This window comes from Urocitellus parryii, chromosome 3 (genome assembly GCF_045843805.1).
Source record: "Urocitellus parryii isolate mUroPar1 chromosome 3, mUroPar1.hap1, whole genome shotgun sequence".
Lineage (NCBI taxonomy): Eukaryota > Metazoa > Chordata > Mammalia > Rodentia > Sciuridae > Urocitellus > Urocitellus parryii.
In genome coordinates, this window is record NC_135533.1 from 150,598,256 (window position 1) to 150,728,209 (window position 129,954).

Here is a 129,954-nt window from a genome sequence, read left to right on the forward strand (position 1 = left end):
CTGTTTCAAAAATAAAATCAGGACAGGGGATGTAGCACAGTGGCAGAGCATTTGCCCCCCAGGTGCAAGGCCCCGGATTCAGTTCTCCCAGGCTGAGGATGAGGCTGGGTTTGCTGGATGGCACCTCTGTGGTTCTGTGGCTGGTGCTGAGCAGGGTGGATGGGGCAGCAGGCAAGGCGCGACCTTGGGGCAGATTGAGAAGCAGGCAGAGAGCGAGTCAGCAAGTTGACTAGAGGACAAGCAAGAGCAGTGCAAAGGTCCTGGGGCAAGCAGGGCCTGGCATTTTCCCCGAATGGACAAGGGACTGGTGTCTCTGAAACAGAGTGAGCCGGGGGGTGCAGACAGATGTGAGGTCACAGGCACCAAGTGGAAGGGCTCTGCAGGAATCTGGAGGGGGTGCTGGCTTTGACTATGAGTGAGGGGCAGCTGACCACTGTTCCCATGCCCCCTCCTCCTGACAGCTGCCAGCCTTCTTCCCCCCTGGGCCCAGAAATGCCTCCGCAGCAGCCTCACAGAGAGGGTCTTCCCCAAGACCCAGCCCCCACCAACAGGTGGACACAGGCCACGGGCGGTGGGAGCAAGAAAGTAAATGGTCACCGTGAGCCAAGAGCTTCAGGGAGGGATCTTTGCACTCTGCAGGGTGGCCCTCGGGAGTGGACCACTCTGGACCTCAGTCTCCTCGTCTGTAACGGAGGGTCAGAGCCACACGCACTTCTCTGAGGCGTAATGAGCCCAGCATTGAGAGAACACAGCCAGGAGGATCCCCAACCGCAGGGACACGTGGCTGGGACCCCCCTCCCCGAGCCCGGGGCCGTCCTGCGGGGGTGGGCACACGGGGGTCGCCTGGCCCTGGGCAGTGCGTGTGGCGGCCCGACCTCCCGGGCTGATCCGACCTCTGCGAGGACCAGGACGACGACGTGACGATGCTGGGGCTGGTGGGGGAGGGGCGACAGCTGGGGACATCTGGTTTGAATCGTCGCTGGGCGCGGGCAGCCGCCGCGGAATGTGTGAGCTATTTTAGGCCAAAAGACGGAGCCCGGGGCGGGGCGGGCTGCGGGGACCTGGAGGCTCCGCGGTGTCCCGGTGGCCGCCCCCCCCTCCCGCAGGGACCCCTCGCAGGGTGGCCGCTACCCGGAGCCCAGGAGCCCGGCAGGCCCCTGTCACTGCAGCCCCCCGGGGAGAAACGCCTGTCCCCACTTCGCAGGGGACGAAGGCGGAGCCAGGAGCCCAGCGCCGGGTCCCTAAGCGCCACCAGGCTCCTCCGATGGTGCCTGCGACCTGCCGCCACCATCCGACCGGCCTCCTTTCCTGCAGCCTCCTCCCTTTGCGTCGGCCTCCGTCCTCCTGCAGAGCCTCCTGCCTAGGTCCTCCACCCCACAGAGGGCCCCTGAGACCCCTACTGTGTGCCACTCGCAGGCAGTGACAGGGACAGCGAGACGCGGAAGAGAGGGCCACTGTCGACGGTGCCACCAACTCCATAGGTCCAGGGCCTGGGCAGGGGCAAAGGAGGACCCACAGTGAAGCCCTGGGGGCTGAGAGGGTGACTTTCAAGCTGAGACCTAAAGAACCGGGAGATGCCAGGGCGCAGGCTGGGAAGCGGCTGGGCGCAGGGACCACAGGTGCAAAGGTCCTGAGGCAGGAGCACCTGAGGCTCCAGGACGGAGGGGGCGGTGACAGGAGCGTCCTTCTCTCATCCAAGATGCGAGTCCCTGGATGAGACGGGGCTTGGAACAGGGCAGGGGTGGGGCCCAGAAGCTTCCGTTGGCAGGATGAGGGCTTCCCGCCGTCCCACTACACGTGTGTGTCCTGTGATTTGCCGAGGGGCTGCTGAACCTCTGGGGAATCCAAGTCTGTCCGTCTTGGGGGCTCAGAGGCTGGACACAAGGCCACCCCACAGGGTCTCCAGAAAGACCTACCCTCCGGGGGCAGTGGGCAGCTCAGAACCAGGGCCGAGGCTGGCCGGCATCTCACCTGTGGGTTTCGGGCTGTGGAGGGAGACTGTGTCCAGGTCCTGACAAAGGCCTCTTTCCTGCTCGGAGCAGCAACGCCTGTGTCTCACAAGCAGCTCAGCAGCCATTTTCTGGTCCGGCCAGGCCCGGGCACTCGGGTGCCTGCGGACAAAGCAGGGCCAGCCAGGGTGACAGCCTTCCAGCCACCGAGAGGCCACTTAACCACCGAGCTCCTGGTGACACGGAAGTGACTCGGGTTTCCAGGAACCTCTGGGAAGGGGGCTCTGTGGACCCCATTGCCGAGTGGGCCCCTCGGAGCAGGGCCTCTCCAGCTGGGCACAGGTGACACTGGAATCCAAGTCCCCCCTGACTGAGCCCAAAGACTCTGAACAAGTCGGGGGATTCCTTGTGGGATTTTTTCTGCACTTGATTTATTGAGCACTTACTTTCTGCCAAGGCATGGTGCCCAGAGCTTCCTGCGCCTGTCTCGCTTACCCTCTCCGTGCGCCCAGGAAGCGGTGCCATTGTCACCCCATTCACAGATGAGGAGACTGAGGCCCAGAGTTCCCTTCACATGGCAGTGAAGGCCCATTGTGGGTTATTTCAGCCTCAGTTGCTGAGGATGCTCCCCTGACTGGGCCCAGGGCCACCGTCCCTTCTTTACGCCCGATGGGGGGACAGCTGCTCTGCACCAGGACTCACTGGGACCCAAAGGCAAGTCACTGTGGCTGCCCAAAGACGCACACCCGTCGTGTGCAAGGACGGCGTGTGGGAGAGGACCCAAAGGGGTGGCCGGTACCCCAACAGCCCAGCGGTGGGGGGCTGCCTGCGTCCACCCCTCACAAGACGTCAAGGTCAACCAGGTTCAGAGGTCGGTCCTCTGTTAACTGCCTCCTTCAGGACAGAGGGAGGCCTGGGGTCCCCACCTGCCTTGTCAACCACGGCCCAGAGCTGCCCCCCGTCCCCTGAGCTGTCCCTACAGGGAGCAGCTACAGTGGGGAAGCAGGCCCACAGGGTGGCCGGGTGCCCACGGCCCTGCAGGGTGTCGTCCAGGGCTTCGGGGGCTGGGCCTCCTCTGTGCCCTGTGGGCGTCCCAGACCAGCAGTACCCGGGGCCAGGCCCTGGTCACCCAGGCGAATGGTGCTCATTTAGGTGACATGAGCAGACACAGAGAACAGGTGCAGACGGGGACATCCAGGGCCAGGACTGGGACAGGGGTGAGGGACGATGCCATTGCCCCCGCCCCCCCCAAGCAGGGAAAGCAGCGGAGGCCGGGGCAGGGCCAGAGCCACCCAGAGCTCAGCAGCGTCCAGGGCTGGCCTTCCCACCCCGGGTCCTCGCTCTGCGTCCCTTGGTCCTGGGACAGACCTGCCCACTCCAGCCCTCGGCGTCCCCAGGCTCTGAGTACAGACACCTGACCTTTTCCTGGGGGACATGCAGGCCCCATGCCCTCTCCTGACTGCGAGGTGTCCCCAGGCCTGTCCTGCTCACGTGGCCCTGTGGGGGCCTGGCCCGCTCTGCAGTGACCCGCTGCTTGGTCACGCGGCCGATAAGGATGGGGTGTGGGGGAGCAGCTAGGGGTCCCCGCACAGAGCAGCAGCTGGGTGACCCCGCAGCCCGGCTCGTGGGAGATGAGGGTGGTGGCCGGCCCCTGCCTGCTCCCCACGTCCCGTCTCCCCTCCTCCTTCCCGGCCAGCAGATCTGCGGTTCCCAGAGGCACACAAGCCGGCGCCCGGGGCTCAGTTCCCCAGCAGGAACCGGGTACGTGCTGCACTCACAGCGTGGGTCCTGTGAGGCCTGAACGATGACACGGAGCGCGTTTGGCAAGGGGCTGGTGACTGTCCGCCCAGGGGCTGCCCCTCGGTCCCCGCCCAGCTCTGCTGTGCCCTGCTCTCTGCTGGGCTGTGCCCTGGCCCCCTCCCAATTACCAATGCCTTTTCTCAGCCTCCAGGAGACACGAAGGGTGACTAAGGGGGGACTTCCAGGGCCCAGGGAAGGTCGGCAGGGGGTGACTTTGAGGCATGGGATTCCCCCAGAACCCCACTGTGATCTTAGGGTGGCGTGACATGGTGGGTGGTGAGGGTGGTCTTCAGACCTGGGCTCCAGCCCCAGATGCTCGTGCTTGGCCTGGGGAAGGGGGCGTCATCTCTCTGAGCCTCGAGATTTTCTCTTCTGTAGAAGGGACACAAGTACAGCCTTCGCAGGGCTCCTGTGTGTGGGTTCAGGGGGTGTTTGGGGAGATGTTCAAGGGCAGGGGGGACTGGTACTGGTGACAAGAGCCAGCCGTGTCTGCCTGGAAGCCACATAGCAACTCTTCCGTCTGTTGTTTAATAAATACTTTACATTAAAACCCAGGTCAGCAGGGTGCTGTGGCCCACGCCTGTCATCCCAGCAACCCCGGAGGCTGAGGCAGGAGGATCTCAAGGTGGAGGCCAGTCTCATCAGTTTAACAGGACCCTGTCTCAAAAAATAAAATGGGCTGGGGATGCAGCTCAGAAGTGCAGTTCCCCTGGGTTCAAACCCCAGTACCAAAAAAAAAAAAAAAAAAAAAGAAAAGAAAAGAAAAAAGAAAGAAAATAAATGAATTAAATAGAAACCAAGGTCATCGGGGGCTGGAGGTGCAGCTCAGTGGTAGAGCACTTGCCTAGCCTGAGCCAGACACCAGGTTCCATCCCCAGTTCTACACACACACACACACACACACACACACACCAAGGTCATCGATGCTCAAAACTCACCACTTCCTGTGTTTCGCTACATCCTGATATTATCTGTGATCTCAAGGTTATTGACATCTTGTTCTCTGCTATTTAATATTTGGTGGCTCAAAACTGGCCCTGAGGTATTTCCACGGAGGAGTATGCAAACCCTACACACCAGGGCTTTTTCCCTCCAGGGAGCCCTCTGTCAGCATTCAGCAGCGCCCCGTGGTCTGGGGCACCGCCCTGGGTCCGGACCTCTCCTGCCTCCTCCAAGACCAGATAGAAGCAGCGGCAGGTTTCAACGGCTCTAGGGGCTGGTGGCGGGCGCCCCCTGGTGGCTGCTTTGAGCACCCACAGCAAGGCTGGATTCAATCCTGCACCTGGGTGAGCAGAGATGGGAATCCAAACGGAGAGCTCCAAGGGTCAGCGGCCCTGGTCCCACAGAGAAGGAGAGCCACACCTGCGCAGCCACACTGCATCCTCAAGGAAAGAAGCCCTCAGGGAAGGGAAGCCTGCAGAAGGACCCCTTGAGGAGACCCTGGGGAAGTTGGGCACAGTGGTGCACCGCCTGAATCCCAGCGGCTGGGAGGCTGAGGCAGGAGGATCGAGAGTTCAAAGCCAGCCTCAGCAACAGCGAGGCCCTAAGCAACTCAGTGAGACCCTGTCTCTAAATAAAATACAAAATAGGGCTGGGGATGGGGCTCCGTGGTGAGTGCCCCTGAGTTCAATCCCTGGTACCAAAACAAAACAAACAAACAAAAAAATCATAAAGCCCCAGGCAAACTGGGATGCCTGGTCACCTGGGAGGGTTGTCACCTGACAGTGACATCACAGGTCAGCACACTTGCAGAGCCTGACCCCGCTGTACTTCAACACAGTTGCGACAGTCACTGATGACCCACCTCTGGGACCTGGCGAGGCTGCACCCTAGACAAAGTGACCGGCTGGAGCATCAGTGTTGACCGACTGCCCTTGAAGAAAAAGCCTGATGACCCCAAACTTTAAGGACCGCCCCTCTGAGCTGAGAAGTAGCACAGTTGCCACCAGGTGTCGTGGGGTGGAGCCCTCCCCCCGTGGAAAGAAGAAACCAGTGGCTTCTGGGGGGGGGGGACACAGAGCCACGTTAGCCTGAAGTCCGGGGAAACGTGATTCTGTAGGTCACAACTGGGTCACGGGGTGAATAAAATGGCCATGGGGGGCTGAATGGGGCCCTTTATTTTCTCCCCCAGTTGTTCAAGGATGGGTGCAGAGGCCCCCAAGGCCCATGAGGGGACCCAGAAGTCAACCCATCAGCCTGGGAAGGGGGCTTCCCCAGGGCCCCAGGGTCACAGGCAAACAGCTGAGGAGTGGAGGATGCTGGGAAGGCTGCCTGGAGGAGGCGGCCTGGACACTGAAGGACTGGCCACCAAGCGTCTGTTCATCATGTTTATTGAGTGCCTGTGTGTGGCCAGGTCCAGGGCTGGGTGAGGGACACTGCAGCGAAGGAGACAGAGCCACCCTGGAACACGGCCACAGGGGAAGGAGAGAGGGGCAGCATGGGCTTCCTCTGTCACCAGATGGAATCTCATGGGTGCACATGGCCCCCCCACCCCACCCCAGCACCCACAGGCTGAGGCCTCACCCTGGGTTTCCCAGAAAGGCACCCAAGACCACCCACACAGCCCTTCAGGGTGTGGAGATGGCCCCAGGAACCCCATGCTCTTCAGCACCCCTCCAAAATGCTCCTCTACATGGTGACCGTGGCAACGAGAGGAAAATAGAGACGGGAGCCGGGTGCAAGGCCGGTCATCCCAGCAGCTCAGGAGGCTGAGGCAGGAGGATCGCCAGTTCCAAGCCAGCCTCAGCAACGGCGAGGCCCTGAGCAATTCAGTGAAACCCTGTCTCTAAATAAAATGCAAACTAGGGCTGGGGATGGGGCTCGGTGGGCGAGTGCCCCAAGTTCAATCCGAGGTACCCTAAACAAAAAGAATATAGTGATGGAGTGGGGCACAGGCACTCAGTCTTCCTTGGGGACATGGGGAGGAGACCCAGGTGGGCTGGAGGAAGGAAGAATGGAAGCATAAAAGGGACCTTGGGACAGATGGGGGACCAGGAGGGGCCAGGATCTCTCAGGCAATGTGGCCGCCTGGTTGGCTGGCCAGTCCTGTGCGGCCCCAGGACCTTGGCTGTTTGGGGCCCTGTCTGGGGCAGCCAGAGTTCCTTCCCTAAAGACCCCCAGTCCCAAGGGTCTCCCGGGAAGCCCAGAGCTGTGGCCGGGCCAGGGCCTCGAGCTAGGGGAGGAAGCTGTGCAGAGTGAGGTCATCCCCGTCGCGGTCCTCCCGGGTGTCTGCCTTCAGGCCCTGGCTCTTGGGCAGGCCCCCGTTGGCCGTGGCCGCGGCGCCCTCGCCCCCCTCGGGCAGCAGGGCCGAGATGCAGACCATCTCGGTGGGCGAGTAGCTGCGCACGGGGTACGTGTGGGTCTGGCGGGAGAGGCGGACGGCCAGCACCACGGTGCACACGAAGAAGACGGTGGCCACCAGGGCCAGGACCAGGATGGCCAGCAGGCACTGCTTCACGGGGATCAGGTCCGACGCGCCCGTGGAGCTGGGGTCCACGGAGCCTCCGGGGAAGACGACCTCGCGACTGTGCAAGTGGCTGGTTGTCGCCATGGCACCCTCGAAAGTCACACGAGAGGCCGTGGTGGCGGTGGTGTCCCTGGACAGGGACTTCACCATGGATTTCTCGGTGGACACAACTGCCGTGACCACAGGCTGCGCGGTCCGAGCCTCAGTGGCCGAAGGCGGAGCGGTCTCTGCCTCTGTGGCCCCTGGCGGAGTGGTCTCTGCCTCGGTGGCCCCTGGTGGAGGGATCGCTGCCTTGGTGGCCCCTGGCGGAGAGGTCTCTGCCTCGGTGGCCCCTGGAGGAGGGATCGCTGCCTCCGTGGACACTGGCGGAGTGGTCTCTGCTTCAGTGGTCGCAGGCTGGGTGGTCTCTGCCTCGGTGGCCACTGGAGCAATGGTCTCTGCCTTGGTGGCCACGGACGGAGTGGTGTCAGCCTCTGTGGCTGCTGGCCCTGTGGACAGGCCCTCCGTGGCTGTTGTCTCCACGGGTAGAGGCCCTTCTGTAGATGCAGCAATCGCAGAGGTCAGCTCTGTGGCCAGCGGCCCTGTGACTGACACCCATGGCGTGGCCACTTCTGTGCTCGGCCCCTCCGTGGCTGTCCCCCCTGCAGCCAGGCCAGCAGAGTGCCCCGTGGCAGCCTCCGCCGTGGCTGGCCCGGGGGTTCCGGGCCCCGCAGAAGCGCTCGGCTCCAATGTGCCCTTTGTGGTCAGAACCTTGGGGCCTGCCGCCGCGGTCCCCGTGTGATTGTCCAGTGTTTCCGGAGGGTCTGTGCCCTCTGTGCCATAGTCTTGGTCAATGTAGTCGTCCTCCAGGGCCACCTGTCTCCGTACCCGGGCAGGCTGGGGGGCTGGAGCTGCTCTGTGGGTGATCTCCCACAGCTGGAGGGCACTGCCAGGGCCCAGCAGGGTCAGCAGCAGGAGCAGGTGCAGGGGCATGGTACCTGGGAGACACAGAGACACACAGACATCAGGACACGGCCGGCTCCTCCGCCTGAGACGGGCACCCCACCCCAGGACGGGCCAGGACAGAGCAGACCCTCAGCAGTAGCAGCTGTTACTATTTATCAACATTCACAAAGCCACCCAGGAGTCTCCCTCTGGGACATAAGAGCTTCACTTGTGTCCTTAACATTTTTGACTAAAACTCTTTTTTTTTTTTGGTACCAGGAATTGAATTTAGGGACACTCCACCACCGAGCCCCATCCCCAGCCCTATTTTGAATTTTATGTAGAGACAGGTCTCACTGAGTTGCTTAGGGTCTCGCTTTTGCTGAGGCTGGCTTTGAACTCGAGATCCTCCTGCCTCAGCCTCCGGAGTTGCTGCGATGACAGGCGTGCGCCACCACATCCAGCACTTTGACTAAAATTTTTTGTTTATGGGCAAGATAACCCACTGAGGCATCGGAAGAGGGTCCTAGAGCTTATGGTTATACTGACTTTCATGTCATCCCTTGTTAATTCTATTGTTGTAGATATTAATAATTTATCCCAAGAGCACAGTGGTACCTGTGTACAATTCATAAAGAGAGAAACATGCAGCCAGGCACAGTGACCCACACCTGTCATGCCAGCTACTTGGGAGGCTGAAGCAGGAGGATGGCAAGATTGAGGTCAGCCTCCGCAAGTTAGTGAGACCCTGTGTCAAAAATCAAATGAAATAAAGGGCTAGGCATGGAGTCCAGTGGTCGAGCACTTGCCTGGCATGCATGAGGCCCTGGATTTAAACCCCTGCACTGAGAGAGAGAGAGAGAGATCGAGAGATCAAAGAGGGTGCGTGCTCAGGTCCTCGCCCACTGGCAGGGTCTGCAACACAGTCCACAGTAAAGCTGCTCGAGCCCTCTTCAGTCTGGTCCTGTGCCAGAGCACAGTGAGGTGGCTTCTCTGCCCCCTTCTCCTATCTTGGCTCCCTCTCCCCACAGCTCTGGCCAGTTCTCAGGTTGCCTCGTTTTTCTTCCCTCTGGGCATCTCTGCATGGTCCTGCCTCCTTTGGCTGTGTCCTCGCCTAGACATTGGGGATGATACCCCCCAGCTTCTCTCAGGACAATGACGTGATGTGGGCCAAATGCCCATGTGGCCAGCTCTCTGTAGGGTTCCAGTGCCTGGGCTCTTTTAGGCAACACACCCTGTAAGTCCTTAGGGGCCCAGAGCCATTAGCTGCACCTTCTGGGGACAGGAGATCAGCCAGACCTTTCAGAACAGCACTAGCTGCTGTTTACAGAATCCAAAACCTTGCCCTTAAGAATCCCCTGTGGTGTGTATTTTAACAGAGTATATTTATTATTGTCATAGTGGTGGGAGATCATTTTATTTCCAAATGTTTAATCTCTAAAAGTGATGCTAAGTTAGATCCTGTATAGATGTAAGATCCCTCCTCCTCCACATATGTTTCTGGACGCTGTGGTAGCCAAATTGAATTTTTCTTCTTCTTTTTTTTTTTTTTTTTTTTTTTTGTACTGGGGATTGAACTCAGGGGCACTCGACTACTGAGCCCCCATCCCCAGCCCTTTTTGATTTTTTATTGAGAGACAGGGTCTCACTGAGTTGCTTAGAAGGCCTCACTGAGGCTGGCTTTGAACTTGAGATCCTCCTGCCTCAGCCTCCCGAGCTGTTGGGATGACAGGTGAGGGCCACCATACTCAGTTTCTTGTTGTATATTTTTAAGTATTTGTAATATTTTGAGTTTTTGTATTCATTGTCTACTTGTCTTTGGGTTGGTGTCATTTTGAACACACCCCCCCACCCACCCACCCACACACACACACACACACATGCCTTTTTTTCCTATCATCTGCATTATAATTTTTCCCCAAATATAACACAATTCTTTTGACTTTATTGATGGCATCCCTTTTCCAAAACTATTTTTTAAATTTTACTAGAAAATGCACCTAGCTCTTTTTTTTTCTTGATTAATAAAGTCAAAATGAGGTGTCATTTCACTCTCTCCAGAATAGCTGTAACCTTAAAAATAGAAAATAACAGCTGGTGACAAGGTCATGCACAAACTAGAGCTCTCTTCCATGGCTGGTGGGGACCCAAAATGGGGCAGCCGTTAGGGACAACAGCTCCGTGGTTCCTCCGAAACCTAGAAATAGAATTGCCACCCTGCCCTGGGACGGTCCCAGGTGTATTCTCCCAGGGGCTGAAAGCAGGGACTCAAACAGATTCTTGTGGATCAATGTTGGCTGCGGCCTGATGATGCACAGAGCCCGAAGGAGGACTCGGGGGAGCGGTGACAGGTGGATCAAGCACAGTGAAGGCCACTGGCCCTGGGGCACGTGAAGGTCAAGTTCTCACACTTGCGTGGACGTTAGAGCACGCTGGAACTAGCCAGCCAGGAGGATCCCGAGTCCACTCTTCCCCGTGTCTAGATGAGGCAGATCCCAGGGACGGGACCCAGGTCGGAGGCGAGTGGGGCCCAGGTGAGAAGAGAATAGGGAGTGACCATGTTGTGTTGCATCTGAATATTTTATCACGATAAAAACTTTCAAAAGGAAACTCTGTGTCGAGCGGCAGCTGTGTTGGGGGAGGGATGCAGGTATTTGGAGGCTCCCTGGACAGGGGGGACCCTCCATCAGCACTGGGGTAGCTTCCAGTATCTCCCCTCATCTTCCAGTCGTGTGATTTGGAGGAGAAAGCAGACCTGAGACTCAGAGAAGTGAGGCGACTTTCCCAAAGACACACAGCAGGTGAGTGGCCGAGATGGGAGTTGAACCCAGTAAGGATTCAGGAAGGCTTTATGAGGGGGCAAAAGACACAAAAGCTTGTTGGAAGAGGGCTTAGCCCCATGTGTTTGTGTGTGGACGTGGGAGCCCAGGTGGGGAGAGGGCACCGTAAGATAAAGGACTTGAAGTCACCTCACTCGAAAGTTCAGTCCCCTATTTACCAGGGACGGTACAGGATGTAGGATTGAAAGCACGACTAGGGGATCAGACAAAAAGGGGTTCAAGTCCCGATTTGGTTTCCTGCAAGCTGTGTGATCTTGAGACAGATCCTGGCCTCTCTAAGCTTCAAATTTCCAGTCTGTAAAAAGAGGAGAACAAATGGTCCCTTTCTCATCAAGCTGCTGAGAGAATGCAACGAGAAGATGGATGCAAAAGTCCCAGGCTCACAGTAGGTGCTTAATAAATGTGGCGCGCCACACACACACACACACACACACCCGTGCATCTCCCCACCCACCTGCCTCCGGAGGGACGGGGCTTCTCCGCACCTGGAGTGGAGCTCCTGGTTGCTGGTAAACCCGGGGCCCCACCTTGGCCCCGTCTCTCTGGTGGCAGGGGACCACGGGAGAAGCCACCAGCTCGGAATCATGTTTCCTAACTTTGAAACCCTCGTGGCCCCGCGGGGTAGTTCTCGGTTCCTGGAAGGCAGAGCCCTCAGCGGCTTCCAGGAAGCAGAGGGAGGGGCAGGAAGGCCAGGCCCCGCCTCCAGCCCCTGGGGCCGCGCCCTGGACAGCAGGCCCCACCGCGCAGCCTGGGGGTGGCCCTAACGCGGCTCACCACCAACTGCCGGCCGCCTACACCCACCCGCAGGGCCTGGGAGGAGCGAGAGACGCAGGGCCGGGATCCCAGGTCACCTCCACTTACTAACTTGAGCCTCTCCCCCCTGAGCGTCAGTTTTCTCACCTGTAAAATGGGCTCCAAGAGCCGTAGTGAGGCTCTGGTGGGACGCCGTGTGGAGGGTCCCCGATGCTGGCTTCCAGGAGGGGGACCCTCTTCAGGGCTGCAGGCAGAGGAATGGAGGAAACAGACTGCAGACTCGGGGACAATACAGAGATGCAACCTCCCTGCCTCCACGGTGGGAGCGAGGAAAGCCACTCGGATCCAGGTGACATCAAAGACCTGCTCTGTGGAGATTAGATGTGGCACTGTGGGACAGCCCAAATCCCCCTGCCTGGGCCTGCCCGGAGTGACCAGCCTGTCCCAGATGTTCTGGGTATTAGTACTGAAAGTCCCCAGCCCAGCAGAGGTCCCTGCCGTCCAGGCCTTTACTAGGAAGGGGCCCGAGACAGTTCTGACGGCTTCAGCCCATTGGACAGGAAGGACAAGATGCTGCATCTCTTGGGGCTGGGGATGTGGCTCAAGTGGTACCACGTCCAGGCCCCGCCCTCCCCCTCCCCTCCAGGGGAGGAGCCACGACCAGGCCCCGCCCTCCACCTCCCCTCTCCAGGGGAGGAGCCACGTCCAGGTCCCGCCCTCCACCTCCCCTCTGCAGGGGAGGAGCCACGTCCAGGCCCCGCCCTCCACCTCCCCTCTCCAGGAGCCCGGAGGGAGGGCTGAGGACAGCCTCGTCCTAGGGCTCCTCCTCCTCGGGAGTAGGTCAGGCTGCTTCTGCCTGTCACCCTAAACCCAGTTGCTTCTGCCCCAGCCCCACCCAGGCCGCAGGGAGGAGCAAGGAGCCCTACCCCAGCTCTGGGGACCACGTTGGGTGGCCGCCCTGGGACGCTCAGGAGAGGTGTCCCCGGGAACTCCCCTTCTGAGGAGCTCTGGGAATCTCAGAATCCAGAGGCCTGAGCTTCTCGGGGTGTGGGTTAGGCAGCCACAAGGAAAGGGGAACCCCCAGATCAACAAGTAGGTCAGACTGAGGTGCAGGTCTTTCCCAGGCCCCTCTAGAGAGTGAAGTCCCCGTGAGCAGAACACCCCCACCAGGACCCCGCTAGTCAACCGGTTCAATCCCAGCTCCGTCCCTAGACGTGCTGTGTGACTTTGGGCCATTTGACTGACCTCTCTGAGCCCTGGGTATCTCATCTGGAACACAAATGCCCCTGATTTACTATGGGGTACTCTCCCCCCAAACCCATGGTAAAGTGAAGAGAATCACAAATCGGAAATGCACCGAATACACCAAACATGGCAGCTTGGCCCGATCTATTCCGCCCACAGCTGGGCAAAAGCACCTCAGGCCACGCCTTCTTATGACAGCCCCAGGGAGGTCAAAGCTCAAAAATCCAAGTGCAGATTCTACTAGGTGTTGCTTTCACACCCGTGGAAAATCCAAGTCCAGCCCTCCATAAGGGGGCCAGCTGCTGTGGGGTCTGGAGGTCGGAGGGGTCAGTCCAGGCAGAGTGGTCAGCACACAGGGCTCAATAAAAGCCAGTCGGCCCAGGACGAGGGACACCCCTTAACCTCTACCTCGTCCCCGCCCTGGGACCGGCTCTAATGTGCCCTGCCTCTCTGTCTGAAGGAGGCGGCAGGCAGGGCACCCCAGCCGCCTGCTGGGGGTTGTGACTGGCAGGTGTGGGGGGGACAGCAAGCCAGGCCCTGTTCTAAGTCCTGTGTGCGAGTGAGGAGCCCATGCAGCTGGGAACCACCTTGGACGCATGTGAAAGCCGGGGACACCCAGGCCCACCCGGCTCCTGAGTCACAGTGGGAACGCAGGGAGCGGGAACTGGAACCCAGCCCTGGCCCCAGGGGTCTGTGACCCAGGACGTGCCCTTTCCTGGAGTGAACGCCCCACCTCCCCAGGAGCCCCGTTTCACTCGATGGAACCCCAGGGTGCTGGCCGTGTACACCGGAGTCCTCGTATTTTGCACAAATGAATCTGAACTTCCTGATTTTACTTCCAAAGTGATGGTGGGCCGTGCGAGGGGAGGGGGTCACAGGCCTGTAATCCCAGTGACTTGGGAGGCAGAGGCAGGAGCCTCACAAATTGGAAGCCAGCCTCACCAAATGGGTGAGGCCCTAAGCAACTGAGCAAGACCCAGTCTCAAAATAAAAACTAAAAAGGGCTGCGGGTGTGACTCGGGGATTAAGTGCCCCTGGGTTCAATCCTCATACAAAGAAAAAAAACAGGTGAGGGTTTTCTGAAGTCGCAGGGCATGGACACATCCCCCGCAGCCCACCCTTTGCCTAACCCCTGCCCCACTGCGCATGTCCTGCTCCAGGTCAGCACTGGGATCTGAGAGGCCAGGACTGGTCCCCATGGGGCTGTGCAGGCCCCCTCCTTGCCACACGGCAGTGGGCGCTGCTTCTCCTCACTGAGCCTTGGTTTCCCCACCTGTACAGGGGCACTGGCCCCTCTGGTGCTCCACAATCCTAGCCCACCTGGCTCTGGGCCCAGCGGAGGTTCAAGGGGGGGCTCAGCCCTGCAGGCGACCCAGCCCTTTCTGCTCTCTGGGTTTCAGCTCCCCTGGCTGGGGGCCAAGGCCATCGAGGGAGGTGTCCCTCACCCAGGCGGTACCTGTGGGTGACCCCAGGGAAGCCACTCTGGCGCCTAGAGACTGGGAGCCACCTCTTACGGCCCTGTCCACTGAGGGGTCAGCCCTGGGGGCTTGAAGTCAGAGATGAGCCAGCCACAAAGAGGGGTCCCAGGTGGCAGGAAGCCTGATCCGTGGGGTGTGGGGTGTGGAGATCCACTTTGGCTCTCAGCCCCTCTCATTCTCCTTTAGTGTCCCTGGAGAACCCCAAATTCCAATCAATCAGAGTCTCCCAATTAAGAGTTCCCCTCTTTTGTCTTTTGCTAACGGTAGTGTCCCAATTTGCATGTTAGTCACATGCCACGAAGAAGTGCCGCTTTCTCAATTCCAACCAAAGTGTCAAAGGGTGATATTTTCATGACTTCGAAATTTTTTGCGGCTTCAAGACAGATCCCGCGCCCCCTCCTCCTTTCTAGAATGTTCCAGGCCTAGTCTCAGCTCTGCCTCTAAGCGAATCCCTCTGCCTCACTGGACTTCAGTTTCCCACCGTGAGAGGAAGGGGCTGCACAATTTCTGGGGACAGGCCTGTGATTTTTCTGAAATTTGCATTCACAATGCCCACGGCCCCGGCTAAGGCAGAAGCTGTAAGCAAAGAAATGATCAGGTGCAGGCCCCGGAAGGGCCTGGATAAGGCGCCACTGATTCCAGGAAGCCGCTGGGCCGGAGCCCGAGGAGCCTTGGCTGGGCCTCCCTGGGGGCTGCAGCTCAGGAGGGACCCAGTGGTCCTCCCCGGCCTGCTCGGAGCCCAAAGGCAGCCCCGGGGTCCCTGGGGCCGCGGCCACTCCCTGTGGTTTTGCAAACCAGCACTTACCGCGCTCAGCAGGGCATGGGGAGGCCCGCCTCCTGGGCCCAGAGTGGCTTCTCCGCTTCAGTGCCCAGACAGCACCGTGGCACCCTCTGCCGTGGTCCCCGGCCTGCCAACCCCCAACGCAGAGTGTGAAAGAAGGAAGTGAGAATGTGGTTACTCATGCTAGGCCACGTGACGGCCCACACCCCCTTGTTTGTGACAGCCTGGGCGTTGATGTTGATCAACACGGGTGGACAGTAGGACAGCGACAGTAGGCCGGGGACATGGTGGCTCTGACATCAGGCCTTTGGGGCCCGTAAGCATGAAAACACCAACAACTCCACTCGAACTTCCTGTGGCGGGCCCTGAGGTTGGAGGTGGGACCCGCCCTGAGAGGGGCCCCACTGTCACCCTGGTAATGGGGACTGGGGGCCAGGGGGACCCTGCCCTGGAAGGGAGAGGCCAGGTAAAAAGGAGGACAGCTCTCGATTCTTGCCCAAGATGGTGGGCAGAGGGGACAGGGCACTAGAAATGGCACCACTCAGACCTTTGCGGGGTTTAAAAATAGCTTGCGTTTCTTCCCTCGACATTCCAGCACTAACGCTGGGCACGGTGGCCACACCTGTCACCCCCACAGCTCGGGAGGCTGAGGCAGGAGGATGGCGAGTTCAAAGCCAGCCTCAGCAAAAGTGAGGCCCTAAGCAACTCAGGGAGACCCTGTCTCTAAATAAAATACAAAATAGGGCTGGGGATGGGGCTCAGGGGTCGAGTGTCCCTGGGTTCCATCCCTGGTACCTCTCCCCAAGGAAAAAAAATCCCAGCATTATCTCTAGATGCTCAGGGATGCAACCCACCAGCAGCAGTGAAGAGTGCTTTGGGGAACAGATTGCCAACCACACATGGGGGAGCCCTGATTGTCTTATGTCCCCCCCAAGATCCAAAGGCCCCACTGTGGGTTCTTTTCATGGGAGAGGGAGGCCGACAAGTAAACAAGTCCAGGGCCCATTACATCACGGGCGGTAAGTGCCACGGGGGGGGGGGGGGGGGGACAGCTGTCGGGAAGTGCAGGGCAGCCCCGAGAGAGCTCAGCCCTGGCCCAGGTTGGGAGGCCTGAGAACGTGCAGTTCAGGAAGGGCAGGGCGGGGTCTCCTCCTGCCCTGTGGCTTTGCACAAGGAGGAGCTCAGGACATACACAGGGGCCACTCCTGGCCTTGCACAGGTTATTTGAAAATGAGCAGCCAAGCACACGCAGACCTGGGTTCCATCCTAGTGCCGCAAGCTGGGTGCGGTCATGCCCACCTGTCAACCCAGCGGCTCAGGAGGCTGAGGCAGGAGGATCGTGAATTCAGAGCCAGCCTCAGCAAAAGTGAGGCTCTAAGCAACTCAGTGAGACCCTGTCTCTAAATAAAATACAAAATAGGGCTAGGGATATGGCTCAGTGGTTGAGTGCCCTGAGTTCAATCCCTGGCACCCTCCCCCCCAAAAAAACAGAAAGAAATTGCCAGCCCTCAGCTCTCAGTCTCAGGGACGGAGAAACTGAACAGACCCTCCTGAGTGCTGGAGGCCATGCACGCTCTCAGGAGCCGGGGTAAGGGGCCGCAAGCTGCTTGTCCATCCATCCTGCTGCCTGCAGGCTTTGTGCACCTTGCAAGCTACAAATGGTCTTTACATTTTTAAATGGTTGGAGTGTGTTTTGTGACACAACATTTTGTGAAATTCAAGGTTCTGGTTTTGGGTTTTTTTTGTTGTTGTTGTTGTTTGTTTGTTTGGTTTGATTTTTTGGACTGAGGATCGCACCCAGAGGCACTCAACTACACCCCAGCCCTTTTGATTTTGTGTCAAGGGCTAAGGTGCTGAGGCTGGCCTCAAACTCTGCATCCTCCTGCCTTAGCCTCCTGAGTAACTGGGATGATTGACGTGCAGCACCAGGCCAGGCCAAGGTTTGGTTTAATAATCAAGTTCTCTTGGGACACAGCTACATGCCTTGACCTACTCCTGTGGTCTGTGGCCACTTTCACGGCAGAATCGAGGTGTTGCCTCACCTGCGAAGCCTCAAGAGACACACCCTTCCCGTTGACGGAGCCACCAATCAGCTCACGTAATCCTGCGATGCATGTCTGGTCATTGGAGATAAGGAAACTGAGGCTGAGAGAGGACGCACCTGGCGGGACTGGAATCCAGGCACCCGTTACAGCTCTTGACCTTGACCTCCAGCCTGTGAGGCGCAGACCACCCAGTGCCTCAGCCCCCTCACTGAGCTGCAGGTGAGCAGTCCTCAAGGTGAGACTTGGGCGGCCAGACTCGCTTTTGACAGGAGCAAGTATCACTCAGAAGATTGCGGCTCACGTCGTCATCTGGGTGATGACCGTGAAACCACATCTCACCACACCTGGCCCTTGTCACCCCAGTGAGCCGGTTTCTGCTTCAAGGAATAGACACTAGAAAAGACAGCCTTCCAGAATCAAAGCGATGCTATTTAACAGAAGAGAAATGCTGGAGGAAGACCAGCAGTCCCATGCCACAGGAATCTGTCCCTCCATGAGATGTGATTCAGAAGCGAGGGTCGTATTCATGTTTGTGAAAGTTGGTGAAAATGGAAGAATCCAGGCTGGAAGAATCCGTGAGCAGACAAACCAGTGGGGCCTGGCGTGACCTCAGCCTTGAACTGATTTGCAAGCATCGTCCTTGCAAAGGCCTGGATTAAAGAAATGTAGCTCCACCAATCAGAAACTGCCAACAACCCAGAATCCCAACTGTTCGGGAGGCTGAGGCAGGAGGATAGCAAGTTCAAAGGCAGCCTCAGCAACTCAGCAAGACCCCGAGCAACTCAGTGAGGCCCTGTCTCTAAACAAAATATAAAAAAGGACTGGGGATGTGGCTCAGTGGTCAAATGTCCCTGGGTTCAAGCCAATGACACATAAGGCAACCATACAGCCAATGAAAAGGAAAAGAGTCTTCCACAGAGCTGAGTCAGAACCCAGGGCTGCTCTCATGCTAGGCAAGCCCCTGAGCTACCTCAGAGACCTTTCTTTACTCTTTCTGTGCCTGTCGCTGATGAGCCTGCCACCAGGTCTCCTCAGTGGGGCTCCTGAACCGCTTCTGACTGGAGCTGCCTAGTTCATGAACTATCATTTGCACAAATAAAACTCTTTAAAATATCATTGTGCCTCAGTTTACTTTTTAACATACATATGAGCCTCAAGCACTCCAAATGAGCAGGTGCCCAGACCCGACAGAGGTGGTGGCCACAGCAGCCACAGCAGCAGCCACAGCCTGTGCCCATCACCTACCCCCGGATCTCTCTCCCCTTCCTCCTCATCTTCCTTTCCCCTGGCCTCCACCCACACCCGGCCTCCACCCATGCCTGGCCTCCACCCACACCCGGCCTCCACCCATGCCTGGCCTCCACCCACTCCCAGCCTCTACCCTTCCTTCCTGCCTCCCTTTTCCCCTCAGTTACCTGGCACCTGCAGCTTTTGGCTTTCACCCCCACCAGTGACAAATACTTGACCACTCAAAGTCCAGCTCCCAGGCGTGACTGAAGGTGTATTAAATGTCACTCTCCCCAGGCGGCTACTTCGGCGTGGAAACAAAATTGGCGGTTGACATGTGAAGGGAAGGAGACTTGGGTAAGAAGACGCGCCAGGAGAGAGGGGCATGAGCTCGCAGCTCCGAAGGGACCTGTCCCAGGACAATGACCCCTGTGGCTGGACCCCTCATGCCGTCGTCAGAGTCTTTGCTGAGGTTATCGACGCCCTGGAAGAGGACATCAGCAGCTCTGTGACCAGTGGCACAGCTGCCAGCAGACCCCGGTCACCCCGAGGCTGTGGTCCCTGCTGGTCTCTGTGGCTCTGTGTGGACAGAGGTGGTTGCAGGATCAAGGACACGCGAGGGAGCCCTGGGCCTGTACTCCGCTCAGAGCGCCTGTCACGGTCGCCGACTCCACGGCCCGCCCGCGTGGTCATGGAGCCGTCCCACACGGGCCCAGGGTTCTCCCGTCACCTTTGCAGATGGTCGGCACAGGTGCCGCGGGCAGCAATAGCGGAGCTGCTCCAACCTTGACCTGGAGGGACAGTCTCCCGCTCGCCGGGTCACAGCAGGCCTTGACCCCAGGGCACCAGCAGGCACTTCGAGGTCCCCTTTCCCACGGTGCCCAGGGCAGGTGGCCAGCATCTGCCCAGACGACTTCCACCCACCAAGCCGCCGTCGCAGACCATTGGATTGGCTGCAAGAGTGGGCGTCGAGGTGCCCAAATCAAGGAGCGCCCCCCACCCCGGCAACTCGGATCAAAATCGGGGGCCCAGCGGGAGGGTCTACTGATAGGTAGGTCACCATGGCCGGATCTGCCACCTGCCATGGTCCCCTGGCTCAGTATGTAATCAGTGCCAGCTCTCCTTGGAGACAGGCCTCGCCGGAGCAGTCCAACTGCCCACTGAAAAAATCAAGAGGTTGCTGCTCTTGGGAAGGGAGGCCCGAGGAAGGCTCCAGGATGCCTCCAAAGATCAAAGCCATGATTCTTTTTCTTTCCTGTGATGGGGATGGAACCCAGGTGCTTACCCACTGAGCCACATCCCCTGCCCCGGCCCCACCCTTTTTTTTTTTTTTTGTATTTTATTTAGAGACAGGGTCTCCCTGAGTGGCTTAAGGCCTCGCTAAGTTGCTGAGGCTGGCTTTGAACTTGAGATCCTCCTGCCTCAGCCTCCTGAGCCGCTGGGAGGACAGGCGTGCGCCACTGCCCCTGGCAGCAATGACCCTTAACATAAATAAAATATGGGGGGAAACACAGAAATCTGGTTACACAGAAATGTGTCCTTGGTGGAGGACCATTAAAGTCATTGTCAAGTTGAAGCTCTTACCCCCTGTTAGGTGGAAAAGGGCAGGCTGTACAAAGGAGACAATGAGGGAGGTGAAGAGAGAACCCCAGGATGGGGGGAAATCTCCGCCAGCTCCTCTGCTGACAGGGTTGATGGCTAGAATATAGAGAGAGCTCAAAAAGCCTTATGCCAAAAAAACAAATAAGCCAATGAATAAATGTGCAAGTGGATTGGTTACCTCTCAAAAGAAATACAACTGGCTGACAAATATGTGAGAAAAAAGGTCCAACATCATGAGCAATCGAGGAAATGCAAATCAAAACTATACTGAGATTTTCTCTCACACCGGTCAGAATGGCAATTATCAGGAATACAGAGGGCGCTGAGGGCAGGGGCGCACGCCTGTAATCCCAGCAACTCAGGAGGCTGAGGCAGGAGGATTACAAGTTTAAAAAATAAAAAAGAAGGCTGGGGATGTGACTCAGTGGTTAAGTCCCTTGTACCAAAAAAAAAAAAAAGAATACAAATAATAATAATAGATGGGGAGGTTACAGAGAACACTCTTACACTGTGGGGGGACTGTCAATGAGTGCTGCCACTATGGAAATCAGTATGGAGCTTCCTTAAAAGGCTGTTTTAGAATTTGAGGGGGAAAAAAAAAAGGCAGGCTAGTTAGGAGCAGAGGCCCACACCTGTGATCCCAGATGCTCAGGAGGCTGAGGCAGGAGGATGGCAAGGTCAAAGCCAGCCTCAGCAATGGCAAGGCCCTAAGCAACTCAGGGAGACCCTGTCTCTAAATAAAATACAAAATAGGGCTGGGGATGGGGCTCAGGGGTCGAGTGCCCCTGAGTTCAATCCCAGCACCAAAACAAAACAACAACAACAAAACCCACTCACGATGCCCTGGGTTTCTGGGAGCTACCGGCCATTGTTCCCTCCCAGTGCTGCTCTGTCACCTTGAGGGGTCCACTCCTATAATCCTATCGCTCTCCAAGTGTTCCTCAGCGTCACCTCCAGGGAAGATTCTCTGGAGGGTCAGGAACCTGATCAGACGTCATGGACTGAAGCCCCAGAGAGCAACTCATTACCTAGAAGAGGGATCCGGGAGCTTTTCCCAGAAAGGGCCAGTCTTTTCAGCTTTGTGGCTCTGACACAACTATTCAACTCTGTCATTGTCATAAAAGCGGCCAAGATCAATACAAAGGTGATGAGCAAAATTGTGTTCCAATAAAACTTTATTTCAAAAATCAAGTGGAGGGCCAGATTCAACTCACGGGCTGTAGTTTGCTGACCTAGAAAAATGGACATCCATGGCCCTGCTGATGGGCAGGTGAACTAGGATGGCTCCTAGTCATGTCCCTGGAGTTCTTGGCATAGCACATGTTGAGTGAGCCCTGACAAGTGTCAGGAGTTAGGATGAGCCACAAACAGAGCAGATGCCATCCCTGCCCTTGTGGGGCGTTAGTGGCCAGGTCAAAAGCCACCAGCAAGGGCTGCTGAATGTGGCTGGGCCAAAGACATAGGCCTGAGGATCAGCATTGTGTCTTTAATTTGAGTTTGCTGTGTGACTGTAGGGAATTCACTTGGGCTCTCTGAGCTTGCCTCGTGTGGAAAATGAAGCTTTGAATTCTTCACGCGAAACAAAACAGACCATCAGCAAAGGTTTTAACATAGTGTGGGCCACAGATGAGACCCAGCCCAGTCGCCTGGCCTCCGACTCCCTGAGTCTTTCTCTTGTAAAATTTAAAAGCAAAACCTGCCATAGGCTTTGGTGTGCCAGAGCTCAAGATATATAGAAGCCGCTCCTCCGCTCTGAGTACAGAGATTCTCTCCCTACGTGAGAGTCAATGACTCCCCATTGCTTCTAGAATTAGACTCAGATTCTCAAGATGAGTGGCAGTGCCTTGGCCTCCTTCCCTTTCTTCAGCCTCATCTCATGCTGACTCTCTGCCCTCTGTCCCTTTGTTCTCTGTGATGGCTCTTTAGTTTGTTGTTGTTGTTTTTTTGTTTTTCCCAGTGTTGGGGGTTAATTCCAGAACCTCATGCCAGCTAGGCAAATGCTCTATCTAGCAGCTGAGACATACCCCCATCCCCCCAATTTATTTTATTTTCAGACAAGGGTCTTGTTAAATTGCCAAGGCTGGCCTCTAACTTGTGATCCTCCTGCCTCAGCCTCCCGAGCAGCTGGGATTGCAGGGGTCCCAACAAGTCTTCTTAAATTTGCAGGTGGAGTTTCTTCTGCCTGGAGCACTCTGTGCTGCTCGCTGTCCCAGTAGCTGCCACTTGCTCTTCAGACCCCACCTCCTCAAGCCTTGCCTTACCAGCCCACCCCTACTCCATGATTTTCAAATCCTGTGCCCTGCTCTTGCCTGTCCCGTGTCTGTTTCCCTGGAAGCTCCAGCAGAACTCCATGTCTGTTGTGGTCACCTTTGGGGGCCATGCTTGCTGTGACTGGTTGGTGAGGACGCGACGCTCCCCCCACCCCCACCCGGCACGAGAGCAGCCTGGGTGTGGAGCAGGAATTGCAGTGAGCTCAGCCAGTGGGTGCTAGGGTGCTCTCTGCACTGGAGTCAGTAATGGGCTAGCCTCGGAACCTAGGGCTGTCTGGAGTCCTTCTGGGGAAAGTGTGCCCCTGGGTGTTGACCAAGGGTCTGTCACTGTCGCAACAGTCCCTCTTAAAGCCGAAAGTGTTTCACTGGGCCTCCCTTGAAGCTCTGCCACAAGCAATTTGTACAAGTGAAGACTGGGACTGTCAGACAACCTACAGCCTCCGTGGATGAGGACGCCCCTGAGGCTCGACCCCGCAGTAGACCCAGGCATCCTTATTTCAGCCAGTGGATAAAGCTGCTCATAGATTTTGGAGGGCATCATGTCCCTGTGCCCACCCCTGCAGCCTGCAAGCTGCATTTGTGCAGTGACCTATCTTATTGCCACTTGCTCCTAGTTATTTCCAGGCAGGGACTCCTGGGGACAAGCGCTGCCCTAATAAAACCTAATAATGCCATAGAACAAAGAGGAAGCGCTGAGCTTAATTTCAACCTGCTGTTTGCCAGGCCTAGGATGGTCGACGACACATTCAGTTGTTAAGGAAAATGAACAAAAATGAGGCGTTTGTGGAATCCTGGCAACATGTAGATGGGCATGGGACACACCTGACATGCCAGTGTCATCTGCAATTTTATAATCTATTTGTAATTCAAGGGGATCTGCTGCCCTCCCCAGCAAAATGCCCCGAACGGCGGGGGGTGGGGGGACACGGGTGGCATCCTTCACAGCATCCCACTTGCCTCCCCAAGTGCCCACTCTTCTCCAGGAAGCTGAGGCTCTGTGAAGGGCAGGTGAATGGAGCCCAGGGTGCAAAGCCCCTGCTTCCGCCCGAGACCGGCTGGCCTGCTGGCTGGTTCTCCAGGACAGTGGGGGTTTGTTTTGTTTTTAATTTACCCACATGGGATCCATGGGGTCCTGTGCTCAAAGGAAAGCCAAGCTCTCAGAACAGACCACGAAGAGCTGCTGACTTCCCAAGAGCCCAGACCTGGAGGGGAGAAGGAGTCACCCCCACGGCCTGCCCTCCCCGCCCAGCCTCCTGCCTTCTAAGGGGCACACGCTTGCCGATGTGAATCACTGGAAGAGGAAATGGTTACTGGGGGCCTGCCATGCCAGGATTCAATTCCCCTCCTCAAATAGGAACAGGTCCTCAGGGGATTCACTTTCAGTCCCCCAGTCTGGCTGCTCATCTGGGCAGCCCCAGGAGCTGGGTTCTAGGTTGGAGATGGCAGGGTAAGACCATTCCCCTGGAAAGACAAGAGCAGGGGCTCCCGGCTCCCAGGCAGCTGAGGCAACCAGAGGCCGGACACGGGCAGGACCCAAAGCTAGAAGGCCAGAGGACAAAGAAACGTAGAGACGTGCTCCAGACCCAGGAGGAGCCCAGGCCTGGGACAGCCATCCTTGCGCACCAGGCCTCCGCGGGCACCAGGCGGAACAGACCTTGGGGACTGGACCTCAAATCACAGGGGTCTGCACATCTGGTGGAGAGACTTGTAGATGTGAACGTTGGTTGCAAACTCAACTGGCTCACAGGGCCACAGGCGTGCTGGGGCCTCCTTGGAGATGCAGGTGGGCCTCAGGCACAGACTTGGGGAACTGAAGGGGCCCAGAGCCCTTTCTCCACCACCTGCTCTGCCCGAGAGCTCCCCAACTCCCAGGTCCCCATAAAGGAAAACTCAGATGTGCCACCACTGCAGGTGGCACTGGAGGTTGGCCCAGCCCGGGGTTGACATGGTCAGAGGTCATATTCTGGAAGCCAAGTAGAGCTGAGCAGGTAATCCAACAGATCCCCGTACCCCAGACACTCTCTGTCATTTCCATCACTCGACAGATATCCATTGACACACTGGGCCAGATCCTGGGAATCCCGATAAGGGAAACAAGTCCCTGTCGTCATAAAGTTCATATTCATTTGAGAGACAGTCAAATGGATTCCAGTGAGCTGTTAGATGCTGTGGGGGTTAGGCACCTGTCATGGGAAAATGTGGGCAGGGGACGGAGGTGCCGTTCTCTGGTGGCTATCAGGTGGGGTGCTGAGTGCAGTCCCTGGAGGCGGGGGAAGGATGGACCCATGGGGGGGTAGGAGGCCTCTCAGATTGGAGCATCAGTTGAGGTGGCAGGGTAGGTGGCGCAGGCTCTCCCGGGCCAACCATAAGGGCCTTAGACCTTATTGTGAGTGAAACAGGAAGCCAACAGAGGGCTTTGAGCCCAGCGACGTGGCCAGGGAGCACTTTCTTTAAGGACTAGGCAGTATATATTTATTAAGCTTTGTTCCCACAGACTGTCCCCACCCAACTTTTCTGGGAATAGACAAAAAGCAGCCATGGGCAATATGTGACGTATTCCAAAAAACTTTATTTGTGGAAACAGGAACTTGAATTGCATATGGTTCTTACCTGCCACTGGGTACATGTCTGTTGCCCTGCCCCAACCCCACTTAAAAATGTAAAAACCATTCTTATTTTATGGGCTAGAAAGAAACTCCCAGCAGGGTGGGTTTGGCCTTAGTTTGTCTTTATACTTTAAATGGTCTGCCTGGCTGGGGCTTGGAGAACAGGCTGAAGTTGGGGAGCTCTGGTGGCGAGTTCTGGCGTCACTGCCTGGGTAATGGCACCCAGATGTGTGGGCAAATGCTTTAAGTGTGGGCTCTGACAAGGGGAGGACGAGCCACTCTTCTTCAGCCACTTTGGCAGATTTTGTTCTAGAAAACATTATTTGGAAGTGAAAAGGGGAACAGGTGGCTGGAGGCAGAGAACCAGTTACCAGGCTGTCAGGAAATGGCCTGGCTTCTCTGTGGGGCAGGAGGGTGTCTGGCAGGTGGCCCTCAGAACCTCCACCTTGTACTTTCCGTGGAACTGTGAGCCTCAAGGAAACTGGGTAGGGTAGTGACGACCCATCTTGAGAACGGTGTTCGAAGACAGCCCGAGCAGTCGGGAGTCTGTGAATGATGGGGCACTTGACCTGCGAACGCCCACAGAGCACCTCAGCATGGAAGTGAATCTACAGCTTCCCGGTTCTCAGTGCAAGAGCTTGAACTGTGTGCTGAGAGCTTGACGGCTGATTTTCACTGTGCTTTAGTCTGAACACCTTTCCTGGCTGGACCCTGGGCCCGCTGTATCAGCCCCTCACACTTGTCAGCACAAGTCTTGGCGCAGTGGAAGCCCAGATGGACAGAACTGGTCTAGGGGACAGGGGACGGGGGACGGGGTGAGGCTGGGAAACAGGTGACAATGCAGGGCTGTGGGGAAGGTGTGCGCACCACGGCTGAGGACCCGAGGAGCACCCCGCAGCGGTGAGGCTGGACAGACACACAGCCAGTCCCCCAGCCAATAGTTCATCAGGGCCCACCAGGCTGGCGTCTCCTAGCCAACTCCTTCCACCTGAAAATTTGTGATGAACTCTTTGCTGGTTTCTGGCTCAGGGATGAGGGACGCTGGAGGAGTCAGCCAACTTGGACTTCAGCTTAGACCCAGCACTAGGGGTTGGACCACTGAGCTCCACCCCAGCCCTTCCTAAGACAAGGTTGCTAAGTTACCAGGCCTGACCTCGAACTTGTGATCCTCCTGTCTCAGCCTCCCAAGCTGCTGGAGCCACCGGTATACATGGGCCTGCACCAGGCATCAGACTTGAAATCTCACGCATCCATCCAGAGGGTGCTCAGAGACAGCTGGGACCCAGACGAAGCCCATCAAAACCTATTCTCTATCCTTGTTAAAAACATATTTCCCAGTTTCTGTGGCCTTCATGTTTTATCATCTTAAGGTCTTAAATGATTTAATTTGTGTGTGGCTGATCTATTGTTTCCCTTGTGATTTACTCCACACTCTGGGGTTTCAAGTCTTTCTCCCAGCTATCTTAATGCCACGGCACCATTTATATCACCATTTATTTCCCAGCAATTTGTTTATTTTAATAATTGTTTATTTATCACTAATATATTAATTTTAATTATTTTGCTGGGAATGAGAAAATCAACTGAAAATTTAGAAAATCAGATCTGAAGCCTGGTGTGGTGGTGCACACCTATAATCCTAGCAGCACCTCAGAAGGCTGGGGGCAAGAGGATTGCAAACTTGAGGCCAGACTCAGCCTCAGCAACTCAGTGAGGCCCTAAGCAATTTAGCGGGACCCCGACTCAAAAATAAGGGCTGGGGATGTGGTTCAGTGGTAAAGTGCCACCGAGTTAAATCTCTGGTACCTCAAAAAACAAAATAAAAACTCAATGAAATAAAGATGACTCACAACTTCCACCTACAACTTGCAGTAACGTTTCTGGTGTTTATTTAACATGTAAATGAAAATTGTTCACACAGATCCTTAAAAGGGTCTGTCATAAACCACCTGAGTGAAGCAGACTGGCTTCTGCCCATCTTTTTTTTTTTTTTTTTGCTGGGGGTGAGGGCATTGGGGATTGAACCCAGGGGCACTTGACCACTGAGCCACACCCCCAGCCCTATTTTGTATTTTATTTAGAAACTGAGTCTCACTGAGTGGCTTAGGGACTCGTGTTTGCTGAGGCTGGCTTTGAACCCTGATCCTCCTGCCTCAGTCCCCTAAGCTGTTGGGATGACGGGTGTGTGCCACTGCTCCTGTCCTGGCTCACCCAGGTTCCTAAGAGGTCTAACAGGCACCGCCTTCCTTGCCCATCTTGATGCTGAGCAGACAAGCCAACTGATGTCACTGAAGGCCACGTGGTTTCAAGGGTGAGCTATGACAACTGTTTAAACACAAATTTAACTTTTTCTTCCTGACATCAGTGACATAGCTCATGGTGGGCTACTTCAAACACCCAGAAGCAGTTGGTGGTGGACACCCAGCAATAATATACTTTAACTCAGAGAGACAGATTTCTACAACAAAAGCTGGAAGCCACTTCATTTAACAATGTCTTTTCATTATTTCCTATGTGATGATCTTTTAAGTGACTGTAAATAACCACCCAACATTATAGTGCGTGAACCTAACACATAACGTAAACACATTCCTTCTGCTCTTCATCTTGCAATTCCTAAGCATATGGCCCAGTGGTTCCAGGGAGACAGAATTCCCACAGGTGAAAGTCTTGGGTCAAAGGGTAGAAGAGGGGCTGGGGTGGTGGCTCAGCGCTCTCCTAGCACGTGCAAGGCCCTGGGCTCCAGCCTTAGCACCATATAAAGATAAATAAATAAAGGTATTGTGTCCATCTACAACTAAAAAAAAAAAAGGTAAGAACACCTCAGACTTTGGGTACGCGGGGTGGACTCTCTCCAGGAGGGCGCGGCCACCCTGCGCATATCCCCATGGCAGTGGGGTGAAGCCCACCGCCCTGGCATTCTCTGGAGGGCAGGCGCTGCAGTTTGGAACAAAGAGCACAGTCCAGCCTGGGCACCAAGTATCTCCTTCAAAAGGAAGGGACATGACTCATGTCCACAACCCAGTGATAATTTCAGGACATTTTAATGTGGCCACATAAAGTGAAAGGGTCATTTAGAGTCAACAGATTCTTAAGACCCAACAAAAAGTTTTTCTGGACGTAGGACACACATCAAGGGAAGTAACCTTTAAAAAATGGAAGTTCTCCCCAGACAAGGTCTGGCTGGCTGTCTGGGGACAACATGATAGCCTTTTAGGTCTTCTGGCAAAGAATCAAGGCGGCCAAGCCAGAAAACAAGTCAGTTATAAACAGACCACCATGCGCCTGCCCCCTGACCGTGGGTCTGCAGATAGCGTCTGCCAACTTCTGCTCCCTGCAGCCCCGGGCTGACCAACACCCGGGCTGCCGTCCTGCTCACAGACAAGACATCTTTAGGACAAGGCACCTGAGGCGGCAGCTTTGTGAAGACTGTCTGTCACATTTATAGTAGCTGCTGCCACGCCAGGGATCAGCTCATCGTGGTGACCATGGAGGGTGCACACCACAGGCTGGCTGTGTGGCCAGTTATGGGCACTACTCTCATCTGACTATACGGAATCCTCCTCCTTATTCCAAGATAGGAAAGGGGCCACACTGGAGCCAGGGTGCTGCGGGAATCTGGAGAAGCCACCCACCCTTGAAGGGCCCTCTCAAGCTCAGCTGCTCCCCAACCCCCAGGACTCACCTCAGAGAGTGGAGAGTCACCGGGCTGGTCCCAAGAGCCAGAGAAGCTGTGCTGGGCAGAGAGGCACAGGCTGCCTCAGAGATGGCTGAGGTGCGAAAGAAACACGGGACACCAATTTGTAATCAATGACTTTTATCTTTGAAAATGGAAGCAAGTGTTTTGACAGAACACTATGGTGCTCTATAAGAGCCGATCTAGGAGTAATTCACTGTCCTCCTCTGGGATGTCACGGCATTTTTTTAAAAAAAGATGACGACGACAAAACAGGGAAAATAATCCACAATGCTTCAGGCACCTCCTTGGGCCTGGATGGGCATCCATTCATTAAATAAGCAGAAGCTACAAACTAAGGTCAGGGTGACGGTCCCTCGCCCTCCCTCTTCTCTTCGAACCACCTTTCCTATAGGGTTCCACCAACCACAAAAATTCTTTACTTAATTTGATATCAGAACCTTAAAACATTTCTGAATCTTAGAAATGAAGGTCCTTTAGCAGATTACATTGATTAAAAAAAAAAATGTAAGTTTGACTTATGTCCTTGTGATGACTGTTTTCTTTACATCTCGTTATCCACTTCTATATTAAAAACACACACATACATACACACAAAACTCAACATTCAGATGCCCTGAAATTGTGGAGACAGCAACCCCAATATTGTTGGTTAAGAACATGGTACCTTTTCTGCTGGGACAGTACCAAGTGGGGACAGGCCTTCCAACTGGCTGCCACCATACTCTGCCTCATCCTGGCTCCCTGGCCACACAGCTTCCAGTCAGCCCCGTACCCACCCCAGTGCACGCACACGAGAAGGTCCCCCACGGCCCCCGTGCACTCCACGGCTCATTCAGGCACACTCAGCCCTTCCAGAACAGAGGCTCGTCAAGTCTGGTTTTGCAAACATGCAATTGAGATCATGGAAGTGCAGCAAAGTTCCAGCTAGCCTAAGAACGAACAGGTGACTAGCATTGGTCTCTGACCCACTCCGGGTCTAGGAAGCCTCTGCAGCCCAACACCGCTGTGAGCTGGAGAACTGGTTTGTGTGCGGGGGCGAAGAGGCATATCCATACATGTGAAAGCCACGGCCCGGCCTGCACTCCCTCTTCTGCCTCGCGTTCTAGGCCATTCTCCTCAGTCTCAACACTCAACAGCATCTTCTGGCCTCATTTTGCTGAATGTGATTAGGGCTAAGGGCAGGAAGATGGGCAGGACTGCTTGGCCCCGAGGGACATGCAGCAGACAGAGGAAGGGCAGGAGCTCTGTGGGTGTAAGGAGAGCTGCTCCTTCTCCAGCACTGTTCAGGACAGTGGCAGGCCACCAGGGCTGCTTGCCTCCAAGCTCCCTGCCCAGCACATCGCAAGAGCCGGGTAAGCTGCTGAGACAGGCAAGAGGGGACACTCAACAACATGCGCACGCTCTGGTCCGAGTGCCCCTGTCAAGTACGGACCGCAGCCTGAGCAGTGAGGTGTGGAGTGATGAATGTGACAGAGCCTATGTGTGACAAACTGCAGGGACACATGCTAGTTTGGTTAGATTATAATCATCTGAAGCACAGAATCAAGAAGCAAAATTCCATTCTGGTACAACCACCCAATTTCTAGAAAAGAGAAAGGAAAGAAAGGAAGAGATACGATGTACACTTTTTTGCATCAGAAGACTCAACGGAATGAGAGGGTAGTGAGAAGGTCCACATGATTCTTCAAGTCTTCCTTCCGCAGTCATTAAGATGACCAGGCTTGTGCTGCCAGTGGCTACTGCTCTGATTGTTCTCAGATGAATGTTTATACAAAATAATATCTTCATCTAGTTTATAAACATACACAGTGCTGTCCCTTTCAAATTAAGGAAAAAAAATCACACACAAATACTGCGAAGTAGCAAAATATAAAGAAAAAAAGCTACTTTTGGTTTTGGCAACATTAAAAAAAAGAAAGAAATATAAAAAGCAATGTGGCATTGGTCCCTATTCATTTAAAAAAAAGTACTTGGGCATGACACTGAATTGGAATTGGTTTGTTTTCTAAAATTCAGAATATCTGGGATTTTAAAAGTAGCACTTTTGTCTTTAAGAGTTCAAAAAGTCACATAACACTTAAAACATCAAAAAAGCTTTCTGATAAAAAGCTCAGCTTTTTTTTTCCTTTTCTCCTTTTTTTTTTTTTTTTTTTTTGCAAATTTGGGAGTTGCTCGAGTTCTTACTGGAATGTGGCCTATCGCTGCTGGTTGACAACTCTGAAATGGAATGTCTCCCAATGGCAGTGCCTCCCCCTCCACCCTCCCTCGGACCACACCAACAACCAGCTACCAAAGCCCAAGTTCTCACTCCCAGGTTCCGGAGGGTGGGAGGAACCTTCAGGCTGCTATCTTCGCCATCTGCTGTTCTAACTTGGAAATACGCTCATCTTGATTGCAGATTGTGTCTTTTATAGATTTGATCTCTTTTAAAATTTCATCCAACTTGGCTTCGTTTTGCTGAGAAAATAAAAGGGGGGGCAGTGATTAGAAAGCAGTAAACAAACTTCAACACGATTCGGACTACAGGACTTAAAATGTAACTTTCTGTTTGGCAAATGGCAAACCAAAGTCATCAAATTGGAAAAAGAAGTCACAACCTGCCACATGTGGGCCTTATGAGAACATAACTGCTGCTGTTCCGTCCCGTCCCTCTGAGACCCCAAAGCACTGCCTGTGCACTTACTCAAAGACTCTGTCAGGTCACAGACTGTAGGACAGGACTGGGCGAGGGGTGATTCCTACCAAAAGGCTGCTGAGCCTCTCGACCCGCTAGACAGGTCCTGGGAGTGGAATTCCTGGGCCTCTGTTAGCTTTTCTAAAGAGGACTGAGCCTCCCCCACTCAGAGCTGATCCAGAAACTCTACAGCCACCAAAGGCTAGGTACTGGCTCCTTGTCAAGGACGAAAATGTCAGCTCCTCCAAGGCACTGTACCTCCTGGTTCCTCCACCTTCTCAGTGACCAAACTCCCCCTCCCCTGCCCCCCGCCCCTGGCCCCCAGCCCACACACTCCCTGGATCTTCTCCTCCCAGGACCTGATTCCCGGCTGCCTCAGTATTCTGTGGCCACAGCAGGTCTTCAGTGGTAGGCTGGGTGCTCACCTCTGCCATGGCTTTGCCAAGATTGTCTTGTGGTAGCCCACACACTGCCAGATCCTGCCTTTACCACACCACTCGACAGTACCCCAACACTGCCACCACTGCCTGCTTCCAGGAACCTTCTCTTCCTGGTTCCTGGGACCTTGCCCTCCCATGTCGTTTCATTTCTACCCAAATCAGAGGAGGGTTTGGGTAAAGAGAAAAACCCACAAACGTCCTATTCACTCTCAGAGATGGTGGTAGACTGATATCTATTCCAGGCATTGTTTATGAAAATATAATAACCAAATAATTAATAATATAATAACTAAAGGAGCCAAGGGTGACCATAACTCATCAAGTCACGGGCCCCAGGACTTTCTTAGGCCCAGTGCATGTTATGAGTCACCGAAAGCTCCTGGGTGTCCACAGCCGGAATACTATTCAGCAATGCCCTGCATAACAGAGGACTTTGCAGGGGACAAGGCATGCACAGATCAAGCCTCAAGTTGCTGTGCTCCTCACCACACTAGTTGTGTCCGTGGTCTTCTTGGGGACGTTAATCAGGTCACACTTCTTGTTTGCAGTGGGCTTGCTGTCCAGAATGTTCTTCTTGACCACTTTGAGATCCCTGTTTTTGCCTGGAATGTAGCCGTGCTTCAAGGAGATGAGGATTGGGTCAGCATTCTTCCCCTCAAACCACTCTTCTGCCTCCAGCGCAGCCTCGGGGCCTGCCGTGTCTGGGTACAGGTCATCTTGGAAAAGATCAGACTGCAAAACACATTTGGGGGAACACTTCAGTAAGGAAGGAACCAGTTCTGGGTCTGGGATTTAAAACAAACAAACATGGATTGCCTAGAAAGCTGGGCACTCACCTTCCTGGGAACAGTCATGATAATGGGCTCACACTTTCTCTCATGCAGCTTGAAGAATCTTCAAAGGAAAAATAAAGACAAAGTTCCATAAAGTGAAATATGACTGAGTAACAGGATCAAGAACTGTTAACTACAATGCTGGGGGATATGGGAGATGAACGCTTCTTTACCCCTCACCTCTGATCCACCCTGGCAGTAGGTACTTAAGCGGTCCCATTTTCCCACTTCACAGATGAGCTCGGCGTATCTCTGCCAGAAAATGGCAGACTGGAGACAAGGACCATGAGTAGAGGTCTGTGGATTACTGTGACAGTCAATCTGCAAATACCTGGGGCAGAAGGACTGTGGTGGAAATAGTAGCAACACTGGGACTGATTCACTTGTGAAAAAATTACCATGTAGCAGACAGGTGGGGACCCCCCTAATGTGAAGCTGTCACTACACCCTGCATGCCAGGTCTTCTGCCAGCTTGAGCAGTTGAACATTTGTGAAGTATAAATATGATTTTTAAAAAATCATATTTATATATGATTTAGGAATCCTAGGAAGTAGATTTTGGTTTGGGGTAGATTTTGTCTTTTGGGTTTTTTTTGGTGGAGGGCAGCAGGTACTTGCAATCCTCCTGACTAGGCTCCCGAGTTGCTGGAATTTCAGCTGTGCACCACAACACCTAATGACATTTAGGTATTCAAGCAAACCCCACATCAAGGAAAATTTGAAATTATCCAAAACGTGGAAAGCAAACTGCATTATCCTATGGAGGAGCAAAAAATATCCTCTAATTGAAGGGGAAAAGGGATAGAATTTTCTTTTGCATCTCACAATAAACAAAACTAAAAATTATAATAAAAGTGATAGGAGAAGCCAATTTCTTCCCAACCAGGAAGGGAAATAACCCAGAGTTTTTGCCAAAGTTCTTGGCAAGAGAGGGAGCCACAGTGAGCTCCGGCAGAGGGGCATGTGCTGGGCAGCACTCAGATGAAACAAGAGCCGAGCGTGGCTTTGCCAGTCAGGTGTTCCCCAAACCACATTTTAAAAAACTGCCACGTCAAACTTGCCTATTCACTATTTCAATAGGGTCACAGATAAACCAAAAGCCATTTTAAAGAAAGATTTAGTGAAAACTAAGCAGCAGCAGCAGCAGCAGCAGCAACAGCAGCGCAGTGAAGGAAGCCTGTGGCCCTGACTTCCAGCTGGGCCAGGGCATCGCAGCCTCTCTAGGAGCATGTCCGCCCCAGCCCTGGCTCCTCCTCCATAAAATGGGCATAAAAACACCCTCTTCCTGGGTTGTGGGGAGAAGCAGAAGAGGTCACCCACGGTGTGTTTACTTCAGGGTCCGACACGTAATCAAGGCTCAGCACAGATAGACAGGAGGGTCCCAAACAGCTGTGCTCAAAGTTTTTCTTGAATGTGCTCCTAAATAATTGGGTGTAATCTTAAGTTCAGATTCAATCCTTTTAAACCACACTTGGGTTAGTCTGGTCAAACCGCAATTCTGGATTATCTGGGACAATCTTTCATTGTCCCAGCTATTTAAAAAAATAATGATTAATATAAATTAAGGGCTGGAGCTATAACTCAGTTTATATTCATATAAAGTTTATAAAAATTCTTTTTCTATTATTTTTTTTAATATTTATTTTTCAGTTGTAGTTGGACACAATATCTTCATTTTATTTATTTATGTTTATGTGGTGCTAAGGATCAAACTCAGGGCCTCAAATGTGCTAGGCAAGTGATCTATTGCTGAGCCCCAACCCCAGCCCTCCTATTATTTTTAAAGATTTAAGTATCAATTCTTAATCATGTGACCAGAGGAGCAAACATTTTTGGTTGCTGCTCTTTTGTTTGTTTTGGGTGCTGGGGTTTGAACCCATACAAACTATATAAACTTCATGATACACTAACGCATGGTATGATTGATAGTGTGCTGCTATTCTGTTGTTTAAAGTGGTCACTGGCCACTGGGTGTCTGTTGAATATCTCCTGTTGACTACTGTGAAAAAAAATGTGCCCGTAGGAGGCCTACTAGTGTTATAGGATATAAACTTCAAATTCAAGACAAGTATAGATAAGTAAAAGTCATACAACACAGCTGAACTTCCTATATCAAACTAGACTCACAAATCATCGTAGAACCCTGCATTCTCTAGTTTAGGACCAGAAGGATCACAACCCAGGATGGAGCTCAGTCCTATCCCCCTGAGAGCAGAGAGCCACCCCCTTTCCATTCCAGGGCCAGGTTCTCACCTGCCCACCCCCCAGGGGACCAGTACTCCAGCCTCAGCTTGGAGTCAGAGAGGAAGGTGTCACTATTTCACTAAGTGTATGCTACACCTCAGCTCTGCCACTGGACTGCTAAGCTCCCAGTTATATGAGCAGGACACACCCACATGCAGGGGTAGGGAGCCTTGGGCACACAGAAGGCCTTGGAACTGTGTGGCTCTGGTGCTACACCAACGGCACGAACAATCGCAATACTTTACGATATCAATTTGTTACCTGGCAATTTCACATTTGTTAACGTCGAGTCCTCTCTTGGGCATGTAACCCATGCCTCTCTGAGGCTCCTTGCTGCTGAATGTGTTGAGGTAGTGGACATATGGGGATTCATCCGTGATCTCAAAGTATCGAATACTGCTGTCTCCCTACAAAAAAATCAGAGATGAGTTTGTCTTTAACAGTATCTGAAACAGCGAGTTTGGGAGGGTGTCTCTCTCCTGTGCGACCCAGCACTCATGGGGACTGGGCCTCAGGGGCTGACCTTTTTTCACTTTCATAAAGAGGCTGTCCTGAAGTATGTAAGGTTCTTTTCCTCAGAGATTGAGCCCTCACTACCGACAGATCACTACCGTGCCCTAAAAGATCTCCTCCATATTTCTGCCCAATAGTTCAACATCAAAAGTCAAACAAAAGAGTGAATTGCTGAGCATGCAGTCACTGATTGTAGGATCTGCTCCCTGATCCCACATAGCACTGTTCACAGATCTGACAGCTCAACACCAGACAATCTGACAACAGCAAAAAGTGAGATTTTTCTAATTAAGAAACATCAGTTTTCATGTTCATTCATTCTTTCTTTTTTTTTTTTTTGATAATTTTTAGTTGTAGATGAACAGCATGCCTTTATTTTATTTGTTTATTTTTATGTGGTACTGAGGATTGAACCCAGTGCCTCTCATGTGCTAGGCAAGGGCTCCCCCACTGAGCTACAGCCCCAGCCCTTCATGAGTACTCTTAAGCTTCAAAAAGTAGAACTATCTCATTGTAATGTGTAAAATTCTACAGTTATCATATTTAGAACAGTCATATTTTTGGGAGATCTGAAGTCTGAGGCATATGCTAATCTAAGCATAAATAACAGTCACACCCTTACAGGAACCTAAACAATGAAGGCGGCCCTATCTGGGGGGGAGGAGAGAGAGACAGAGACACACACACACACACACACACACACACACACACACACATGCACACAAGAAGACAAAAAGAGCTAGGCAGTATGATGTCCTAACAAGACTCTTGGTTCTCATAGTTTCCATCTGTTTCAATGATTTAAAGATATAAAGCAATGGAAAAGAAGCTAAGCACATACTAGTCATTTTCTGCATATCGCAAATGATTTTCCATCTCACACCAATACTACCTGTAAAGTGCTCATTTGGTTTGTTTTAATGCAGCAAGGGTGAGGCCTATGTACTTAACAGCTGTTAACATCTGCAGTAAAGTGACTTTCAAGGAAACAGATAAGATCTCAGATTCTAGGTAACTGACCTAAAAAGAAATGCAAAGTAGCTCAGAAGCACCCTCTGTCAACTGTGGAAAGGAAACCATCACCCACAAAGGTGGCTTTCTAACAGGTTTGGGGCATACAACAAAAGCACCTTTTTTTTATTAAGTATTTTATTTGCAACTAAGCTTGTTAACACTATATAATGACAATGTACAAAGAATAGTGTTGCAGTTTTTGGTTAGATTTAAGTCAAAGACATCAATTAATAAGGAATATTCAAGTGTGAATATTCCAGAAATTTCTCTAAACCATCTGATCAAAACAACTGTCTCTGAATATTACCTTAAGTGTGGAAGGTATTGGCATACATTTGAATTAAGCTCATTTTTTTTCAAAATAAGCCATAATTTAAAAAACTATTCTATATTCAAACTAAAACAATATTAATAGAACTTTCCTTTCCAGGAAACAATAATAAAGGAAACAAGGCATTTTGTAAAATGTGGTCCTGAACAAGTCACAGTAAAAAACAAATGTATACTTAACTCCACCTTCCTCAAAACAGAGGCTACTCTCTGCTCTGCAGTCTTGGAAATAAGATGAAGAAGAGCCTGTGAGCAACTTCAGGTAGGAGGTTACCCATTTGTACAAAGCTCAAGCAATTGAAAATGGACACCTCAGTGAGGGAACCTGATCAAGGAATCTGAATTGTGTTTTTAATAACTGATAAAAAGGTGAAGTGGGTCTGGAATACATCAAGAGCAGCATTCTTACTATTACTTCAACTACAAAAAAGTTCTAAGGAATTCAGCCTAAAAAAAAAAAAAAAGGAACTGTGAATTTATCATTTCCAAAAGTGAAATAACGACAGCAGTAAAGCTATCGACAGTTTAGCGACACTGAGGAAGGAAGACAGGAGGAGGCACTCTGACTTCAGGGTGGCATCTTCCTGTACCTAACAGTTGTCACCTTCTGAAACCTTTTTGTCGTCAGTGGAAATCTTCAAGCCCAGGGTTCTAACGCTGAACCCCAGGAACCAGAACCACCCAGAGAGCCCTGGAGAGTCTTGCAGGCTGTCAGAGCTCACTGCACACAGCACTGTTCTCTTCACAAGCCCATGGCAGGTGGCACTGAGAACATACTCACTGATCTAGGGTTATGTGATAGTTTCCAGCATTAAACGTGACATACCAGCCCCATACCTAATAACAACGCAGACAGATCCAAAATCACCCATTGTGCAGAAGTAGTCGGTGAAAACAGAACACCAGTATGTCCTCTTTTATGTCTTGTGCTGCTTGGGATAGAACCCAGGGCCTTGCACACTCTAGGTGACCAGTGAACAACACCTGTCCAGGCGCATCATCTCTTTTTCACTGGAGGCCTGTAGTGAAGATTCCCCAACAGCAGCCATCCCAAAACTCTAGCCCAATCCCTGTGTTAGTCAAAAGCACTGAACAGAGTATGTTATCACTACACAATTCACAAGTGACAAACGGTGATCTAGAGACCTTATCTCAGCTTAAGACACACAAAGTAGAAAACTCAGAAACCTTAAATGATGGGGCTGGGAATGAATTCATTGGGTGTAAAGTGCCTGCCTAGCACACGTGAGGCCCTGTGTTTGATCCTTAGCACTTAAAAAAAAAACAAAGGGTGGGGGGTACGGAATATACTTTTCAATTTAATATTGAAATCAGTTTACCTTTCCACATAAGTAAATGATACTGGTGTCAGGATCATAGAAAGGCAGCAAAACCCCATTGCTAGTGTCCATTTCATGAAGAGCAATTGGTTCCTGCATGTTTTTCTGAAAATAAAACATATATATGTATATGTCTCTTCATTTTTACAAGACAAATTTTATAACTTATTAGACATTCTTCAAATAAGTGAGCCATTTTCCAAGAATAACATAAAGCTTGAACAATGCACATATAAATTTCATTCACATAAACACCAGGAGGGATCAAACTCACTGAAAATTATATGGATTTAACAACATAAATGTGTGACTCTAAGACAAAGATTGACAGTCCTTTTCTTCTGAGCTCATTTCTTTTTTTAAAGGTACTTTTTTCCTTATTATAAAATAAATACGTATACAAACTTTCAAAAAGTTAGAAGACATAGAGAACATTGTAACTGTCTCTAGTTCAGGGTTTCTTCCCACTTCCACTAGTTATGAATGCTTTCCCAAGCATGACTATTTTGATTTAGACATTTAATTATAGTCTGTGAAATATAAATAAGTGTAGAATTGATTTCCTAAATCTAAAACATTGGATTCTTTGCACATTCTTTTTTAAAAATCTAGTCAGCATAAGGCTCCCTGGGAGTAACAAGAACGCATTTTTGAAATATATTCACTGCCTATCTCCAGTGAGGACAGGGACTTGACGTCCAACTGACAACAAGCAGGAGTTCAGAACACCACACTAAGAATCCTATATTCATACACTTAACAACCCAGAGCCCCAACAGAGAGAATGCTCTGTGAAGCACACGGGAGGCAAGGAGGGAACCTACGGGATTCCAGAGTGCCAGCTGCCGCTCACTCATGCGACTGAACCCAGTGGTAAAGACGTTGCCGTCAGCCAGGAAGATGGCTCTCATGGGCCTGGCTCCCTCGTGGGCCTTCTCCTTCTCCTGGGAGTGAGAGCAAGAGGCACGTTATGCACATTCAAACTGCAAGAAGGAAAGGTGGGAAAACCACATGTTGACCCTCCCTCACCCCACCTGTCACCCACACTCTCCTGATGTCGACCATGACCCCAAGGTGAGGAATCAGAGCAGCACTAGTGACCTGTCAAAGTCCCCCAGCTAGCTAACAAGCAAGAGCTCCAGGATCTGACTCAAAAAACCTCACTCCTTCCACCACATCCTGCTGCCAACCCAGGTCCACACACTGCAGACACAGGACATAGAAGGACTCTGCCAATGCCTTGTTTTTCAAGACAGTTATGACTTGAAGGCTGGGTGTAGGCTCTGATTTCTACCAGCACTACCAGACATCAAGAAGTTGAATCTAATTAACCCCTTTGTTTCTTTCTTTTTTTTTTTTTAAAGAACTAGGGATTGAACCTAGGGGCACCTAACCACTGAGCCATATCCCCCAGACCTACTTATTTATTTATTTATATGTTTTGAGACAGGGTCTTGCTAAGTTGCTACAGCTGGCCTGGAACTTGAGATCCTCCTGCCTTAGCCTCTCAAGCCACTGGGATTACAGGTATTCACCACCACAGTGCCCTCATATCCACCCTAGGAAGATTCTGGATAGTTAAAGGTTGCATGGGGATGGGAAGTCCCCAGTGCTTGGTAAGCACTAGCCACAACTGTCACAGTACCCTTCAGATGTAACACTACCAACACCAAACATATCTCAGGAAGGGCCTCAGAGCATGGGTGAAATAAGATGTTCTGTATTCAGTATTTGGCACTGCAAGTCTGACTAAAGATCCAAATGTCTACCTTTTGCAATTTTGCTCTTCAAACTAGGGAGTAGAATCTAACATACTGACCTCATGAGAACCTGCTGCAGTTCTGTAAGGCTCTGTAACAATCACTTCTGGAACAGGGAGCAGAATCAACTAATCAACCGTCAGCACTGAGCCCCAAGACCAGGCATGTAGTCTGGTTTAGCTGAGCCAGATCTGTGAGCGCTTAAGGACACTAGTGAACTGAGAAAAACTGACTCTTCATGAAAAATGGCCACCTAGGGAGGGAGGTGAGTTGAGTAAAGGCTGCACGTGGACACGCCTGGACACGCTTCTGCTCCCTCATCACTGTGTCTGCACTCGCAAGGCCACCAGCCAGTGGTTCTCTTGCCTTAAAAGCAAGGAGCCCACAGACACTGAAGTCCACAGCCCCTGGGTTTTGCCCTCACATACTCACAGCAACAAGCTCTTGCTTCCTGGGATCGATCACTCGCACTTTCTTGTCTTTGGAAGCTGTGCAGATCAGACTGCCGTTCCGGTTCCAGCTCACGTTATAGATCATGTCTGAATGCATATCGTCCAAGTTTATAAGGGCTTCCCCTGTCCCCACATTCCAGATGATGATGGCATTGTCACAGCCTGAAACAAGCAAAACCAAGCCCCTCAAAGATTAGAAACCTGTACAGGAAAGCCAGAAGAACATAAGGAAATAAATAAATGCACGGAAAGGCAGGTGAGATAAGGGGCTCTACTTATTGGAAATCCAAGACCAAAAGTGACAAAGAAAAAAGGAGCATACAATAGAAATAAAATCATTAAAGGATCTTGTCCCAATCTCCTTTAAAGCTGGGCATCAGCTGGGTAGGTTGGCATAAGCCTGTAACCCCAGGCATCACAAGTTTGAGGTCAGCCTCAGCAACTTAGCAAAACCCTATCTCAAAAAATAAAAAAGGGGCTGGGAAGAGGCTGGGGTTGTAGCTCAGTGGTTGAGTGCTTGCCTCGAATGCGTGAGGCACTGGGTTCAGTCCTCAGCACCACATAATTAATTAATTAATTAATTAGTTAAAGCTATTGTGTCCATCTACAACTAAAAAAATATTTTAAAGGTGGGGTCCACTGAGGATGTAGCTCAGTGGTGAAGTATCCCTGAACTCACTCTCCAGTGCTGTCGGCAAGGAAGAATACTTAGAACATCAGTTCAAAGATAAAACAGAGAAAGAACACCCCAAAGTGAATTCTTGCCAATAAAGCAATTTTAAAGCCTTGCTTTCACAGGCAAACAGCCACTGCAGATGGATCTCATAGTCTTAAAATACGCAAAACGCTCCAGTCAAACCTTGCCCTTTACTTGTAAAAAGGAGAACCAGGAGCAATCTGCTGATGACACCCTATTTGTGACCTCAATGAGAAGGGCAGCAGGATTTGTCTGATGGAATTCTACCTCCAGGACATTTTCCTTTTAACAGACAGAGGTTCTGTGTAAATCATTGGGAAAGTTCCCAAGTACAGTGAACCAATGCTTATAAAAAAAAAAAACTATCCTACACAGAGTTTTTTTGTTGTGTTTTTGGTGGTGCTGGGGATTGAACGCAGGGCCTGAGCTATATCCCCAGCCCTGGTGTCTTTTATTGAAAAGTGGTTCTTGGTTTCAGAAGGTTCCTGGCATTCAATTTACTTAATTGATCAAAAATCATAAACATCCTCTGCTCCCAGTTAAAAACTAAACTGCCTCTCTCTTTTTTACTGGTAAGGGGAAAGATTTTTAAAAATTCTGCCACTAACATTAGTTTTTTTTTTTTTTTTCAAGAAACCAGTATTATTAAAGTATAATTTACATATAATATAATGCACCTATTTAAGCATACTTAGACTGTTTCAATCAGCATATATAATCATGCAGCTTCTACCACAATCAGGTTAGAACATTTCTACCCAAAAGCTCCCTAATGCCCTTTGTATTGATTTTATGAAGAAAATTTTAAAATCTCAGATTCTGAGCAAAAGGGAAAAAATTTCTGCAAATCAAACTTGGGAAACACTCAAGTGAGAAACCAGTAAGCACACTAAGACCAAGACATGGGTGCTCTGCAGTGCTGTGCAACGGTGAGAAGTCAGACCATCATTGTTCAGGAATAGGGAGCTGACTAAACAGACAGACGATGGACTATTGTGGAGAGTCGTTAAAAATATTATAGGGAGAACATTTAATGATATAGACAGGAGTGAAGTGTACCACTAACTGCAAAAAGAGGTCACGTGTGAAGTGTACAAAGCCATCTCTGTGTGTAAACTAATTTTTAAATATATATTATGCTTACATTTAAAAAATATTTATTTAAAAAATAAATAAAATATTTATTTATTTGTTTATTTATTCATTCTTATGTGGTGCTGAGGATCGAATCCAGGGCCTCGCACATGCTAGGCAAGCGCTCTTCCACTGAGCCCCAGCCCCATAAACTAACTTTTGTACATGCACTTCACCATGGTTCACTACTGCTCTGCTTCAACACTGTATGCAGCACACACTCAAAACACACCTATTGTTCCCTCTATCTCAGGGCTGTGTGAAGGACGGGCCAGCGGCGGGGAAGCACTGCTGAGCACCTACCTGCACTGAGGAGCACGTTGCGGGCTGTCGGATGCCAGGCCACGATGCCAACTCTCTTCGAGTGGCCTTCTAAAATCACCACAGGTTCAGTCAGGGAGAGGGTAAGTCCATTTTCCGGGATCTGCCATACCTGTTGGAAAAGGAAGGAAGATGATCCATATGAAATTCATCACCTGTTATTATCATGTTTACTGTGACAATCTGATTTGAAGACTTGCTGTCTAGCTGGAGCACTCGATGACATCTGGGTGAAAGGCCTTTCACATTTTGTCGTGAAATGACTGTGTACAGTTATTTAAAAAATGTAGTATGACATGTGAGATCAGAATATAAGTCCTATAAAACATTACCGCTCCTCTTTTATATAATATTAGATGGGATTTAAAAAAAATTTTAAGTTCTAACTCTCCAGTTAGAAACGTGTAAAAAAATTTGAAATGAAATAGAAAATGGTTGAAGCATTCATAAAAGCATGGCAAGGATGAATAAAAACCCCCTACGTCTGTGCTTCTGAGGTAATGGTGCAGTTTTTAAAACATATTTTCTATAATTTTCTATTGGGAAAATGAAATAATTTATAACATATTCTACAGAAAGCAAATCTAGCCAAATAAAAAGAAAACTGGAATTCATCAAAATTAAAAATCTGTTTCAAAAGATAAAGGAAGTGAAAAGACCACCCACAGAATAGGAGAAAATAATTTGCAAATCATATAGCTGATAAGAGGCTTGTATCTAGAGTATAATAAGAACTCTTAAAACTTAACATAAAGACAAATAGTACAATTTAAAAATGGGCAAGGACCAAAAAGCCTCAAAATGTTTAATGTTTGAGGTTTCTAAAACTAATAAAAAATACTGAATTTTGAGGCAATGAGCCTCCATAATGAACATCAATTATTTAAAACTGCAAATGCTGTTATTAAATACTTCTTAGGAAAAAAATGGGCCAGGAAACCAAATAGACATTTTAAAGTATAAGGGTCCAAAGGCGCGTGAAAAGATGTTTGACATTATTAGCCACAGCGCAGTGCAAATCAAAGCCTCAGATATCACTTCACATGTACTCCCTAAGATGGCTAGAATAAAAAAGAGACATAACAAGTGTTAGCAAAAATGCAGAGAAACCAAAGCCTTCCTACACTGTTGGTGGAAATGTTAGATGGCACAGACGCTTTGGGAAACAATCTGACAGTCCCTTGAATGATACACACGGAGTTATCCCCTGCCCCCTCCCTTTCCTTCCTACCCCACTTCCCTATCTAGAATTCATCTAATCCTTCCATGCTCTCCCTCCCTACCACCTGCCCTTTTTATTTTTCATTTTGAGACAAGTTCTCACTGAGTTGCTTAGTGCCTTGCTAAGTTGAGGCTGGCCTCAACTTGCCATCTTCCTGTCGCCTGAGTCCCACTGAGGCCCTGTAATTCTACTCCCACACACTACTATTCATAATAGCCAAAAAGTAGAAACATCCCAAGTGTCCATCCACTGCTAAATGGCCAAACAAAATGTGAGATACATACAATGGAAAAACCAATTGGCCACAAATAAGAATAAGGCTCTGATAAATGCTACAACATGCATGAACCTGGAAAACATGCTAAGTGGAAGAATTCAGACAGAAGGTCACATATGGTAACATTTCAGTATGCAAAATGTCTGGAAGAGCAAATCAGAAAGAGACAGGAAATAGATCAGTGGTGGCTTTGTGCTGGGGAAGGCGAATGAGAGGTGATAACTGAAGATATAGGGCTTCTTTTTGAAAATATTCTAAAATTGTGGTGATGGTTGTATTTCCTAAAAATCATATATACAGTGGAAGACCACTTTAGGAAATTCATTGAATCGTACACTAAACTGGTGAGTTCTGCGTAAATAAGTAAGGCCGTTGTTGTTGCTGTTTTCGTCCTCCTGACTGGTGAAGACACACAGAAGATCCCCACATCTCACCTAGTGATGTGCCCAGGCAGCAGGGGGAGAAGGTAACAGGGAAAGTATCAAAGTGGAAGGAATAAGAGACTTTAACAATGGAGCACTGTGGTTTTAAAGGTTAAGAAGTGGAAATATCCTCTAAGATGGGAAGGACCTAGTTATAAGTGAGTTGATAGCATTGAAAATTCTTGAAGAACAGATTAAATTAAATATTTAAGTTTGTGAAAAGGCTGAAGTTTAAAATAATTATCTTCTTATATATGAAGATTAAAATAAGTAATTCCTAAAAAAGATTTTAAGGAACTAGTTCATGAAAAACTTAGAACCTGCCAGTGAGAATCATACTCAACAGTGGAACAACTGAGAAACATAATTTCCCCTTGTTGGGATTTTTAAGAATGAGGTGAAAAACTGTTAGTTTTCCATTGCTTAGTAGAGTGCAGATGTGGATTAGATGAATGTTTAAGGTTCAACTCTTTTCTGTTGTCCTGCAAAAGATGAGAACAAAGTTCGCCATCCCGAAGGGTGGGAAAAGATTCTAAGTTGAGTGATTCATTCATTATTATAGCTAAATTCTACTCAGGCTAAAATATAATCTCTTACGAAAATCATTGCAAAATAAACCTGCCTTCTGAGGGCCCAATCCTAAATGTCACCTGATTGCTCCAGAACCCCCATCATTCAAATTTTACAGATGGCAGGTGTGAACAAACACAGAAAGCAAAAGCACAACCTACATCTCCCCCACCCAGACCCCAGCCTTTCCTGCTGGGCAGACTTTAAACTATGCCCCTCTCACTCCTGGGAGACTGTGGGCGACTAACTGCTTCCCCTTCAGCATGACATTTGCTTTCATCCTGATTTTTTTTTTCTTTTAACCAGGGGTGCTCAACCACTGAGCCACATCCCAAGTCCTTTTTGTATTTTATTAGACACTGGGCTCACTGAGTTGCTTAGGTCCTTGCTAAGTTTCGAAGGCTGTCTTTTAACTTTCGATCCTCCTGTCTCAGCCTCCGGAGCCAGTGGGACTCAGGGCATGCACCACCATGTCCAGCCTGACATGTTACTTTTATTCAAAGGTTTTATGAATAACCAAAGAGCTCAGAATTAAATTTGGCTACTCAAATTTTTGAATAAAATTTTGAACAGAACCAATAGAAAACAATGGCTATTGATCTAATCAAAGCATAAAGTCAGCAGAGAAATAATTAGTAATTCAACAGGAAATGCATTTTTAAAGTCCAATTTGAAAGAGTGGTAATACCACCAACCACCTGCAGATGGCAGCCTAACCATGGACTGCTAGGAGTCTTTCAAAGACTGCAAAACCTCCTCTGCCCAGCTCTGACCATGAACTATGTTAAGTACTGCGTTTTCTAACTCCCTAATGAGGGCTGAAGTGATAGGAGATTTGGTTACCAGCATTTCTATCCTTAAATATGAGGGCAGAAACAGAGATCCTAACAGGGCTTTCTTTATCTTTTCCTTTCTCTAGTTTCTCCTTTATCCACCTCTTGCTTGAACTGAGGAAATTTTGATGAAGCAAAACACATGAATTTTTAAATGAAGAAACAGTGTTCTTTTATTAACTCACTTTCAGTCAATTTAATGGTCCCTCCTGGATTTCTGCATTTAATACAGGCAATAACCCACTGTACTACCTTGACTACATGTTCATGCAACACAGCTACTGAGGAGCCACTACAATGCAGGTCTGGTCCCAGGTGACTGAATATGGGCCCTACTTTAAGGGGAGTTAATGATCTAGCAGAAAACAGAAGGGTTTCATTGGACTGAAAAGTAAAGACAGCAAATACAAATGGTGTGACATAAAAGCTAGAGGACAGGGCTGGGGATGTGGCTCAAGCGGTAGCACGCTCGCCTGGCATGCGTGCGGCCCAGGTTCGATCCTCAGCACCACATACAAACAAAGATGTTGTGTCCACCGAAAACTAAAAAATAAATATTAAAAAATTCTTTCTCTCCTCCCTCTCTCTCTCTCTCTCTTTAAAAAAAAAAAAAAAAAAAGATAATTTAAAAAAAAGCTAGAGGACAGGCTCTGGAGCTGGGTGAGCCCTCGTTTAGGCACCGACCAGGACTAGGCGAACAACACAATTGTAACATCAGTCCCTGCACCTGCTAGGGCTGCTGTGGGGATTAAATGGCCAATAAAGCCTTTGGAACAGAGCCCAGTGCCCCAGTAATGCTTCCCAAATGGAGGAGAGCATAGAGCACTAGCTAAGATGGGCTCAAGCCAAACTGACAGTGAGAATCCATTCTGCCACATTCCAGGGTTGTGACCTTGGCGACACTCACCTAACCTTTCTTGCTTTGTTTCCTCATCTATAGAAAATGGGATAATAATGAACTTGGCCCTCAGTGAGGTGGTTGAAGGACTAAGTTGGTAATGTGTATTTAACACATGGAGAATAATGCCCAGCCTAAGGCAGACACCCAGGAAGCCCTAGCTATTGTCATTCCTGTATTAGTCACCAGGAGACCGTACAGTGCAACCAAATCGTGCCGCCTTTTGCATTAAGCTGAGTGCTGAATGAAAATGCAAGTGTCACCAGTTAATTTCTTGCTAACCAAGCCTGGTCTACCCAGGGAGGTTCTCTGAGGAGACGACCCCTAAGAATGGAAAGGAGTTAAATAAAAGGAAATGAAAACAGGAAATCAAGTACCCAATTTCAAAATAAAACAGCACAGATGCATAAAACAATTTTCTAAAAAGTGTGTGCAGCATCTGAACAATGTCTCAAAAGAGACTGGCTGAGGGACGGCAGGGAAGAGGCATTGGGTCAAAAGGTAATGCCACAGGCACAGGAACTGACAGCAGGAGGAGGAAGTGACTCGGACACTCTGGGAAACAAAATGGAAAGACAACAGAACCCTGGGGTCTGCTGGTAAATGCTGCTCTCTACCGGAGACTGTGGGAAGGAGCTCTGAGCCTGTCCACACTGGGCACTGACATCCCCTGGCTGAGGCCACAAGCCCTACTCACAGGCCAGCTGTAACGTGGCTCTCTAATCTTTTTAGGGTGGCCTGCTCCTTCCTGGTAATGGCCTACCAATTTAGACTGAAGGTCTGGCCTCCCGCAGCTCAGAGACAACAAAGATCAGAAATGACACTGGGTATAAGTTCAGTCTTTTCATAGGACACTGGCCTGGGTGTCAGAAGACCCCAGCTTCTATCAGACTGAGACACTGATTGGCCATGTTAGCATTAAAAGGGATTTCACTTCTGGGAGCCTCAATCTCCTTATTTGATACTGGGGACTGCACCAGCTGTGTTTACGGAAGAGTTACTGGAGGGTCAAACGAGCTAAACATTTAGTGTAACACTAGCCTAATGGAAAATACCACTAATAAGAAGGAGCACAGGCTTCGAAGCTAGAAAGATCAGGTTCTGGATATGTCCCTTCTCAGCTGCATGACCTTTGATAGAACTGCCATGTTCTGGGCCTGTGTTTCCTAAGTTATAAAACATCTCATATTCCTGCCTTAACTGTCCAATACAATGATTCAATACCATTATGCACATAAAACCTGAACACCACCTAGCAAAAGAAGAGTCTACTTTATGTTCTGATCAGTCTTCATGTGGTTGTTGTGTCCACTATGACCCCATATATATTTTTAGGTTTGAACATCAAGATTTCTTGGAACAAGTATTGTTTTCCAATTAATTCAACACTGTACGCAACTAATGCTAATTTACATTCAAGATATCATACATGTGAAGGCTCTAGTTAAGCATAAGACAATTAGCACAGTGGGGACAGATCTGATCTCTGTCACCCACAGGCTTTTTTCCGCTCCCTGGCTATAGAATGGGACTCTAAAACCAATCAGCTTTCTCAACACCATGCTGTGAGTAAGAAAGAAAACAGATGCCCAGAGTGGGCATCTCAGCCTAGAGGGAGTGACAATGACTACCCCTCCCACTTCAAAAATAAATAATGTGGGGGCTGGGGATGTGGCTCAAGAGGTAGCGCGCTCGCCTGGCATGCGTGCGGCCCGGGTTCGATCCTCAGCACCACATACCAACAAAGATGTTGTGTCCGCCAATAACTAATAAATAAATAAATATTAAAAAAAAAAATAAAAAAATAAATAAATAATGCTGTGTGTTTCTGGAATTTTCTAGTTGGACAACACATTACTATGACAATATTTTATTTTGTTTTGGAAAAAAAATATATATATATATACACATAATCAATCTCAAGGGTTTCCAGATGAAAAAGTGAATCAATCATTGAAAACCCATCTAGATTCTGGGGGAAATACACTGCAGGCACATGTTGGGAACGACTGTGTCACTGGCATCATTTTCACACGTGAAACTCTGCACATGGCAAAAGGACAGCTCAGAACAGATCCAGCCAGAAAGAGGAGGAACATTAAGAAACTTGGGCTTTTCTCAAGTAGTAAAGTACAATTAGTTTAATGGTTTTATTTTTCAAACATAGCTCAAATTTAAAGCACACACAAAACATTTCCAGACACTACTTTCCTATTTTAATTACCCATCAGGGACTTGCTACTGGGCTGAGCACTATAGTCACTGCCATAAGGAGGGTCATTCCATCAAAGGGCCCTATTTTTTTTCAAAGTTAAGGGAAAATAAAGAAGACATAACCTTAAGAGACAGGAAGAGGCACACAGACTTGGTAGCAGCAGCAGAGCAGCACAAGCCCTGACAGAAAACACTGGCCCAGCAGCCTTATGGGGCCATGTGGAGGGCATGGAACACTTCCTGATGGACTCACAGCATGGACGTCAACACCGGATTTGGGGAAACAAACAACTGAGTGCTGGGTTCTAATCTTCCAAGGCTGTAACTTCTACAGGTAAATGGCCCAGATGCAATCTGCACAAAATGGAACTATTAGAAAGCCCTGACCAATTGACAGCATAGCATTTATGTGGGTGATATACAACAGAAGCAAAAACAAGACAGGGAGTTTATTTTTGTCGATTCTGTAACAGAATAAGAAAAACTTGGAAGAAAGGGAAAAGTGTCCATTTAAATTTAATAATTTGGGACCCTTCAGGACATGGAGAGACAGTTCAAACTCATGGCTTGTAAAGATCTTTCCATCTCCCAGATTCTGAAAGAAACAATCATGCAACCCTGTTGTCTGAATCTGTCACTTTATGCATTTATGTTTGATTATTACCCTGGAGATAATCAACAATATTGACTAAACAAAACTTAGCGGCTCTTTGTATTTCTAAAAGTACTGTCATTTTCTTGGAGCTAAAATTTCTCCCATTAAAATACTTAGAGGCTAAAATCTCAAAAGCTCCATGCGAAGACATTGTCAAAGAAAAAGAATTCATAATCCAAAAATTTGAATAACTTAGGAGCAAAGTGTGGCTTCTGGCCAGGAACAGCGGCACACACCTATAATCCCAGCTACTCAGGAGGCTAATACAAGGAGGGTCACAAATTTGAGGTCAGCCTCAGCATCTTGGCAAGAGTCTGTCTTAAAAAAAAAAAAAGTACATAAATACTAAACTGTGTCAATATAATTAGTTTGCTTTGAGGGAAAATTGCTTTGAGGCTACTTAAAGAAGCCATCTTTAAAAGACACCAAATTTGTGTTAAAGGCGATCTTGCTGCCATGAATCCACTATAGGTACACATTAAAACTCATTATTTAAAAAAAAATCATTATTCATTTATAGCTTCCTTTTGATCTTAAATAGGCATTATTACTATATCTCCATTTTACACATAAGGCATCTGGGGCTGAGTGTTTAAGCAACCTGCCTGAGCCCAGAACTCCTAGTGTGTGGCTCTTCTTGGTACCCTTCATCAACTGGAATAAGACTGTGTTACACTATCTACCATTCTGTAGCTTGTGAACTACTATCAACAGCCTACACTTAAGAAACTCCTGAGAGTTTTTCTATTTAAAAAAAAAAAAAAAAAGGTGTCATAGGAAACCATTTGATCTATTGTACAGTGTTCTTTTACCTGTAGGAGAGCAAAGTGGAAAATTAGGTATTAAGAAACAGGTAGAGGGCTGGGGATGTGGCTCAAGCGGTAGCGCGCTCGCCTTGCATGCGTGCGACCCTGGTTCGATCCTCAGCACCACATACCAACAAAGATGTTGTGTCCGCCGAGAACCAAAAAAAAAAAAAAAAAAAAAAAAATAAAATAAATAAATAAATATTAAAAAATTCTCTCTCTCTCTCTCTTTAAAAAAAAAAAAAAGAAAGAAAGAAATAGGTAGAACAGGAGATCAAACATTTTTTTAAAATTTCATTTCAGTTGATCAGTTTTAAAGGCTTCAATTACCCTAATAACTACATATGATTTGTGAGTCATTAGTCATTAAAGAATGCTGTAAATTATCAGTTCCATATTAAAGGGTTTTAAATTTTTTGGAAGATTTATCCCAAAGCATTTTTTAATGTATAGAATGTTCACTCCAGAAACACCGGATGAAGGGGCAACATGAGAGGATTCTGGGAAGACGCTGGTCTCAATGGCAGTAGGATTTTCAGATTTTCCAAGTCTCTCCATGAAAACACAGAACAGATACCAAAATTTGGTGCAGACCCAAAACACAAGTGTGTAGAGGCAAATCGCCAACAGCCATGTGATCTGCCTGCTATCAGCCTTGGGTGTGCAGAGGGACCATCAGTGGGGCACTGGAAACTGGGAGGGGTCTTGTCCTTTCCAACAGCAGTGACCACAGGAGCCCTCAATAAAAAAGTCTGAAGGATACTCTAGACCCAGGATTCCTGAAACTGACCAGATGTCCTTCCAGGACAAACACCACGTACACTAAGGAGAAGCCCAGGGAAAGGATCAAATTAGAGCAGGCAGCATTCACAGGAGCAAAAGAAATGAGAAAGGCCAAAGAAAAACAAGCCAGAAAAACCTTAGAAAATCAAGCTGCCATGTTTGTGAACACTATCTGAAGATATGCTGTGAAGTTAGGACAACTATCTCAGCCAAGTCGGAAAAGGTTGGGAAAGTTCACACAAAGATAAATTCTTAAAATCATACAAAAATAAGAAGAAAAAATAAAACTGAACCACAAAATGACTTTTAAAGAATTAAGGACAGGATAACATCCTTGCAGATAATAAAAGCATGCTAAACAAACACGTTCAATAAAAAGAGATAACTATGATACTATTTCAAAATGAGATAAAACACATGAAGAAAACAATTTAAGACATGAAAAATTAATCAGAACTTAAAACTCAACAAATCAAGAAAAAATTAGGAATTAAAGTAAAATCACTTTTAGAAATGAAGATTAGCCAAGAAAGAACATGAGAACAAACACACCTAACAGATAATGAACCTTAAAGAAATAAAAAGTAGCCCTCTCCCCTGGCTGTCCAAGATGCTGAAAGGGAAGAAGGCCAAGGGGAAGAAGGTGGCCCTGCCTGGGGTTGGGGGGCGGGGGGTTTGAAGAAGCAGGCCAAGAAGGTGGCAAATCCCCTGCTTGAGCAAAGGTCTATGAATTCTGCACTGGATAAGACATCAGCCCAAAAGGGACCTTGGCATTTTGAAAACTGTCCCTACTATATCTGGCTGCAGTGGCAAAGGACTATTCTCCCATCAACAATTGAAAGTGCCTCTTGTGACTCACCAGTTCACCCAGGTCTTAGTCTGCCTAAAAGTTACCCAGTGCTTAAGGTAGCCCTCAGCTGCGGATGAGAGACAAAGTAAGAGAAGAAACAGAGACCTGGCCCGGGCTAGGACTATGTAAGCAATGTGGCTTTTTGAGCTCGTTACCTGACATTTGTTGAGAAGAAAGCTGCCTGCAAAAAGGACCACCTGTCCTTGAGGATTCATAGTGTCACTCTCCTTGGTGGAGAGCAAGGCTCAGCTAGTAGTGCCTATACACAATGTGGGTCCCATTGAACTGGTTATCTTCCTGCCCACCCTATGTCATAAGAAGGGTATCTCCCAACTACACCATCAAGAGGAAGGCCTCACAGGTACCTGCGATCTTCACTAAGGCCTGGGCCATTGTTGCCTTCATGCAAGTCAATTTGGAAGAAAAAGGAGCACTGGCTAAGCCTGTGGAAATTATTAGGACCAATTACATGGAAGACTTGAGGTCCATCATCACTGGGGCAGGGGTGGGGCGAGGGATGTTCCTGATCCAAACTTTGCTAGGAAAGGCAAAGGCTACAGAACTTGCCACCAACCTGGGGTAAATGAACACAACATAAAAATAACGTTCTCCAGAAAATAAAAGATAAAAATAAAAAATTAACTAAATAAGTAACCCCCACAAAAGTCTAAAAGAAGTGAAGAAAAAAAAATTTAGAGAGAAATTGACAAATCCATGAGTCCAAATGAAGAATATTTAAGAAAAAAAAAAAAAACACACACACACACAAAACCACAACACTAATTGGTCACCTTCTGAGAATGACAGAACAAATTGTTATCTTAAAAACTAGGTAAATTAAAGGAGATAATCAAGCATTTCTCTTACCAGTTAAAAACTAAAAATAAAATGAAAAAATTGAATATCACTATTTTGTGACCCCCCTGATGGATTACTGCATCAAACACCAACAGCCATACAAATCAAAAAGAATGAAAACTACACATCATGTGCTTCCTGGTGGAAGAACCTAACACTAACCCAAGAGACTGAATGTGCATCTGACCACACTTCAGGATCCAGCTGTCAAACTGCAGGAAATTCAGACAGAAGAATATGGTGTGAGATACCATGCAATCTGCAAAATCCAGACAGCTGAACAGCATGGGTCAAAGGTCAGAGTTCTTCCCTACAATATGCCGTAAGGAAAAGGGTGGAGGAGGAACCTATAGATTAAGATAAAGACTTAAGACTACATATCAAGTTTTTTAAACTGGCAAGACTAATTTACAGTGCTTTGGCATCAGTTCTAAATGATGTTCTTTTCCCTTAGCAAAATACAGCTGAAGCCATTAAAATGATGAGCTTAAGCAAGGCATATCAAACAGAAAAATTCTTTTTAACAGCAGCATATTTCTTTAATATCCTTTAGCTGCCAAAATTATATCACAGGAGGAATCATCCTCAGCCAAAAGCCCACAAGGAAAAGGGGGCAGATGTTTAAAAAACAGTTCAGGAATTGATTTGTTTATGCAAAATAATTTTAATTAATGAAGCATTCCAAACAATGTTTCAGTCTACAAATAACAGGAAAACATAGTAGTGTGGCTCTTTGAGCTCGTCACCTGACACTTATTGATACCCCTTACAAATTAGCGATTGAGCTTCATTTATGTCAAGGGCAGCCGTGCTCCCTCTCATACTTACGTCTAAACTTTTCAACATATTTTGGGTATTGAAAACTGATCCAAGCCTATCATCATATTTAATCAAGAACAGGAAGGTTTTCGTTAAACAGTACCCTTGAGACAGGGATAGAGGTACACGCCCACAGTCCCAGCTATTGGGGGGACTCAGGAAAAAGGACTGCTTGACCCCAGAAGTTCTGGGCCAGCCTAGACAACACAGTAAGAACCTGCCTCAACAAAACAAAATCCCCAAGTCTGGCTTCATATATAACCTAGTTTGGGAATCTAAATGAAGGAATGTAAATACCTTTTAAGGTTTTTTTTTTTTTCCTATTTGTGTATCTTCATGAAAAAGACTATTTAAAGCGGGTCCACCGCACAGAAAACACCTTCCTTCTGACATCAGCTTGGAAAAAGCACTTACTAAAATTCTTACTATCTCTCAATACCTGTTACATATCCCATTTTATCTGCATAACCTTGGCATCTTACTGCACTGTAACCCACAAGTTTGTGCAAGCAAGTTTTTTTTTGGGGGGGGGGGCGGGGGCGGGCGGTGTCATAGAGTCAAAAGGCATTAACAGAATCTTTTTTTTTAAGAGAGAAAGAGAGAGAATTTTTTAATATTTATTTTTTAGTTTTCGGCAGACACAACACCTTTGTTTGTATGTGGTGCTGAGGATCGAACCCGGGCCGAACGCATGCCAGGCGAGTGCGATACTGCTTGAGCCACATCCCCAGCCCAGCATTCACAGAATCTTTAAAAAATCATTTTACTGGGGCTGAGGTTGTGGCTCAGTGGCAGAGCACTTGCCTAGCATTCAATCCTCAGTACCACATACAAATAAATAAAAAATAAAGGTACATCAACAACTAAAAAATATATTTGAAAAAGTTATTTTACTGTTCACAAAATTTTCCTGTAGTCAGATGTCAACTGTCAGTAATCTTGTATACATATACATTCAAACACACACACACACACACACACACACACACACACCAAAAAATAATTAAATAAATAAATAGAATACAATCTGTTGATGTAAGGGCCTGTAAAAGGCTTATCTGTAGTTAAGTTTTAATGTAGCTAAATCCTTGTATAATCCAATGGACAGTCAAAACTGCTATGATTTTCTGTCTACACACACACACACACACACACACACACTTTTGAATGTAATGGTCAAACACCACACTGGGAGCTTACCATAACCGTGCAGTCCTCTGAACCACTGGCAATGACCTGATCGTTGTGCGGGCACCAATCTATATCCAGCACTGGTCCTGTGTGACCACACACAGTAGGGTAGGATTTGTCAATTCGACCAGTCTGAAAGAAGAGAAAAACAAACCTTTTGTATAACATCAATACCACAGAGCTTTTATGTTTTCTCAGGCCTATTTCTTCTTTATTATTTCTACCCAAAACTCTCGTCTGCTTACTTCTGAGGACATTCACATGCATCAATGCCAACTAGTGAGATGGGTTAGCTTTCACTTGTAGTAACAGCTACTACCAAGTACATTCATCAAATTACAAGAATTAAAATTTCTAGAAACAAAAAGATTTTATATTTTGTATCCAAAAAATGATTTTATTTGCACTCATAAACATAACACAGAGAATTTATAAGTCTTTTTTGCCAAAATATAATTCTAGAACAGCCACACTGTAAATTATAGATGTTTCTACTGGAGGGGGGAAAAAAACCCCTTGGTATTACTTAAAATGTGAAATATAACTCTTAATATAAAAGGATAATATCTTTGAATATACAAATTAACAATTCTAGAATTGATTGGCATCATTAAAGTAAAACGTTTTTTGAACCTTTAGCTGATTTTGTGTGTGTGTGTGTGTGTGTGTGTGTGTGTGTGTATTCTGTTTAGTAGAACTAGGGACTGAACCTAGGACTTTGTACATGTTAAGAAAGCACTTTTCAATTAAGCTAGATTCCTAGCCCTTTTATTTTATTTTGAGGCAGGATCTTGCTAAGTTACCCAGACTGGACTTGAATTTATAATCCTCCTGCCTCAACCTCCCAGATAACAGGTATTCTAGATGTGTGCAACCACACCCAGCTTAAAGGGCATATATTTTAACGTCTCCATCTCTGTCTCCAATAGAAATACCAACCAGACAGTCTAACTAGATCTCACCCATTTTCCAGTTCCATGTCTCGTTAAGAATATTTAATGTTGGTTGTAGTCACCACTATTTTCTCATTTTACACATTTGAATCTAACAAGCCAACCAGTCTTATTAGACCAATTTGGTGTCTACCAAGACAACTGCTATTATGACAGGTGTAGAAAAGCTCTATCTATTTTTCAACAGGTTAGCACCATGCCATGCTGGGGCTGGATGGGCTCTAAGAGCAGGTGCACAGAAGGAATGGCTGCACTGTGTAACTGAACCCATTTGCTGTTGCTGCTCTCTTGTTATAGCAAACTATCAACACTGGGGCAGGCTTCTTGACGAATTTTCAAGCTCAGTAAACTCTATGACTTCTTCAACTTAACTCAACTGTGGAAATTTCCAGAGAAGCAATGTGCTAAAGTGCCGAACCACATGCTCTGGAGTGAGACAGACATGGTTTCAAATCCAGGCTCTACAGCTTAAATAGTGGCTGACCTTAAGCAAGTCAAATAATCTCTCTTGGTTCCAGTTCATCAACTGTAAAACAGATACTTAACTCCCAGGATTATGGTGAGGATTAAATGAGAGAACATGTTTAGGTAAATGATAGCTCAGTGTTACAATTATCAGTGTAAAATATGTAAAAAATTTAATTATAGTACCTGGACTATAATAAAAACTCAATAAAAAACTGTCACTGATTATTAGCTCTTCTAGCACAGTATTTATATTACTTCATCATAAGAATTAATGAATGTGTATTATTTATGAACTTTTATGGGCCAGATACTGTGCTGAGTTCTGGAGGTACAGAGCTGAACAGGGAAGCCCTGTCCTAGCTGAGCATGGAGTCCAACTGGAAAGAGACATTTAAATCGCCAGTTACAGTGCAGCACAAGACCTGGTCCATGCAGACAGACCTAGGGAAAAAGAAACACAGGATATTCAACTAGGCTTGTGGGAGGGAGTGGTGTCACAGTCTCTGGAAGGTTTTCAGCTGAGAAGGGCAATTTCTAAGCTGAGACTTAAAGATGGCCCTCTCCACAGACCTAAGGCCTAGGTTTCTTCACCTCTTCCTCCTTTCCCTTGCAAAACTCACTGAACTCAGGGGCTTGGGATGTAGCTCAGGGGCAGAGCACCTGTCTAGCATACTCAGTCCCCAACCAGCATCAATACCACCACCAGAAAAAGAGGAAATATCAATGAACATCATATTATATAAAACCCAAGTGTTGGGGGCTGGGATTGTGGCTCAGTAATAGAGTGCTCGCCTAGCTAGTGTGAGGCCTGGGGTTCTATCCTCAGCACCACATAATATTAAAATAAAGATATTGTGTTCAACTACAACTAAAAAATAATTTTTTTTTTTTTAAACCCAAGTGTTATAAAACGGTCATTTGTAGGCAGCAAAGCAGAAAGAGCCGAGAACCAGCCTGCCCAGGCTAGGATCACATCTCCACTATTTCTAGCTGTGAGTTTTTGGCCAACTTACTCCAACTCTCAAGCTCAGTTTCTCAGCTGTAATACCAGTATGTTAATAATTCATTCTTTAAGAGTTGATGGGAAAACTGAATAAGACAATCAAGGTAAAGAATTTGCTACTATTCCACCACTTAAAGTGTTCAACAGATGCCATTCAAAATTTAACAAATACTGGAATTCACTCTACCACACTTTAGATCATGTCTTTCCTTAAAGCAATAGCAAATAAGCACCTAAGCTGGGTGGCTTTATCAGTTTCTCTTACTGCATAACCATAAAAACCATAGGAGATGGTTAGTTCACTTGCATCCTTAACAATGTTCCACGCTCAAGCTGGTGGCGGTGTGCATAGTGTTCATTCTAGTATATATAATGATTCTCTTAAGTACAGGAATCATCATTCGCTGAATGTGTGATATTTCATAATTTTAAACATTCTAGACAAGAAGGGCTGAGTGATGTCTGAATGACTGTGGACAAACTTCTGAAAGGTATGACAAAAACAAAGAAATAGAGAAGTATGTCGGAAATGCTAAGAAGTTCCCAAGTTCAAGAAAGTAAACCAGGAAAAAGGACTGGGATACTAAAACAACAGTGAGGGGGGAAAAACTGGTCAATATGGTAAACACAAGTAGAGAATTATGTAAAACAGCAGTGATAATGACAAAGTGCAGAACAACAAGAGTAAGTAAAGTAGAAAGGCATGTGTTCCCAGTCAACAGGTTTCAGGGCCCTTCTCTAAAGAAAAGCAGGAAAACTGACTAGTTGACATGACTGGAAGTCATACAACCATGTTAAAATTAAGGGCAAACACTAAAAGGAAAAAGAACATGTAACTTCCAAAATGTATGCAGGAGGAGGGGCGGGGGAGATGTCAGGAATAAAAGAAACTTTTTGATCCTACAAAGATGAAATAAAAGGAAAAAAGGAGAAACAAGCATGAACACTAGAAAGCACACAGTAAGATGATGGAAACAAAACCAACTCTAAATCATGATGTGGTAAATGCAAATAGGCTAAACTCACTAACTAAACCACAAGGGCTCTGAGATCAGATCAAATCCAGCTACAGGACACAGACACACTCAGCACTGGGGATGTGGTGGCACTTTGCCTAGCATGCTTAGCTGGGTTCCATCTCCAGCACACATTTTAAAAAATAATGACACTTGCTAGGCTTGGGGGTGCATGCCTGTAATCCCAGCAGCTTGGGAGACTGAGACAGGAGGATCGCAAGTTCAAAGCCAGCTTCAGCAACGAGGCGCTGAGCAACTCAGTGAGACCCTGTCTCTAAAAATAAAATACCAAAAAGGGCTGGGGATATGGCTCCATGACTAAGTGCCCCTGAGTTTTATTCCCGGTACCAAAAAATAATAATAATGACACCAACAAGTAACTAAAGGGAGGGAACACATAAAAAATCCACCAAGAGGCTAAATTAATAACAACATACACACAAAAAAAACACTAATATAATATGACCTTGTAGCCAATATTTTAAAATACACATTTTTTTTCCAAGCAAACATAAAACATTATCTTTTTTTAAGTGATCAATTATGAGACCACAAAGCAAATTTCAAAAAGTACCAAGGAGTCAGTATCATGGAAAGTATGTTTGGAGTACAATGTAAAACAATTATAAATTAATAGGAAGGTATTAACAAAAAATCTCCAATAGCTGGGCTCTGTGGCACACACCTGTCATCCCAGCAGCTCAGGAGGCTGAGGCAGGAGGATTCTGAGTTCAAAGCCAGCCTCAGCAACAGCAAGGCAACTCAGTGAGACCCTGTCTCTAAATAAAATACAAAACAGGGCTGGGGATGTGGCTCAGTGGTTGAATGCCCCTGAGTTCAATGCCTATTACCCACCCCTCAAAAATAAAGAAAAAAAAAGTCTCCAATACACTAGGAAAAAAATATAAATTCACTAGTTCACAGTTTAAAAAAAATTGTAACGGATAACAGAAAAAAGTTAAAACTGAATAATATGATATATCAAAATACATGGAATTCAGCTAACACAGATCCCCATAAAAGTTTTATAGTCCTTAATGCAAATTTTAGAAAAGATTGAAAATTAATGAACTAAGCATCTAACATGAGAAGTTAGAAAATGAACAGAGTACACTCAAAAAATGTAAAATTATAAAATAAATTGACAGGAGAGAAAATAAAAAAAGAACCAATTAAATTGAATAAATTAGGGGGGGGGGAAAGGAGCAAATACTAGGAACTTTAAAAGGGACAAAACTCAAATACATGGTAGAAGTATGAATAAGGAATAACATTTGATAAGAAATCTGAAAACTCTATGAAACAGGCTGAGGAAGGAGAATTGCAAGTTCAAAGCCAGCCTCAGCAACTTACCAAGACTGTCTTTAAATAAAAGATTAAAAAATGTGAGTCAGTGGTTAAGCACCCCTAGGTTAAATTCCAATGCCAAAAATAAATAAAACCTCCATGAGACAATCAGGAAAATGTAACTTACTTAAGATTAAAAACCTTGAATATCCTAAAAGAATGAGAGATGTAACTCCACCCATCACCTACCCTCATCAATCAATCACCAAATACCAGAACCAAAATAGGCCCAGGTGGTTTTATAAGAGAGATCATCTCAAACTTTTCCAGGGAACAGAAAAAGGAATTCCACTGAACTCATTACATAAGGTCTGTGTCACAAAGGCTAAAGAAAAAAACAGAAAACCAAATTCAGCAATGTGAGTTTTTCTCAAAAAAATAAGCAAATTAGCAATAAGCAATGTGAAAAGACTAGTTACAAACCAGGATAAGATATACGCAGTACATATACCCAACAAATGAACAGTCAATCTTAACAAAGAATGGCCAGATATGAGCCAAAAACTCACAGGGAAGAAACCCAAAAACAGATATAAGAAAAGAGATCTGATCTTTCTTGTAATTAGGGAGCTGCAAATTAAAATAATGAAGTAGTATTTTACATGTATAAAATGTGGCAAAAATGTAAAAGTCTAAATGTGAGTGCTAGGGCTGGGGATGTGGCTCAAGCGGTAGCGCGCTCGCCTGGCATGCGTGCAACCCGGGTTCGATCCTCAGCACCACATACCAACAAAGATGTTGTGTCCGCCGTCCGCCGAGAACTAAAAAATAAATAAAATTCTCTCTCTCTCTCTCTCTCTCTCTCTCTCTCTCTCTCTCTCTCTCTCTCTCCTCTCTCACTCTCTCTTTAAAAAAAATAAAATAAAATAAATGTGAGTGCTAGCAAAAATGTCAGGAAAAAGAGACTCTCATACCCATTCACAGGACAGTGTGCAGTTAACAATGTATTTGGCAAATGATGTGGCAACAGGCAGAAGTGACAAGCAGCCCAGCAATACCACTGCTAGGTGGCCTAGGTGAGAGAAATGTCCCCATGATTTCCACAAAAGTATTGTTGCAGGACTGTTGGAAACAGTGGCAAAAGAAGAAGCAATTTCACTGACTCTCAGTATGGGAATAAATGCTTAAAGTTTCACACAAGGAAATAAATGTCACATGTAATAATACAAAAATATGGACATATTTGAGGAAATTACTACCTCTGGAGAAGAATGAAGGCCTCCCCACAAAAATCAGAAGAAACAAACATGGTGAAAAATTAACATCTGTTTAATTAATCTTTGGGGAAAGTAATTGAGTATCCTATTATTTTATTTAATATATTCCCTATTTTGAAAAAAATTAAAAATGTAATAAAGTGAGAATTATATCAATATATTGTTACTGATTTTACATTAAAGTATTTTTCCCCTTCTAAAGAAAAGGTTTTCCTACCTGAATTGTTTCATCTCAGAATCTCACATTCTTAAGCTCCCCCCAGCAAACCACATGTGGCAGCCTTAATGGAAAAGTATAGTACTGAATTTGAACATTTTTGTAGTGGGGGTAGGGGGCTTACTGGGATGTAACCCACGGGAGCTCTACCACGGACCTACACCCCCAGCCTCTTTTATTTTTTGAGCCAGGGTGTTACAAAAGCTGAGGGTCTCACTAAATTGCTGAGGATGGCCTCAAACATGTGATCCTCCTGCCTCAGCCTCCTGAGTTGCTGGGATGACAGGGGTACACCACCACACACAGCCTGAATATGAACTTGTAACAACAACAAATGATTTCCGTCCCCAAAATCTGGGCTAAGCAGAACTTTTGGTAATATAGAAAGCAATTCTGAGGGGAATCTGGAACTACTAATACTAGTTGTGCTTAATTATATAATACTATAAAGTTTCCTAAATGAATATTTCCCCCACAAATCAAAATTAAATAATCTTTTTTAAAAAATATTTTTTAGTTATAGATGAATGTAATATCTTTATTTTGTTTATTCATTTGTATGTGGTGCTGAGGATCGAACCCAGTGCCCCACATGTGTGAGGCAGGCACTCTGCCACTGAGCCACAGCCCCAGCCCAAATTAAACAATCTTAACTAAAAGTTAATAGGTATTCACCAGTAATCTTCAATCAAATGGAATATTTGAGAATAAAAAGCATTTCTGCCATTCCCGTCTCATGAAAGTACTAGGAGTACATTTTCTAGGAGTAATAGGAGAATCTAAAAGTCCATCTTTCTATCAAAACCAAACAATAACAATAACATTTTGAGAGTATTTACATTATATGCTAGGAACTATCTGGAGATCTTTATATCCATTTATGAATTAGGAATTATCCTCATTCTCTAAATAAAGAAACTGAGGCACAGAGAAGGTCAAGAAGCAGAGCTCTGAAACACCACCGCCATCCACGCCAGACTAGATAGGAGAAAACATTTCCAGGGGCTGGGGTTACAGTTCAGTGGTAGAGCACACACCTAGCATGGGCTCTGGGTTCGATCCTCAGCACCACATAACAATAAATAAATTAAAAGCATTGTGTCCAACTACAACTAAAAAAATATTTAAAAAAAAATTCCAGTATTCGATGGTTACGAAAAGGGCACAGAAGTAATGTCTATTGGCAGCTGGCCATTAGAAACACAGAGTTAATTTTAAAAAATGATATTCTGCAAACAGCTGCTTCCTCTGGTTGGGATGTCATCATAAATCCTTAAAACAAATAAAACAGAGAAAGTAGCATCATATTGTGGTACATGAGGAAGGAAATTCACTAAATATCTGATACTGATAAAAGAACAAAAGCAAAAAGAAAGTATGAAGGAAAATTACACTTCAAAAACACAATACATTTCTTCAAATGAGCATATATTATTAAAACTTCAGAACTGAGCATTTATAAACTACTAAGAACTCCCAAGTATGTGGAGACTAAAGGAGATAATCCTAATAATGAACTTACATGGTAAAGATGAGGAAACATCATTCTGAAAGACATCTTAGACCAGGATTTAATGAGAAAGCAATTCTCTTCAAGCCTTTGACACACACTCATTTATCACCAGTGAATAAAACAAGGAATCCATGTTTAATTTGCTAGACTGTGAAGGGCCATTCAGAAAGACATCTACCACATGTTGTGGTGAAAACACAGTTTACCTGTACCTCCTAGTAGCAAATTTAAATGACTACTGAGGCTGGAAGGATGAATTACAAAAGGTTAATGCCAGGTTTTGGATTTTTTTTTTTAACTAAAAAGGTGACTTATTTTTTAAAATCTCTCATCAATTTTCTAAAGGTATTATACAGAATAATTTCCTTTTACTAGCCAATCACCTACTATCTTATCTCATTAAGGATAAATCACTTCAGTTACATCATCTAGAACATTATCACTTTTGTAGCACAGAAATTGGTTTAGCTAAATATAATAGTCATTTAGTCTCCCAACTTTAAAAACTTTTTTTGATTGATTACTTATTAGTCCCAATCATTTGCCACAGGATGGCTTTTATTGTGCCTCTCTGGATAAAGTTCCAAGTGGTTAGGATTACCTGGCACTCAACACATAAAGTGGCAAAATGATCGACGTCAAGTTCCCAAAGGCTCTGGCTCGTGATCTTGCAGGACTCTGGTGAAACAGGTCAGGACACTGGCTTACAGTCATTAGTACCTGAAAGGTCCAGTGGCCTGCCCAAAGGCCAGCAACATGAGCCCAAGGAAAATTCAGCCTCTGAAGGATGTGTACAGCTGGCACAAGGGAGGGGGTCACGGCACAATTTCCTCGTGGCTGGCCTCAGCTGAGGGTGATGGCTTTGAACAGGTTATAGCCAGCAACTCTCATCATGGCAGAAAATGTCCTAGGCACCAGCACTGTCACTTGCTTGGGTTTTTGGGAAAAGTCCTTAAAAATTTCAAAGCAGCTCAAAAGACTCCTAGAAACTAATACTTCAATAAAACCCAAGAAATTATTCAACATTTCCCTCCAATGGATATTTGAGGATGGGAGATGAAAATAAAAACACATATAACAAACATCAGTAAATGTTCTAAAAGGAATATTTGTAGTTTAAATAACTGCAAAAACAAGTCTCACGCACAAAAAAAATTGAATGTAACTTTTTTTTTTTTTTTGGTACCAGGGATTAAACCCAGAGGCAATTAACCATTCAGCCACATCCCCAGACCCCCCCCCCTTTTTAAAAAATATTTTATTAGTGACAAGAGTCTTACTCAATTGCTTAGAGCCTTGATAAATTGCTGAGGCTTTGAACTGTAGTTGCTGGGATTACAGGTATACGCCACTGTGCCTAGCTTCAATGTAACTTTTTTTTAAATAGCTTTATTTATTTATTAATGCAGTGCTGAAGATCAAACCCAGTGCATCACACATGCAAGGGCAAGCACTCTACCACTGAGCCATAACCCCAGCCTTCAATGTAACTCTTAACAGATGACATTTCTAGTCATAAGGATATCGTCCTGTCAGTTTTAATGGAAAACCATCAAGTTTCTTTCCACTTACGTCTACTAGTGAATCTCATTTATGTGTCTCACACCTCAGGCCAAAAAGGAATCCATGTTTTAGAAGTGCATTCACTCTACATACTACTGTGCAATCAATTTCAAATGTATATGAACACACAGAAAAATTCTTACTATTGTTTCAATAAAGGAGTTCCACTCTCAGAGAGTTTTTAAGAGTTAATGGTGTTGTATCACAGATATAAATTTTTACCCTCCCAAGCCCTCAAAATTTAACTTTGGGATGCTTCCAGTATGTCCTATGTATTATACAAAAGATCATGCAGAACGACTATTTCTCAAGGTTAAAAGTGATTCTTCACCAGGTGTGTGGCGCATGCCTGTAATCCCACTGACTTTGGAGGCTGAGGCAGAAGGATCACAGTAAAAATAATAAAATAAAATAGGGCTGGAATGTAGCTCAGTGGTAGAGCACCCCTGGGATCGATTCCCAGACTGATACAAAAATAATAAATAAAATAAACCAACTGGTTCCTTCAAGAATGAAGACATGAAACCTTTTGTTAAAGTCATACATCACTTTACGTAGGAGGCTTACTCTTTCTTATAACTATGTTTGCACAAAGTTAATGAACTTACTGGCCATAAAAAGTGACACACATTTGAATCAATCAAATCATGCAATACCCTTAACACTCTCAAGATATTCCACACACAATTTCTTCCTCATTTACATTCTGCATCTCATGGTACAAACGCCACTCTGTCAAGGTATGGCCTCTTCTTGCTCTCTACCCTGTCTCTTTCATGACCCAGTCTCTATGCCTATTAACCTATTACACTGCCAAACACCTGAGGGCCAAAGAGCCTCCACCCCATCCTGGGGTGAAAGGCACCTTCCATTACTTGAGGAACAAAGGGAAGGTGAAATTTTCCAAACTGCTCACTCTGCTTTATAGCTGTCGAAGTTTTCATTTTAGGAAATAATGAGTTCAAAATTACTTGATAGGTCCAAATTTCAATAGCAACTCATTTCTAGCTTTGGGCCAATATACTGAGATTCTTGAATCCTCAGCTAGGAGAATGGGAAGTCAAACTCTGAGCTTGGAAGCAGAGGAAGTTTTCAGCCCAAACATAAGGGCTCCATTCACACTGTGCAAAGTTCAAAGGAGTCAGAAAAGGATATCTATTGAAGTGGGTTTTCCTCCCCCCCACCCCCGCCACCAACTTCCTTTTTCTTATAACAGAATTATTTATGTGGATTCATGTTCTGCTGGAATCTCTTAAGCCTCTGCTGCTCCATAGGAAGGAGCTCTGGTGATTGTGGTCATGGGACAAGGGGAGAAGGGCAGGGATAATAAGACAGGGACTCGAACACAATCGCACACAATATACAATTTGTTAACAGTCTGCTGACTAAGAATGAAACATTCCAAGGACGTTTTACTTTAAGGAAACCAGAAACTCCAACATTTAGGGTAAGAGGATGTGCTCTGGAATAAAACACACAGCTAGAGTTACCCTGGCAGGTAAGGTAAGCCAGCAACCAAAGCTGCCAGGGAGAGGCAGTGTGGTCCTGGAGACATCAACTCCCTGTGAGTTGAAAAGAACAGTCTTGTGAGCAGAAGTGACAACGCCAGGCAAATAATTTTCACATTACAGGTTCTCTCTAAAAACTGGGTTTAATATTAAATAGGCCATATTTTAAGCCTATTAAGAGCTTAAGGAAAGCTACTGTACAGCTATGAATATTTTATTACCAGAAAGCAAAAAAGTAGAAAACTTAACATTTCCTTATTCAACAATGACTAAATGTGCAACAGCAACCAGAGAATATGTACCTACTTCCTGACTCAACAACAAAAAAATCATATCCCAGGTACTCTCCCCCCACCCTTGCCCAATTATATAGTGAAAACCTAATATTTCCTACTCGTCCCTGCAGACCGGTAAGTCCATGGGATGCTTCTGGGCTGACAAAACCCCAAAACCAGGAACCCAAGATGAGGCAGAACCTAGTCAAAATAAACTTCAGCTTGAAATCAAAGGCTGAAGAGCAAAAGAACTATGGATAGAAGTGAAATACAGGAAATTAAAGCATTCAGTGGCAAATCAGAAAGGAGGGTAACTGGCTGCCTCAAGCTTTCTAGTGAGATGCAGCACTGGAGACATCTCCACTGAGACCTCCTGGGAGTGAAGAGCAGGCCTCAGGGCTAGTTCCTCCTCTCTGGCTCTGAACTGCTTTACCCACAAGCCTCAGAATGAAAAGTCACTGAAATTCACTCCCTGAAGTGGGAATGAAAAACAACAACAAAAGGCCAGCAGTGGGCGCTCACCTGTAATCCCAGTGACTCAGGGAGGCCGAGGCAGGAAGATTGCAAGTTCGAAGCTAACCTTAGCAATAGAGTGAGATAAATAAAATAAAAAGGGCAGGTGATGTAGCTCAGAGGTAGAGGGGAGAAAAACATTAAAAACTTTTCGGTGGTGGGTGGGGTGATACCCTGCGGTCCAAGGCCATGAGTTCCTACCTTGCAGAGCTTGCAAACAAACAAGAGGACTGGAGTAAGAACCAACTAAGTGGTCCAGATCACTCACGTCTGACTTAAAGCTTAGTCAGAAATGAACCCAGAGTCACTTTTCCTAAGACAAAGCAGACATGTGCCCCAGCTCAGGCTTCCCTTGACTCATCTCAGATCCTACACCCAACTAGCAGAGATATTCAATTTGGCAGAAGCGGACGATTGGCTACATATGGTTATAAGGTGGCTTCTGGACCAATCATGACTTCAGAAATGTATTCTGCACTTAGAACCCTTTCTTGACCTGAGATAGCCACTTCCCCAGGCTAGGGCTGCCTGCTTCCCACAGAGGGATTCTGCAGGGAGAACTAGCCTGCACGCTCAGCATAGACTGGCACTCTCCAGAATCCCAGGAAAGAGTTAAACATTCCTTGCACTTGACTCGGTGGCTTCTCTTCACCACACACCCAGATCCCACCATTCTCTGAGCCACTGTGCAGCCAATCAAAGCAAAGGAAGGAAATTATCCTGGCTGGTTGTCAGCCGCAGAGCTCTGATGACCATATATGGTAAAAACCACTGTCAGAGCTTGTCAGGCCTGAGCCCGGCTGCTGTGGACACATCAGTGAACTGCAGCAGCAGGAGCTGGCCAAGGGAAGGCACAAAGGACAGGCGGCCTGCTCATCTTGGGGGGTGGGGGGGGGGTTAGAATCCATCATCTGCCAGGGCATACTCTCAGTGAGTCACAGTCACTTACTGTCATCAAAAATAGCCTCAGGGCACACTGTGAGATTCCTTTTGCCAGTACTTTGTGCTCCATTGTTAACTGGGGTGAGCAGGGTGTCCCTCCCCTTTTCCTCCTCTCTGTGAGACTGGAAAACAGGCATTTGGAGAAAATGAAAAGGCCCTTCTGTGGCACTTCATGTGGTAACAAGGTCGTGCAGAGCTCCTGGGGCTGGCAGCTCAGGACATAATTTGGAAGTCATTGTTCTGCACCTGGTGCCCTCCCCTGCATCCTCTACCCCTCCCCATGCCAACCCCCAGCCTTTCATGGCCCACACACTTGACAGATTAAGGTGCTCTGGGAAGGAGGCAGAATCTCTTTGAGTAGGCGGTGACTGGACAGCTCACAACACATCAAAATAAGGCAGGAATAAAATCCTCTGCCCACAACACCAATGCTACCAAGTGCCAAACAACCACATCTGTACAAAGGGCTACCACCATTCCTACCCTCACCCAAATCAGAGAACTGCTGTCTGTAGAAATGAAGACTGCCTGTCAGCATGCAGCAAGGCAGAGAAGCAGCCAATGCAAATCTAGCAGGTGCTGGCAGAGACTGCTGATCGCACAGAAAAGCACCATCAGGAGACGCCATTCCTTTAGAACCAGCCCATGAAAGAAGGCGCACACCAGAACAGAGCCTGGCACTTAAAGGACACCCTCAAAAATGGGGACCCCTGTGACTTCATCATCACTGCAGCGGTTTCCATAGAAGCAGGGTGGAGACCAAGAGCTTCTCAAATCTGAAGACGACTCTCTGAGCTCAGAAATCAAAGCCCCAAAAAGCTACTGTTTTCATTATTGAGCTTTCCATCAAGAAAGTATCCGTTTGAACAGTTTCTGTACCAAAAAATAAAAAATAAAAAAACTCTCCATACTAAAGTCAACTAAAAACTCAGAGATCCAAAGTTCTAAATTCATAAAAAGTCTGGGACAATCACTCCATCTGAGTTTCAAGTTCTGCAACTGCAGAACAGAGGAATGATAGCAACCAACCCTACCAAGTGCAAAAACTGAGACACTGTTTATTTATGAAGGAGACTCTCCAAGTACAATTTGATCTCTTTTTTGGGGGTGTGGGGGGTAACCAGGGATAGAACTCAGAGGAACTAGAGACCACTGAGCCATATCCCCAGCCTTATTTTATATTTTACTTAGAGATGCTTAGGGCCTCACTTTCACTGAGGCTGGCTTTGAACCTGCAATCCTCCTGCCTCAGCCTCCGCTGGAATGACAGAGCTGCTGGGATGACAGGTATGTGCCACCACGCCCTCCTTGATCTCATCTTTGAGTCTCATTTTTACCAATGATAGAAGTCACTGCCTCTTCCTGAAGAGAATACAAAGGAGAAATGCCCTGTTGATCTAGTTATAACAATAATCCTAAATGCTTATTCTGGTTCTTCTCCATATAAGCAAGGAAAATAGCAATTTTATACAATTCACACTGAAACTGAAGGGGAATAAAGTCAAGATATGTGTACTTTTCCACCAAAAAACTATCCTTCAGCTCTCTTTGACTCCCAGTGTTAGTATACCTAACACATAAATGATTTAATCCCATTCCATGGAACGTCCCATTTTTCCAATATCAGAAAAGTAAACCTAACTCTGAGATCCCAGAATCTGGAAGAAGACTGTGGCTACCACATCCTTCTTTGCCCTCCTCGGTACAGAACCTCTTATAACTTTTCAATTCAGTAAATTGGTGGGGCTCCACTTCTGCTCCATTTATAGTTCCCACACATAGGAGAAACCTAAACTCCAACAGGACCTTCTCTGCCCAGCCTCAGGTGAGCTTCATCCCTCTCACGGCTGAGTGGGAGCGCTTTATGCATACACAAAGCTCCCCAGTGGAGTGATCAAGGGCAATCATTATTGATTATAAAAGCAAAGATCCAGCAGAGGTCCAGGTCCCAGCTCAGAGCAGGCACTCAAAGATTTAAGGAAAGAGTATATACATGAATAAATGAACTGGTGTTTTTAAAAGTTTTAAATCTCAGTAAAGATTAAGCAGCAATTAGCTCTATATAACCTATATTATTGGTAACATTACCAATAATATTTAAAAAAATAAACTATGAATAAATTCATTGTCTAATATTTTGGGAAAAGTGCAGGTAATTATAAAGATAAAACTAAAAATCACCTGTTGTCTTAGCATTGTTAAGATTCTAGATTTATTCCTAAACAACAATAACATAATATAGAATTAAAAATAAAATATTGTGGCCTTACAACTCATTTTGTTTTTTTAAGTTCTATGAAAGTATCATGGATACAGGATAACAAAATCTTGCCACACAATATAACTTTTTCTTGCTATGGCACACAATCTCTCAATTATTCACTTGACTTACTTAAGAGCATTTATATATTTATACTTGTATGTATGTGTATATATCTGTATATACACACAGGATTATGTTATATACCTATACAGATTTTTAAAAGTGGAAAGATGATGTTTAAAACTCCCAGAAGGCCTTTTAAGCCATTCTGAATTACTCATATATACTCTGTATGAACCAACATTATAAGTCAAAGACTATAGTCTGAGAACATATGAATTAGTTATCAATTGCTGAGTAACAAGTTACCCAAAAAATGGTACGTTCACATAAGATGGTGGTGTCCATTTGTGAGAGGTCCCATGGACCTCTCTCCAAGAGCTGGTTGAGTGTGCTCACAAAATGGCAGCTCCAAAAGAGACCAAGTAGAAGCCAACAGACTTTTATGACCTAAACTCTGAAGTCATCCTGTGGTTACACAGTTCAGTTCTGTTTAATGTTAGAGGAACCACAGAATCACATGAATACCAGGAGATGAGAGTCCCTGGAGGCCATCTTGGAGGCTACCTATCTCAATACAGTAAGGCACCATATAGTAGGGAACCTATACAAAGGCTACCATATAAATAACCCATCCTGGGCTGGGGATGTGGCTCAAGTGGTAGCGTGCTCGCCTGGCATGCGCAGGGCGCTGGGTTCGATCCTCAGCACCACATAAAAATACAAATACAATAAAGATGTTGTGTCCACCAAAAACTAAAAAATAAATATTAAAAAAATAAATAAATAACCCATCTAATTTGCATCCTCCATCCAAGTGAGCAAGAAATCAAGAGCATACAATTTCTAACCACTGGGGCTGGGGATATGGCTCAAGCGGTAGCGCGCTCGCCTGGCATGCGTGCGGCCTGGGTTCGATCCTCAGCACCACATACAAACAAAAATGTTGTGTCCGCCGAGAACTAAAAAATAAATATTAAAAATTTAAAAAAAAAAAAAAAACAATTTCTAACCACTATCCCCCATCTGTTAGGTGAATAAGAAAATAATTATAATACAATGTGATAATGTAGCCTGTGGGACCAGTGGTATGAACAAGCAACTAAAAAGAATCCAAAGGACAATTTCCTCTGTCTCAGCAAATCAAAGGTAATATTTAAGCTAGATATTAAATGGTAAGAAGAAACCAAATATTTATTAGGCACTAAGAATACCAACTGAAATCAATCAAGATTCCTTCCTCAATAAACCTGACAGAAACACTCTAAAATAACCCTTGTCAACCCAGGTTCCATAAGAGATTTAAGTTCCAATGCCCCAAGGCAGCTATTATAGGTAGTGAATCAATTTCTCTTCTGTGCATCCAGATGGCACTATCTATGTCATACTTGCAAAAAATTAGAAAGTAGTCATTTAAATGGTTTTATGTAGGTCTGACCTTTTACCCCACCCCCTGCTTCCTGATTGCCAAGAGCCGAGCAGCTTGCCTCTTCCATGCCCTTCTGCCAGGTGTGCTGCCTCCCCTCAGACCCAAAGAAATGGAGCGGCTGACCACGGACTCCAACCTCTGAAACTGTGAGCCCAAATCAATCTTTACTCCTCAAAGCTATTCTTGTCAGGTAGTTTGGTCACAGGGACAAGAAGCTGACTAACACACTCTTAGACACCAAGCTTCCTTCACAAGAGAAGAGTCAAGGGAAGAAGGGAGAAAGCCGTGAGGAAAGGCAGAAGTCACCCAGTCTGCACCTTCCATTCAAGTGAGTGTCAAGAGATCGAGAACATATAATTCTAACCAACACCCCCAACCTAATTATCTATTAGGCAGGATCTATAGGTTTGCTGTGATCTGAAGTTTGTGTGCCCCTAACCAGAAGTACTGCTGTATTTCTGTCTGAGCCTTCACAGATCACAATGGGGAGGGAATGCTTTAGTCACACGCCATGAGTGTGGCTATTCCATAAAGGAAAGGCTTGTTCATGCCAACACGGTAGACTGCACGGGGGGCTGACAACCTGTGTGCTCTTCAAACAAGGCAGATCATGCAGTGTGGCAAAAAAAGTATCCCTCATAGCCAAAACCACAAAGCCAACTAGTATTCAACAAGACTGCTATTTATTATTCACCCTCTGAAAGACTAAGGAATAAAAAAATGTACTAAGCCACACCTGGAAAAGTCATGGTAAAGTGGCATGCCAGAGCTTGATGGAAGAATTACAAAAGAGATGGGGAGTCACGTGTGCTAATCTAAATCACCCCACCTCAGGACTGAGGACTTTCATTATTCCTCAAGCAGTGGCCTCTTATAATCCCACTTTCTCTAATAAAACCTTCCTAACAGAAACCTTATAAACCAAAAGCTTAAAATATATATTATTAAGTGTGCTTCTTGCTGTATATGCACATATGCTTGTATGTAAACACATACAAGTGTGTTTTAATGTATTTGTTCCTATTACTCTTTTCATTGTTAGATTTTAAATCCTGGAGACAGAAACCATGTCTAACTTATTTAACAATCTCCCAGAATCTGACCACAAATCTCATGAGGTTACAATAAGCCCTATTTACTGCTGACATTAACTAGTTTTAAAAAGAAATTCATAGAAAGCTATGTTTCAAACATAACTTCATATTTGGGGATTTGGGGTTTCTCTACTTTTAAGCAAAAACAACACCTTGTTATAAAACTTTTGCATAGTTGCCAAGATAATGAAGTTGGAGGAATCTCTTTTCCAGGAAAAAGAGTCATACATTAGGATTAATAAGTACCTTGGTTCCCAATCATGTTTCTCCTTCAAGGCTGCACTTCTAAAGAGGAGACAAACTAAATACCAGTGATCTACTAGGATGCTTTCTGGGAGAGATTAGAAAACTCACCATAACAAAAACTAGATGCAAGTCCTCCTGAAGGGAAGACACTGGCACAGGGCAGGCCCTAATCAGATTACAGAGGGTCAACCAACTCACTGCATGTGATAATCAAAGAACAATGAAGATTTGTATAGTATAAATAATCAAACATCAACTACAAAAGTGTCAAATTTATAAACCTTACTCAAATATTTATTTATTTTTAAGAGAGAATTTTTAATATTTATTTATTTATTTATTTTTAGTTTTCAGCGGGCACAACATCCTTGTTTGTATGTGGTGCTGAGGATCAAACCCGGAGCCGCACGCACGCCAGGCGAGCGCGATACCGCTTGAGCCACATCCGCAGCCCCTCAAATACTTATTTATGATTCTAGTAAAATATAAAGTAGGTATCAAGAGGGCAGCCATCCCATAAAGCAGACAGAACTATAGTTTTTCTGACAATGTGGAAGATGGTATTATTTTCTATAGCTTCTGATGCCCCAGTAACCAGCCAGCATCTTAGGAAGAAAAGAAAGAGCAGCATCACCTGACACTCCAGGGCCCCAGAGCCAGGTTTGGCCTTCTGAAAGGACCTAAGCACAGAACTGTCTAGAGGGACCACAAGACTACTCTGCTAGGCTCAGTCTTGGCCCTGGTAGAAAAGCGCCAAAATAAAAAGGCATCTACCACTCAAAAAAGTTATATATTGGACTAAGAAGGGAAAAACAATGGAACAACAGTGTTTTCTTTGCTGAATTTTTGAGTACCAAACCAGCTGCTCAGAAATTACTTTATAATTGGGAAGCATAGGCAGTGAAAAGCACCCTGAAATCATCAAGAATTAACAAGGAGAGTCACTGTTACGCACAGCCCCCATGTGAGGAAGAGATGGAAAAGAATGACATGTCCATTTCCCAGTACAAGTCAGAGACCAAACCAGGACTGATCTCCACAGCTTCTCAATTCCAAGATCTTTATGCTTTCCTCTGCATCATACTGACATCAAGAATGAAATACACACTTTAATACATGAAAATCACAATAACCCCAAGCATTGCCCAAGCATTGGCTGTCACCAATGTTACCTCCTCCAAAACAATCCAAAACAAATTAATGTTTAAGGAGCAAAGCTACAAAGAGTATCATAGGCTGGGAAAGGAAGAACTTCAAGGTTCCTCCAAAAGTCAACACTTTCCAAACATAATTTTTTTAATACCTTTATTTTATTTATTTTTATGTGATGCTAAGGATCGAACCCAGAGCCTCACACGTGCTAGACGGATGCTCTACCACTGAGTCACAATCCCAGCCCCCAAACTTAATTTTTAAAACCACATATTCTATTCTGATTTCTGTAAGGCTGGCTAAATAGCAAAATACTGCTAAAACGAATAACTACTAAGTATAAGCCTTTTAATGCAGGGGAACTTCATGAATCAAATTATGAGAGCCAGACAGCTTAGGAAACTGCATACAGGTCTCCCTTAAATGGTGTTAAGAGAAATCTAAAGTTTCCCATGGTTTGTAAAAGACAGACACATAGAGCCTTTTGTGGATGTGGAAGCTGAAGGGAACTGTCTGATCTTGGTGGAAAATTAGCCATTCAAAAGCTTATTTTGGGCTTCTTAATTGGCTTGTTCCATTTCTTTGACAAAAAGAATGCCTTAAATTTATCCCTCAGTTTATAAAAGAGGAAATAAAACTTTTTAACTCCAAAACAGATCATGAGGCTCCAGTGCTTGACTTGGGTTGACAAATGGTGGCTGTCTTTTCAACTGGCTGCCCTAAAACCCACTAGTAACAAGTCAAGTTTCCAGATGCTCCTTGCTTTTAATGAAGGAATAAACTAAAAAGTTGTGGATACAAATGCAAATGTCATTTAGTTCAACTCTCTACCTCAAAATTAAGTTAAGTACAGATATAATAATGTGGTTATTTGTCATTCAACAGAAAATTTCTCCACAAAAATAAAAGGAAATGGAAATTTTCAATTTAATGAAAAGATTAACCTTATACAGATAGGAGATGCTTTTGGAAACACATATTTTCAAAATTTCCCCCCAAAAGGCATCCATCTCCCAACCTCTATAGAGAAGTCAATCTATTGAATAATATCACAACAATCTAGCCACTAAAGTAAAATACAGATGTTAAAATAAAACAAGTTAGTCATGAGCATTCCCAAGAAAAATACAAGGAAACCAAAAATTTTCCCAAGGGAAAAAGCATAAAAATATAATGGGAAACAATACTTTGAAAGAAAATCCACTTTGTTGTGACCACTTTCAGAATCCTGTGATCCATTATGATGACATGCACCCTATCTTACGCGGCTCAGATGCAGAGGGGCCATCTGGGAGGCTAACTTCCCCTCCACGTCAACGGCTGTAATGTGGCTCAACATCTGCAAGTCAGCAGCACTGAGCCCTTATCACCAGAGCTCAGGACCCACCAAACTCATTTTGCTCCTCTGAACTAACCAGAAAACAACTGTTTTCCATCCTTCTTCATAGTTTTTTCCTACTATTATTTCCAATTTTAAGATTTGCTACTAAAAACAGTCAGTCAATGCACAAAATTCCTATCCTTACTTTTCCTTTGTAGTACTGAGGAACTAAGTCAGAGCACTTTCACACTGAGCTACATCACTAGCCCTTTTGATTTTTTATTTTGCAACAGGGTCTTGCTAAGTTGCCAAGGCTAACCTCAAACTAGTGACCCTCCTGCCTCAGCCTTCTGAGTCACTGGGATTACAGGCATACACCACCATAGCCAACAAAAATTCCTGTTTTATTTCCACCTTCAAGTGGGCTCTCTTGAATAAAGGATTAAGTAAGAAAAAGAGAACTTGGAAGCCCACTGAAGTTGAAGTACACCCAAAACAACTCTCAGTCAAGATTCTTTATTTCTACTACTGTTTTTTTTTTTTTTTCAATGCTTTCTGTCAAGTCCCATCACTTTGCCTGAGAACAGGTTCCTCATGGCTCCACTGGCCACCACTTATCTGCCTCATGTGAGGGCAGCTGTGGCACAGGGCCTGGCGGGCTTTATTTCAACCTTTATTCTTATTGGTATCAACAGGACATAGGGTTGGGGAAGTATCCTCAACCCTCCAACATTTACTGAGCATTCACTCTAGCCTAAGTATAGCTCTGCTTCTCAGCAGGGCACAGGGGATTTGAAGGCCTATAGGCAGGTCTGGTCTAGGAAGTCTGGCAAAGGTGGCTCTGGACCGCCATGCTGAAGGGACCTCAGGTAGGTGCAGTCCCCTCCACCCTTGGCTCTTGGGCCAGCTCCTGCTGCTCCCGGTCCAGCTGATGCAGCTGTGGTTCCACGTCTTCAGGCACTTGCACCTCCAGCAGGTTTTCCATGCCACATTCTGGCTCATCTCCAATTAGCACCTGGATGAGCTTTTCACAAGCCAACCGCACATCAGGCTCTGGTTCCCAGCTATGCAGCTCTCGAAGATCAGGTAGGTTCCCTGGTCCCACACCTGCTGCCGCCCAGGTGCAGTGGCTGTCAGCAGCATGATGGCTTCAATGAGCATCTTGCAGATGTCGGCATCAGGTTCACGCTGCTTCTCTGGTGGCAGGTACTGCAGGTCAACAGGCAACCGGTTCATCTCTTCTTCCGAGACATTCTCAGGCCCAGCCAGAGGCAGTAGCAAGAAGGGAAGAATGTTGACTTCAGGCCCAAGCAACCACTCATGGTGTTGGTGCTCAAAGCAGCAATTCCGTAGCATTCCTACCACCCCTCCCCTGCGCACTGAGGAGTCTGAACGCTGGATAAGGGGCAGCAGCCACTGGACCACGCACCTGGATTGGCTCTTCCGAGTGGCGATCAGCTCAGGCACCCAAGCCAAGCGGTGGCTGGGCTGCGGGATCTCAGCCCCCTGCCGGGGCCGCAGCACTACCCACCAGAGCTATTTCTACTACTGTTAAAACTGTTTAAATTGGGCTGGGGATGTGGCTCAAGCAATAGCGCACTCGCCTGGCATGTGTGTGGCCCGGGTTCGATCCTCAGCACCACATACCAACAAAGATGTTGTGTCCGCCGAGAACTAAAAAAATAAATGTTAAAAAATTCTCTCTTTTAAAAAAAAAAAAAAACTGTTTAAATTCTATGCTTATGTTCAAATTTATGCTTATTTTTGTCCAGAATTAAAATATACATTGTTTGGAATGTTTTCTTGAGATTTTATTTCATTTACTATTCAAAAACCAAAAAGTCTTAGCCCTCCTGATTTAAAAAAAAAAGAACATTAGCTTACAAGTATCTACCATTTAAACCTATAACTTTAAAAATTACTTTCCAAAAGAAAATCTTTTGTGAAAAGGGGATGATTATAAACCAAATCGTAAAATTCTTTCCTGTGCTCATAGGATCATTATCATGATCTTCATGCATAAAGGGCATGCTCAGAATAGAGGTCATCATTCCACTGAATGAATCTGTATTAGAGAAAAACCGATGTGGTTAGTAAGGCAGGTAAAACTAACTTCAACTGCATCAGAGCCTACCAGTCTCAGCAAACCCACAATTCTTGGTGAATTGAGAAAACACGGAGACTACCAGAGGGTGTCTACCAGAACAGGCAGTCACATTACTCACCTTGTGTAAAGGGAGCACCAGGAATGCTCCACCCCCACTCGCTTCTATGATTATGGCAACGAATCTGGGATTAACAGCACAAAAGGAACTATCCCAGGTCACACGAGAAACTCGGATGTCATCGTAGCACTGGTCATTTTTCACTGCTTGTCCAAATACATGCCGAAACTTGCTCTGTCGTACCACTCGCCTCATCGTGTCTGTAGAAGAAGAGCAAGAATTATGCAGCAAACTGAAACTTTTACAAATGAAAAAAAAAATAAAGCCCCAAGTTAGAAAAACAAAATGGTATGGTATTTTGTTTGCTCTCCAAAAAAATAGCCAGGTTGCAAATCCAAATTTCCTTTAGCAGCACATACCAGAAGAAAACTGTAAAATGCGTCAAGGAAAGAATTACAAAGAAATGAAAAATTCCTAATCCAAGATCCAGAGCAGCTCATCAATTTTAATTTCAGGAGAAAGATTAAAGTGAAGAATGAAGGAAAATTAGTTTTTCATGGCTGGGTGGGAAATGACGGATGATCACTCCAACCCTCACCCCTTTCAAAGATATGAAAACTCCCCAGTTAAGTGGTCTGGTAGCTGTGAGCTGAAGAAAATCCAAAAACAAGCTTTGATTTCGTGGCTTTCTCCTCAGTCTGCCAAGGTAATTTTTTAGTTTTTAAACATTTTCCCCAGATATCAGCACTCTGCTGTCTGAAAAGTGTGCCTGCTTCCCAGGATTTCCATGAGACCAACTAGGCACAGTGGAGAATTCTAGAGACAGAAGCAACCACCCTGTCTTCAAGAGCTTTCTAACCTCCTTTTAAGTCAGGCATAATAATCAAAGCAACTCAGGACAAACTGCCTAGAGCTGAGGGCCACATGGTGAGAAGAGGGAGGCAGGGGAAGGCAGCCCAATGGATCAAGAACCAAGTCTTAGAAAGAGAAGTATTTCAAAAAAAGTAAAGCAACCAAAGCCATGTTTAGGATGATCGTAAGTCTGGCAGTAGCACAGTGGAGGAATAAGACAGGAGGAAGCTAACTAGGTACTGGTCTAGGCAGCTGTGACAACAAACCAGAACTGGAATGACATGACTGTTAGCACTTGGAGGAAACGAAAAATTCAGGAACCATTCTGAGGAGAAATGAAACCAGGACGGGTTTTCACATCAGAGTTTATCATTCACCATACTCATTTCCCAATAAACCAGGGAATAAGGGTGGGGGTGACAAAGCCAGGTTGCTCAGCTTCCAGGTACGTCATTTCAGACTCCAGATTCCATTGGACGGCCTGGTACACACGTGCATTGAAAGCTCTGACCAAGGCTTCTTAGACTGCACTTGATATAATTTTCCTACCTGCGGCCATGCGACATTCTGTTCAGACTGGTTAGGAACATGGATAAGACCTATGTGGAACTGGAACATGGCAAATCAACAACTCAGCTGAAAACCAGAACCCCACATACACAGGAGAGCTATCACCTGTCCCCCATGCCACTGGCACATGGCGGGCTGTTGCTGATTCCCTTCCTCATGGCCCTGGACCCAATGCTAAATTCAAAAAGAGAGAGCATTTATTTTTGCCAGAGCTTCCATTTACCCTTCCAAGACGTGTGCACAAGTGGCCTCTCTCCAGCGCTGGGGCATATGGCTGGGAAGAGGCAATAGGCCTTGGCAGGCAAACTGAGCACACATGCTCCTCGGTCCAGCTGTTGTTGCTAGCTTTTTCCGGCCGACACCCAGGACCATACATTTGGAGTACTCCGTAGAGGGGATGGCAAATGACATGCTTACATCTGGCCAGGGTCCTTCTTGAAATTAGGTAAGACAGAGTCCATGGGGTGGTGAAAACCAGAAGGAAAGCACATCCATACAGAGGCCGGTGAACAATCAGCTGGTCTCAGATGCCATTTCCCTACATACAGCCACCTGCAGGTTATAAACGCTGGAATCCCTACCAGCAAAAAAGTAAGTTACCAAGGAAGAAAAAGGACTGCACTGTGTCTGTGTCAATATCCTTCATATATAAAAAGTTCTTACGAATTCATACAAATAAAAGCCAATAGAAAAATTAAGCAAGACATGAAGAGTTAATTTACAGAAATATAAAATGGATTCACCACCTTCCTAAAAATCCTAATAAGCAGTAATAAAGTGACAATAAAAGAACAAAAGAAGTATAAATACCAAAGGTCAAGAGAACAGGAAAGGAGCCTGAAAGAAGGCAAACGTGACAACAAAATCTTAGAAAATAAAAAGCTGCAGTGCATGTGTGTGTCCACCACTCAGCTAACTGTCTCAGGAAGAGACGCCAAGGCCCATGGTGAATTCCCAGGACACCCAGAAGAGAAACTGTTTCAAAAGGACAGAATTGACTGAAAGTCTGAGTTAAGAGAAGCTGGACACCCAGATCCCCTCCCTCCAGGGCAGTCACGGAACTGGCCCATTAGAGCCACACTGACACTCTGTTCTGTAGTGAGGCCTCCAGCCCCTTGTTCCTTCTCACTCCAACAACCAGACACCACCCACCTCACCCAGGAGGATATCAGACTTCACCTTAGTGACAAGGTCCACCACTCAAAGGGCCCCTCTACCCACAGGGGTATCAGATCAGCTTTTAAAGCATTTAAAAATATGAATGGAAATTAGAGGAAGGCTTCTACATTGAAAAACAGACACATTTTTTCTTCTTCACTGAAATGAACCAGATACCATCTAACCTCACAAGATTAAAATAAATGTGAAAAATGCTGATGATCTTCTTCGAAAGATAATACACAACTCTGCTGGTTGACTTACTAAAATGCCCTAAAAATCATTTCCACATTATACATAGTGACAACTTATTTTCACCCTAACTACATCTGGGTAGAATAATAGAGAGGTTCTTTTGTTACAATTATGAAGTAGAATGTTAGTTGCAGAGCTGAAAAAGTGGGTGGAGGCGCCAATGCTTCTAGCATTGTGCTGAATCAGACTTGTGGAAACGCAGCTGAAGACCAGTGTGAGCCCATTCCCATCCAAGGTCAAAACTGCTCTGGGCTCAGCTGTCCACATGTGACACAGCTGTTTTTGCTGCACAGAATGTTTCAGGCCCTCCAGGCACATAATAGAGAATAGCAATTAAGAGAGCAAACTGCAGAAGCAGACAGCCTCGTGAGTGAGGCGTGAGTGAGGCTGTATCATTTACTTCCTGGCCATGGTTCGTTAGGGCAAGTCACTGAATTTCCATGTCAGATTCTCTATTAGAATGTAGGCATGATGTATATAAAGCTGAAGTGATTATTAAGTGAGCACTTGGTGATGCAACAGAGTGGCAATAGATTACTATGACACAGTATACAGTACAGTCAGATATACAAAACTAATCATGCAATAAATGCCAACTGTTTTCATCTTAGTAATTAACATAAAACACTGGACTCTGCCACTTGCTGCAAATTACTTAACCTCTCTGAGCCTCAGTTTGCTTATCTATAAAATGAAGGGAATGATACCCAAAACAAGGAATTAAACCAAAACCTGATAAGCCCAGGTCCAAATGGCTTCACCACTAAAATCTATCAAACATTTACAGAATACCAATTCTTCACAAATTCTCCCCACCCCTCTCCAAGAGGGAATGCTTCAAAATGAATTGTATAAGGCCAGTATTTTTTTTTGTAGTAGCGTGAATTTTATTTTTCCATGAAAAAAGTTTAACATAGTTTTGTACATAAGTAAAAAGATATGCAAGTCAAGTACAAAGAAATCCCAGATCCCCCTCATCCAGTTTCTCCAATTGAATATTATACTACATTGCCTGCCCCCACCTTTACACTGTGTGATTTGTAAAGAGGAGGGAAAAGTCTATTTTTATTCCTAATACCATGGGAACAGTATCAACAGGAGTATAAGGCCAGTATTACCTTAACAGCCAAACAAAGACATCACAAGAAAACTACAGACCAACATCTCTCATGAATATGAATGGAAAAATCCTCAACGATACACTAGCAAAACAAATCCAACAATTGATAAAGGAATTCTAGCCAGGTATGGTTGCCATGCCTGTAATCCCAATTATTCCAGAGGTTGAGGCAGGAAGACTGAAAATTCTTTAAGATTGGGCAACTTAGCAAGAATTTCTCTCAAAATAAAAATAAAATAAAAGGGCTGGGGATGTAATTCAGTGGTAGAACACTTGCCTAGTATACACAAGGCCCTGGATTCAATCCCCAGTACCACTAAAAAATGAGAATAAAAATAAAATATATCCCACAAAATTACCATATGACTCAGCCAACTCCACTCCTAGGTATATACTCAAAAGAACTGAAAACAGGGGGCTGGAGATGTGGCTCAGCGGTAGCGCGCTCGCCTGGCATGCGTGCGACCCGGGTTCGATCCTCAGCACCACATACCAACAAAAAGATGTTGTGTCCGCCAAGAACTAAAAAATAAATGTTAAAAATTCTCTCTCTCTCTCTCCTCTCTCACTCTCTCTTAAAAAAAAAAAAAAAAAACATCTTCTTAATTTAAAAAAAAAAAAAATAAAAATAACTGAAAACAGGTAATCAAACAAATACTTATACACAGATGTTCACATTATTCACAATAGCAAAAGAATCAAATGTTGATTATTCATTGGGCAAATGGATGAAAAAATGTGATATTATCCACAATTACTCAACAATAAAAAGAAATAAAGAAGCCAGGCACAACGGTGCAGACTTGTAATACCAGCTATTCCAGAGGCTGAGGCAGAAGGACCCAACAACTTGGCCAGACCCTATCTCAAAAAAAAAAGGGGGGGGGCAGGTATGTAGCTCAATAGAGCACCCCTGGGTTCAATACCCAGTACTGCAAGAAAAAAAAGAAAGAGAGTACTAATAAACACTGCAGTCTAGCTGGGTGCAGCAACTCATGCCTGTAACCCCAAGGCTCAGGAAGCTGAGACAGAAGAATCCTGAGTTCAAAGCCAGCCTCAGAAACCACAAGATGCTAAGCAACTGAGTGGAACCCTGTCTCTAAATAACATACAAAGTAGGGCTGGAAATGTGGCTCAGTGGTTAAGTGCCCCTGAGTTCAATCCCTGGTACTCCCCACAAAAGAAACCAGTCATAAAAATCACATTATTACAATTAAAATTTATATGAGAATCCAGAATAGGCAAATCCTGATATAGATAGAAGGTAATTTAGTGGTTGCTTTGGGGAGGCAGGAGAAAAACAGGGGGTTAGGAAGCTACAACTAAAGAAAGGGTACTGAATTTCTTTTTAAGGTAATAAAAATGTTCCAAAATTGACTGTAGTGATGGTTGCACATATTTGTGAACATACTAAAAATTAATGATAAACTTTAAAATAGGTGAATTGCATAGTATGTGAATATGTCAATAAGACTGTTTTCTTAAAAATCTGCAATGCCTAGCATAGAATCTAAAGTATAGTTCAATACTGTCAAACAAATGTTAACAAGTATTATTTAAGAGCCCATTGGTGGGTTTCCTTACCCCAAAATTTTTACCCATCGATTCTTTTTTTTTAATCCATCAATTCTTTAGTGGTAATTTTCATACATGAGAAATAGCATTGGTTATCAAGGATTCTTAACAAAATTCTACACTCTCTCACCACAACATGGTATTTATTACACTTAAATTTCTCCTCAACGGAAAAAAATGGGAACCATTCCAAACAAACAAGAACTCCTTTTTCTTTCTTTTTTTTTTTTTTTTTTTGGTCCTGGGTCTTGGGTACACTGACCCCAGGGGAGCTTAACCATTGAACTACATCCCTAGTCTCCCTTTTATGTTTTATTTTGAGGCAGGGTTTCACTAAGTTACTGAAGCTAGCCTGGAACTTGCAGTCCTCCTACCTCTGCCTCCCGAGTCGCTGGGATCACAGGCATCCAACACAACACCCAGCTCCCTTCTTCTTAAGAGGCTGTCTATACTGTCAAATGGTATTACTGCTGCAATAATTAATTTTTAAAAATGTGAAGCTATAATTTCCAAATTAAGATGTCATCTCACCAAATTTAGGTGTTTTTATTTTATTTCCCAAAGTACTGAGGAATAAACCCGGGGGTGCTTTACCACAAAACCCAGTCCTTTTTAATTTTGAGACAGCATCTTGCTAAATTGTTGAGGTTGTCCTTAAACTTGAGATCCTTCTGCCTCAGCCTCCCGAGGTGCTGGGATAATAGGAATATACCACAGCATCTTAATGGGTGTTCTTTTATTAGACATTCCGTCCCAGACTGATTAAACCACAAAACTAAAGAACCCCCCCAAAACTAAAGACTGATAAGGGAATCTAATTTTGAATAATATCAAAAATAAATTTAAAAATTCTGAGCTAATACAATAGGCACAAAGTCCTAGGAAATGCTAGGTTCAATTTCAAATGTCCTCTCAGAGAACAGTTCAACCTTGGAGAAGCTGCCTGCTCATGAGGCCTCTCAAGTTTAAACTCTTAAAACTGAGTAGGGCCTTTTCTTTGTAACTGTAGCACCATGTCAGTAACAAAAACAGCGAGATGCAGCAACAAGTCATTCATAAAGCAAATCAAAGAAATGTACACAAATTTCAAAATAAACTCATTTAGATAGAAAACAACGCAATGTGGTTTTTACCTAAGCCCTTATAAGATGCAAGTTAACATTCTAGCCACATATCTATTAAAACTGGCACAATTCTAGAACAGGATTTATTAAATTAAAAACTAAGATGCCTTTAAAAGACCATGAAGAATAAGTTCAAGGTGCAGTGGCGCACGCCTGTAATCCCAGCAACTCGGGTGGCTGAGGCAGGAAGATCGTGAGTTCAAAGCCAGTATCAGCAACTTAGTGAGGCCCTAAGCAAGTCATCAATGCCCTATCTCTAAATAAAATATAAAAAGGGCTGGAGATGTGGCTTGGTGGTTAAGCACCCCTGGGTTCAATCCGTGGTACAAAAAAATCCACAGGCTCAACTATGAGATGCTCTCTCTGGGGATTGGTCAAAACCTCTATCCTAGCCAGGCACAGGGTTGTATGTCCATAATTCCAGCAATACTGGGAGGCAGAGGCAGGAGTATTAAAAATATGATGCCAGCCTTTAAATAAGACTCTGTCTTAAAAAAAAAAAAATTTAAGGGGCTGGTGGTATGGTACCTCTGGATTCAATCCTCAGTACTAAATAAGTAATTGAATCCTCTATCTTAAAAATATGGACAATTGTCTCCCTGCCCAAGTTTCTCAGTAATCCTAAAGACCAAAATAGAGAATTGGATTAGGTATAGATTGTCCAGGAACTATCATAATAAAATTTTAATAAACAAATAAAGCACTGCGTTCAGCTCCAAAAAATCTAAGCTGATAACTGATATTCACAATACCTGACGTTTAAGGAAACAAAAAATAATTTTATTTACATGTTGGGTAAGCCTCTTAACCAGTAAAAATAAGATCTACCGCTATAGTTTAAGGGCTTATTTTTTGTGTCAGAGGAAAGTTTGCTAAAATCACTCTTAAACAAAAATCTTCATCTTACTGTCAGTTGATAATCAACCTCTAAGAGATTATAAAGGCATGCTTCTTATGGTACTGCTGAGTTACATATAGAAATTTTACCTCATGCACCATACAGGAAATGTGCTGGAGGAAAAAAAAAATTAGATAAGACAGTGTTTATATCATAATGGCATCAAATTAAATATATTTAAAACACCTGGGTAAATATTGTTTGCTATATTTTTCAGCCTACTTCCATCAATTTCATAAAAAACGAACATAATTTTGACATTTTCCTGTTTATTAAGAAATTATCTGTTTAAAGATTCCAGCAGATGTATTTCTATGGTTCATATGAAAGGAAATGCATCCTGCTAGGAACACATACAGGAAAACCCCTAGGAATAGCAAAATCCTGCTCTGCACATTTGCCCATACCATTCTAGATTGTCAATTAGTGGAGCGCTCAGTTGGCTTAGAATGTTATCTCAGTCAGCAGCAAACACGGTAAAAGAGACTCCAAAGTGTCCCATTAGGACCAGGGAATGTTCTCTCTAAGCTGCTGCTTTTATGTAAGCACTTTTTAATGAAGAAGCAATCATATGTCTATTTAATAGAAGGCATGTAGGAAAGCAGATAAGTAGATAAATGTTCTAAACTCAGCTATTTAAATGGCAATTCCAGGCTGGGGCTGTAGCTTGGTGGTAGGTTGAGTATTTGCCTCGCACTAGGAATGGAGCGCAAGTGAGGCACTGGGTTTGATCTCAGCACCACATCAAATAAATAAAAGCTTGGTGGTAGGTTGAGTATTTGCCTCGCACTAGGAATGGAGCGCAAGTGAGGCACTGGGTTTGATCTCAGCACCACATCAAATAAATAAATAAATAAATAAATAAATAGATAGATAGATAGATAAATAAGGGTGTGGTAAGGAAAGTCTCCATCACTGCTCTTTTCCAGAATTGTTTCAGCTATTGTAGATCCTTTATATACCTATATGAGTTTTTAGATTCAGTTTTCAGGTTTAATTTCTACAAAACAAAATAAATAAAAGATCAATATTTAAAAGCTTGAAGGAAAAAATATGTCCATCTACAACTAAAAACAAAAAGGCAATGCCAACAGTTAAAAATTCCTTTTAAAGAAGGTGGAAATGTAAGCTAGGTGTGGTGATACATACTTGTAACAGCTACTCGGAAACAACGCAGGAGGATCACAAGTTCAAGGCCAGCTTCAATAAACTGATGAAACCCTGTCTCAAAGTAAAAAATAAAAATGGCTGGGGATGTGGTAGAGCACCCCTGTGTTCAGTTTTCAGTAGGGACCAAAAATGAAGAAGATACAAATGTAATAATATGTGAGCCTACACAGAATACATATTCACCAGAGCAGACATCCCAAGCAAAATGGGAGTTACTGGGATTAAATATAAAATTCAACATTCATCATTTCTGGATACAAGATGACTGAGCTTTTTCAAATTTGCTTAAACAAAATCCACCACTGACACTCAAAAGAATTCTCCTAACAAATCACACATTTTTATGGCATCCAACTCTTTACAGATTCATACATGAGAAATTCCAAGAAAAAATAAGGGGGCTTTATTTACTCTCTTTAGTAGAAACTATTTTAAAAAGAAGCAAAGACCATATGCAACATTTGCTACAAAGCACAGCAAAATGTCAGATACATGAGAGAACTCCTCAAAAACAGCAGCTATGGCTGAAAGAGGCTTGCACTCTGCTGCTGACACGACCTGCTGACCACTTAAGCTGAATGATCACTGCTATGGAAAACCCTGGGTGTTGGTTCAATTTATCATGACACCAAGAGTGATAAGAAAAAGTGGAGGGAAATTCACACTCATGAAAGCTTCTAAGTAGTTTCATCCCATTAATCAAACAGGTAATAGATAAAATAAAAATGCCAAGAATGAGACATCCATTATAATGCATTATTGAATTCAATAATCCAATATAATTATTTTACTGTTTCTAGAAACAAAGAGACAAGAAAATGTAAGTAAGAACTACCATTAAGTGTCCAGGCGCAGGTCTCAAAGAAACCCAGAACAGAGAGGGTTCCAAAGCTCATCAATTCCAGGCTCCTCATTTTTCAGTCCAGAGACATTACATGACTAGCCCAAGGGGAAAGAACTTTTCAAAGAGAAACAGTGACCTTGAACCACCAAGACTAGGCAGTTCAACTTCTCACCCCATGAAATTCTGTTCTTTTCAAAATTAAAACCCCATCACACACACAACTCACCTCCCCCCAGTGGGGCAATAGTGGTACTTAGAGCTCCTTCAGGGGGTGCCACCTCAACAGCCCACAGTCCCACTTGACTGGTTTGTACAATTTTTAAATATGAAATCTTAATTTGCCTACATTTTATAAATGTGAGTAAAAATGGAAAAATAAAAATACAGAAACTGGCTACAAAAATTCAAGTATAGGGCTGGGGATGTGGCTCAAGCCCGGGTTCGATTCGCAGCACCACAAACAAAGATGTTGTGTCCGCCAAGAACTAAAAAATAAATATTAAAAAATTCTCTCTCTCTCTCTCTCTCTCTCTCAAAAAAAAAAAAAATTCAAGTATACTGAGACAAATGAGAAAACATTAGGTATATACAAGGAATCAAATCTTTATTAAAATAGAAATTTATGTATTTCTAAAAGTTAACAGTTTCTAAAAGGTAAAATATAATGTTTCTCACCTTTAAAAAAGTTTATTTTTTTAGTTGTAGGTGGACACAATACCTTTATTTTATTTTTATGTGGTGCTGAGGATCCAACCCAGTGCCTGATACATACTAGGCAAGCACTCTTTCCTCTGAGCCAGAAAAGAATTCATACATTTTACAATCAGTACTTTTTAGAGACTTTTTTTTTTTTTTTTGGAGGTGGTGCTAGGGATCAAAGGCCTCATCTCTAGATAACCATTCTACCACTGAGCTCCATTCCCACCCATATTGCTACTACTCACTTTAGGAACTTCTTACAAAGAGAAATTAGAGACTATCTAACAAAAAACATAAACCCTCACTGATAATTAAGAGTAGAACATGGAACTACAAAAATAACTGCTGAAAATTATGTCTGATAAGAAATGAAATGAGCACAAACAGCAACACATGACAATCCTGAAGACTAAAATCCACTCTCTCATACCTAGATTAAAGACCTTTTTTATCTTTTTTTAAAAGATACCATAATTGGTCCTGTAACTCACCTAAAGTAATAGGAATGATAAGACAAATTTTACAATTATTAAAACATGAGATGCTAAGACCTTAGGAGACATCTCTAGCTCTTTAATGCCACAAATATATATATTTTTTTTTATTACAAAGAAAATGTGCAAAGATGACATGTTTATGATATGTCACATTTCCCAGTCTTCTGCTCACCATCAGCAACTTTATAAACATAACTACTTCCTCCCATCCCTGAAGCTTTAAAGAAGGACTGCTGAAGAAACCTCCATCTCAAAGCCCCAGAGAGCACTGTGGCACCACAGAAACCCATCTGAGGCTGCAGCTGACTCCCTAAGGTGCACACAGGAGACAGACTCTGCATCTCTCCAAAGAGCAGGAGACAATTCAAAGAGCCAGATTAACCCCAAGAGTTCTTACAGACACGAGTGACCCAGCAATCTCACTTAAAAACTAATCCATGAGTGTTTTGAAATACTCTTGCTACACTGATGACCTACTTTTCTTATCAAAAACAGGTTTAAAAAAAAGACACACACAACACTGTGAGACTGTCCAAACTTGCTAAGTCTGTTTTCCACTAGTCAGATGGGGTTTCTCGTAGAATAAAATTTTAATAATTCTTTGGCAATCCTCTTACACTAGGAAATGAAATGACTGGACTCTCAATCTTTAAAAAATAAAAAATTTTAAAAAGGCATTTTTATGAAAACCCTCAAAAGTACAGTCATAGGCAAAACTAGCAATATCCCCCCCCCAAAAAAAATCACCTTCTATTAAGAATTTCAGTCATCGTCTTTTTTTTTAAATATTTTATTTTTCAGTTGTAGGTGGACACAATACCTTTATTTTATTTTTATGTGGTGTTGAGGATCGAACCCAGGGCCTCACACGTGCTAGGTGAGCGCTCTGCCACTGAGCCACAACCCAGCCCTTCAGTCATCTTCTTAATACTCCATATCTTGGGCAAGTAGGAATTAAATAGATTAAATGAATATACACAATGTTTCAGAGAAATGGTACAGGAAAGCAGGAAAAGTGCTGGCTTGGTTGTATTAAACACAAGTTTATCCTGACACTATCACCTACCCACCTATAAATCATCCTAGTCCTCAAGTTGCTGGTTCCTTCAACTCTGAAAGGGGAGAACTAAAATAAGGTTTAGGGTCCTATAATAATATGAAGCTTAGGCATCTATAGATATTTCTTCTTTCACCAGAACTGTTATGGTTTAGATCCAAAATGTACCCTAATGGCAATGTGCTAAAGGCTTGGTCACCTGCCAGTAGCGCCTGCTCCTGGGAAGCAGTACAACCTTTAGGTGGTAGTGTCTAGTGGAAGGAAGTGATCACTGGGGCAGGCTCTTGAAAGGGATGCTAGGACCCAGACCCCTTCCTAGCTGTCATAAAGTCAGCAGCTTTGCTCCACTATGCACTCCCCACTGACATGTTCTGCCTCACCACAGGCACACAGGCCCAGGGCCAAGAAATGAAATAAATCTTTCTGCATCATAAGCTAAGTATCTCAGGTATTTTGTCACAGCAATGGAAAAACGGACTGATATAGGGACTAACATAATCCACATACCCTAATAAAACACACACATTGAGAACCAAATTAATTACTCACATCCACAGGGTTATACAAATAACATATATACTCAGATGTAATGATGAATAGATTCTTAATTCTACTCATTCATTTATTTGACAACTGTATTAAGCTCTGACCATGTGCCTGGCACCAAACTAGACAATACAGACACAACTGTGAGCAGGCAAGCAGTTCTGGCCCCTACTCTCATGGAGCTCCCAGTCAGTGGAGAAACATCATGATCAAGTATTCACACAAATGTCAATGTGCTGCTGAAACAAGTTTTGGGATGAAGAAGTACACAAGGGATCAGAACCAAAAATCAGGGAAACAGAATTAGCTCAGAGAAGTGATACTTAAGATGAAAACAAAGAATGAGTAGAAGTTAATTGGTCAAGTGGAGTGTGGTGGTGCATGCCTATAATTCCAGTGACTCTGGAAGCTGAGGCAGGAGGACTGCAAATTTGAGGCAGCCTCACAACTTAGGGAGTCCATAATCAATTTAGTGAGACCCTGTCTCAAAATAAAAAATATAAAAAAGGCTGGGATGTGGCTTAGTGGTTACGAGCCCCTGGGTTCAATCCCTAGTACAAAATTTTAAAAAGTTATTTGGCCAAAAAGAGTCTTTATCAAGAGCAAGCACTAGCTGACTGTAGTGCTGCACACCTGTAATCCCAGCTACAACAGAGGCTGAGGCAAAAAAAAGATTGTTAAGTTTGAGGCCAGCCTGACAACTTAGCAAGATCATATCTCAAAATAAAAGGAGCTAGGGATGTAGCTCAGTGACAGACAGCTTGCCTAACATGCACAAGGCCCTGGATTCAACCCCCAATATTGGAAGGGGGCAGGTACGTGGCAGTGAGGGTGGGGGGGGGAGCAAACACACTATTCAGAACCTGGACTACTAAAGAAAGCCTAGAAGAGGTTGTAACCCCAATGACGAAGATGGGTAAGGCTGGGAAGTCAGTCATACTGGATCACACAGGGTCCTCAGGCCATGTTTGGATCTTATTTTTACCTGCAAAATGTTGGAAGCCATAAAAAATTGTTTAAATGTGAGTGGCAGAATCAGATTTACATTTAAAAAGATTTCTTCAAAAGCAAGTATAGAATGGATGTGTAGGTTGGGAGCCTCTAAAAGGATTCTGGAAAGTCAGTGCACTCATCCAGGCCATAAGTGACAGTCCTGATGGAATCAGAGACAAATAGATGGAATCAAAAGACTTGACATCAACTGAATTTAAAACTGTTTTAGATATGAGGACACAACAACAGAAGCACTAAATTTTGACTTGTGCAAGATGGTAGTAGTGCTTTCCCTGAGCTCTCTGGTGTTAAAGAAAACTTACCACCTCTTAGCAGCAGCTCCAAAGAGCCTTCTCATTACAAGTAGGGCATCCAAAAAGAGTAAAATCAAAGTAAAAATGTTTTTAAATATATATATTTATATACATATAATCCCAGCAATTTAGGAGGCTAAGGCAGAAAGATCTCAAATTTGAGGCCAGCCTCAGAAACTTAGTGAGACCCTCAGCAATTTAGCAAGACACTGTCTCAAAATTAAATTAAAAAGGAACAGGGATGGAGTTCAATGGTAAAGTGTCCCTGAGTTAAATCCCCCAGTACCACAAAATAAAGTTACCTTTTCAGATTAAAAACTGGATCCAGGGCTGGGGATGTGGCTCAAGCGGTAACGTGCTCGCCTGGCATGCGCGGGGCGCTGGGTTGGATCCTCAGCACCATATAAAAATAAAATAAAGATGTTGTGTCCACCGAAAACTAAAAAATAAACATTAAAAAATTCTCTCTCTCTAACAAAAAAAAACTGGATCCAGCAGCTGGAGGTGTAGCTTGGTGGTATAGTGCTTGCACAGCCTGCACAGCCTCCAGGTTCAATTGCCAATATCCACCCCCAACCCAAAAATGTGCCCGCACACACACAAATTACAGTACTCTTCCCACAAAGTATCAATCTGGAACTTAAAGGAAAACATATTATAGGGCTGGGTTTGTGGCTCAGAGGTAGAGTGCTCACCTAGCATGCATGGGGCACCGGGTTCGATCTCCAGCACCACGTAAAAATAAAGATGTGGGGCTGAGGATGTGGCTCAAGCGGTAGCGCGCTCATCTGGCATCCATGTGGCCCGGGTTTGATCCTCAGCACCACATACAAAGATGTTGTGTCCACCGATAACTAAAAAATAAATATTAGAAAAAAAATTCTCTTTAAAAAAAAAGATGTGGTGTCCACCTATAACTAAAAAATAAGTGTATATATATATATATATTTTTTTTTTAAAGAGAGAGTGTGGAGAGAGAGAGAGAGAGAGAGAGAGAGAGAGAATTTTTTTTAATATTTATTTTTTAGTTTTTGGCGGACACAACATCTTTGTTTGTATGTGGTGCTGAGGATAGAACCCGGGCCGCACGCATGCCAGACGAGCGCGCTACTGCTTGAGCCACATCTCCAGCCCCCCAAAATAAGTATATTTTTTAAAAAAAGAAAAACATATTATGCATGCTTCTTGAAAAGAAATAATAACTGTTTAAAATAAAAATCTATTTCTGGAATTTTCAGACATCCTATAGAAACAAGAAAGTATACCTCTTACAATCTTATCATTGCACCTTAAGAAAAATGTTTTTGTCTGCCTGATCCTTTTTAGTAAAATTACAAATTATTTCCTTATCAGTTCACCTCTAAAGGAGGGTGAGGAAGATGACAAAAAATACAATCTGGTATGCTCTACAAAGAACAAGAAACCATAAGAAAGTAACTCACTGGGGAAAAAATAGTTACTAACAAATAAACACTTTACTACCATCAAGTGCTTTAGAAGGCCTCCTCTTTCAGAAGAAAACACCATATATCCAATTTCCAATAAAATGAAAATATCCCTTGGGAAATGGAAACAAATAAAGCCCAATTTCAGGAGGAAACTTTTGGGCCAAGTACTCTTGGAGAGACAATTCAATTACAAGAAAACTTACAGCCTTAGCTGGTAAAACTGTAAGGCTAACTATCCAAAATCCACTTTCCTTCCAAGCTATACCAAGACCTGCGAAGGAAATCATAACCCTGAACGCTCTCTGTTAATTACTAAATAGCACCTAAGAGAAAAATTCTCTATGCCTCAAATGAAAGTAGGAAGAATCATTTTTAAATAATATTGAGTAGAAGGCCAACAGAAAGATCAAGAGCTTCCCATCTCTAATATTCTTTCTAAATAACCACACAGCAAGCCAGGCACGGTGGCACATGCCTGTAATCCCAGCGGCACGGGAGGCTGAGACAGGAGGATCGCAAGTTCAAAGCCAGTCTCAGCAAAAGCGAGGCACTGGGGCTGGTGTCGTGGCTCAGCAAAAGAACGCTAGCCTGGTGCGTGCAAGGCCCTGGGTTCAATTCTCAGCACCACATAAAAATAAATAAATAAAAATAAAAGCATTGTGAACAACTAAAAGAAATAAATATATAAAAAAAAAAAAGCGAGTCACTAAGCAACTCAGTCAAGACCCTGCCTCTAAATAAAATACAAAAAGGGCTGGGGATGTGGCTCAGTGGTCGAATGCCCCTGAGTTCAATCCTCACCATCCCCACCCCCAAAAAACTACATAGCCTGATGTAGTGGGGCACATCTGTAATCCCAGCAACTCAGGAGGCTGAGGTAGAGGATCACAAGTTTGAGGTCAGCCTCGGCAACTCTGTCAGACCCTGTCTCAAAAAATACATATGTGATGGGCTGAGAACATAGCTCAGTTGCAGAATGCCCCTGGATTCAATCCCCAGTATAGGAAAATAACAAAAACATACATTTATGGTTTGTAATACTCTCTAAAAACTGCCAGAAATAACACACATAATAATGAACAATTCATTTTGTTACCGTTTATAATATCACTAATACCATATAAACCAAAACTTAATACATTTTCAAATTTAAATACATGTAAGTGAACTCTTAAGTGATGAGGTCATTTAACCAATGAAATAGTACAGAATTCATTCAGTAACTTATTCAGTCTTTGTCAGATTCTCAAGTAAAATAAATCTCAAGCAAATTAAATACTTGGGGCTCCCGGAGTCCCCATAATGCCCTAAGACCTGACCTATGATACCTTTGGGGCTGGGCCAGAAGCCCTCATATGTTCACCATAAACAAACCTCTACAACCTCCTCCAGGGACAATGTGATATAATGACATTTTCTAGGCAGTCAGTGTGTCAAAGGATGAAAACTAAAGGAGAAAGACAATTAAGGGAAAATCAGTTTTTTAATGGCTATCTCGACTCCAAGTCTTCATCTTGATATAAACTATGATTCTTACAATATCTATTTTGACAGATTTTTTTCAGATGAAAACAAGCCTCCACTAGGAAGGTACCTGTTTCTTTAAAAAAAAAAAAAAATGAGGGCTGGGGATGTGGCTCAAGCGGTAGCGCGCTCGCCTGGCATACTGGCATACGTGCAGCCTGGGTTCGATCCCCAGCACCACATACAAACAAAGATGTTGTGTCCCCCGATAACTAAAAAGTAAATATTAAAATTCTCTCTCTCTCTCTTTAAAAAATAAATAAATAAAAAGGGCTGGAGGGCACTGAGGTGTAGCTCACTTGGTAGAGTACTTGTCTCCAAAGCACAAGGCCATGGGTTCAATCCCCAGCACCAAAAAAAAAAAAGGCTGGGGGGCTGGGGCTCAGTGGCAGAGCACTTGCTCGCATGTGTGAGGCCCTGGGTTCGATTCTCAGAACCACATACAAATAAACTAGGGTCAATCTCCAGCATTGCAAAAACAAATAAAATATACGTACGAGCTGGGGCTGGGGCTGAGCGGTAGGGCACTTGCCTAGCATGTGCCATGCACTGGGTTTGATCATAGCACCACATAAAAATAAATAAAAATAAAGGTATTGTGTACAACTACAACTAAAAAAAAAATTAATTGTAATTGTCATTTTTAAATATGTTAACAAAGTGTTTGTGTGTATATGTACGTATATCTTTTTTAAAAGTATTTTTTGTCATAATTTAATAAACGTTTACAATTAGTATTCCTTCTATACCCACAGAAAATTACTTCTTTATTCATTTTACCTTCTACAAAAATAGGAACATTGATAGTCTCTATAACAAATATACCATGCAGGGGCTGGGGATGTGGCTCAAGCGGTAGCACGCTCGCCTGGCATGCGAGCGACCCGGGTTCGATCCTCAGCACCACATACCAACAAAGATGTTGTGTCCGCCGAGAACTAAAAAATAAATAAAAAATTCTCTCTCTCTCTCTCTCTCTCTCTCTCCTCTTTCACTCTCTCTTTAAAAAAAAAAAAAAAAAAAACAAATATACCATGCAAAAGTGAAATTTAATTATTCAACTAACATTTAATGAGCACCAACTGTGCACCAAGTAGGATGCTGGGAACTGGAAGCACAAAAAATATATATATATATATAAAGATATCTTTGGGCTGGGGCTATAGCTCAGCAGTAGAGAGCTCATCTAGCACGAGCGGGTCCCTGGGTTCGATCCTCAGCGCCACATAAAAATAAATAAATAAAGGCATTGTGTCCAACTACAACTAAAAAATAAACATTAAAAAAAAATACATCTGGGGCTGGGAATGTGGCTCAAGTGGTAGCACGCTGCCCTGGCATGCTTGAGGCACTGGGTTCAATCCTCAGCACCACAATAAAGATATTGTGTCCACCTAAAACAAAATAAATAAATAAATAAATAAAAGATATCTTTGACTTTAAGGAACATAAAACATAGCAGTACTGGTATTCACACTCACAAACTAGAAAATAACTATTCATACTTCACTTATTGTTAATTTCTACTCATTTAATCCAAAAACTAATTAGTACTGACATAGAAATCATCAACATTTCTATCTACCGCTGTTAATTCCATATCCAAACTATATTTACACCTTACTCAAACATCCCATAACTGCATATCCTATTATCACAGCATTCCACAGTCTGGGCCTTCCTGCCCACTCATCTTGCACTGTTCTTTCCCAATTACACCTATTCTAAGTCAGCCAGGTACTATTAGGCACACCCTAAGGTGTGCTCTCAGATCCTACAATGACTCTCCAACACCTGTCCCCTGGATTCCAACAGGACCCAGTCCATACCAAAGAAATCAGCATCAAAGAGCTATCCATGGGGTCAGGCATGTAGCTCAGCAGCAAAGTGTCTGCCTAGCACACACAAGGATCTAGATTCAGACCCCAACACCAAAAAAAAAAAAAAAAAAAAAAAAAAGAAGAAGAAGAAGAACTGATGGCTAGAGGAAGCTTGTCATATATTTTCCAACCTTTAACACATTCTTTAAGTAAATCAAAACTGGATACGGTATCACAAGCCTATAATCCAGCTACTAGGAAGGCTGAAGCAGGAGGACAGCAAATGAGGTTGGTTAGTCCTTGGCACTTAGCAAGACTATACCTCAAAATATAATAAAATAAAATAAAAGGAGATAATGATGTAGCTCACTGGCAGAGCACTTGCCTCACATGTACGGGTCCTGGATTCTATCCCTAATACCACAAAAATAAATAAATAAATAAATAAATGTAAGCAAAACATTAAGCTTGCAAACTTTAGTGAGGCTAAGGCATCCTGGGCAATTCAGTGAGACTCTGTCTCAAAATCAAATGGACAAAGACTTATATAGACAAGTTCAAAAAATAAATCCTCTTTTGCAACCCAGAACTCTGTTGTTCAATATGAGTTCTGATACATATAAGAAGGAATATTATACTAAGAAAAAGACAATCAAATGAAAATACCTGGGGATGAGGTCAGTGGTAGAGCACCCCTAGGTTCAATCCCCAGAACTGAAAACCTTCAAAATACAAAAAAAGAATTCTTGGAAGCCAGTAATCCAAACTCTTCACAGAGGCAATAACAAGAAATATTATTATTATTATTAATTTATTTATTTCCTAATGGTTTAATGGTTTGACAAAAGTGACTTTTGGGTAAGAGTTGATAAAAGAACAATACAAAGAAACCAGGGCCACTGTAAGCTGATCTAACTTACAATCTCTACCTTACCTTGATCCACTTCCCAAAGGTCACAGAAACAAGCCAATTGGCCTTTCAAGCCATGGTTCCCAAATGAAAAAGAAAAGGGGGAGGGGAGGGCGGAACTGTGCTAAAAACTTTATCAGATTCACTTCTTTAATTATTTTATATATATATCTTTGTGTGTGTGTGTGTGTGTGTGTGTGTGTGTGTGTGTAGAGGGATCAAATCTAGAGCTTGTGTATGCTAGGTACAGATTCATCACTCTTTCAGAAGTTAACCAGAAGAATTTTTCAAAAGCAGTCAGGGCTTCTTCCTGATTCCAGTATCCTGCCTGAGCTTGGCCTGACCAGACACACCTTCCCTCAACTCTCCCCTTGAAACCTTGTTACACTGACTGACTACAAAAGGTTCAGAGAGACACTTCATCAGTGAGGAAGCCCTTTTAAAAAATATTAATATTGTACCTCTAAAAGAGTTTAAGATGAGTGAAACCACACGAAGCCAACTGTCCTAATATTACAAGCTGTGATCATCTAGTAATAACTGTGATCATCTATGAATACATTAGTGGAAATGAATTTGAGTCATTTGCTTGGCTACAACCACTTAAAAATCAGTCAGACCCAGGGAGAAGGAGCTTCAAAAATAGAAATGAAGGAATACAAGTTCACATGAAGCCTCTGAATACTGCCTGGCCTACAGGCAAGGATGCACGCCATTTGGGGGTGGAACAAGGTTCCTCACTTCTCTTTAACAAGACTCTCAGCTCAAGCTCAAGATCTAGAACTCCACTATCACCAAAAACAATTTAAAAGCTGTTCTGTTAGTTAAACAGATTCTTTCAGTCTAGGCTGGGAGCCCACACTTATAATGCTGAATCTATACAAAAAAAAAAACACCATGTGTGTTCCAAATAACTGAGTTAGTCTCTGGAACACAATCCAGTCCCGAGTTGGGGACTGAATGTATACACTGCCTTTAAAATACACTGCGTCTGGAATCTCAGTCATTCACTTTCAGAGCACCACACAGGGCAGCTACCCTTTGCAGGTACAAAAGACCATTAGTTTCACCTGACAACGTAGTTCAGCCCATCGATTCAAGACATCTCTACACTGCATAAAATTAAACTGGCATCTTGGGAAAGGGAAAAAGGCTTCCAATTTACCTTTTCCTGCAGTAGCACTATAAAGCAGCAGTGGCCCACATAAGAGGGAGCCTAAAGGACAGTTACTCTACTTCTAAAATAGACAACACTATCTTATTAAAATCACCCCAAAGAGCTGCGGTCAGCCCTCACTGGCTTTAGTCTCTCTCTCGTTTGCCAAGAAAAACTAGGATGACAATGTTAAGCTAAAGATACTACTAACCACAAAGCTAATTCACCATCTAGCTTGTAAAGTGACTCGTCTCCTAATAAATCCCTCTGCTTAAAAGAGATGACAGCTCAAGTTAACATGTGTTCCTCAGTCACCACCCAGACAGCATGTGAGCTTTCACATTAAGAAGTTAGTCTTGGGCTGGGGATGTGGCTCAGCGGTAGCGCGCTCGTCTGGCATGCGTGCGGCCCGGGTTCGATCCTCAGCACCACATACCAACAAAGATGTTGTGTCCGCTGAGAACTAAAAAATAAATATTAAAAAAAAAAAAAAAAAAAGAAGTTAGTCTTGATTCTTTAAGTTCCTAAGAATGAAAGGAATTCGAATCTTTAACTAGGAAAGAATGCTTGACCCTTATGAAAAGGAATTTAAGTATCTTTCATGTGAAATAAGCAAATAATGGTGATTAAACATTTGTTATATGGAGGGAGTACTTGTGAATTTTGTCAAGCATACCAAGAATGGAAAATACACCCCAAAGGCTTCACTCTCCAACACTTCCTTCCTCCTCATGTGTGACTACTATGGCTTCTCAGGAAACTATAAAACTATAGCTTTTTTCATCTAGGATTAAGACTTAGCAGTTGTTGGCATGTGAGACCCATGCTCATTCCATAATGGGGCAAGAAAGACTCTTACAAACTACCATGTGACCAGACTTGCAGTCTATCCTGGTTCCCCCGAAATAGAACCACCATACTGTGAAACAATGATCAATTCTGCTAATCCTAAATGGTTATCTTCATGCTTGTTAACATCTGTGTCATTTTAGCCAGGCACTGTGGGGCACACCTATTATCCCAGCAGCTCAGGAAGCTGAGGCAGGAGGATTTCGAGTTCAAAGCCAGCCTCAGCAATTTAGCAAGGCACTAAACAACTCAGTGAGACCCTGTCTCTAAATAAAATATTTTTTAAAAGGCTGAGGATATGGCTCAGTGGTTATGCTCCTCTGAGTTGAATTCCTGTACCAAAAAAAAAAAAAAAACCTTTGTAATTTCAGTATTCGACTTGCTTGTATTGTTCCTGTTCAAACTTAGCATTTTCATATACAGTTAACCTAATGCAGAATTTCCTGGCAAGATACAAAACAAAGGTACCTTTGCAACATTAATTGGCCTCTGAAACACCCAAGACAAATCCTTATAATCACTGCTTATTAATGGTCAAATTATAAGACTGAGGAAATAAAAAATAGTTAATAAAATACTATTAAAACACCAGGAATGGTGGCATGACCTATAGTCCCAGCTACTTGGGAGGCCGAGGCTAAAGGATTGCTTGAGCCCAGGAGTTCCATACCAGACTGGGCAACACAGCAAGACGCCATCCCCTGCAGCCCCCTGCAAAATTACATAAATACTAGCAAGGAACCTTATATTACTAGGAAATCAAGTCTGCCAAAGGCTTATCCAAGAGATTCCCTGTATTTAAGTTTCTCAAAAATACACCTAAAAATCCTTTTGAAAACCTAGAACCCTCTTCATAGCTTACTGTATGTGCAACCTAAAAAAGTGGGTCAAAAATATTACAGATATTTGCTACCAACTGTGATGAAGAAATAAAAAAATAAGCCCTGTAAGTAGTCTCAAGTCTGGCAAGAAACCATGGCAAAAGGTTAAGAGAACAGAATAGAACTGTGACACTGGGTCAAAGACTAAAAATGGAAAGGCATGACTGAGTCACATTGTAAAAATGAAAAAATAAAAAAAATTTTGTAAACTTCACACTATCCAACAAATCCACCCTACCAATAAGGGAAATGAATTCATGTTAACATGGAAGGAGACTGAGGGGGAGGAAGAAAGGGACAATTTGGTTTCCAATCTTGGGCAAGTCTGTCAAACTCCTGTAAGCCTAGACCCCTGTCTGTAAAACCAGGAGTCAACCAGCACAGCATGCCCTTCTCTGGCTGTGAGTCAGAGTCACTAGGGACTCAAGCCCAAGCCCTGGCAGCTGTCCTCACAAAGGCCCACAGCTGATCCTCACAAGCAGCTAAGAATGAGGACTTCTGGAACTGAGAAATAATCTCCCAAGTTTCCCTAAAAAGATACATTCTTTTAAAAAGTGGTGAGATTGTGAGATACTGGTACTAAATATAATCCATTATTTGTAATTTTAAAAAATTAGATAATTACATGACAAAGGGAAAAATAAATGTGTATTATGAAATTACTGCTTTAAATCACACAATATATAAGCCTCCTGCTTCCATTTATAATCCAGTTTCTCTCTCAATCTGATCATTTCATTATTTTGACCTCATTTCTCATTACCACAGCAAACAAAAGGAATCTGTTTTTGTTATTAATTTAAGATGCAAATGACTGGCCTAATTTAACATCTCATGGAACTATGGGGGCTCTTTTCCCACACAGAATGTTACACTTTCTCACAATAAACTGCCAGTCACTTTATAACCAGATAAGCACATCTAGACAGCTGTGCATTCTCCTTCCAAACTCTTAAAAAGATCAAACTTCTGCCAGTAACTAAACCTCTTTCCTTAAACTAGATGGACAGGCAGGCAGGCGGAATGAATGCAAGCACAAGGCCTGAATAAGGGAAGATGTTTTGAATAGACATTTCCAATTCAGACAGACGTTTACCGGCCTAAAATTAGGCATTTCCCCGCCTCTTCAGTGATTCAACTTTGATTCAAAGTCTAAATTTTCAGGTGGGAGGGGAATTCACACCTTAACAGCTTAACATCAGAAATAAAACATTAAACTTCTCCCATTTGATTCTCCACAATTCCATTCCTTAACAAATATTTAAGAGTAAGGACCAGCAGGGCAGTACACATGTCTATAATCCCAGTAGCTCAGGGAACTGAGGCAGGAGGATCACAAGTTCAAAGCCAGCTTCAGCAAAAGCAAGGCAGATAAACAACTCAGTGACACCCTTTCTCTAAATAAAATATAACATAGGGCTGGGGATGTAGCTCAATGGTCAAGTGTGCCCCCAGAGTTCAATCCCTAATACCAAAAAAAAAAAAAAAAGAGTGAAGACCAGGGCAATGGAGTATAGGTCAGTGGTCCAGGGCTTGCCTACATATGTCAAGGCCCTGGATTCAATCAGCAGCACTTGGGGGTGGGGGTGGGGGGGCAGATTGAGGAACAGGAATGTATTCAGTATCTACTTTGTATTAGGCACTTTACATATTTTCCCTTTTTTAATGATGACAATGGCCCTACAAGGTAGGTATCAGCACCTCCATACCACACAAGAAGAAAGGGAGCCAAGGTAACTGTAGTCACTGATAGTAAGAGATGCAGCCCAACTCGAAACAGTCCAGCTCTGAAGGCCTATACCTCACATCCTCCCTTAAAGCAAGAAACTGTAATGCACCCATGTCACTGAGCCTAATGAAAAGAAATAAGGAAATGGTCTTGCTTGTCTTCTTTACTACCCTGCCACTTTAATGAGCACAAAACAAGAAGATGTACCCCAAAATGGCCAACTCATTTCTCTAATTCTCGGAAAGATATTAAGTGAAACATATATTTTTTATTTGTAATTTTTAATTTTTTATTTGCTTTAATTACTTATACATGACAGTAGAATGCACCTAAGTGAAATATTTTTCTTCTTATTTTTTTCGTTGTCAATGGACTTTTATTTTACTTATTTATAGGTGGTGCTGAGACTCTAACCCAGTGCATTACACATGCTAGTTGGCAAGCACTCTACCACTGAGCCACAACCTCAGCCCTAAATATTTTTAATTAATGTTTTAAAGATGAATGAAAGAACACGAAATATAACTAAAGAATACTAACTCAAGCCAGGTGCTTCCAGGAAAGGTAGAGAACATGAACAAAAGAATAAAGTAATTCCTTTTCAAATTCAATTTACATGGCTTCTCATGAGCACACAGGTAGTTTTGGTACTGATTGACCCATACCCTCAAGGCTGGCCTATATGCTCTTAGTAAGGCTAAATCATACCAAACCAAATGTGTTCCATGGCCATCTGCCTTACTGGGTAGGTTATATGCCAGTCCTTATTGTTCTTTAGAGGAAAAAACCTGAACAAAAATAGTCTAGCCTCACAAAAATGTTTTAATCAGTTTTACTTCTGAGCATGTTTTCAGTTAAGAGACAAACTTAACTGCCAGAAAGGCAGAGGAAAATTCTCCCTATTCTTCATGTTATTTTAACATAAGTAATAAAGATGTTAACATCAGAGAGACCCATTGACCTTAGGATCTTTCCTGTTAACTTCAAAAAAATAATCAGCAACTCAAAATGTCCAGCAGGCATTGCCGACACGCTATGAACCACAGAATCTCAGTCAGCCTTCCACGTGTCAGTCTCTCTCCTGCCTCTTGCCTCCTTTGGAAAGACAGCTTTCCAACTATAAGCTCAAAATCAGTTCCAGTTCCTTGTAGTAGACAGCATGATAACTGTGCAATACCTGGGGGCAGGGACAATGTCTGCCTGTGTGGACAAGGAAGTTTTCCAGGATGAAAACCTCACCACATGGATCCCAGAGGACAGAAGGATTCAGAAAGGGTGAAGTACATCACAGATTTAAAAGCTAAGACAGCTCAGGGAGTGACAATGAAGACGACTTAGAAAGGAGAATAGTAAGAGGCCAAGCAAGCTGACCTCAGAAACTGCCTTGATTTACAGTCATATTAGGAAGTCTAACTTTATTCCATGGGCAATGGAGTAGGGGAGACTAGATTTGAATGGGCAAATGACACGTTCCCACTGAACTCTTTTTGATCTATAGCACATCCTAAAATTAACTAAGTCAAATCTTTTCCTAGCACTTTCACATTTGGCTTTTAATTTGTATAATCAGAATATTAATGAGGTTATGACTTGAGGTCTAGGTAATTTTTAATAAGACTCCATTAATTATAAGTTGGGCATTATGAAAATTTTGAATGTTTGTGCTTCAGTGGACACTACCAAGAAAGTGAAAAAAAACTCACAAAATAAAAATTTTGCAAATCATAATTCTGAAGAGGAACTTAGAATATGTAAACAACTCTTATTACAATAAAAACATAATTCATTAACAAATAGGCAAAGCATCTGAATAGAAATTTCTCCAAAGGAGATATACAAATATCAATTAATCACATGAAATGATGCTTAATACCACTGGCCATCAGTGAAACATTTATATCAAAACCACAATAACAGAATAAAAAAAAAAAAAAGAAATCAACATACAAAATGAATAGCTTTCCTATATACCAATAATGAACTCACTGAAAAACAAGGAAGATAATCCCATTCACCATAGCTTAAAAAAAAAAAAAAATCTACAAATAAATTTAACCAAAGAGGTAAAAGACCTCTCCAATGAAAATTATAGAACACTAAAGAAAGAATTTGAATACTAGAAGACGGGAAAACATCTCATGTTCATGGACAGGCAATTACTATTGTTAAAATGGTCATATTACAAAACGCAATATATAGATTCAATGCAATCACCATCAAAATACCAATGATATTCTTCACAAAACTAGAAAAATAGTCCTAAAAGTTATTTGGGAAAAAAAAGGACCCAGAATAGCCAAAGCAACTCCAAGCAAAAACAGGAATGTTGGAGGCTTCACAATACCTAACTCAAATTATACCAGAGAACCAGTAACAAAAACTACATGAAAGTGGCATAAAAACAGACATATAGACCAATGGAACAGAACAGAAAACAGAGACAAACCCACACATCTACAGTCATCTGATCCTTGACAAAGGAGCCAAAAACATGTGTTGGAGAAAAGACACTCTTTTTAACAGATGGTGCTGGAACAACTGGTTTTCCATATGTAAAAGAATGAGACGAGATCCCTATCTCTCACCCTGCACAAAAGTCAACTCAAAATGAACCAGACCAGAAACACTGAAATTCCTAGAAAAAAATATAGTCAACACTCCAACATAAAGACACAGGCAATGATTTCCTCATGAGGACTCCTCAAGCTTAAGAAATAATACAAAGAATTAATAAATGGGATGGCATCAAAATAAAAAGCTTTTGCACAATCAAAAAAAAAAAACAATTAAGAATATGAAGGGAGAACTTAACAAATGGGAGAAAAATATTTGTTAATTACTCTTCTGACAAAGGATTAATAATCAGAATATATAGGCCAGGCACAGTGGCACACACGTGTAATCCCAGCAGCTCCTGGCAGCTCCAGAGGGTGAGATAGGAGGATCACAAGTTCAAAGCTAGCCTTGGAAACTTAGGGAGACCCTAAGAATTTAGCAAGATCCTATCTCAAAATGAAAAATAAAGAAAGGACTAGGAGGGCTGGAGATGTGGCTCAAACGGTAGCGCGTGCAGCCCGGGTTGGATCCCCAGCACCATATACAGACAAAGATGTTGTGTCCGCCAAATACTAAAAAATAAATATTAAAATTCTCTCTCTCTCTCTCTCTCACTCTTTCTTTAATAAAAAAAAAAGAAAGAAAGAAAGGACTGGGAATGTGCCTTTGGGGGGGTGGGGAGGGAAACTACACTGACATTTCATCTCACTTCAGTCAGAATTGCAGCCATCAAAAATACACATAGGGGGGCTGGGGATGTGGCTCAAGCGGTAGCGTGCTCGCCTGGCATGTGTGCGGCCCGGGTTCGATCCTCAGCACCACATACCAACAAAGATGTTGTGTCCGCCAACTAAAAAATAAATATTAAAATTTCTCTCTCACTCTCTCTAAAAAAATTTAAAAAAAAAAAAATACACATAGGGGGGCTGGGGATGTGGCTCAAGCGGTAGCGCGCTCGCCTGGCATGCGTGCGGCCCGGGTTCGATCCTCAGCACCACATACCAACAAAGATGTTGTGTCTGCCCAGAACTAAAAATAAATAAATAAATAAATATTTAAAAAAAAAAAATTAAAAAAAAAAAAAAGGTTTGGGGATATGACTCAGTGGTAAAGCACCTCTGGGTATAGTCCCTAGTACAAAAAATAAAATAAAAATAATACAAACAACAAATGTTGGAGAGAATGTGGAGAAAAGGGAACTTTACACATTGGTGGGACCATAAGTTAGTACAACCACTATGGAGATCAGAATGGAGGTTCCTCAAAGACTAGGAAGGGAACCACCCTATGACTCAGCTATACCTCTTGATATTTATCTTAAAGAATTAAAGTCAGCACAATTCACAATAGCCAGATTATGGAACCAGTCCAATGTCCATCAATGGACAGATGGATAAAGAAAATGTGGTATACACATAATGGAGTTTTATTCAGCCATATACATTAAGTGAAATAAGACATATTCGGAAACTCAAGGATCAGATGAATTTTCTCACATATGTGGAAACTAGAGAAGAAAAAGAAAAAAAAAAATCGGGAGGAATCTCATGATAATAGAAAGAAGACCAGTAAATTAGAAGAAAGCAACCAGGAGGAGGGGAGAGAAAGGGAAAAAATATATTGTTACATCACTTGCATGTATAAATATGCAACAGTGAATCCCACTATTATGTATAATTATAATACACCAATAAAAAATATGGAAAAAGCCAGGCACAGTGGCACACACCAATAATCCCAGCGACTCAGAAGACTGAGACAGGAGTACCACAAGTGACGGCCCCAACCCTATCTCAGAGTAAGAATAAAGGGTCTGGGGTTGTGGCTCAGCAGTAGAGTGCTCACCTAGCATGTGCAAGGATGTGGGTTCGATCCTCAGCACCACATAAAAATAAATAAATAAAATGAAAGGTATTGTATCCAACTACAATTAAAAAATAAATATTAAAAAAAAAAGGGCTGTGGGGTGTAGCTCAGTGGTAGAATATCCCTGAGTTCAATCCCCAGCACCAAAGGTTGGGGCAGGGAGGGGGGAAAGCCACAGTGACTCACTGGGACAGCTAGAATCAAAGAGTCAGAAAATATCAAGTATTGATGATAATGTGGAAAAATTGGTACCTATGAGTGAAAATGTCAAACGATGCATCTGCTTTGGAAACCAGTGTGGCTGTTCCTCCAATGGTTAAATAAAGCTAGCATATGATCCAGCAATACTACTCCTAGGTCAGTACTCAAGAGAAATGAAAACAGATATTCACACAGAAACATGTACATGAGCTGGGTGCAGTTCCAGCAACTCAGGAAGGAGGATGAGGCAGAAGGATCCCAAGTTCAAGACCAGTCTCAAAAACTTAAGGAGACCTCAGCAACATAACAAGACCCTGTCATAAAATAAAAAATAAAGGCTGGGTTTTTAGGTTAGCCAGGATGAATATGAGCCTATTTTTTATGAAATTAAATTCAAAAGACTTAAGTTGTAAAACAGTTTGTGAAATATCTTGTTACAGATTAATTTAGCAGACTTCAATTGTGGGGACTGGGGATGAAAATCAGTGGTAAAGTGCTTGCCTAGCATACACAAGGTCCTGGGTTCAATCCCTAATACCCCCCAAAAAAGAAAAAAAAGGATATAAAAGGAAAAAGGAGATAAAAAAGGAAAAAAGAAAAAAGATATAAACTGTGAAATAAAAAATAAATAAGGAAGGCGTACGTAGTGGCACACATTTATAATCCCAGCAACTTGATAAGCTGAGGTCTTAAGCAACTTAGTGAGACCTGTCACAAAATACAAAAGACTGTGGATGTGGTTCAGTGCTTAAGTGTTCCTGGGTTCAATCCCCAATACAAAAATAAGTAAAAAAAATTTTTAAATAATAAAAAAAATAAGGGCTCAGGGTGTGGTTCAGTGGTATAGTCTCTGGATTCAATTCCTAGAACCAGAAAATAAGTAAACAAGCAAATAAACTTGTACATGAATGTTCATATCAGTATTACTTATAATAGACAAAAAAAAAAGAAAACAGCCAAATGCCCATTCATTGATGAATAACAAAAATGGTGTATCCAGGGCTGGAGCTGGAGCTCAGCAGCAGAGTGCTTGCCTAGCATGCTTTAGGCACTGGGTTCGATCCTCAGCACTACATAAAAATAAAAAAATAAAAAATAATTAATTAATTAATTAAAGGCATCTTGTCCATCTATAACTACAAAAAAAAATTAAAAATTAAAAAATGGTATACCCATACAAGGGAATACTATTTGACAAAAAAAAAAAAAATCAAGAATTGCACAAACTAAAACATACATAAGTCTTAAAAACATGCGAAATAAAAGAAGTGAGAAATAAATCTGGCACACAGGCACCAGTCTGTAATCCCAGCAGCTGGGGGAGTGGTTCTCAGGCAGGAAGATGGTGAGTTCAAAGCCAGCCTCAGCAATTTAGTGAGGCCCTAAGCAAATTAGCAAGACACTGTCTCTAAATAAAATATAAAAAAGGGCTGAGGCTGTGGGTCAGTGGTTAAGTGCTCCTGGGTTCAATCCCCAGGAGCACTTAACCACTGGGAAAAAAAAAAAAAAAAAAACATGAGACATGAAACACCAAATATTGGAATGATTCTACTTACATGACCTGTCCCAAGTAGGCAACTTGCAGGAGGTATGTTAGTGGTTGCTAGATGGGGAGTGAAAAGATACAACAGTGGAAGGAGACTGCTGTTGGGTATGGGGTTTCTTTCTCAGGTGATGAAAATGTTCTAAAATTATGGTGATTAATGGCTGCACAATTCTGTGAATATACTAAATACCACTGAAATGGACTTTTGGGGGGTACTGGAGATTGAACCCCTGGGGCATTTAACCCCTGAGCCACATCCTCAGCCTTTTTTTTTTTTTTTTTTTGTATTTTATTTTGAGACAGGGTCTCCATGAGTTGCTTAGGACCTCAGTAAGTTGCTGAGGCTGGCTTTGAACACGCAATCCTCCTGCCTCAGCCTCCTGAGCCGCTGGGATTACAGGTGTCTGCCACCATGCCCAGGTTGAACTGTATACTTTAAATGGCTTATGAACTATATCTTAATAAAGCTGTTAAAAAAAAAAAGCAATTTGCATTAGATGCAAAGTGCTAAGGAACGAGTAAAGAATCTTGTACACTCACTTTAAAGGACCTAAACTAGGGCAATGAAAACCCAGAGAGATTCTATTACTTAACATTCTAGGTACTAGGTCATACTGAAATATTCATGAAGAATTCCATGTTTTAATACATAAAAAGTACCTTAAGTTTAAAAAAACACACCATCGCCCAAAAAGAGTCTTCATAATTCAGAGATAGACTAACAGGAAAGTCATCAAATGAAAACCAATTTTAAAATGGATTTGTACCCTAAATATGAAAGTACCACTTAAATTTATTATTGTCCTACCCGTAAAAAAGAAGTCAAAAGTAAAAGAGTCCAATTAATATGTTTCTATAGTACTAGTTTGTGACAAATTAAAATATCAAGAAATGAATGGGGCTGGGGTTATGGCTCAGTGGTAGAGTGTTCACCTAGCATGCGTGAGGCCCTGGGTTTGATCCTCAGCACCACATATAAATAAACAAAATAAAGATACTGTGTCCAACTACAACTAAAAAATAAACATTAAAAAAAAGAAAGAAATGAATACCCTGCATCATAAAAAACTGAATCTTCCACATTCCCCCTTATATAACTAATAATTTATTATTTTGAACATTCCATCTCATAGACATTACAGTGACTTTCCTAATGGTTGGGGTGGATCCCAGAAGTGACAGGTGTGTCATACATAAAACTTGTATCACAAAAAATCAAAGTGTAGGGGAGGGGGTCCGGGTGGAGGGAGCGCTATGGCTGTAGCTCAGCAGTAGAGCACTCGCCTAGCATGTGCAGGGCGCTGGATTAGATCCTCAGCACCACGTAAAAATGAAATAAAGGTATTGTGTGCAACTACAATTAAAACAAAATATTTTTTTAAAAAACTCAAGTATTTAAAAAATGCTATTATTGACCCTGAATCTAATCCTAAACTGTACATAAATAAACATAAATGTTCATTAACATAATTTGCAAGCAAAGTAACAATCATATAAGATTTAATACTGTGTGAAGTAATATTTCACTGACATATTAAAAGTCATCAGGCTTCAGAGTACCATCCACACAAGTAATCAAAAATAGAGGGCTGGGGCTACGGCTCAGTGGTAGCGCACTTGCCTCGAATGTGTGAGGTACTGGGTTCGATTCTTAGCACCATGTAAAATAAGTAAAGGACTATTAACAACTAAAAAAAAGAAAATTTAAAAATTTAAAAAAAAAAAAATAGAGATAAAGACCATGTGCGGCATGCCTGTATTCCCAGTGGCACCAGAGGCTGAGGCGGAAGGATCCCGAGTTCAAAGTCAGACTCAGCAAAAGTGAGATACTAAGCAACTCTGTAAGACCCTGCCTCAAAATATAAAATAGGGAGCCTGGGGTTGTGGCTCAGAGGTAGAGTGTTTGCCTAACATGCATGAGGCACTGAGTTTGATCCTCAGCAACACATAAAAATAAATAAAGGTATTATGTCCACCTACAACTAAAAAACAAATGTTTAAAAAAAAATTACAAAATAGGGCTGGGGATGTGGCCCTGAGTTCAATTCCCAGTGCCAAAAAAAAAAAGAAAAGAAAAGAAAAATACAGAAAAGGCACACTCTAGAATTTTTTAAAAGGTGTGTACTTAATTTTCACACCAAATCTTTGTTTGATCCTCAGTATACATGCCTATTACCTCAAGGCACTCTACTTTCAGGCCACAATACAACACAATTCTCAGTTTTATTTCACTTTTTTTTTTCTATTTAAGCAAGCTCTCAGGGACTGGGGCTGTGCTCAGTGGTAGGGTGCTTGCCTGGCATGTATGAGGCCCTTGGTTTGATCCTTAGCACCACCTATAAAAAAAATCCACTGGCAACTAAAAAATAAAAATAAAATTAAAAAAAAGCAAGCTCTCAGGTCAATGTTTAACATTGGGCTTGCTAGTCAACATCATGACTGTGAAACACCTCCTAGCCCCCCCCCACAAAAAAAAAAAAACCAATTCTTACATTAACCTTCTGAAATGATAGAATCAAGTCTGAAATAGTTTACCCATTTCTTCAGCTTTACAGGGAATGTAGAAAAAGAATTAATACTAAACAGGTTTTTTTGCCTTCACAACTCAACAAGACAGTAGGAAACAAGTACTTATATTTAATCATGTTTCTGTCTATCCTAGCAGGTCTAATTGTCAGGAGAGTTCTGCCAGATAAGGACAATGAGATGCGTTATTACATGGAGTGACTAAGAGACCTGTAAGTACTGCTTTAGAATGTGATCCCAGGCAGGAAAGCTGTGGTAAAAGAGGCTAATATTTTTGTGGCAACTGTTTTCAAAAGTAAATATATTTGCCACCCAATACGACTTTATAAGTTCGCACTATTGTCCATTCTTTTACAAATGTTTTATAGGAAAAATAAAATGCTTTATAGGAAGGAAAAGCCACTGTACTTTGTTACTCAAAGGGAGATGAACAACTTGCAATTTGCTTCTCACTCTGAATCCCACGTTTGCAACATGTAGAACAAGCACTTCAGACACCACAAAACAAGGGCAGCCTACATTAAAGCCAAATATAGGATGTGATTCTAAACCACGATGCAGTAAAGCCTACATTTCCTTTTCCAGCGATCAAAACCCTTTGAACACTCCCAAAAAAGGACGGCAGGGCCAGCACCACCCTCCAAGAGGAAGCCCCTTTCTTCTCGGCTCTCCCCGCAGCCTGCCACTTCCCCCCCTCCCCCAGTACATTGAGAGACCCAGAGCTGGTGTGCGTGCGCCGGGGGACAGGCGGGAGAGCTCGGTTCCTGCATTTCCACCCTCAACATCTGATCTCATCCTCAGTCATTTCAGCGGAGCCCCACCTGCACCTCGCTCCTTTTTCCTGGGTCCCCCGCCAGCTGCCCCGCTATTAGAGAGCACACCTCTGAATCACTAGTGCACCCAGACCCTAGACCCTGTAGCGTTTCTGCTAGCTCCCTCCTCTTCCCATCCCTCCCAGTCCCAGCCCTCCGCTCCCGAGACCCGGTGCAATCCCTTCCCAAGCCACCCCCACCGTCAGTACTCCATTACCCGGCCCCGCCCTGCCTGGACCCCAACCCAGACCTTCAGGGCCCCGAGGGGGTTCGCACCCAACACCAGGGAACCCCCAGGCCAGGGAGCCACCCTCGACGCTCCCACGCAGGGCCCGACTCGCCCCAGCCCGGAGGGAGCTGGCCCCAGCCCACCCCCACCCACTGGCTCCCAGGGGTGGCTCAGGCCCCGCCCCCAGGCCTGGCGCCCCTGGGCTCAGCGCCCTCCCCACCCCGCATCTCGCTCCACCAGGCGCTGGCCCCCGACCCGGGAAACATCCCTCAGGCAGCAGTGTCCGGTCGGCCCGCGGTTCCTCACCCTGCCCGGGGCTTCCGACCCCTAAAGCTCTCCCCTGGGCAGCCTCCTGCCCACCGGGGCCGCGCCTCACGCTCCTCAGGCCAACTGGGCCGTCCCCAAGCCCCCTCCGCGGATCCCAAGGCCCCCGCGGCAGCCCCTGGCCCTGACCCCGTGCACACCGCCCGAGGACCCGCGCCCCGCGCGCCACCCAGCCCTCTCCCCTCCACCGGGCCCTGCCCCTCGCCCCGCCGGCTCCTGTCAGCCGGCGACGGCACATGCTGAGAGGACAGGTCCACCCGCCCCGCTCGCTCCCGAGCGGTCCTGCCGGGCACGCGCCGCTCACCAGGGCCGAGGAGCCTGAGGCGCCGCCGCCGCCGCCGCCGAAGTCCCCGCTGCAAAGCCTGGCGAAGCCTCCAACCGCTGCCGCCTCCCGCCTGGCACTGAGCGCCGCGCGGGGGAGGGGCGAGGGCAGCCGCCACCGCCCCTGCCGCCACGCGCAGGCCCCGCCCCCGCGCCGCGCCGCGCCCAACCAGGGCCGCAGAGCCGCGCCGCACCACGCCCACTTCCGGGAGGGGAAGCCCGCTTCCCACCCTGTGTTCCACGCCTCGTCCTCCCCAGCGCCCCCTCTGGTAGCGCCAAGGGATGCCGTGGGCCGCAGAAGACAGTGCCCAGACGCACCCCTCGCTAGAGTGATCGGGGCCACGCCCACAGGCACCCCCCGGGCCACGCCCAGTGCTCCTCAGAACCTGGAGCGGGGTTCCTAGAGTCCGCCCACTGACCTCCTTGGCTCTGCCGGGCTGTGGCGGCTGGCTCCTCAACGATTTCCCCAGAGACCCTCAAAACTGGAACTCTGAGCCCCACCCACGCCCATCAAGCCCCACAGCCGGCCTCCGGGCTCCGGCAGCACGGTCCCCGCCCGCGGCTACCGAGTGGCCCGTTGGCGATTCAAACCCCCGCCCCGACTTCCAGGAGCCCGCCCAGGGTCGCGTCATCCCATTTGCCGCATCCACGGCAGACCCGCGGCTTCTGCTGCAATCCCTGCCCCAAATTCCCGAGTCCCCGCCTCGGGCCCCGGAAGCTCCGCCCCGCACCCTCCACGCCCTCCTCCGCCTCCGCGAGGACTCGGCCGGCTGCGGCCCTTGGCCTGCTGTGCTCGTCCCATGCCTAGTCCTAGGTGGCCCTCCTGGCTGGCCACACCCGCTTAGCCCCGCACTGTCACGAGGAGAGCCAGTGATTCACCCCATTTCGCAGGTGACGAGCAGGAAACTCCGGCATCCCTCCTTTCCCTGGCCAAAGTATCTGAAGAACTGCGCAGCCCCAGTTGCTGCCCAGTTACTAGGAGATGGGATTCCAATCCCATCTCTGCTCCCGTCAGTGGCCTGGTGGCAACTCTGTCACCTGTTTGGGCCGAAATTCCCTAATCTTTAGGATGAAGTTGTCCAACCAAAAGCCAGAGTTCTTTTCTGAAATACCAAGGGTGGGGAAACTGGACCTGGGGAGCTGATAAAGCAGGCCTGCTGAGGGGGAGGGCTACTTGCTTCCCAAAGAAAGGAATCTTAGCAATTCCTGAAGTTTGGGAGGTGGGGCGGGGACTGCTTTTCAGCTTTAAGCATCAGCCTCAGAAATTTGGAGAAGTAGCTCAGTGGTGGAGCTTGGGTGCTTGGTTGGGCCTTGGTTAGATTACTAGTGGAAGGAAAAAGGGAGGGAGGGAGGGAAGGAAAGAGGGATGCAAAAAGAGAAAACAGAGTGTTCTGTAAATCAAGGTGCACCTGAACCAAAACAGCTTTCACAGCGAACTGCTTATACTCTCTGAGGCTCAGTTTCTTAGTCTGTGAAATGGGAATAATGACAGGCCCTCTCTGTGTTCTATGAGCTCATGTTAGTCATGCACCTAGAGCCTGGCTTGTGATAAACGGATGGTACCTGCTGCACTCCACTGCTGTGACTCACCAGGAGGGAAAGATGAGTGTTATTTTGCCTTGGAGCAGCCACTGCTAACAGGAGGGACAGCGCAATTTTTCTACAGCAAGACTTGCTACTCACTTCATTTAAATGACATAAAGGTGGTAAAGTGTTTGGTGCACTCACTGGCACGGGAATGCTTTAAAAAAAAAATGCTGTTATGGGGGCTGAGGTTGTGGCTCAGTGGTAGAGCACTTGCCTAGCATGTGTGGGTTTGTTCCTCAGCACCACATGAAAATAAATGAAATAAATGTATTGTGTTCATCTGCAGCTAAAAAAATATTTTTTAAAAAATGCTGTTATTGGGCTAGAGTTGTGGCTCAGCAGTAGAGCGGTCGCCTCGCACGTTGGAGACCCTGGGTTTGATCCTCAGCACCACAGAAAATAAATAAATAAGTGAAATAAAGATGTTGTGTCCAACCACAACTAAAAATTTTTTTTAAAAATGCTGTTATTATGACTCTTATTTTTTTTCTTGGTACTGAGGATTGAACCCAGGGGTGCTCTACCTCTGAGCTACATCTCCAGCCTCTTTTATTTTTGAGAGAGTGCCTCACTAAGTTGCCCAGGCTGGCCTCGAACCCATGATCCTCTTGCCTCAGCTGTCCAAGTTGCTGAGATTGCAAGTATGCACCACAGCACCCAGTTTATAATTCCTTTTTTTTGGGGGGGTGGGGTACCCAGGATTGAACTCAGGGAACACTTAATCACTGAATCACATCATCAGCCCTTTTTATTTTTTTATTTTTTTTTTATTTTGAGACAATGTCTTGCCAAGTTGCTGAGTCTGGTTTTGAACTTGGATTCCTCCTGTCTCAGCCTCCCAAGCCGCTGAGATTACAGGCGTGTGCCACCACGCCCAGCACAATTCCTATATTTCAGAGCATTGATCCACAGCAGTGGATTCTGAGTAGCTGAAGAAAATGAGATTTGATAAAGGGTTTTAAGATAGAACTGTGAACCATGGAGTAAACTGGCTTTGGGGAAACAGATATATCTAATATTTATCCATCACTGATATATGCCAGGCACTATCTGAGCACCTTACACGCAGAGCCATCTAAAATCCCCTCAACAACCCAGTGACCACGGAAAGAATTTTTTATCTTTCTTTTTTTTATGTGGTGCCGAGGATCGAACCCGGGGCCTTGCACGTGTTAGGCGAGTGCTCTACCGCTGAGCCACAATCCCAACCCCAAGAATTTGTTTTCATAGAAAGAATTCTTAATCCCCAGCTATAAAGATGAAGAAACAGAGGCTCAGAAAAGTTACATTACCTGAGATCACGTGGCTTGGCCCAGGTAGAATCACACCCATGTATTTGCAGAGGCTGCCCTCTTAGCCAGTTAGTCATTACATACGACTAACTGCCTCTTGGGCAGCTTGACAGAAAAGAAAAACCATGGACTTTGGATTGACAGACTTGGGTTTAAATTCATGCTCAACTTAGTCATCAGAGGCTATAGGGTGAGTCACTTTCCCTCTCTGAGCTCTTCTCTCATTTGCACAGGATCATGTCAAGGATTACTTCAGGAAGTGGTTCTGAAGATCCAGGCGTTCTCAGTGGGGGGGTTGTTTGGTTTGGATTTTGTGGATAGAACCCAGAGCCTCATGCAACTGGGCAAATGCTCTATCGCTGAGTTACACCTGCAGTCTGCGAATCTGGTGGGGTTTTTTGGTGTTTTTTGTTTTTTGGTTTGGTACCAGGGAATGAACTCAGGGACACTCAACCACTGAGCCACATCCCCAGCCCTCAAAGCTGAGGCTGGCTTTGAACTCGTGAATCTCCTGCCTCGGGCTCCTGACCCACTGGGATTACAGGTGTGTGCCACCATGCCTGGCTTCCCAGAAGCTTTTATTAATAAATTAAGGCCAGACAAAACACCCAGCACATACCAGTTGTTTAAAACATATTGATTCCCTTCTCTCGGTTCTTTAGATGATAAAATTAGAAGATTTCCAATGACAGCGATCCCCCCCTCCACAACGCCACCAGTGAAATGTGCTGAGATAGAAGGATCCCAAGGACTTTGCCTTCCAGCTGCCAGTTTCAGTTCCTCATACTATCCCTGGGTTCAAGGAGATGATTCTGGCACAGGAAACACCCAAAGCCAAAAGCAATGCCACCTCACCACCTCCCTCCGCACCTGCCCCAAATGTGGCCAGCCGAGAGCTACTGGTCTCAGCAATAGTAGGAACATTGTAGAATCCTTTGCTAGGAGAAAAGCCCATTCCTTTGCTCTTCCTAAGTCTATAATCACCCCTCTGTGGGCCCACCCTCCAAAAAAAAAAAAAAAAAAACTTGGCCTCTGTCCAAGCTGACCCTAAATGAAGAGAATCAAGTTCAAGTAAGATGCTGGATTGAAGAGTGTTTCCTTATCTGGGTTCAGTGCCACACACCTGTCATCCCAGCAGCTGGTGGGGCTGAGGCAGGAGGATCACGAGTTCAAAGCCAGCCTCAGCAAAAAGGAGGCACTAAGCAATTCAGCGAGACCCTGTCTCTAAATAAAGTACGAAATAGGGCTGGGGATGTGGCTCAAGCGGTAGCGCGCTCGCCTGGCATGCGTGCAGCCCGGGTTCGCTCCTCAGCACCACATACCAACAAAGATGTTGTGTCCGCCGAGAACTAAAAAATAAATATTAAAAAAAATAATAATAAAATAAAGTACGAAATAGGGCTGGGGGTGGGGCTCAGTTCAAGTGCCCCTGAGTTCAATAATCCCTGGTTATCCCCCACCCTGCAAAAAAAATAGTGTTTTTCTGCTCTCAAAAGCTGGTGATTCCTAGAGTGACAGATGCTAGATAGAGAGGAACTTAATGATCAGGAAAAGGAAGAATGATTCTGAACCCCGCATACAGGTGCCCGCTCATGAATGAAGAAGAAAGCACTGTGGGACCTGCCTCCGGAGGCTCCTGAGCAAATCATTTTCCCGTTTCTCTCAATACCAAATGGGGATACGAGTCTTAGGTTGCCAGGACAACCTGGAAGCTGATGAATGAGTCCCCTGGAAGCATTAACAAATAATAATAATGTTAAATAGACGAGAGACTGGAAGACCCTAGAGTCATCTCAGTAGGCAATATCTCTAATTGATGAAGCTTGAAAAATATTAAAATCCATCCTACACTGATAAATCTTGATTCTCTCTGCTCTGCCTACTGCAAAAGAGAGGCAGGAAAGCCGCTGAATGATTGACCAAGATACACAAGGAAGACATTTTTTTTTTAACTTTTGATACCAGGGATCGAACCCAGGGGAACTTAACCTCCAAGCTACATCCCCAGCCATTTTTTAATACTTTATTTAGAGACAGGGTCTCACTGAGTTAGGGTCTCACTAAGTTGCTGAGGCTGGCTTTGAACTGTTGATCCTCCGGCCTCAACCACCTGAGCCGCTGCACATGGCAGGAATGCAATTTTTACCCACTGTTGGGAGTTGGGGCGTTTGTGGATGCTAAGCATGCACTCTACTGAGCTATACCCCAACCCTAGACATCTTTTTAAATTAAAATTTTTATTTTGAGAAAATTATATACTCACATGTTAGTGTAAGAAATAATACAAAGAACACCTGTAATTCCAGCAACTTGAGAGGCTAAGGCAGGAGGATTGCAAGTTCAAGGCCAGCCTGGGAAACTTATCAAGACCTGTATCAAAATAAAAGTAAAGTCCTGGGGATGTAACGCAGTGGTAGAGCACTTAACTGGCATGCATAAGCCCCTGGGTTTAATTCCCAACTCCAGGAAGAAAGAAGAAAGTCTAGCCATAGTGGTGCATGCCTCTAGTCCCAGCTGAGGCTGAGGCAAATTCAAGGTCAGCCTCAGCAATTTAGCAAGACCCTGTCTCAAATCCAAAAGGGCTGGGGATATAGCTCAGTGGTAGAGTGCTCCTGGGTTTCATCGCCGCTGCCAAACAACAACCACCACCAAAAAACAAAGGAGGAGATTCAATGTCAAATATATCCTTTACCCGGTTTCCCCCAATGGTAACTCTCTTGCAAAACTGTAGCACGATATTACAATCTGGATATTGACGTGGATACAGTCAAGATCAAAATATTTCCATCACCCCAAGAACCTGTCTGGTTGCCTGATGGCCATCCCTTTTTAACCACCTGTCCCCTCCTCATGCCCTGACCACCACTCATCTGTTCTACATTTCTACAATTTTGTCCTTTCAACAATGTGCTATTGCTGGGCGTGGCACCGCACGCCTGAAATCCCAGTGACCTAGGAGGCTGAGGCAGGAGGATCCAAAGTTCAAACCAGCCTCAGCAATTTATGGAGACCTAAGCAAATTATTCAAAAGAAAAAAAATGAAAAGAACTGGGGATGGGGCTCAGGACTTAAGTGCCCCTGGGTTCAATATCCAGTACAAAAATAAAAAAAATAAAAATAAAAAGGAATGTAGCTGAAGTGAAGTTGTACAATATGTAACCTTTGGGGATTGGCTTTTTTCACTAGGGGTAAATGTGTGGGGAGGCATCCAGATTGTTGCCGTCTGAACTGTGTTGCTGAGTAGGGTTCCATGGGGTGGATACACTGCAATCCACTGGTCACTCACCCAGTGAAGGACATCTGCCTTGTTTCCAGCTTGGGTTCTTATGAATAAAGCTGCTGTTACCATTTAAATCTTGTTTATTTTTTGGTACTGGGGATGGAACCCAAGGGTGCTTACCAGGGAGCTACATCCCCAGGGTCTAGCCAAATTGCTGAAGCTGGCCCCAAACTTGTAATCCTCCTGGCTCGGCCTCCAGAGTTACTGGGATTACCTGTGCACCACCAGGCCCAGCTCTATGCCTTTTTTATACCCATTTCACAGAGAATCTGAGGCTCAATGAGGCAAAGTCACCTGCCCATGGCTACACTGTTGACTAGCTGCATTGACACTATTGTCACTAGACTGTGTGATTTCTCCTTGTCTAGGAGTGAGATAGAAGGCTTGGGAAGATCTTATTTGCCAGAGAAAAGCTGTGGGCAACACACAGCACCTATCAGAGGGCGGGAGATGAAAGGTGAGTGGGAGCTGGGAGCGGTGATGCACACCTGTCATCCCAGCAGCTGGGGAGGCTGAGGCAGGAGGATCAAGAGTTCAAAGTCAGCCTCAGCAAAAGTGAGGCCCAAAGCAACTCAGTGAGACCCTGTCGCTAAATAAAATACAAAATAGGGCTGGGGATGGGGCTCAGTGTACCTGGGTTCAATTCTGGGTACTGCCCCTCCACCAAAAAAAGTGGGAACTGGACAGAGTGGTGCATGCCCATGATCCCAACCACTTGGGAGACTGAGGCAGGAGAATGGTAAGTTCAAGGTCGACCTGGGCAACTTAGCAAGACCCTGTCTCCAAACAAAGAGTAAAAGAAGAAAAGGATTGGGGTGTAGCTCAGTGGTAGATCACTTTTCTAGCATGTGTAAGGCCCTGGGTGTACACACACACACACACAGACACACACACACACTCACACACACAGAGGTAAGTGGGAGTTAGAAGTAAAAATGAAGGGAAAGCCTGGCTCAGGTCCCCAAGAACAGAAAGATGCAGGGCTGAGAGTATCAGGTCAGGCTGACTTGGGCTAACATCCTACCAAGATGCTGGCTGCTAAGGGTCCTTGGGCAAGTTGCTTAAACTCTCTGAACTTTGTGAAAACAGGGATAAAACAGTTGCTTTATTGCCTACAAATTCTAATATTTTTTTTTTTGGAATTGGGGTGGGTACCAGGGATTATACTCAGGGCACTCGACCACTGAGCCCCATCCCCAGCCCTATTTTGTATTTTATTTAGAGACAGGGTCTCACTGAGGTGCTTAGGGCCTCACTTTTGCTGAGGCTGGCTTTTGAACTCGCAATCCTCCTGCCTCAGCCTCCTGAGCCGCTGGGATGACAGGCGTGTACCACTGCACCTGGCAGGAACACTAATCGATTTTTATTTCCTGGAGGGAATGAGGAGTAGACAGTAGGCAACTGATGTAAAAATACAGAGAAGCTGCATTTTATATCAGAACATAACTCCAATGTTTAAGTGTGGGCTGTGCCTGACAGTTCCAAAGGGTATAATATGGAAAACACTTTCCCCAAGTGGAGAAACCTGACAAACTGCACCTCAGCCAAGGATCATGGTCAACATCAACAGTCATAAGTCACATTGATAGTTTGGACCTTTGAGATGACATGATGAGACTGGCACTTAACCTCTGTGGTCTTCCTTCAGAAAACCCCATAGCTCCTACTCTAATCATGAGAAAAACATCTGTCAATTCCCATTTGAAGGGCATCCTACAAATACATGACCAGTATTCCTCCAAAGTGTCAAGGGCACTCAGAGAAACTCTCCCAACCAAGAGGAGCCCGAGGAGACAGGACAACCCAGTGTGATGTGGTGTCCTGATGGAATCCTGGAACACAGAAGTCCAGGATCAAGGCAGATTAGCGTCAAGTGAAGTTTCATTGTCTGATTCACAGACCAAGCCTTCTCCCAGGAAAAGGGTCACTCCTAGACCCCTTTCATAAGGAGACTCATCCCATTCATGAGGGATCTACCTCTATGACCTAATTGCCTCCTGTATTAGTTCATTTTTTGTTGCTATAACAAAATACCCGAGGCTGGGAACTTTATAAAGAGAAGCTAATTATTTAGCTGAAAGTTTTGGTGGTTTGAAATCCAAGATTAGATGGCCCATCTGCTTGGCCTCTGAAGAGGGCCTCTTGGTCTGCATGATTTCAACGTGGAAGAATGGGAAGGGAATCAACCATGTGACCAGAGACCGAGTCCATGGGGTGGTCTCCCTTGATAACAACTCACTCTTACAAGAACACATGCCCTCTGACAGACCAGCATGATGTCCCCATGACTTAACTTTAAAGTCTCCGCCACCTGCAATCCGAGCTTCCAACACATGCACTTTGGGGAGTGGGGGCCTCACTCAATCCACATCCAAACCCTAGCACCTCCAAAAACATGAGTACATTAGTTCAAAAATATGGAATTCACTAAGATGGACTGGGTATGAGGACAGATATCATCACCCATTCACAGGTGTAGAAACAACCTCTGCCGTACAACAGGAGGAGAGGGATCAGTACACTCCAGTGCTCTGAATGACGGATAATCAGGGGAAAAAAAACCAGATTTCCAGGTGCAGTGGCACACGCCTGTCATCCCAGCAGCTTGGGAGGCTGAGGCAGGGGGATCTCGAGTTCAAAGCCAGCCTCAGCAACTTAGCAAGGAACTCAGCAACTCAGTGAGCCCTGTCTCTAAATAACATATAAAAAAGGCTGGGGATGGGGCTTGGTGGTTAAGCACTCCAGAGTTCAATCCCTGGTACCAGAAGAAAAGAAAGAAATAGAAAGGAAGACAAAACAGACTGAGAGACGGAGGCTGGGTGCTGGAAAGAAGGAGCAGCAGCTACAAAGGACCGCACCTCATCCCGGAGGCAAAAACGACTTGCCGGTTCCCATCCTCCACACCCGTGAGGTCCGTGGTCTCTGCCTTCACGTGCCCAGGTGAGGCCGGCAAAGGATGGCGGTTCAACAGGATGGTGATGGGCAGCCTCCGCCTGTTCTCTTTGCAAAGTTCAAGGGCTCCCAGGCTACTGGGAGCCAATGAGTCTCTTTCTTTCTTTTTTTAATATTTATTTTTTAGTTACAGGTGGACACCATATCTCTATTTTATATTTATGTGGTGCTGAGGATTGAACCCAGTGCCTCACGCGTGCTAGGTGAGTGTGCTACCTCTGAGCCCCAACCCCAGCCCCCAAAGGAGTTTCTCAAGCAGGAAAACATAAAAGTATTGGTGGATGAACACTTGTTACTTAATGATATGTACAGATGTTCCAGGTGTGCTGTTAGAGGAAAAGGACAAGTCAGAACACAGTACTCTGTGTGTGTGTGTGTGTGTGTGTGTGTGTGTGTGTGTGTGTGTGTGTATGGCTCTCTCTGTCTCTTTTCCTCTCTCTTTTTGGTACTGGGGATTGACCCCAGGGGTGCTTAACCATGGAGCCACATCCCCAGCCCTATTTATTTATTTATTTATTTAGGGTTTCACTAAGCTGCTGAGGACTTCACTAAAATTTCTGAGGCTGGCCTCAATTTTGCCATTCTCGTGTGTCAGCCTCCCAAGCCCCTGAGATCACAGGCATGTGCCACCACGCCCAGCTCATTTTTATAAAACACAGAGATTTGTACTCATGCTCATACGCTGTAATAGAAATCATCTTTCAGTGACAGCTTAGGGTTATGGATATATTAGGGTTCTCCAGAGAACCAGACCAATAGGAAATAGCTGATTGATTGATTTTTTTTCGGGGAGGGGGAGGCGTAATGGGGATTGAACTCAGGGGCACTCGACCACTGTGCCACATCCCCAGCCCTATTTTGTATTTTATTTGGAACTAATTAGAACAAATTATAAAAAAATAAAATAAAAAAAGAATTCTCCAAAGCCTATGACCCAGTCAAGCTAACACAAAAAATCAACTTAACCATGACCATGAAGAAATTCCCTATTTGCCCTTCCCCTGTGTGCATTTTCTAACTTTTCTGTAAAGTGTTTCCAGTGGTTAGAGATCAGAGAAGTCATTGTCTTTTTTTAAGGCAAAAGGGTTCTGTAAGTTCAAGGTACAATATCAGGACCCCAAGCCCCATATCCCCCTTGGATCTCCTCAGTAGACCCCCAGCTAGAAGGCTTTCCTGGTAATCCACCCAGGCAGATTTTCCAAAACTGAAATAGGTAAAGCACCTGCCCAGCATGCACCAGACCCCGAGTTCAGTCCCCAGGGCTGGGGGGGTGGGGTGGGGAACACACTTAAATATGAATTTTGGCCCCTCAGGTGCTTGTTCATCCACATAAATCTTCTTATGGAGGCAACAAACCTGCGATTGTCCTCCTTTAGCAAAGGCACAAGCTAAAGCATCCAAGTTCTCCTGGCCAATGCGACGTCTCAGCCTCACGTCAAGAGAATTCTTGTCATTAATGCCACAAAGGCTTAGGCCAGTGAGTCTCCCCCGGGGTGGGGGCCGTTTTGCTACCCGCTCCCCCAGGGGACGCCAGGCAGAGTCTGGAGACCTTCTTTGGATTGTTACTAATAGGGACAAACTCCTGGCACCTGGTGGGTAGACGACCAGGTGCTGCTGAGTCCCCAGCCATTCTGGGGCTGGGGCTCTCATCACGTCCATTTCACCAAAGAGGAAACTGAGGCTTCAGAGTGGAAGGGACGTGAGAAGGCACAGGGCAGCTTGCACACGCCCCAGGCCTCGGGTCACACCTCTGCCGGCCGCTGCCTCCCCGCCCACACTGCTGGGAGGTGGCTGTGCTTCTGCTGTCGTTATTGATCATGGAAACTTTCAGGAATCAAGGAGAGTGGAGAAGCCATTTGAGCAAGGCCCCAGGGACCCCCTGCTCAGACCCAGGGCTCCAGAGAGGACATCGAGGCCAGCCCGCTCCCCTGCAGAACTGACCACCCCCAGGTGCTGCAGGCCAGGCCCGGGCTCTCAGGCACCCACCACCCCGCCCCCCTTCCCAGCAGAGGAGTTCCATCTCAGACTGAGGGTCTCTTCTGTTCCCAGGTGAAGTCACCTCTTCCCCCCCCCCATGAGAAAATGGCTTTTCCTGTAGTCTGAGATGAGGGGACATGTGTCTGGGGACAGGAACCCTCCGGCCACCGACTGTTAGTAGCAGAAGCAATATTGTGCCACACGGCCCCTGAGGAGCTCTTCCCCCATGTCCCGCACACTTGTCCTCGGGCTTCCATTTTGTGCCAGAGTCAGCTGGGCTCAGCCCTGGAGCACAGATGACAGGCTCAACAGGGGACAGGAGCCCTGGGCAGTGGCGCACGCCGGTCATCCCAGCGGCTCAGGAGGCTGAGGCCAGAGGATTGCAAGTTCGAGGCCAGCCTCAGTGACTTGGTGAGACCCTCCCACAAAAATGAAAAAAATAAATAAATTAAAAGGGCTGGGGGGCTGGGGATGTGGCTCAAGCGGTAGCACGCTCGCCTGGCATGCGTGTGGCCTGGGTTCGATCCTCAGCACCACATACCAACAAAGATGTTGTGTCCGCCGAGAACTAAAGAATAAATATTAAAAATTCTCTCTCTCTCTCTCTCAAAAAAAAAAAAAGAAAAAAGGGCTGGGGATGTGGCTCAGTGATAGAGTGCCCCTGGGTTTAATCCCCTGTACCACACCCATAATCATGGTCATTGTCACCATCATCATCTCAAGTGTTGACCCATGACTTACTCTCTAGACTGGGTACTAAATGTTTTAGGGGCATATCTCATTTAATCCTCAAAATATTCTCTCTTATCATCCTCTGCTTTTAGAAGAGGAAAGTGAGACCCAGAGAGGTCCAGAACCTGCTCAGGGTCACACAGTTTGTAGATGGTGCAGCCGAAATTTGAACTTAGTTCAAACTATAATGTATGTGGACTTATCCGCCCATTTGCTGCCTCTGTGAGCAACCTCAGGTCCAGCTTGGTGTGCTGACGTCCACGTCTTTGCATTCTCCCGAAGCCCCACACAGTCTGGGATGCTGAATAAACATTTACTGAACATTCTAATCATTCATGAATGGAGGCCTAGAGAGGTCTCCATGTCCCTCAGTGGGATTCCCAAGTCTGTGCATCACATGGGGGATCTTCTGAGAATATGAGCTAAAGGAATGGAAGCTGATTTCTTAAACATGAACTTTTCTTTTTTTCTTTTTTTTGGTACCAGGGATTGAACTCTGGGGCCCTCGACCCCTGAACCCCATCCCCAGCCCTATTTTGTGTTTTATTTAGAGACAGGGTCTCACTGAGCTGCTAAGGGCCTTGCTAAGTTGCTGAGACTGCCTTTGAACTTGCCATCCTCCTGCCTCAGCCTCCTGAGCTGCTGGGATGACAGGGATGCACCACTGCAACTGGCAACAAGACCTTTATTTCGGTCACGTGGCTCCCGCTTTTTGTTTGGGTTTTGGGCTGCGGGTCGGATTTAGAGACACTCTTACCACTGAGCCACAAAACCCCAGGCCTTCTTGTTTTTTATTTTGAGACAGGGTCTCGCTAAATTGCCCGAGCTGGCCTTGAACTTGCGATCCTCCTGCCTCAGCCTCCCCAGCCGCTGGGATGACAGGTGGGTGCTGCCACGCCCCTCGGAGAAAGCACTCTCCCAGGAGCCAGATGTGTTTACACTTCACTTGGAGAATCCAGAAGAAGAAAGGAGCCATTAACTTAAAACAGGCCGGGCTTTCTCGAAGGCCCCTCTTTGGCCCAGGTGGGTGAGTTGGACGTGGCACACTGTGAACATCCTTCTCCAGAAGCGCTCAGGGCCGCCAATCAAAGACCCATCCTTCCCAATAGCCCCACGTCCTCAGAGCTGAGAGGAACTCCTTCCGGAAAGTCATCTGCGAGCACACGGAGGGGTCAGTTTCATGTCAAACGAAAGAACTGACCATCTGCTGATGTGAAAAGGGAAGGAAAAAATGGCATTTTAAGTCCTAAAAGGGCTCTGGTCTCTGACCTAGGCCACACGTGGGGGAAGCAAATCACCCAGACACATTAGCTTAAAGCAGCAACACCCCGGGGCGTGTCTGTGGTCAGGCATCCGGGAGCTGGCCCTGCCTGGTGTGGCTCACGGCCTCTCATGGGGTCACAGCCAGCTCCCATCTGGGGCTGGACTTGACTGAGACCCCACTTCCACTCGGTCCCCCCACATGACTGATAAGCCAGCACTGGCTGTTGGTGGCAGGGCTCAGCTCCCTGTCCCGGGGACATCTCTACAGGCCAAGTGTCCCCATGACGTGGAGGCTGTCTTCCCCTGATTGAGAGATTCAAGAGACCAAGGCGGAAGCTGCAATGACCTAGCCTTGATGGTCACTTATTATTGCTTTCACCCCAAATTCTGTTGTCCACTCAGGCCACCTCTAATTCAGTATGGAAGGTCACATGAGGGTGTGGCCTTAGTCTCTCTGAGCTGCTATAAGAGATGACCAGAGACCAGGTAGCTTAAGCACCAAAAACTGTTTACTCATGCATGGTTCTGGAGGCTGGAAGTCTGAGAGCCAGGTGCCAGAGTGGCTGGGCTCTGGTGAAGGCCCTCTTCCTGGTTTATGGACACCTGCTCACTGCACTCACAATTGGAGGGCAGAGAGAGCTCTGGTCTTTTTATTTTCTTATAAAGACACTAATCCCCTCCTGGGGGCTTACCCCTCATGATCTGACCTAAATCTGATTACCTCCCACAGGTCCCCCTCCAGATCTATCATGCTGGGGATTAAAGGCTCCATATATGGACTTTGGGGAGATAGAACATTCAGTCTGTAGTGGGCATGGGAATTAGAAATCATGGCTTATAGGGGGCCATCTTGCAAGGAGGTCATCCTTTCTGAGAACCTGACCTAAGAGAAGGTAGCCGGTGCTACAAATGCCTCAGGCACAAAGATGCTCAGCACAGTGCCGTTGATTCATTTATTTAGGTACCAGGGATTGAACCCAGGGGCACTCGACCACTGAGACACACCCCCAGCCCTATTTTGTATTTTCTTTAGAGACAGGGTCTCACTGAGTTACTTGGGCCTCACTAAGTTCCTGAGGCTGGCTTTGAACTCACGATCCTCCTGCCTCAGCCTCCCCAGCCGCTGGGATGACAGGCCTGTGTCACGGCGCCCCGCACACACTGTTATTTATGAGTAAAAAGTTGAAAACAACTTACTCCTCCATCTACAGGAGCTTGGTGGCGTTAACTCAGCACAGGTCCCCAGTGGATGAACGGTTTTCCATGTGGACTTGGGGCGGGGAAGATGAGGGTCAACACCCCCACACTCCCAGCAATGGCTACTTCCAGGAATGGGCACGTGATCATACAGTCAGAAGGAAACTGAGCCTCTGGAGTCCTGGGGCAGAATAGGTGAAGGAAAGAAAGAAAGATCTGTCCTGCCACAGCCGCTTCCTCCTCCACCCCCAGAAAACTAGAGCTGAGCGCTCTGGCTTTCGAACGTCCCTGTGGCAAAAATCCCCTTCCCCTGGCTGTGACTCGGCAGCCACCGGCTGGGTCTGACACCCGGGGTCCACTACCCACTGCCCAACTAGATGTCCGGATCATCGCTCAGCCCCCCACCAATCCTCTCTGGAACCTGCTCTGATCAACCCTGTGCGCCCCAGCAAGGGAGGGCCAGGCCTCCTCCTTCTGTAGCTGATTATTAACAGATCATCACCCCCCACCCCCCCACACACCCCCACACCACCCCCTCCTTCCCTCCCGAGTTCAGTGGAAATGATCAGCCGTTTTCTTGACCCCGATGTGTTCATTATGCAGGGTTGCAAAGAAATGAGACAATTTCTGGAAGAAATCTGTGGTCCCATCTGTTCCTATTTCCCTCAGGAGCTCAGGCCTCAAAAAGCCTTTTGTGAATGCAAGTGCAGGCTCCTTCCAGACCCAGGGCTGCAGCCCTCTCCCTGGGGCCGTTACCGCCAAAGGCAGAGAGAAGTGGGTGCTAACTTTCCCCCACCTCAAGCTAGATGTGATAGAGAAAAAAAGAATCAGTTTCCTGCTATAACACTCACGAACCAATTTGACAGGTGAGCACCAGCTTCTGGCAAAGGTATGCTGTGTGGCCCTGGGCAAGCCCCTTTACCTCTCTGTGCCCCCCCCCACCACCGGTTTCCTAACCTCAAAAAGAGGAGAATAATAGGGCCTACCTCTCATTGTTGCTGTGAGAGTTAATGCGATAACATTTAAATGCTAAGCAAAGGATATACTAAGAGCATGATAAATGGTTGCCACAATTATATGATTACAGGGTTGCAGATTCACAAGACACCATATTTGGGGAGAGGACAACAGCAGGAAGTAAATTTGAAAATACCCACAGTACCATGAGCGGCATCCCAAGTTCACTCATTGTCTCTGGCTAAATGATTCCCATTTGGGAATTTGGGGGTTTTTCTGTTAGTTTGCTTGTTTGTTTTTGAGTTCTGAGAATTGAACCCAGGAGCGTTTTACCCCTGAGCTACATTCTCAAGTCTTTCTTTTTTAGTTTTTTTAATTAATTTATTTTTTTAAATACACAACAGCAGTGGAAAGCATTATAATTCTTACTACACATATAGGGCACAATTTTTCATATCTCTGTATATATAAAGTATGTTCATGCCAATTTATGCCTTTATTCATGTACTTGGTTGTTGGGTTTTTTGGGTTTTTTTTTTTTTTTTTTTTTTTTTTGCATTACAATTTTTGAGACAGGATCTTGCTAAGTTGCTGAGGCCGGCCTAGAACGAGCAATCCTGGAGCAGAGTCTGAGTAGCAGATTCACTGCTGGGCCCTGCACGTTAGGGAAAGGTCCCCCAACCTTGTGTGTGGCTGGGGAAACTGCTAAACCACACGGAGCCTCAGCCTCTTCATCTCTAAAATGGACATCAATAAGATGCCTCTTTTTTTTTGAGAGGGGGGGTACTGGGGATTGAACTCAGGGGCACTCGACCCCTGAGCCCCATCCCCAGCCCTAGTTTGTATTTTATTTAGAGACAGAGTCTCACTGAGTTGCTTAGGGCCTCACTGTTGCTGAGGCTGGCTTTGAACTCACCATCCTCCTGCCTCAGCCTCCTGGAGCTGCTGAGATGACAGGCGTGGGCCATCCACCCAGCTAATTTTGGTTGATTTTTGATAGCACAGCTCTAGAGGGAAATGCTGACCACTACAGGGGGTTTACAGTCTCTCCATGACACCGCAGCACCCTCAGGGTCAATCAAGTCCAGCCTCCTGACAATGGCCTACAGGGCTCTGCATGGTCTATGCCAGGCTTCCTGCCAGGCCAGGCTCTCCACTTGTTGCCCTGTCTGCTTAAGTCTGTGGAATCAGAGCGCTTGCCACACCTCAGGGCCTTTGCACCGGCTCCTCCCTCCACCTGGAACATTCCTCCTCTGACTCCCATGAAACCCCCACCTCTTCACCTCACTCTTTGACTCCCAAATTTGGGTCCCTGATGAATTTTCTGTGAGGGGGCCTTTCTCCCTCGGGTTTGAAAGCTTTAGGTCGTGGCCTTAAGCTGTCCATGAAGGATGTTCCCAGAGATTCCCAAAGGTCGTGCAGGAAGGGGCCTCAGGGAGCTGACCAGCCAGAAGGGCAAGGAGCCCTAGGCATCCCTTCAGAGAATCAGCCCCGGGGGGCCGGACATGACGGGCGCTGTAGTGGGGGGGGGGCGGACATGACGGGCGCTGTAGTGGGGGGGTGGCTTTGAGGTCAAGCAGGCAGGCCTGGCCAGGAGGGGGGCCCATTTCTGTCGCTCTCACCCACTCATTATCTTCTTTCATGGCAATGGGACCGGGTACCACACCTGCCCTGGAGGGCTGGTCCCAGAAGGAGGTGTCGTCTGCTGGGGAGGGTTTAGTGGAGCAGATGGGCACAGTCCTTAGAGCCCCACAGCAACCCTCCTCCCACAGAAACGGAGTCTGGTCTGTTTTTTAAAGAGTGGAAAATCTAGATCCAGTCCCTGGTGACCGATAAGGAAACTGAGGGTCACAGAGGGCTAGGAGTTGGCCAAGTCACTGTGCACGTGGGACGAGGTCCCGAGGTCTCAGTCTGGGGACGCCCCCTGGATTCAATGTGTCCAGAATCTGTGGCCCCAACAGCGGGAGGGAGCTCCCAAACGGGCTGGCCTTCCCGGGGCAGAGCCCCCAGTCTCTCTGGTCAATCCTGGGGGCCGGCAGATCCTCCCTGGGGGAATCCGAGGCTGAAATGCCCCCAGTGTCCCCTGGGGGGCGCTCAGGAGTCGGGGCACCCAATGCCGCAGGCAAGCGGGGACCTGGGACTGGAGGCGCAGGGGGCCGGGAGGCGCCGGCTGCGAGTTCTCCCCGATGCGTGCTTCACCGCAGGTGAAGCAGGACCTCGGCACCCGGACTCCTCCTGGTCGGCGTGCGCCTGGGGCAGAGGTGGGGCGCCAGGGGGCGGGGCCGCAGGAGGCATGGCCACGCCCCGTCGGGCCACGCCCCGTCGGGCCACGCCCCGCCCCGCCCCTGGGACTGCCGCAGCCACCTCCCCGCGGATTGGCTGCTCCGGAGTCTGGTGCGCCCAGGGCTGGGGCGGGGTTGGGGGTCGGGGTGGAATGAGGGTGACAGGCCCCTCCACCCCTTTCTTTGAGAGCTTCAGTGACATCACAAGCCCAAATGCTGCTGGCCTTGTGTCCCCCCTCACCTCTCATCTGGGGGTGGGAAGGCCGACTCAGCTCCCCAAATGCCCAGCTCCCCAGGGGCTGGGAACAGGCCTGGGCGGGGGACACCCTTTCTCCCACCAACATGTGCTTTAAGGAGCAAGTGGCTTCACTTCTCTGACCCTCAGTTTCCTCATGTGTAAAGTGGAGGCGACAGAGCTGCTGCTGTCCAGGTGTTTTCGGGGTGTCCTGAGAGACCCATCAAAGCGCTTGGCCTCTCGGGGTGAAGCCTCCTCCCCGTCCCCCTCCCCCCAGCCCCCACTCTCCGGCCTCCTCTTTGGGGCTCAGGCAGGGGGTGGCTAAAGCCCAGCTGGAACCAGCAAGATACCGGCCCTGCGACCTGGACCAGTCCCTGCCTCTCTCTGGGCCTCAGTGTCCCCATGTGTAGAGGCAGATGCTACCCTACAACCTCTCTGAGGGGCAGAAGTGATGAGTACATTTATGGAGCACTTACTGTATGCCTCAGGCTTCCCTCGCAGCCCCACCCCCCTGGTCGCAGTGTCATCCACAGCCCCTGGTACAGGAAGCGGGGCTCAGAGCCGATTGGCCCATCCACAGGCGCAGCTGGAGGCACAGCTGGGAGGCCCCAGTCCTGCTCTCCCGAGCGGCTGGTCCCCTTGGGCGCTGGCTCACTTTGGAGAGGTTTCCGGTCTCCCTTCAGCCCTCCTCTCCTCCTTCCTTCCTCCCCAGCCTCCGGGGCTCTCCTG

General features: G+C 45.5%; 2 protein-coding genes and 2 pseudogenes across 5 annotated transcripts; 1 reads left to right on the forward strand and 3 right to left on the reverse strand.

Moving 5' to 3' along the window:
• Positions 1-6,271: 6,271 nt before the first annotated feature.
• Selplg (selectin P ligand) lies at positions 6,272-15,356 on the reverse strand. 2 transcript variants are annotated; one of them, XM_026409230.2, is made up of 3 exons: positions 15,261-15,356; positions 11,880-12,100; positions 6,272-8,192 (listed from the first exon to the last, which is right to left on the reverse strand). In XM_026409230.2, the coding sequence occupies exon 3, from the start codon at positions 8,185-8,187 to the stop codon at positions 6,922-6,924; it is 1,266 nt and encodes a 421-aa protein (XP_026265015.2). In that variant the 5' UTR covers positions 8,188-8,192; positions 11,880-12,100; positions 15,261-15,356; the 3' UTR covers positions 6,272-6,921. The 2 variants fall into 2 exon arrangements, with proteins under 2 accessions (XP_026265015.2, XP_077651707.1); XM_077795581.1 differs by lacking the exon at positions 11,880-12,100.
• A 13,460-nt stretch (positions 15,357-28,816) lies between these two features.
• Positions 28,817-111,948, reverse strand: Coro1c (coronin 1C). Of its 3 annotated transcripts, none has more exons than XM_026409226.2 (11): positions 111,891-111,948; positions 77,162-77,361; positions 54,846-54,968; positions 42,421-42,550; positions 40,267-40,448; positions 38,899-39,018; positions 38,075-38,179; positions 35,139-35,284; positions 32,637-32,694; positions 32,287-32,532; positions 28,817-31,143 (listed from the first exon to the last, which is right to left on the reverse strand). In XM_026409226.2, the coding sequence occupies exons 2-11, from the start codon at positions 77,354-77,356 to the stop codon at positions 31,024-31,026; spliced, it is 1,425 nt and encodes a 474-aa protein (XP_026265011.1). In that variant the 5' UTR covers positions 77,357-77,361; positions 111,891-111,948; the 3' UTR covers positions 28,817-31,023. The 3 variants fall into 3 exon arrangements, with proteins under 3 accessions (XP_026265011.1, XP_026265012.1, XP_077651708.1); XM_026409227.2 differs by lacking the exon at positions 111,891-111,948 and adding an exon at positions 111,455-111,538; XM_077795582.1 differs by lacking the exon at positions 111,891-111,948 and adding an exon at positions 91,469-91,527.
• On the reverse strand, positions 75,802-76,292 carry LOC144253601 (protein HGH1 homolog pseudogene; annotated as a pseudogene).
• LOC113197053 (small nucleolar RNA SNORA40) lies at positions 96,065-96,199 on the forward strand (annotated as a pseudogene).
• Positions 111,949-129,954: the final 18,006 nt, after the last annotated feature.

What these genes read in the sequence shown, in the direction of transcription:
- Selplg (XM_077795581.1), bottom strand. Translation starts at nt 8,187, where the DNA reads ATGCCCCTGCACCTGCTCCTGCTGCTGACCCTGCTGGGCCCTGGCAGT.
- Coro1c (XM_077795582.1), bottom strand. An exon ending in AGCTGGCACTCTGGAATCCC is followed by an intron (nt 38,180 to 38,898) that starts GTAGGTTCCCTC and finishes TTTTATTTTCAG; the next exon opens with AAAAACATGCAGGAACCAAT. An exon ending in TCATTTACTTATGTGGAAAG is followed by an intron (nt 35,285 to 38,074) that starts GTAAACTGATTT and finishes ATTTTTTTGTAG; the next exon opens with GGAGACAGCAGTATTCGATA.